This window comes from Podarcis filfolensis (assembly GCF_964270895.1).
Source record: "Podarcis filfolensis genome assembly, chromosome: 15".
NCBI lineage: Eukaryota > Metazoa > Chordata > Lepidosauria > Squamata > Lacertidae > Podarcis > Podarcis filfolensis.
Window position 1 is genome coordinate 12,526,090 of NC_139618.1, and position 113,853 is coordinate 12,639,942.

At 46.4% G+C, this 113,853-nt stretch overlaps 2 protein-coding genes across 5 annotated transcripts; one reads left to right on the forward strand and one right to left on the reverse strand.

Moving 5' to 3' along the window:
* Positions 1–435: 435 nt before the first annotated feature.
* COL26A1 (collagen type XXVI alpha 1 chain) lies at positions 436–105,734 on the reverse strand. 4 transcript variants are annotated; one of them, XM_083587855.1, is made up of 14 exons: positions 105,194–105,734; positions 86,831–86,953; positions 83,338–83,441; positions 19,934–19,995; positions 17,479–17,635; positions 15,827–15,916; positions 13,615–13,767; positions 10,043–10,135; positions 8,029–8,090; positions 7,608–7,670; positions 6,343–6,387; positions 5,122–5,206; positions 4,046–4,186; positions 436–3,118 (listed from the first exon to the last, which is right to left on the reverse strand). In XM_083587855.1, exons 1-13 carry the CDS (start codon positions 105,349–105,351, stop codon positions 4,053–4,055), a joined length of 1,329 nt encoding a protein of 442 aa, XP_083443981.1. In that variant the 5' UTR covers positions 105,352–105,734; the 3' UTR covers positions 436–3,118; positions 4,046–4,052. The 4 variants fall into 4 exon arrangements, with proteins under 4 accessions (XP_083443981.1, XP_083443982.1, XP_083443979.1 ...); XM_083587856.1 differs by having other exon boundaries at positions 83,338–83,435; positions 105,194–105,732; XM_083587853.1 differs by having other exon boundaries at positions 4,046–4,210; positions 105,194–105,732.
* PFN4 (profilin family member 4) lies at positions 78,223–78,898 on the forward strand. The gene has a single exon (XM_083588073.1). The coding sequence runs from the start codon at positions 78,244–78,246 to the stop codon at positions 78,721–78,723; it is 480 nt and encodes a 159-aa protein (XP_083444199.1). The 5' UTR covers positions 78,223–78,243; the 3' UTR covers positions 78,724–78,898.
* Positions 105,735–113,853: the final 8,119 nt, after the last annotated feature.

Here is a 113,853-nt window from a genome sequence, read left to right on the forward strand (position 1 = left end):
TGCCCCAGCCACTCTGGGTGGCTAGCAACATACCCTGTATATAAAAACATAATAAAAATTAAACATTATAAAACTTCCCTATATTCCCCTGTGTCCAACCAGTCCATGACAAGGGGGAACGATCTGGGTTCAACCTCCAGTATCCGCAAGCTGGGCTTGGAACGTTCCTTGACTGCAACCCTGGAGAGCAACTGCAGGTCAGTGTTGGCAATACTAAGCTTGATGAACAATGTCCGGGATCAGTATTTATTTACTATTTCATAAAATTCATATGCCTCTTGATCGTAACAAACCTCAAAGCAGTATAGTGCTTCCTGGTTTGATCCAGCACGACTCTGTGCTAAGAAACCCCCACATTGTGTAGTTATATTTTGTGGTGCAACTTTTGGCCAAAAAGCTGGGCCTAATAGAGAAATAAAGGACAGAAGGCTCCACTTTTCGCTTACAGTATGTTTTATTTCTCAGTGCATTAAATAAGAAAGTTTTGGTATCTATGGGTTCTTTAATAGTGTCTCCAATAGTACAAAACATTTCATACGCAGTAATGAAACCCATAGCAAATTGGGAGGGTGGGAGAAGATACAATTAACAGCTGGCAGGTCTGAACAGTAATGATGCACGATCTGTAGGCAAAAGCTTTCTTTTCCCTTTAGGGGAACTATTTCCCTTTAGGGTCAGCAAATGGAAGCCTCCAGGCTGAACCAGGTTTCAAAACTGCCCTGCCCACATCAGGTTTCCACATCTCAGACCCAAAGCGAGGTCTGCAGGTAGCTGCAACACGAACTTTTGAAAGCAGGCTGCTTTGCGATGGAGAGACCCAAGCTGGCTTCAGTGTCTGCCTGAAATCTAGCTGCCTAACCGGAGATCGCTGCTCTATAGCCTGATAAACCAATAGAGCTCATGAAACAGGGCGAAAGCTCGATGAACCTTGGTAGCTGAACATCAGCGAGACCACACAACCAGTTGCGAAGGCAAGGAGTTTATAACAAGACGAGATATTTGCGAACATTTAAAACCACACAGAGATCCGGCCTAAACCGTCTTGTATAGCTCAAAACAGCTCAGAACGAGCTTTGTGGAAATTAATAGCACCTTTCCCGTTCGTTTGATTCCACAGCAAACGGTGGGTTTTGTGGACACCCCTGTAAACACTAAAGCAGAAGGGGCAGGCGGCTGCCCCCCCTCAAAAAAGATATTGCAGAGATGGAAATGTTTACGAAAATGTTGAGCAAAACGACCAAGGGGCTGGAACAACTCCCCGATATGAGGAAAGCTCGCCATATTTATGACTTTTAGTTTAGGGGGAAAGGGGAGTATGAAGTGAGGTTACAGAGATGTTTTTTTCAAAAATATACATGGTGTGGAGAGGTATTAGTGCAGTGAAGTGTTTAGTTTGTTGAACATGGGAGAGCCGGGTTCAAATTTCCACTCACCCATGTAGTTCACTGGCTGGGAGCTAGGACCAGTCACTGCCTCTCAGCCCAAACTATCTTACAGTGGGTGGGGATTATATGAGAGGGAGAACCATGTACACCATCTTGAGCTCCTGGAGAATCCGCAAGGATCTAAATGCAACAAATATAAGTCTTAGGACAGGCATAAACATAAAGAATGGTATTGACACCCACAAGAGATGAGATGGCCGCCATCTTGGATAGCTTTGAAAGAGGATTAAACCCTTAAAATGGCTTTTCTTATCTTCTTCTTGCACGCTGGGAGCAAACCTATATACGTACTTGCAGAGGCAAAGAAGAGTGTAGGAATCCCCAGTTATTACTCCTCTCCTACAAAGTGGCATGAGATGGGGGAGGATTTCTGATTTACAGCAGAGATCAGGCTTTTTAACCCCTGCCCTGGGACTTATCTTACGGGTTGGAATGCGGCTTTGAGTTCTCAGCTCAAAGAAAGGACCTGAATGTTTAAAATAACCGCATTACTAACAGGGGTAGTCAGTCTTTTAACAGGGTGTGGGTAAACTCTGGCAGAACCAGTTCCTTACTGGCTTTGCATCCTGAGAGAATGCACTTAGGATCACATAATTGTAGCGTTGGGAGGGTCAGCCACTCCAACTGCCTGCAATCTCTTTTATTGGTTGTGGACTAGTAAATACTGTTGGTTGATAAGCCTAGCTGAAACCGATGAACCAGAATTCCCCCGGTAGGCTCTTTTCACTAGTGCATGCATTTGTAGGTGCGCTTTCTCCCAATAGATGCATTTATTTATTTTTTGTAAACACTGGTGGATGAGAGAACTGCCCTGCAGAGTATGGATACGTGTGAATTTTGTAGGACGGCTGTGTTTCGCTTCCCATGCTGTGCGACGTCGATAAATTCTGTGTGCAATTTCTCCCCCATCCTGAATGGAGAGAGAAAGAACTGTGCAAGAAGGAATAGAGCAGTCTGCTGGGTGTGCATGAATTCTCTGGAACTGTACCCTTGCTCATATGTGAAATGAGGGATCTGGGACTCCAATCACCACCACTGCTCTCCTGGAAAAGCTAAAATGTCTCCTTCCTTTGTTTCTTCATATACTTACATGGCTGTGTTTTATTTTTTCCCCTTTCGAGTTTGCAAGAAGCTTGTTGGACTGCCTTTCAAACAAACTTCCTGCTAGATCTGTGATTTGTTCTGAAGTCTGTCAGGCCTGTCTTGTACTAGTTCCCCGATCAAACATTTTGGTACCTAATGAAAAACCCACCTAAAAATTAAATTGGTACAACAGCCACATCCAGCATGAATTCACAGAATCACAGCTAAATATTTCAGAATGAAAGCGGATTCCACCGCAGACACAAAAGGGTACTTCGGCAAGCAGGGGTCGATGCAAAGGCTTCCATGAAGGTGGGAAATTTGGGCAGCTTTTGCATCAAGAGCACCCTCTAAGAAGTGTCTTTATCACACGTGGCCTTTGGGGTTTCTGGGCATGACGGTGGTCATCTGAGATGGACACTGACACAGGGGCAGAGATAGGGCAATGTAGTAACTGTGAAGTATACATTTTAAAGATCAAAGAGAGTTCAAGGAATGCCTTCCTATTCCGACGGGTTGATCCATCCTCCTGTCCTGCAGGGACCTCTGTGCCTAAATCTCTGGAAGATCTTCAGCCCTCGCTGTTGGACCTATCAATAAAAGGGCTCATTACAGTGGGACGCCTCCCAGATGCGGGGAAAAATACACATGTTGCAATTTTGTCTGACCTCGGCCCCTGCACAGTTTTATTTCCAAAGAGGAAACTTTCCTCCTTGAGATGAAGCAAGATTGTTTCGTTCAGCCTGGACACTGAAGTCCACCTCTGAGGGCCTTCTGGCAGTTCCCTCACTGCGAAAAGTAAAGTTACAAGGAACTAGGCAGAGGGCCTTCTTGGTGGTGGCACCCGCCCTGTAGAACTATTTGACTTTTTGTATATGCTGGAAGCCGCCCAGAATAGTTGGGGCAAGCCAGTCAGATGGGTGGGGTGGAAGTAAAATAATAATAATAATAATAATAATAATAATAATAATAATAATAATAATAATAATAATTTCATTTGAAGCTAAATGGTGATGAAAGCTGTACTGATCCAATCAGTGCAAAGAAAGCCTTCTGTGCAAAACAGACCCACAAAATCAAGTACCCTGGAGGAAAAGGGTTTGAATAAATGGAAACTTTAAACTAGCAGGGCCCACTCTGATCTAGCAGCAGATCTCCAGGGATCCAGGACAGAGTCCTTCCCAGCCCTCACTGGAGCTGCTGGGGTTTAAGCCTGGGACATTCTGCATATAAAACAACGGGAGTGAAGTTAAGGCATGACCAACTTGTCCCCTTGATTTCAATGGGGTCAAGGCATGGCCAGCTGAAGCTCAATGAGCACATGACGCAACTCAGCTCCCTTATAACCTGGCAGTGGATACGTTGCAGTCTTTCCCAGTGGCACCACTGAGGATTGAACCTGCAGCCTTCTGCAAGGCAAATCAGACACTCAACCCCTGAGCTACGAGCCCTTCCCCAGCACAGCCTCTGCATGCAATTTGTCATTGTGCTTAGACACAATGGATCAGGGCCCTTACTGGTGTCCTATTTCCTTCGGCTCCTTTTCCCTTTGCTCTCGCTGCCGTCCAAAAGAGAGGAAAGAATCTGGTTGGAGTGATGCCGCTTGGTTTTCACGTTTGCGCGGAGAGAGCCGCCCAGGATCACGTCTTGTCCCGAGCCTGGTTCAACGGAAGACAAAGAATCTGAAAACAAAGGAAAGCCAGGGACAGGGAGAGGCAGTCAGGCCTGGGGGCCAGATGTGGCCCTCAGGATCTCTCGATGCGGCCCTGGGGATTCTCCCCGGGGCCACCCCCCTCACTGGCCCCAATCTATCCCTTCCACAGGCGCTAATGCCTGGCTGGAATGCATCTCTGAACTGTGGCAATGCCTCGATGGAGAGAGATGTGATGTGGCAGGAACTGGGAGAAAGAAACCTCTTTTGCCCAGTTGCAGAAGCTTACTGTACTGAAGGTAAGCATCATAGCCTTTGCATATCATCCACTTTTACTTCTAGCCCTGCCCACCCTCTGCATGCAGTTTTCCCCACCCCCCAGCAAGGGAAATATTATTATTATTATTTATCATTACTATTTATCAATTACATTTCTATACTACCTTTCACCCAATGATTGGAAATGTGTTTGTATTTATTTATTTATATCCCTTCTTTTTTCCTGGCCTGGGACTCAAGACAGCTTATGCAAATTAAAACAAGGCAGAAAGCTAAAAACATATCAAATATCATGCTTAAAAACGTGATTAAGCTGTAACAGGATTAAAACAATAGAAAAACAAATCTATGAAAATACAGATAACAAAAACAGCACAGCACTATTGAAAGCCCTTTCCTTAAAAAACAGTCTACTACCAAAGCCTGTTGGAATAAAACAGTCTTCACTTGTCGGTGGAAGAATAAGGAGGGAGCCTGTCTGGCGTCTCTTGGGAGGGAGTTGCAGAGTCTGGGAACTGCCACCGAGAAGTCTTGCTTACCGTGATCTGTAAGGTACTCAGGGAGCCCTTTCTGGTGGAAGAGCTGCATAAATATTATTCAATCAAAGGCGCCTCCTCTCTCCCCATAAGGCAAAGCTGAGCAGAACATTTCCCCATCACTCACCATGGATTCCAATCATATGCTCTAAAATTAACACCCTCTCTGCTAAAATCTTCAGGGCCTCCCGAAGCTGTTGGACACCTTCGCCCTACAAAGGAGAGGAGGTCTGGGTTGCTGGAGGCAAGGCATTGGTTCATGCATTCAAGGGACACCCGTTCCTTAGGGAAATTGCAACCACCCTGCTTAGGCTTCTTCCTTCCTTACTAAAATAGCCAACTTGTATCTGGACTGTACGACGGGGTGGGGCGTGACATGGTAGAAAATATATAGATGGTTGATAATATATATATCCACGCACACTAGGGAGAAGGGAAGGCTGCCTTCAGTATAGGTCTCTACAATAGGTCCTTAGGACTCACTCGTTCCCGTCTGCAGAACTCTCAGTTAACAATGGTTAATTAACAACTAGCAGCCTGAAACCTGGCATTGCATGGAAATCGCAGTTTTGAAAGGTTCCGTGTATCATCTTGACTCAAAATGGCACTCAAATACGTCCAAGCATAGCTGAAAACCTGTTCACCCATGGTTCAAAATTTGGTCATTTAAGAAAAATCCCAATGCATAGAGAACAAACGACTTTCCAAAATATACAGCAGATTATAGTCATACCTTGGGTTACAGATACTTCAGGTTGTGTGTTTTCGGGTTGTGCACCGCACCGAACCCAGAAGTAACGGAACGGGTTACTTCTGGGTTTTGGCACTTGCGCATGTGCAGAAACACTAAATTGCGCTTTGTGCATGCGCAGAAGCGCTGAATCGCAGCCCACACATGCACAGACGCGGCACTGTGGGTTGCGAACGTGCCTCCTGCACAGATCACGTTCGCAACCCAAGCGTCCCCTTTATTGGGTGGTTGTTGTTTTTTGATGTTGCCATTTTCAGAGAGTTAGTGTTGCCTGGCCATTCTAGATTCTTATGCTTTCGGCCATTAAAACGTATCTCTTCTGGGATCTATTTTAGCTGCAAGGCATACTTTGCATACACAATACATAAAGGACCACAAGGCAAATCCTGCAATATTAAGGAGCCTTCGCCAACATGGTGCCCTCTGGAGGTCGGCTCCCGTTGGCGACAGCCAGCACAGCGCAGTTGTGCAGCCTGATGGAAGTTGTAGTCCACAACCTCTGGAGAGCATCAGGCTGTCGAAGGCAGATCTTAAATACCTCCTAGCAAGGGAAGGGGGGAGAGTGTAGCAACAATAAAGAACTGGTTGTGCTCTTACATCTGCGCCTTTGTCTCCTTCGTCACCTTTTTTACCGGGTTCCCCCTAAAAAAACAAAGAACACGGAGAAAGAATGAGGAAAAGAAGCAGAAGAAGAATCCCAGTCGCTAACTAGCAGGTGTTTCAAACAACAATGAACACTGAGCCTGATTTGTTTGCAAGGGGAACTGATGGTGTTGGCTGTTTGGGCGAGTTTTTGCTTTGATTTGTTGGTGGGGAGGCTAGCAAGAGTCCCACACTCCCAAACCAACTTTCATTGCAACTGGATCCCACTGGGAAATAGTGATAGTTTACATGCGTTGCCACAAGGAAACCCCTTGACTTTCATAGAACTTCCTTTGGAGCAAATGGTTGTGGGTGGCAGATTTTGCACAGGGATAGCTGATACTAACTTGCTCCCCCAGGAGGCAGTGATGACCACCAACTTGGATGGGCTGAACAAATTCTGAGGTGGAGGGTGGGGGATAAGGCTATCTGTGGCTACTAGCCAGGATGGCTATGCTCTGCCTCCATGGTTGGAAGATATTAGAAGTATGCCGGAGATATAATGAGGTAGAGGGTACGTTTTATCATACATGGTGGACTTGTAAAAGGGTAAAAGAGTATTAGGAAATGATACATAATGAATTGAAAAAAAATGTTTAGAAGTACCTTTCCAAAAAAACAACAAACCAGAGTCCTTTTTGTTGGGGATAATTCAGAGGGAAATTCCCAGGTGTCAAAAAAGACTATTTTTGTATGCTACTGCTATGGCCCATGTTTCGCTAGCTCAAAAATGGAATACGAACGAAGTCCCAACCAAAGAAGAATGGCAACTTCAACTAATGGAATAAGCGTAACTTACAGATTTAACATATAGAGTAAGAGAAGAAGAAGAAGAATATACGTTTAAAGAGGACTGGAAAATGTTTATATGGGTGAAAATTGCGTACATTTAAAAATGCTGGTAGCATTAAGATAAATTCAACAGTGTAAATAAGTTTTGGTGGTGTAACAATGGATTACTGAATGGCTTAATTTGTTTAAAATATGTGCGATCAAAGAAGGACTAGATGGGCCACTGGTCTGATCCAGCAGGGATCTTCTTAGGTTCTTATCATCCCTGATCATTGGTCATGCTGGCCGGGGCTGATGGGAGCGACAACTGGACAGTCCAAAGTTCCCGATCCCTGATTTCCTTGCAGTTGCCAAGCAAGGCCACCCAAATACATGAATGAAGGAGGCACCAGGTGATTTGCCATGCATGGACTTGAAGGTGAACTCACCCTTTCTCCTCGATCTCCTTTGGAGCCTTTTGATCCGGGCTGTCCAGGAGAACCAGGCATGCCCTGCAGGAAGAAAGAGAAGGGGGTAGCCGCCGAGTGTAGGAATGCTTTGCTCCCATACAATATCTTGTGCAATGGAACAAGACCTTGATCTGGGAGCGGATAGAACTTCAGAAAAAGCAGCCCTCTCTTGAAAGGTATCTTCTGTTTATTAGGCAAACCTGCCCCACATCTGATGTCGCGTGGGATATCAACGAGGGGCAGGTGGGCGTGGTTCAGCCTGGTGGGCCAAAGGAGGGGAGAGAACCATGGGCTGGAGGTTCCCAACCCCTGAGATAAGACCTTGGGCCTTTGGGAATGGGGGAAGGTGTGAGGAGGGTTGAGGCAGGAGAAATAAGGCGGTTAGAAGATTGCCACCTACCTGCAGCCCAGGTGCGCCAGTAGGTCCCAGGGCCCCCTTGGGACCAGAAGATCCAGGTGGCCCTAGTTGGGGGGGGGAGAGAAAAAAGATCATCAGCTGAGAATATTAGGAGCTAGTCTGGATTATCAGCACAAGAAAGTATAGGATATGGCCTTACTTGAACAACCGGCATTCAGATTAGGAGTCCTTAGAGACCAAAGCAAAAAAGATAAATTCTAATTTGGTATGGCATGGCTCTCCCTTGTTCTTAAAATACACTGGGTTATAGCCAATGCTAGTCGTACTCAGAGCAGACCCACTGAAATTGATGGGTACAACTATCTTAGGTCTATTAATCTCAGTGAATGAAATCTACTCTGAATGGAACATACAGTGGTACCTCAGGTTACAAACACCTCGGGTTACAAACACTTCAGGTTACAGACTCTGCTAACCCAGAAGTAATAATAATAATAATAATAATAATAATAATAATAATAATAATAATTTTTTATTTATACCCCGCCCTTCTCGGTTCAAAAAACCGGGCTCAGGGTGGCTAACAACAAATTTAAAACACTTAATTGATGCAACAAAAAACAGCATAACAGTATAAAACATGAATAACAATAAATTCAGAATTCCAAAATCAATTTAGGGGGGAAATTCATCCAATAAACATTAGATGATCACCAGAGCTAGCTGGCTAAGTTAGTCCTATTTGGGCCAAGGGAGAATTAGCTGTGGGATCCCAGAGCGGGTAATCTTCATAAAAAGGGGAGGGAAACAAGGGGAATAAAAGATCAGTAGTACCTTGGGTTAAGAATTTTACCTCAGGATGAGAACAGAAATCACGCGGTGGCAGCAGGAGGTCCCATTAGCTAAAGTGGTACCTCAGGTTAAGAACGGTTTCAGGTTAAGAACAGACCTCCGGAATGAATTAAGTTTGTAACCAGAGGTACCACTGTAGTTATAGATAGAACCCAAAGCACTCTAAGTAGAGGAGAATAGCCAATGGCCTACCTAGCCCAGTATCCTGTTCTCACAGTGACCAGCTGTGAAGTCAGAGCACAGCCATCATGACTAGTAGCCATTGAAAAAGCCGGCTTCCTGGATATTGTCCGCTAATACTTTACACAGGGACAACGACACCCAGCTAACCTGCTCGCCTTCATCCCCGGAGATCTGCACAGCCCACCAATTTTATTTTATTTTTGCTATGGCCCTTGACCTTTCCCAGCTCCAGAATCGGAAGTTTGCAACTCTGGGCAAGAGATTCTCTCCGCTGTCTTTTTTCTAACAAGGAAGCGTTTTATATTTTTTTTAAGAGCGTCTTCCTGGCATGGAGCTGGAGTGCTTGGCAGAATGAGAACACTCATTTGAACATATCTACTTGTTATGCTGCATTGTTAAGGAGACGTCTCCTAATGGCTTTATCCCACTTAGGGAGTGTGTGGGTGGGGGGATTATAATTTCTTCCAGACGCCGACTATTAATTACACTTGCAGTTCGTCAGGGAGGGGGGGGGGGGAAACGGATGAGGACTCCTTCCAAACTCAGCTTTTAATTGTTTCAGATGAAACCCCCACAAGCATCAGGCACCCACCAGGGCAATTGAATCAGCCTCCATAATTAATGCAGCCCTCATATATCAAAGTCAGGGATGAAATGAAATGAAGTCTAAATGGATGAATGTGGTAATAAGAACGGGGGGGGGACGACTGGGGGCCCTCTTGCGCTCTTGACGGGAGGTCATTTCTGAGTGCCTCTCATGCAAAACCACTTAAGACTTTTTCCTTCTTCTTTAAATCAACATTTTTTTAAAAAATGGAAGTGCACGCTCAAGTCTAATAGCTGGGATTCTTCGTAGAATTGTAGAGTTGGAAGGAATCCCGAGTAGTAATCTAGTCCATGCTCCTGCAAAGCAGGAATCTCGGCTAAAGAATCCATGGCAGTGCCTGGTTTCATTGTTCCGGCTGCTGTCCCTGTTGATTCCCATTCCCTGAGCCTGTCTCTTTCAACCAGATCTATTTACCTGGAAGTCCAACGGGCCCAGGTGCGCCACGAGGCCCAGGCAAACCAGCCAGGATGGTGTCAATCACGGTGGATGCCAGTTGTGGCTCCCCATCTGCGTTAGAGAGAATCAAGGAGAGGAAACTGCTGTAATTGAGGAGCGCAGGAATTTGGTGAATGTTTCCCATCGTTTGGTGACATCGTGGTGATTTGGGGCTCATCCCCACTTCCACTAGCCCTGTGGAGGGGTTCCAGCAGTTTTCGCCATGTCTCGTTCCTTTCCTAGGAAAAACCTGGCCTTTAGCGATAAATCGGAACAAACAGCATTCTGTGGGAAAACCCCTGAATTGCCATTTGCTCCAACTGAGCACTAAATAGAGGCTTCCCTCCTGGGGAAAGAAGCGGAACAAGAGGTAAACTCTTTGTTAGCTGCCTTGAGCAAGTCAGTGAAAAATTATTACAGTGGTACCTTGGTTCTCAAACGCCTTGGTACTCAAACAACTTGAAACCCAAACACAGCAAACCCAGAAGTAAGTGTTCCGGCTTAGGAACTTTTTTCAGAAGCCGAACGTGCTCTGTTTTGAGTGTTACACTTCCAATTTGAGTGCCATACTTCCGTTTTGAGTGTTACGCTGAGGTCTGTCTGTTTTTGCTATTTATTTTGTGTTTTTGTTTTTGCGGCTCTTTTTGTTTTGTTTTTGTGACTGTGTGGAACCCAGTTCAACTACTGATTGATTGATTGATTGATTGATTGATCGTGTGACTGCAGTACATTGTTTACTGCTTTCATTGTATGGATCAATGGTCCCGTTAGATAGTAAAATCAATGTTAAATTGCTATTTTAGGGGTTGTTTTTAAAAGTCTGGAACAGATTAATTCATTTTGCATTACTTTCTATGGGAAAGCACGCCTTGGTTTTGGAACACTTTGCTTTTGGAATGGACTTCCAGAACGGATTAAGTTTGAGAACCAAGGTACCACTGTACAGAAGACTAAGAATAATACTATCTGGAAAGTAATATACAAAATCAGGTCTGTTAAAACAGAGATAGATTAAAAACAGTACAGCACTATTTAAAAGTGGGACCTAATCTAACTGCTTCAGTAATGTATGGATGCTTCCCCACCCTTATTCTGGAAGGTCCATCATTTGGAGCCATGTGAGGCTAAGAGATCATAGTCGCAGCTTGCTCCAGAATGGAGCCTGCTTTCTTTACCACGGATGGCTGAAAAAGTGACAGGCAATTGCTGACAGCAGGAAGCTCTGGTGCATTGAAAGCATGCTGGATAGTCACAATCAGGCACACCCACACCCAAAAATACCCCAAATAGGTCTGTTCTTCCCATACTTGTTTTGGGAGTGTGTGTCGTCCGTAAGCAGGGCTCTACTTCCCTCTGCTGTTGACAGTTTGGAATCCCATGTCATCGGTTTTTGGGTGTGCTGCATTATGCAAAGGAATCTTTTATGCATTAGGTCTCCACAGCTTGAAGAACCGGCGTTTCCAGCCAGCCTCAAGGGAAGGGAACTTGCACAAAAGCCAATAAACAAAACTAGCCAAGCTCCGATGTTTGCAAGTGCAAGGCCAGCTTTGATACAAGGCAGTATAGATCCCTGCAGGATCTGAACCAAGGACCATCTAGTCCAGTGTTTCCCGAATTTGGGTCTCCTGCTGTTTTGGACTACAACTCCCATTATCTAGCAAGACCAGTGGTCAGGGATGATGGGAATTGTAGTCCAAAAACAGCTGGAGACCCACGTTTGGGAAACCCTGATCTAGTCCAACATCCTCTTCCCCAAAGTGGCCAAACAGATACCGTATTTTTCGCTCTATAGGATGCACCCGACCATAGGACGCACCTTGTTTTAGAGGGGGAGAACAAGAAAAAAAAATTCTCCCCCTCTCTGCTCAGCGCCCCTTCAGCGAAGCGGCAGGAGAAATGGAGCCCCTTCCATTTCTCCTCCCGCTTCGCTGAAGGGGCGCTGCACAGCTCTCCCTCTCTGCTGAAGCCAGGAGAGTCTTGCTCTCCCGGCTTCAGCAAAAGGAAGCCGAAGCCTTCGGAGCGCAGTGCGAGTTCCTGCTGCGCTCTAAAGGCTTCAGGTGGCTATCCCTGAAGCCTGGAGAGCGAGAGAGGTCGGTGCGCACCGACCCCTCTCGCTGTCCAGGCTTCAGGGAAAGCAAAGCATAGCCTCCGGAGCGTGGCGGGAGCGCTCCCTCTACGCTTCGGAGGCTTCGCGTTGCTATCGCTGAAGCCAAGGAGCCTGCATTCACTCCATAGGACGCACACACATTTCCCCTTAATTTTTGGAGGGGGGAAAGTGTGTCCTATAGAGTGAAAAATACGGTACTTATTGTGAAGCGCATGAGCAGGACGTGAGGACAACAGCATTTCTCCACATTGCTGGTGTTCCAGCAAGTAAAATTCAAAGATATCTCATCCATGGCTGGAGGCAGCAGCGCTTCTGAATACCACAGGAAGGGAGAGGACTCTTGTGTTCGAATCCTGCTTGAGTGTTTGCCATGGGGTCATCTGGTTGGCCACTGTGAGAACAGGACGCTGGACCGGTCATTGGCCATTGGCCTGATCCAGCAGGCTCTTAAGTTCTGATGAGAGCAAGCTATGTAGAGGATGCTTGGTGCGTCACACTTGCTTTATATATTTATTCTAAAAATGCACATTCCCGAATTCTCAAAAGAAACCCAAGGCAGCTAGCAAGCCCAAACATCACACACTGTTGAACTATATTGCTATCCCCATGCCAAGTCCCAATCATGTTGTCACCAAACACCAAGCTAAGAATTAGTGCCTGAGCGTGCTTTCCCCCTCTCCACAACTCCCAGGGTTGTGCCTCTTAGATTTGTGAGCCTGAGAACAGGAGAACTCGCAGGGTCTTCTCACCGATCGTTGTAAACCACTCTGGGAACCTTTCGGGGATGATCAGTTCCAGCCAGCATGACCAGTGGCCAAGCACGTTGTCCTAAAACATCTGGATGCAGCCAGATTGACCGCTGCCCAAGGATGGAGAAATATGTCAGACTCTTCCCTTCACATTTGGTTTAAGAAGGCCTTAAAGGTAAAGGTACCCTTGACCATTAGGTCCAGTCGCGGACGACTCTGGGGTTGCGCGGTCATCTCGCTTTATTGGCCGAGGGAGCCGATGTACAACTTCCGGGTCATGTGGCCAGCATGACTAAGCCGCTTCTGGCAAACCAGAGCAGTGCACGGAAACACCGTTTACCTTCCCGCCAGAGCGGTATCTATTTATCTACTTGCACTTTGACGTGCTTTCGAACTGCTAGGTTGGCAGGAACAGGGACCGAGCGACGGGAGCTCACCCCATCGGAGGGATTTGAACCACCGACCTTCTGATCGGCAAGTCCTAGGCTCTGTGGTTTAACCCACAGCGCCACCTGCGTCCCTAAGAAGGCCTTACATATCACAATTTCAGAAAAGTTTGCTAATGTATTTCCTAGCAATACAAAAAATTGGCATGAGCAGATTTTTATTCTGAAAGTGTGGCCCAGAGAAAAAGGTTTGAGGGCCACTGGGTGAAGCAGATGATTGGCTCCTCTTCGAAATGGAAGGAGACCTACTTTCTTTCTCAGCGTTGGGCTGCAGCGAGTACAGAACTCCTTGCTGGAAGGTTAATGGGAAGCCAGGAGATGCTGGGGGTCCTGGAGGTCCCGGAGGGCCAGGAATGCCGGTTTCACCTGGATATCCCCTGGGTCCCGGAGGTCCAAGCAGCCCTGCGAACCAGAACAAAGAGAAGTCAGGGATTACCCAGGCATTTGGAGAATGCTAGCACTGCATGCACTTGAGATAGCAAGGTCCTGTTCCGGATGCCAAGGCATCACCCTGGAACACGAGGAGCACTGATTGAGAGCCTCTCCCCCAGCACTAAAGCCTGGCTGGACATGCGCTGCTGTTCCATCGCCAAGTCACAGCCGCGCCACAGCTGGATCATCAAGCACCATGTGTTTACATGCAAGTTCCAGATGTTCCAGGAGGCAGTCATGGTGGATCAAGGAGCAAGAGATCCTCAGTGTATCAGCTTTGAGCCTCGGACGGGAGTCTGAGTTAAGCTGGGGACCAGGAACAATGACTATGAAGCCAGAAGTCAAGACCAGCCAGCAAGGAGAGGGCCACACCATAAATTTAAAGCACATCCAGCACACATTGAAAGCACATGGTTTCTACCAAAGAATCCTGGGAAGCTATCGTTCTTGGGAATGGTGGTTGTTGTTGATGATTTCTACCCCACCCATCTGACTGGCTTGCCCCAGCCACTCTTGGGCGGCTTCACAACAGAGCACTGCACATTAAAAAACTTCCTGATACAGGGCTGCCTTCAGGTGTCTTCTAAAAGTTGTGTGGTTCCTTATACGATACGATACAATACGATATCTTTATTGTCATTGTCCCTTGCGGAACAATGAAATTGAAAACTACATAAAACTACATAAAAACTACATAAAACTACCACAAAACTACATAAAACTACATAAAAACTACATAAAACTACCACAAAACTACATAAAACTACATAAAAACTACATAAAACTACCACAAAACTACCACAAAACTACATAAAACTACATAAAAACTACATAAAACTACTACAAAACTACATAAAACATTCAAAAACCCCCCAAAACTCTAAAACCCCATTTTAAAACACACTATACTCCTTGACATCTGTGGGAGCACGTTCCACAGTGTAGGCACCACTACTAAAAAGGCCCTCTTCTTAGTTCCCTGCAACTTCACTTCTTGCTGTGAGGAAACTGCCAGACGGCCATCAGAGCAGGACCTCAGTGTCTGGGCTGAACGACAGGGGTGGAGACACACCTTCAGGTATCCAGGGCCAAGGCTGGTTAGGGCTTTAAAAGTCAGCACCTGTCAGAGGCTGGGCAGAGGAGGAGGAAAGTTGGAGACCGCCTCCCGATCCTGACCCTTCCAGGGAGGAGGAAGAGGAAGACAGTATAGACTTATAACAGTGGTTTGAGGGAGGTCAAAGCTCAGGGGCAGATGAGGGAGAAAGTTGGGAAACAATGGGAGAGGAGGAGCAGGCAGAACCAGAGCAGCAGCTGGCTGACATGTTGTCATTTGAAAGCATTCCAGGCCCACCACCTCCCAAAACCTGGTAAGCCTTAAAAGTAGGAGAGCAAAGAGCTTGAAGACAGAAGGCCCTTAGCAGTCCATGAAGAGGTGATGATGATGACGAATGAGGAAGCAGGAGAGAAGGGGATGGAGATTCACCCGGGACAACGCCATTATCCAAGAGGCTGGGTTCCATAGCCTCTCTCTGTAAAGTTTGAAATAAAAAAGGACTGCAAGAAACTTTTCCTTGTCTTTATACTTTCCTGGGCAACCAGCCGGGGGCCGCTGACAGCACCCTGACAGCACCAACACTTTGAATTGTGCTCGGAAATGTACTGGGAGCCAATGTAGATCTTTCAGGACTGGTGTTATATGGTCCCGACAGCCGCTCCCAGTCACCAGTGTGACAGTTGTGTTGTGGATTAGTTGTAGTTTCCGAGTCACCTTGAAGGGTAGCCCCACATAGAGCGCATTGCAGTAGTCCAAGCGGGAGATAACCAGGGCGTGTACCACTCTGGCGAGACAGTGCACAGGCAGGTAGGGTCTCAGCTGGCATACCAGATGGAGCTGGTAGACAGCCACCTATAGGTCTGTGAGGGGGAAACTACATCCCTGCCTGGAGATGCTGGGGTTTGAACCCGGGATATTCTGCTTGCAAGGAAGACACTCTACTACCGAGCGGTGGCCCTTCCTCCCGAGACTCACCTGGTGGTCCAGACGGGCCCCTCTCACCAGTCTCTCCCTTTTCACCTTTCGGGCCTTGCGATCCTGGTTTCCCAGCCGGCCCCGGTAATCCTGAAAACATTGAGGGCACAAACAAGTTTGGCAGAAAAGACAAGAAGCCGCACCCCTTTGCAGAGAAGATGTACGTGTGAAGCTGAAAGCAAATATGTAACATGGAAGAAAGCACCTTGAGCAAGAGCAGAGTGCAATTCACTCAGGTCAACCCAAGCGGTGGGCTTGGGTGGAGAGATGAGCCAGTAGGATTCAAAATAAAAACACACACAAACATACACTGGCAGACTCTGCAAGAAAATGCCTCCTGGATGAATTATTATTATTATTATTATTATTATTATTATTATTATTATTTATACCCCGCCCTCCCCAGCCAAGGCCGAGCTCAGGGTGGCTAACAACCAATAATAAAAACAAGTTGAATGAATACAGCCTAAAAACAAGATTAAAATACAACATTAAAACATTAAAATGCAGCCTCATCACAGGAGGAGAAAGGAAAAAAGAAAGAGGGGGAGGGAATCAAACGGACTCTAAGCCAAAGGCCAGGCGGAACGACTCTGTCTTACATGCCCTGCGGAAAGAAATCAGATCCTGCAGGGCCCTGGTCTCATGAGGCAGAGCATTCCACCAGGCCGGAGCCAGTGTTGAAAAGGCCCTGGCTCTGGTTGAGGCTAATCTAACTTCCTTAGGGCCCGAGACCACTAGGGTGCTGCTATTTATGGATCTTAAGGTCCTCCGTGGGGCACAGGTCTGAAAATGTCATCAAACACCATCAAAAATGGGAAGAGGCTCTCTCCTGTCTCTGGAGAAGGAGGGTGAGCTCCAATGCTAGCCATACCAGGGACTCAGCTATACAGCTGCAAATAGAACGTTTTAAGTGTGTTTTAAGTGCACTATACAAATGTAACACCAGATGGCGCTGATGAGTTAATGGCAAATTCCATATACAGTGGTCCCTTGGTTTGCATACATTTTGGATTACAAATACATCAAACTCGGAAGTATGTGTCCCGGTTTGTAACCTTTTTTTGGATTACAACCCTTTTTTTTTTGGATTACGAACAATTTTTGGGGGGGGGGGCCCATTGGCGAAAGCGCACCTTGGGTTACAACCTGTTTTGGTTTACAAACGGACCTCTGGAACAGATTATGGTTGTAAACCAAGGGACCACTGTACTATATATTTTACAACTTTAAAAAAAAAAAATCACAGTGTTTTTTCTATCTGTTTTTGGGCTGTTTGTTGCCTTTGTAACTTCCTGGTCCGCTACTACAGTAAACAATATCCTGGACTCAATGGCCCTCTGTTGATTTATCAGAGCTTTCCTTGTGGTCTAACTTGGGCGACAACCCCATGAGAAAAATGTTAACCAATTAAATTAATTTATTGAACTAAGAGCAGCTATTGCAAAACAGCCAGGTATAAATGCTGCAAGCGAATAAATGCAATAAAGCACTGTAATACAGAAGTAGGATGGAGCGGACTTGGGCTGCAGGTAAACAAATAAAATTACAGATAATCGCATGCAAAAGCGACACAGGCCAGCTGCAGTCTGATCGGCTCCTCCTTCGCACAGCGTGATGGGCAGGGAAAGGATTCTCTGCAGTTTGCTCACCGATGGGTCCTGTGGCTTTCCTCAGAATGGTCCCTGGATTGGCCAGGGGAATGGCATCTGGCACCAAGTCGTCGTACCACGTGGGGACCGTCGTCTTTGCCATCGGCAGGTCGTTTTCTGACGGCGGAGCCTGCTCTGCAGCCTCGAGCAGAAGGATCTGGATTCAAGTCACAACAATCAACCGGAGCCCCAAACAGCTTGAGAGACCAGTTTAACCGTGACCCCTGCTGTTGTTTAAAACCACCACTGAAAAACCTGCCTTCTCTTTTTTGCTCCCGACTTCAGAAGTGCCAACTTCTGAAAAAGATTGCAGGGGCCCGACGCAACGTCCTGACATCATCATCATCATCATATACTTATACCCCACCCATCTGGCCTGGCTTCCCCAGCCACTCTGGGCGGCTCCCCACAGAATATGAAAAATACGATAAAACATCAAACATTAAAAACTTCCCTAAATAGGGCTGCCTTCAGATGTCTTCTAAAAGTCAGATAGTGGTTTATTTCCTTGACATCTGATGGGAGGGCATTCCACAGGGCGGGTGCCACCACCGAGAAGGCCCTCTGCCTGGTTCCCTGTAACCTCACAGTGGGGGAACCACCAGAAGGCCCTCGGAGCTGGACCTCAGTGTCCGGGCAGAACGATGTGGGTGGAGACGCTCCTTCACGACATCATGAGGAGCCAGGCGTGGACCCGAACACAGTGGCAGCATGGCCCCAGAGGCCAGCGGCCAAGTTACCATTGGCCAGTGGTGGCTGCAGCAGCAGAATCCACCAGCCACCGAAGCCAATCCGCACTTGGCTCTGTGTTTGCCCTCTTCCACCCTCTGAATAATGGGGATGGCGGCCCCATCATTAAAAAAAAAAATTTGGAAGGCCCCTAAGTGCCTTTGCTTTAGGAGTTGTTGCCTATGCCTGTCTTCATGCAAATCAAGGACTGTGATGAGCCAATCCTCCAATGAGGGCTGTGTGATGACAGCCTTACATTTGTATGTATATAGGAAGAAAATAATTCCTTTTTTCCCATTGGAAAAGCGGGACCGCATTATAGGAAACTGCAGCCATGCAGAAATGATGTGGGTCATTCTATCAATCCCATGCGGAATCAATCATATCTATGATTTGTGTCGTGTTATTTTGTGACGTTCCGATCATCCTGGCCTGCTTCTTCCACTGGACTGGGGGACACCAGCTCAGGTCAAATACTGGAAGGTTTGAGACAGAGTGCCTGGAAGCTGGGATTTATATCAGACATTTAATTCGCACTCCGGAGGGTTTTTGTTAAAAATGTGGGCGGGTTTCACAATAACAGGCTAGGGAATGTGGTCATGCGAGGAATCTAGTCATTAAATGGGGCTTCAAAGAGTGTGTGTGGAGCAGGGCTGTCCTCATAGCCAGATGAACGACACTCGCCATCTGCGTGCAAAGCCACGGAGAAGGATGGATCGGGTGCAGGGGAGCTCAGGACACATCTTGTCCAAAAACAGAGGAGATGCATCACAGATGCTAATTTGAAGGTACGGGTGCAAATTTAGAAAAAAAATACTAGAACTGCCTATCTCACTAAACACAGAATCTTCAAATATCTTAGCTCACCCTGCCCAACAAGGTGATTCTGGGGATCCTACAAGCAGGACCAGAGTCCAGTAGCCTTTGCCTCGTGTTCCCCAGGAACTGGGCCTCTGGGTGGACACTGTACAGCAGGGATGGGGAGAGCCTGCAGCCCTCCAGATGATGATGGACTTGCCCAGCGCCCATTAGCCTCACCTGACAGTCACCGGGGAGGGAGGATGGAAGTTGTAGTCCAATAACATCTGGAAAGCTACCAGGTTTGGGGGAAGCTGGTCTAAAAAAATAGGAAGCCCACCCCACAGTCTCCCATTGAACAAAATCTTGCTGGCTGTATGGAGCAAGCTTTGAATGTTTAGCCTGCAAAAGAGGAGACTAAGAGGAGGTATGATAGCCAGCTTCAGATATCTACAGAGCTGTCACATGGAAGAGAGAGCAAGCTTGTTTTATCCTTTTCCAGAGGGCAGGACATGAACCGATGGCTTCAAGTGAGAGGAAAGGAGATTCCGACTAAACATTAGGAAGAACTTTCTGACAACAAGAGCTGTTTGATAATGGAATGGAGTCCCTTGGAAGGTGGTGGACTCTCCTTCACTGGAGATTTCTAAACGGGGGTTGGATGGCCATTCTTGGGCTGTGACTCCATCATTGCAGGGGTTGGACTAGATGACCCCTAGGGTCCTTTCCAGTTCTAAGATTCTGTGATTCTAGAGCCCTTAGCCTATCCAACTTTTCCTTGAGAAGCTTATTGTTTTAAACTGTTTCAAATATAGTGTAATGTTGTATTTTAATATTAATGTGTTTTAATTGCAGCCCACCCTGGGACCTTGGGGTGAAGGATAGGTAGCAGATAGTAAAAGGAATAAGAATAAGAATAATACTTTACCTTGGCTTCAAGGGTGTTCAGCCTCTCAGTCATATCTGTGAGTCTCGTGCAATTCATACATTCTAAAAGGGGGAACAGGGGGAACACAGTTAAAAACAAATCAACGACATTTGGAAATATTTGCCACTATTTTCATTTTCATGTATGTATTAACATTTATTAACAAAATAAAAAAACTCCTTCCAGTAGCACCTTAGAGACCAACTAAGTTTGTTTTTAGTTTTTTTTAAAAAAAATATTTATTACTTTTTCAACAATTTAAACACTACAAAAAAAATAAACAGTACAATACAATACAAAAACACTACATAACACTAACACATTAAACTAACAAAACAAAACAAAAACAGTTTAAAACACATCAAACAATTTCAATATCTTATCTTTCATTCACTTATTTCAACGACCTCCTCACACCTCCCTTTTTGTATTCCACTTCTGTTAATTGTTTCAGCAATTCCTTTCCATCTTCCTCTGTTTTCTATCCTATAATTATCTTAACATATTCTAACCTTATTTTTTCCTTTAATACTCTAATAATCTATTTATACTTAATTCCTTATAACATTTCTACTAAAGCCATATAACTTCATTCCAACATTTTTCTAACATTCATTGATTTTACAGTATTTCTGTAAATAGTCTTTAAACTTTTTCCAGTCTTCTTCCACCGACTCTTCTCCCTGGACTCGGATTCTGCCAGTCATTTCCGCCAGTTCCATATAGTCCATCAACTTCATCTGCCATTCTTCCCAGGTGGGTAAATCTTGTGTCTTCCAATACTTCGCGATGAGTATTCTTGCTGCTGTTGTTGCATACATAAAAAAAGTTCTGTCCTTCTTTGGCACCAATTGGCTGACCATGCCCAGGAGAAAGGCCTCTGGTTTCTTCAGGAAGGTATATTTAAATACCTTTTTCATTTCGTTATAAATCATCTCCCAGAATGTCTTAATCCTTGGGCATGTCCACCAAAGGTGAAAGAATGTACCTTCAGTCTCATTACATTTCCAACATTTATTGTCGGGTAAATTGTAAATTTTTGCAAGCTTGACTGGTGTCATGTACCACCTATAAATCATTTTCATTAAATTTTCTCTTAGGGCATTACATGCCGTGAATTTCATACCTGTGGTCCATAACTGTTCCCAGTCAGCCATCATTATGTTATGTCCAACGTCTTGTGCCCATTTAATCATAGCTGATTTCACCATTTCGTCCTGAGTGTTCCATTTCAACAGCAAGTTATACACTCTTGACAAATTCTTGATTTTTGAATCTAACAATTCTGTTTCCAATTTTGATTTTTCCACCTGGAAACCAACTTTTTTGTCCAAATTGTATGCCTCCATTATTTGGTAATAATGGAGCCAATCTCGCACCTTGTTTTTCAATTTTTCAAAGCTCTGCAGTTTTATTCTGTCTCCATCTTGTTCCAGAATTTCCCAATATTTCGGCCATTTGGCCTCCATACTGAGTTTTTTCTGTGCCTTCGCTTCCACTGGTGACAACCATCTTGGGGTTTTCTTTTCTAACAAATCCTTATATCTTATCCAAACATTAAACAATGCTTTTCTAACAATATGATTTTTAAACGCTTTATGTGCTTTTACCTTATCGTACCACAAATATGCATGCCAGCCAGATGCATTATTGAAGCCTTCTAAATCCAACACATCAGTGTTTTCAAGAAGCAGCCATTCTCTCAGCCAGCAAAAAGCAGCTGATTCATAATAAAGTTTAAGGTCTGGCAAGGCAAATCCACCTCTTTCTTTGGCATCAATTAGTATCTTAAATTTTATTCGAGGCTTCTTGCCCTGCCAAACAAATCTGGAAATATCTTTCTGCCACTTCTTGAAACAATCCATCTTATCCAAAATTTGCAATGTTTGAAACAAAAACAACATCCTTGGCAACACATTCATTTTTATCACAGCAATTCGACCTAACAAAGATAACTTCAAATTTGTCCATATTTCTAAATCCTTTTTCACTTCAATCCAACATTTTTCATAATTATCCTTAAATAAGTTCACATTTTTGGCAGTCATATTAACCCCTAAATATTTCACTTTCTTAACCAATGTTAGTCCTGTCTCCTGAAACTTCTCTCTCTCATTCACAGTTAAGTTTTTCTCTAAAACCTTAGTTTTCATCTTGTTCAACTTAAAACCTGCTACCTGTCCGAATTCTTGAATCAGTTCCAATACCCTTTTAGTACTAGATTCTGGCTCCTGTAAAGTCAATACTAAATCTTCTCTGTTCCCCCTGACAGCAACAGAATGTCATTAAGGCTACATTTGCACCATAAATTTAAAGCACTATGCCACAACATTAAACAGTCATGACTTCCCCCAAAGAATTCTGGGAGCTGTAGTTTTTTGAGGGTGGCTGAGAGTTGTTAGGAGGTTGGTTGTCAAATCACAATGAGAGTTGCAAAGAACCACCAGTGTATCTGGGGACTGTCAGCCATAATTTTTCAGCAGGTATTGGTTAAGAAGAAAGTCATTTTTTGGGGGGGGGGAACATCTCCGCTCCCAATCCCCACTATTCAATGAACAATTTTATTAGATCAACTATAGATTAATGAAATCTCCTCTAGGGACAAATATTTATATAAAGAAGCAAAAATACACAAAAAGATCCTTCATGGTGCATATTGATCTCCAAACCAAGGAACATCGTTTTCTTTCATTACAGATGATTCGCAAGATTCTCAGCAGTTTTAGCGAATAACTCTTTTCAAACACATTTGCAGCAATCAGGCAAGAAAGCTAATTTTTCTGACCTTCTGTAAAGTTGGATCATTTATTAATAAGTTGGTGCACAGATCTCTCTCTCTCAGATTGATCAATCAATAAATAAATACCCAAGAGCATAGCTTGGAAACGTGGAGCAGAATTCTCTTAGTGGCCATTCTTGTAAATTGCAGGACCGACTGAGAGCAGCCTGCCACCCTCCAGGTTCTATAATGGGCACCCAAAATGATTATGGAACTCTCTTATGAGGAAAGCTTGCTGTGTTGTGGACTTTTTCAATTATAAAAAGGCCAGTAAGAGGTGACATGAGAGAAGTCTATAAAATGATGCATGGCATGGAGAAAGTAGATGGATAAAGTTTGTCTCCCTCTTTCAAAACACTAGAATTCGTGGACACATCCAATGAAACTGAATGTTGGGAGATTCAGGACATAATTAAAACTATTGAACTCACTCCTCAAGAGGCACTGGTGGTCACTAACTTGGATGGCTTTAAAAGAGGATTGGACAAACCAGAGTCCTTCCTGCTGGGGATAATTCAGACTGAAATTCCCAGGGGTCAAAAAGGTTATTTATGAAAGCCACTGCTGTGGTCTGTGTTTTGTTAGCCCAAAAATGGAAAACGAGCAAGGTCCCGACCAAAGAAGAATGGCAACTTAAGTTGACAGAATATGTGCCGCTTGCAGACTTAACATATAGAATAAGTGAACAAAAAGAACATACGTTTAGAGAAGATTGGAGAATGTTTATTGAAAATATGGGAAATAACTGTGTACAGCTGAAAACGCTCGCAGCATTAAGATAAATTTGACAGTGTAAATAAGTTTTGATGGATGTAATAACAGAATACTGAATGGTATGGCTTTTGTGAAATACGCAGGGATTTATGATATGTAAAATGAACCATGGAAAGAGAAGAAGGGAAGTCATTGATATCTTAAGGATGTAAAAATGAGTACTTTAAATTGTAAAACAAAATTTAGTAAAAAATTATATGAAGAAAAAAAGAGAGGACTGACTGGGCAAATTCATGGAGAATTCGTGATTGCACCTGTAGAAGTATAGGAATCTATTTGTAAAAAAGTTTAGCAAATTTAACCATTTTGAGGAGGGGTGGGGGCAAAATTGGGCCAATCCCGCTGGTGAAGCTGACGCCACTTGCTAGCAAACAGGCCAGGGCAGCGAGAGAGAAAACCATTTCCTCCCAGAAGTCCCCTAGGAATGTAATAGGAATGTACTTCTGTATCATCTTGGGATTCCCCCAGGGATGCTACAACTTCTCATCTTTCTGGTGACGGCCCCACTTTTGTTTCCAAGCTGACACCAATTTTGCTATTCGAGGGGATTCTAGTTGGGATCTGGATGCTTCTCAGACACCGGTAGCCATGTGAGCAGGGATGCTAGAGGGGTTTGATTTCTGTGAATCCCAATGCCAACTTCTCTGATCTGCAGCTCCTGGGCTCACGCATGGATCATAGAATCATGGAATTGTAGAGTTGGAAGGGACCCCAAAGGTCATCTAGTTCAACCCAATGAAATGCAGGAATCTTTTGCGCAACATGGGACTCAAACTCACAACCCTGAGATTAAGTGTCTCATGCTCTTTTCGACTGATAATCCTTCCGTTTTCACACTTCTCCAAATTTAACAGTGCAGTTCTCTACCTAAGAATCATACTGGATATAACAGTGTGTTTTCGGGACATATTTGACATGCAATTATTTTTATTTTTATTTTTATTTTTTATTAAGTACAAATTAGAAAACATACATATTTACAACAAAAGAAAATACAAAAGAAAAAGAAAATACATATAACCAAGGGGGGGGGGGAAATAGAGAATATTTTGTCTCTTTTCATATTTACAGTTATTTATACCTCTATAAAATGCTATTCACAATAAAGGAGTGAAAGATATCAGAAAAAAGGAAAAAATAAAGAAAAAATAAAGAAGTAAAAGAAAAAGATCATAGGTGAAAGTTTTTAAAAGTAGATTAGTTTGACATGCAATTAAATTTGCGTTCAAATATGAATTTTCATGCAAATTTTTTTAAAAAAAATCATTTGCAGACAAAGGCAGAAACAGGATGGAACGGAATTATGCATGAACACAAATAAATACTGACTGCGCAAAGTTTCATCCATCCATCTCTTCCTTCAAGTATCAGAAGACAGAGACATACAACAGTAAGGGCCACTGCTTGCGGACTCACACATTTTATGAAATCAGCCACTTGGACCAAGGCAATAGTAACGATGCTATATATCAAGCCACTAGATGGCAGCATTGGCAAAGCTATGGCCACAGTGTAGACCAGTGTTTTTCAACCACTGTTCTGCGGCACGCCGCGAGATGTTGCCTGGTGTGCCGTGGGGAAAATTGAAAAATTTGAAAGATTTAAAAATAAAGTATTTTATAATTTTTCATATTTCTGTTTACTTACTATTTCATAATAAAGTAATTATAAAATACTTTCTTTGTGTTTATTTGATTCCTATTCAAGAGAATTACTTTATATATAGTCAATATAGGCACAGAGTTAATTTTTTTAACATTTTCTAATGGTGGTGTGCCTCGTGATTTTTTTCATGAAACAAGTGTGCCTTTGCCCAAAAAAGGTTGAAAAACATTGGTGTAGACCATCCTTCTCCAGCCTATGCTGGCTTGAGGCTGATGGAAATTGTAGTGCAAAGGAGCGGGGGTGGGGGGGGGGACAACAGGTTGGAGAAGAAAAAGAGGACGGGATTAAGGTGAGCCTCCCATGGCAGGTTCTTCAGCAGCAATATTTTAAACGGCAGCAACAAATGGTTCTCTCTCCCTCATTAATGCCCAAACTCATGAACATTCAATGAAGAGGAATGAAGGAAGGTCCAGCAAACCTAGAACAAAGAATTCCTTCAGGGCAGGGCAAGGTTAGTCTACGGAACTCCCTCCCACAAGATTGTCACTGCTGCCGGAGCATGCTGGTCAGTAATCACACTTTTCAAAGTTGAACTCTTTACAGTCATACCTCGGGTTACAGCGGCTTCAGTTTGCGTTTTTTTGGGTTACACACCTGCCGAAACCCAGAAGTACTGGAACGGGTTACTTCCGGGTTTCGGCGCGCATGCGCAGAAGCGCTAAATCGCGCTTTGCACATGCACAGAAGCGCTGAATTGCAATCCGTGCGTGCGAAGACATGGGTTGTGAATGCTGCGGGTTGCGAACATGCATCCCGCACGAATCATGTTTGCAACCCAAGCGTCCACTGTATTAGCAAAAACACGAACCCCACAGATTTGGTAGTCAGGCCTAATGAGCGGAGCAGCTCATTTCCAGTGGTCATACTCCATGAAAATCAGTTGCCAAGACTGAAAGTCCCCTCGTTTCCAGGGCTTTCCCCTAGCAATCAGTCATGTAATGCACGGCCAGGAGAACCTTCCCAACCCACCCGGACCAATTGAAAATTGTTTGGTGTCTTGGCAGACCACTTGATTTCTCTGAACGCTGCAGCCATCGTAACACACTGTGGTAGGGGCTGTATGATATCAAGCTGTGTTTTTACACTAAGTTTCCTTTTATTGTAGTGTTTTATCGAGGTGTGTTCCATGCCCATCAGGACTTCAGCGGGAGGAAAGCGTGAATGAACTGTAAGCTGTGGCAAACCTCAACGCAGCACCTTCTATGACTGCAAACTGAAGAAATATGGGCCAATGGAGGGTTTCTAAGGCATTGGTTTCACTCTGGAAAGTCAGGTAATTCCATATGCCAAAAAAAAAAAAAAATCACACGTTTAAAAACAGTTCTTCCAAAATTCTCTTCATTGCAAATTTCAGAAAGGTTCTGAGAGACTCCCTGCAAGTAGAAAACCAGATCTTCAGGGGGAGTGCTTCTAATCCAGTCATTTGACTGATTTTCTACTTGCAGGGATTTAAAAAAATGAAAGGAGGCATTCCAATGTGCCTTCAATTCAGAGGCCTCATTCATATATCTGTGCTGGCCAGATTTCAGGACAGAAAACTTTCCAGAGAGTTCCCCTTTTGTGCTTTCTTAACAGCCTTTGCAAAAATCCCAGCAGCATCCCTCAAGGAGTTCATCCAGCAACTAGAGGATCTATCACTAACGGTTTCTTTCTGCCTACCCATTCCTTTGTGACGGCTATCATTGTCGCCATTTCCACATGGGACCCCAGAGGCCTGATTTTGCAGGAGGCCCGGCCGCTCAAGCTTACCATTTCAAGATAAATACAGTGGTACCTTAGTTCTCAAACTTAATCTGTTCCAGAGGTCCATTTCAAAACCAAAGTGTTCCAAAACCAAGGCATGCTTTCCAATAGAAAGTAATGCAAAACGGATTAATCTGTTCCAGACTTTTAAAAACAACCCCTAAAACAGCAATTTAACATGAACAAGACCATTGATCCATAAAACGAAAGCAACCATCAATGTACTGTACTATAAAATAAATAAGACAGTATTGTAGATGATAAAAATCAAAATTAAATTTTTTTTCCGCAGTCAATCAATCTATCAGTAGCTGAACTGGGTTCCACACAGTCACAAAAACAAATGAACCGAAAAAGCCTCGGAAACAAAAATGCAAAATAAACAGCAAAAACAAAAAGTGCCTAATCCGTTCCGGAAGTCCACTTGACTTCCGAAATGTTTGAAAATCAAGGCACAGCTTCCGATTGGTGCAGCCCGAAACAATAGCCGACAGCCGCATTGGACGTTTGGCTTCCGAAGAACATTCAAAAACCGGAACACTTACTTCTGGGTTTTCAGCGTTTGAGAACCAAGGCATTTGAGTACCAAGGCGTTTGAGATCCAAGGTACCACTGTATCTTCTTTGCGGAGGCAGATCCATCCCAAGGAGCCCAGGCCTTGAACCTCCACTTTCCTTCAGCACTGCATCCCATCTGCTGCTGTGGGACTCCTCTGGAGTAAATGGCATGTGTGCACGCCACAGCTGGACTTCAGTTCCTTCCAAGCCTGCTTTATCCCCTTTCCTCGCTTTTTTTTTCAAGGGTGGCAAAAGGCAGGCATCCAAACTTCCCTCTCCCCAGATGTGCCTTGCTGCCATCACAAAAGCCCCTCTTGTTGTGCGCTTTTAGGTAGCTCATCTGCCAAGCAGATGTGCGGCTCCCAGAGCTCCCAAGGCTTTCCCTTACAACAAATCTGCAGATGTTAATCGAGGTACAAAGCTGCTTCCTAAGCAACCTTTTACCTCCTCTGGAAATCCCCGGAGGTTCCTGATTAGCCTTCGCAGGAGACCTGAAATCTATTTTCAAATCTGAGCTCAGATTCTTCTCTTTTTTCTTTCTTTTTTTAGTGTGCGCACACCGAAGCAATTTCCAGCTGCATGCATTTACCAGCTTGGGAAAAGCAAGTGTTTCACAGTCCAGAGGGAAGAGGAACAGAATGCTATGGCTTTGGTATTATGGGTTGGCAATGTTATAAGAATTTAAGGCAGGGGTCAGCAAACTTTTTCAGTAGGGGGCCGGTCCACTGTCCCTCAGACCTTGTGGGGGGCCGGACTATATTTTGGGGAAAAAAAGTATGAATGAATTCCTATGCCCCACAAATAACCCAGAGATGCATTTTAAATAAAAGGGCATATTCTACTCATGTAAAAACACACTGATTCCAGGACCATCCGCGGGCTGGATTTAGAAGGCAATTGGGCCGGATCTGGCCCCTGGGCCTTAGTTTGCCTACCTATGATTTAAGGTCTCAAATATATAAATTTGTTGTTGTTGTTGTTTAGTCATTTAGTCGTGTCCAACTCTTCGTGACCCCATGGACCAGAGCACGCCAGGCACTCCTGTCTTCCACTGCCTCCCACAGTTTGGTCAAACTCATGCTGGTAGCTTCGAGATATATAAATTAAATGTTCATAAATGTACAAGGCAAACAAATACATATGTATGTAAACTAGTGTCTGAAATAGTACAGGGGAACAAGCCAGAAGTCATTTTGACTCTCCCAGTGACCTCAAATATTCCTCTGCAGTTTTGATGGAAATGGGAAAACCCTCCCCATGTCTCTGTGCTTACAAATCCTGCCTTAAGGGCACATTTGAGATATGAATAGGGTGAGCCTGTGACCTGGACTCAGGAATGAAGTATTTATCATCACAAAAGAATGGCCAGGATGCCCAGGTAAAAGCAGTCAATGACCATTAACAGGTTTCCGCTGTAGACCGCCCCCGTGATGTATTTCTGCTGGGGACCACCTCTTTCTGTGATGTATGTATGATGTATTGGGGGGGTGGTCTTGGGCTACAGGGTGGCAATTTCAAAAGTCTATATAAGGGCTTGCACACCATTGTTCTGGGTTCCTCCTCCCTCCTGCATGTGGTGAGTGAGGACCCTATTAGGTAAAGGTAAAGGGACCCCTGACCATTAAGTCCAGTCGTGGACATCTCTGGGGTTGCGGCGCTCATCTCACTTTACTGGCCGAGGGAGCCGGCGTACAGCTTCTGGGTCATGTGGCCAGCATGACTAAGCCACTTCTGGCAACTCAGAGCAGTGCACGGAAACGCCGTTTACCTTCCCCCCTATTTATCTACTTGCACTTTGATGTGCTTTCGAACTGCTAGGTTGGCAGGAGCATGGACCGAGCAACGGGAGCTCACCCCGTCGTGGGGATTCGAACCGCTGACCTTCTGATTGGCAAGTCCTAGGCTCTGTGGTTTAACCCACAGTGCCACCCACATCCTAATAAAGATTAGACTTACTAGCTGTGTTGTTTCTCAATATTCTCTGGTTGGCCTCTATTATTTTCTCCTACCGATAGGGAACCGACTTATATACGGGCTCTTGGATACCCCATAAGGCACGCTTCCTCAACCTTGGCCCTCCAGATGTTTTGACCACTGGTCCTGCTAGCTAGGGATCATGGGAGTCATAGGCCAAAAACATCTGGAGGGCCGAGGTTGAGGAAGCCTGCTAAGGGAAAAAGAGCAGATTTTGTAACAGAGTCCCTTTCAATTTTTGGGGTCCTGGAGTTAGATTCTAAGGGAGGAGGAAGAGGCTGCTGATCTAGCCAGACATGTTTCTTTGTGAGACAATGACCTTAGCTGGTGGGTACAGTGGTACCTTGGGTTACATATGCTTCAGGTTACAGACTCCACTAACCCAGAAATAGTGCTTCAGGTTAAGAACTTTGCTTCAGGATGAGAACAGAAATCCTGCTTTAGCGGCGCAGCAGCAGCAGGAGGCCCCATTAGCTAAAGTGGTGCTTCAGGTTAAGAACAGTTTCAGGTTAAGTACGAACCTCCAGAACAAATTAAGTACTTAACCCGAGGTACCACTGTATTTTAATTGTGATGACTTGTTCTGGAATATACTCCTCTGCCATTGGCTCCCGCCCCTCTTTTTTTTACATTGACATTTTTACTTTTCTCATGTGGCCCCTGTAAGCATGCCCAGAAGGGAACATGGCCCCCGAGCTGAAAAAGAGCAGCAAAAAGTTCTTACTCTCCCCATTGGGGACTGTGCTGTAATGTAAGCAATGTGTATTCCGCAAGGAGGACATTTCTGCAAAGATTCCTGTAAAAAAACCAAAAAACCCTCTCCATCCAGCTTCCTATGGCTCAGAGAAAACTACGCTTGGCAAGGAATCTAGAAAGCTGGTTGGAAAGAAGGACTTATGTTTTATACGTTTCATAAATATTTCCTTTTTTAAAAAAAAAAGGAAAAGAAAGAGCCCTGGATTATGAGAGAATCCTGTAGGGCGAGTGCCAAAGTAGAAATATGTTTTTACATGGAAACAGAGGTTCCACCTGCTTGGGACGAGGACTTTTTAAATCCTTGATTTATATGACTTTCTGGGCCAAATACAATATATTTAGAGGCAGACAATTAATGCAGGTTGATCTAATTTAACCTGAAGGATTCATGCAGAGCTGCTTCCAGGGAGTATATCTCGGGGGCGGGGAAGGATAGCAATATTTATCCGTTTATTTTTCTATCTGTCCATGTTGCTCAGGGGTAACATATTGGGCGTTATCCCCATTTTAACCTTGCAAATGACCCCACTATTCCCTCCAAGGAATTCAAGGTGGGGTACATGGCTCTGTTCCCATATCCGCTCACAGCTGCCCTGTTAGGCAGGCAGTTTATTTATTTATTTTGCGACTGCATTTCTAGCCATCTTCCTCCTGGCTAAGGAGCTCAAGGTGGGGCGCACAATTCTCCCTCTCCTCGTTTAATCCACACAACAACCCCCAGAACTTCCAAAGGTCCCTATTTTCTGGATTTACAGGAGCTATCCCGGTTTCTGATTTGATCCCAGAATGTTCCACTTTTCCTTAGTAAAGGTAAAGGGACCTCTGACCATTAGGTCCAGTCATGACCGACTCTGGGGTTGTGGCGCTCATCTCGCTTTATTGGCCGAGGGAGCCGGCATACAGCTTCCGGGTCATGTGGCCAGCATGACTAAGCCGCTTCTGGCGAACCAGAGCAGCGCACGGAAACGCCGTTTACCTTCCCGCCAGAGCGGTACCTTTTTATCTACTTGCACTGGCATGCTTTCGAACTGCTAGGTTGGCAGGAGCAGGGACCGGGCAACGGGAGCTCACCCCGTCATGGGGATTCGAACCGCCAACCTTCTGATCGACAAGTCCTAGGCTCTGTGGTTTAACCCACAGTGCCACCCGCATCCCCTCTTTCCCTTAGGACACCCCTATTTTCATCAGATAAATGTTGGAGGGTATCTTCCCCAAGCCACGCTTTAGAATACATCTGAAGGCAGCCCCGTATAGGAAAGGTTTTTTTAAAAAATGTTAAATGGTTTATTATGTTTTTATATATGTTGGAAGTTGCCAAGATTGGCCATGGCAATCCAGTCAGACTGGTGAGGTATTATTATTATTATTATTATTATTATTAAAAAGGACGTCCCTATTTTAAATGGATAAATGTTAGAGGGTATGCAACCCTGTGAGGTGGGTTAGGGTTGAGAGTTTGTAACTGGCTCAGTCCATAGCTGTCAACGTTTCCCTTTTTTAAAAGGAAATTCCCTTATTCCGAATAGGATTCCTTGCAGGAAAAGGGAAAAGTGGACAGCTATGGCCCACTCTCACCCAGTAAGTTTCGTGGCAGAACAAAGTCTTAGCCCATCCGCTAAAACTCTTCACCACAGTGGTTAATAGAGGTTTCCACTCATTATAAGGACTGAATTGATGACACCACAGTCTGTGCCTTCTTGCTTGTTTCTTGCATTTACACCCCACCCCAAGGAGCTCAAGGTGGCGGACATAGTTCTCCCCCTCTTCATATAACCCCCAGAACAGCCACCTTGTGAGTTTGGGCTGAAAGGCAGTGATGGGCCTCCAAGATCACCCAGTGAGCCTCATGGCTAAGTGCGAGATTTGAACCCTGGTCTCCCAGGTCCTAATCCAAAACAGTAACCACTGTACCACACTGGCAGCCAGAGCACCTTCAGAGTATAGATCCTTCCATTCTGGACAATGATTTGTCGAGAGATTACCCAAACATCCTGTTCCAATTTCACAAGAGCTTTGTTTACTAAATCTATGGGACAATCAGCTGAAAGGTTTCAGCTCTCGGGAACTCTTGACGGGGACGGCGGTGGTTGCCAGAACCTCAAAATTGCCCCAAAATGGAAAACCTTACAGAACTTGAAACTTTCACTTTTGTGTTGTTTTTTTTAATGTGGAGTTTAGCATTGGCTGGGGGGGAGGGACAACAACTTGTAAATTATGTGTTGCCAAAAGCTTAGAATACCCTGAAAAATTATATGCTTTTTTGGTAGGGTTTTGTTTTATATACAACAAATGCAGACCCACAGGACTCCCTCTGTACAGCACAAATGACATTTGGCATTCCTCGTGGTCTTAAGTTCTCTACCAACTTAATATTAAGTTTTTTTCTGGATATACTGCACTGCTTTTTTGTACCTCCCTTATTTTTATTGCATCAATTTGTTTGATTCACTGCAATGAAATATATATATATATTTAAAAAAACAAACCCCTCCCCAGCATAGATGCAGGCTGCCAAGACCAATTTCACATTTGCAACTCCTTCCTTGAGTCTGGAGGCATTTGCAAAACAACAACAACCCCAAAACAAATGCAAATAAATAAAATGAAAATTCAGTTCTATATGTGAAGCCATGTAGGTTGCATCTTCAGGTCAATGAGAGGTTGGCTCCATTGGGTTCCTGCTGGGGCCCCTGGTTTGGCCAAACCTTGCTGCCTGCTGGCCTTTCTGCAGCCTCTCCTATTCCTCCTTGTTGTGGTTGCCTGTTCAACCTGCCCTCTCTGCTAGAAGCCCCTAGCAATTGGCTCCTATGTTTGGAACAAACCTGAACTTTTTTGCACCCCATGGATTATCCCGTCTATTGCTGGAAACAGAATACTAGACTAGAGAGTCAGTTTGATCTGGCCAGGCAGTTCTTATTGGGCTCCTCTTGCTACTAAGCACACAGACGCATAGCTGTGAACTTTTCCCTTTTTTTAAGGGAAATTCCCTTATTCCGAATAGGATTCCTCGCAAGAAAAGGGAAAAGTTGACAGCTACGCACAGAGGTGAGATGCAACGCTAGCACAAGTGGGTTTTTTAATTAAAAAAACAAAACAAAACCAGAATATCGCCTTCCTCCGCTTTAGTCATTGGGAGTTGCCTTATAATCTTCACTCAGACAACTTATCTCTCTTTTTGCTTCTGTGCTGCTGCCAGTTCGGATCCTGCTGTCAGCCTGCATCACTCCTAGCAGGCTAACAAGCCTGCAAGAGGCAGCTAGATAAGCCTTAGCCAAATGCTTGAGAAAAGATGCACGGAGATAGGAATCAAATGCCAGCCGCTAAAATGCAGAGGGATGCTCCCTAATCTAATCACCCATTGCCAAACGCCTCCTCTTAAGTAACGCGGCTAAATCTAAGAATCTCTGCAAAATAAAACATTGTCCGCTCACTTCTTTGTCCGAAAGACTGATGGGCTCGTTCCACAAACTGTTGTGCCCATGGTGCTTTCCTAGCTAATACAGATCCACAGCATCAGATATCTATCTGCTTCTGATAAAATATTAGCTGCTCGCTATCGCCCTCCAATCTTACAGGAAGCCATGTTTGAGAAGACGTATTGTCTGCGTTCGGGGGTTGTTGTTGTTTTATTGAAACCATATGAGCGCAGAGTCTCAGGTCCTGGCCTGCAGCCAAAACACATCAGCAGAAAATTACAAGAGTGTAAAATGGTGAACTGGATTAAAGAAATAAAGGAGGGGGTGTTACCTTTAAATAGGAGCCCAGAAATCTGCCTTACGCCATCAGATCATTGGTGCTTCTAGCTGGGTATTGTCTACACCAGGCATAGGCAAACTCGGCCCTCCAGATGTTTTGGGACTACAACTCCCATGATCCCAAGCTAACAGGGCCAGTGGTCAGGGATGATGGGAATTGTAGTCCCAAAACATCTGGAGGGCCAAGTTTGCCTATGCCGGGTCTACACACTGACTGGCATTGGCTCTCCAAGGTTTCAGGCATCTCAGCACCACCTAGGGATGCCAGGAATTGAACTCAGGGCTTTCTACATGCAAGCCAGATGTTCTAGCATGGCCCTTCCCCAGTAGAATTTTAATGGACAGGTGGATTAAAATAAAACCTGGGATAGCTGGGATAGTAGAGCATGAGATTCTTAATCTCAGGGTTGGGGGTTCAAGTCCCACTTTGGGCAAAAGATTCCAGCATTGCAGGGGGATGACTCTCAGGGTCCCTTCCAGCTCTACAGTTTTATGATTCTATGAAAATATTTCTACCTTACCACCCAACCAAAGACTGGCCCAAAGATGGTTCATGGAAACTCATGGATTGTCTCACAATTGAGCATCCTAGAGTTGGGCTTGTCCACAGCAAACAAGCTCTTTCCTCTCCAGGTAACCCTAAGCAGACGTGGCACGAAACAGCTTTTAAGTTCTCTTGCACAATTTGAATTGGCCTCCCTTCAACATAGGGACGTGGGTGGCGCTGTGGGTTAAACCACAGAGCCTAGGACTTGCCGATCAGAAGGTCGGCGGTTTGAATCCCTGCGACGGGGTGAGCTCCGGTTGCTCGGTCCCTGCTCCTGCCAACCTAGCAGTTCGAAAGCACACCAGTGCAAGTAGATAAATAGGTACCGCTCCAGCGGGAAGGTAAACGGCATTTCCGTGCGCTGCTCTGGTTCGCCAGAAGCGGCTTAGTCATGCTGGCCACATGACCCGGAAGCTGTACGCCGGCTCCCTCGGCCAGTAGAGCGAGATGAGTGCCGCAACCCCAGAGTTGGCCATGACTGCACCGAATCGTCAGGGGTCCCTTTACCTTTACCCTTCAACAGCATGCAGCCAAAACTGCACAAGTTAAATGTACGTAAGATGTGATCGCCCCGTGCTTTTTATTATTGTTGTTGTTAAAAGCGTGTGTTTAAGATTGTAGGTTAAATTCTGTCATTATTAAGCACAAAGGAAGCTGCCTTTTCTAAATACAGTGGTACCTCGGGTTAAGTACTTAATTCATTCCGGAGGTCCGTACTTAACCTGAAACTGTTCTTAACCTGAAGCACCACTTTAGCTAATGGGGCCTCCTGCTGCCGCCACGCCACCGGAGCACAATTTTTGTTCTCATCCTGAAGCAAAGTTCTTAACCTGAAGCACTATTTCTGGGTTAGCAGAGTCTGTAACCTGAAGCGTATGTAACCCGAGGTACCACTGTAGGCCAGTAGTCCTCAGCATTGCCTACAATGAATGGCAATGGGGCTTCAGGTAAAGAATTTCACCCAGCCCTATGTGGAAATGTCAGGGATTTAATCTAGGACCGTCTACATCAGGCTTCCTCAACCTTGGCCCTCCACATGAGTTGAGACTACAATTCCCATCATCCCTGACCACTGGTCCTGCTAGCTAGGGATCATGGGAGTTGTAGGCCAAAAACATCTGGAGGGCCGAGGTTGAGGAAGCCTGGTCTACATAAAAATCAGCTTCTCTGCCCACTGAGCCACACTGTACAACAGGCAGTGAGTTGAATGCAGAATACAGTACAGTAGTACCTCGGGTTAAGTACTTAATTCGTTCCAGAGGTCCGTTCTTAACCTGAAACTGTTCTTAACCTGAAGCACCACTTTAGCTAATGGGGCCTCCTGCTGCCGCCGCGCTGCCGAAGCCCGATTTCTGTTCTTATCCTGAAGCAAAGTTCTTAACCTGAAGCACTATTTCTGGGTTAGCGGAGTGTGTAACCTGAAGTGTATGTAACCCGAGATACCACTGTACTGTATCTGCAAAAGCAGAGCCCTTAGGTTTCAAATTGTCCCCAGGGAAAAGTAGCCAAGATTGCTTTCTAAAAATAAAACGAAAGACTGTCTAGGGCTTCCACAGCACAACCCGCCGTTTGCTTTAAACTTTTACGGATGCCCGAGTCCCCCACTTCCCTTCCCAGGGCCTATAATATTTTTTACGGGCAAGCTGGAATTACCGAAGTGCTTTGCACTTAACTATGTCATCCCGGGAGGAGCTGGTGGCTCTCGGCTCAAAGTACACCCGGCCCCATTCTCTCAGGATGTGCCTGCCCTTTGCAACAAGAAAGGGAAAGGAAAGGATGGAAGTGCCCTCAGGAGGATCGCGCCGCAGACTTGGGAGTGGAGGGGCTGCCTTGACGTTGAGTGACTAAGATAAATTACAACCTTTGTGTTATTGCTCAGCCTTCAAACAGGAAACTCCAAAGTCGGTGAACCCTAGGAAAGAACAACACACGCAAGATGTGCTCTGTAATTTGCTCTGGATGCTACCCGCTCCCAAATCCCATTCCCCTCTCCAATTGTTTTTGGAAGAACAACTGCATTTCCGCCCACGTTCAACCCTTCTCTCCAACACAGAGCCCGGCACTCTAATCACAGAATCACAATGTAGGATGGGACCCTCAAGGGTCATCTAGTCCAACCCCCTGAGATGATGGACTCACAGCCAAAGAATCCCTGGCATACCTAGGTTATATGTGCTTCTCAAATCCAGCTTGGTGAAAAATGCTGGAGGTGATTCTTTGTGAGCCCTGGCATCAAAGGGAGGGGGCAGCGGTTGGGCACAGTGAGGAGGTTGAGATCACAGAAGGCAAGTTAATTCGGCCGAGATTTCAACGTTTAGAAGACATCTGAAGGCAGCCCTGTTTAGGGAAGTTTTTAATGACTGATGTTTTAACGTATTTTTAATCTTTTGTTGGAAGCTGCCCAGAGTGGCTGGGGAAACCCAGCCAGATGGGTGGGGGTATAATTATTATTATTATTATTATTATTATTATTATTATTATTATTATTATCCAAAGCCTCCTCATTAGTTATGTGGATGATCGCAGCTAACCAGGGACGACAAGTGAGTGCTAGATAGCCAATAAATGAAGGTAAATTTTGTCAACAGAGAAAGAGAAAGAGAGAGAAAGAGAAAGGAAGGAAGGAAGGAAGGAAGGAAGGAAGGAAGGAAGGGAGGAAGGAAGGGAGAGAGAGAAATGCAAATAGACTGGCAAATGCTTCTGGAAAGCAAACAATCGTTGAAAACCTTGGGGCGGATTTTAGACACGGCTGAAAATGTTCCCAGTGAGCAGCAGGTGATTTTGTCTCAGTCGTGATCAGAACAGTGTATCAAATGATAACTGAAGATTAATAGCATGAAACAAGAACCACCAGCCCAAGTGGAGTAACATATGTGAAGTTAATCTCCTTTCTTCCTCCCACTGCCCCCCTCCCACCCGCAATGGCGGCATCTGAAAGGGGGTGCCATCTCTCTCCTCTGCCAAAATTCCCCAGAATTCCCACTGGCTAACTCTGGGAGGATGGCAATCCCTTAAGCGGAGCTAAAACGGTTGCACATTTTCCTTCGACGGAACTTCCACATCTCAGCTGTGGCAGCAGAGCCATCCCTGGGAACAGTTTTCAACAGGATACTGTTTTAACTCAACTTTGCAAGTTGCCCAGAAATGGTTTTCCCTGCTGGTGTCTTTGCTTGTCAAGGGCAAAATAAACTTACTGCATTTGTTGTTTTGCTAGAACATAAAGAGGTGCATCTTCAGGATTCGCTGGCAGCTGAAGATGCAAGACACACCTTTGCAAGGAGGGAGTTCCACAACTTAGGAGCTTTTAAGGATGCTGGGACAACCAAGAGCCACCCCCGGGCATATCTTAGCACCCAAGAAGGCCTGTAGGAAAGGAGGCAGTCTTTCAGGTATTTGGGCCCAAATTGCTTAAGACTTTAAACATTAACGTGAGCAACTTGGAACAGGTCTGGCAGCCTGTGGGTGCAAGATCTCTGCTCTATATGTCTATAATCCTTGTTTCTTCATGTGTCAGTCGCTGGGAGGGCAAACAGCCTGTCATGACCCCAGAGTCTAGCAGCAACCAAGATTCAGCATGAGAGACAGCAGAATCCCCAGCTATAAATCCAGATCAAGTTCAGGGGCTGAATATACAACGAACTGAAGAAAATGTTCCATTTAACATTTGTTTAAAAACCTGAAGCATTTTTATTAGAGATTGTAGGGAAAGATCTGCCAAAAAAGCTGAAAAACATCTTCATGTATGCGACAACGGCCGCGAGAGTTTTAATAGCACAAGGATGGAAGACTGAAGAAACCCCAACTAAAGAATCGTGGCAAGAAAAATTGATGGACTATGCAGAACTGGCAAAACTGACATACAAGCTACGGGACAAGGATAACTGTGACTTTAAAGATGAATGGGAACCCTTTACAAAGTATTTGAAGACACAACAAAACAAACTGGACACCTTGGCTGGCTTTGAATAAACATTCACAAACTTTTTATTGATAATAATCAGCTAAATAGTTTGAGGATCTATACAACTGTGTAACCTGCAGAAAACAGCATTTTTAGAGAAATCAAAGACTGGAACTGAGGGAAGTTGGGGTGGGTGGGTTCTATGGGGGGAGGGAGGGGGAGGGAGGAAAAATGGGGGGGAAATAAGGATGATATGTTTCTGGGTAATATGTTTTGTTTTAATTTTGAATAAAAACGTTATTTAAAAAAGAATAACAGGAGACACACACACACACAAAGTTCAGGGGCTGAATTTGGGAGGTCCCTGAGCTCAAGGCTGACAGGAGCCCATAGAGCAATCTCCTATACCGCCAGGCCTGTAGGGGCAGAGCTGGGATCACCTTTATCTGTTTGGTTGTTGACACTCTCAAATAACTTTGATAGGTCAGTGAGACAGAGCTCACCTTCGCTGAAGCCATGCTGACTCAGTGTCAGCAAGGCTTGTTCTTCCCTAACACACACTTTCCTGTAAGCCTGGGGAACCCAATGCCTCCCAAGGCACCCGGTGGTACAGGGAGCATACCAGGCTATGGGACAGAAGAGGAGTGCCTGTCTTCAGGCCACAGGGTTGGGCTTTTAGGACTCTAAAGTTATCCACAAGAGGGCAGAGCCTGGGAAAGGCAATCTGCAAGCAGAGACTTTTCAAAGGCTCGGTTGGCTCTCTGCCTTCATTAGAGCAAGTTGCTCACTTGGAGCTATCCATGGTCCTGACCACTACTAGCACCCTGGATCCCCATGGGAGACAGAATCAGATCTGAACACAACGCAGCCAGTGGTAACCCCAGACGCTAATCCTGCTCAGAGTAGGCCCACCAAAATCAATGAAGCTAAGTTAGTCATGTCCATCACTTCCAATAGGTCTACTCTGAGCAGGACTAGAGTTGAATGTTACCCTTTGCTTTGAAACAGTCGCCCAAATGGTGCCCCAACAAACGTCTCAGGCATCTTTTTGTGTGCATACCATGTTGAGGTTTTATAACAATCAAGCACTATATGAATGTTGTGAAATAAAAAAATAAAATAAAATAAATTCTTGCTCCTACCTACCACCGACACCTGTCAGAAGGAAGTCACTTCACCCTGCCATAGCAGGCTCAATATTCTTTAAGTGTTTAAATCTACTGGGCATGGCTCATTTAAAAACTGTTTGCGTTTCTGGCCAAATATTGAGGAGTTAAAAATAGGGGGGAGCACAATCTGCTATATATTATTTGAACACCACTTCAGATATCATAGCCAAATTTTACATTATGGTTTTCATCTGTGATTCGATAGATGCCATCTTGATTCAGACTGATATTTTTCAAAACTGCACTGGCTTCAACTGAATTTCTCATGGTACTTCCTGAGATCAAGGAGCAGTCCCACCCCCACCCCAAGTTTGGAAACAATTGAATACCATTTTGGATCAAGATTGTGGATTGAACCTTTCACAACTGGTTTTAAACACTACTTTCAAAACTGATTTTGTTTTGTTTTGTTTCTTAGAATACCCAAGCAAAGCCAGGCACCAATGAAAAACTGAACAGCTGTTTAAAATCCAGGGCATCGTTATGCACCTTCAAGTCGATGTTTGGCATCCCCAATGAATGGGTCAGCCAGTTAATGCATCGTGCTCCTCATTCCCCACTTCTGACACCATGTAACGTTTCTGGGTCCAATAACAGGTACCAAGAATGAGGAATAGTTTATTCAGAGCTTTATTCCGAGGAGGCTCTAAGGCCCTCTGCTAAAACTCAAAACTAAAAGCCTAAGAAACTGCCCAGGTCATGTGACTCAAGGCATAACACTAAAGGAATATCAGTAAATGACAGACTCGGTCTTTACAGATGGTGCCCTCTGGGTTGGTTTTTATTTTAATGAAACATTTTCCATTTCAAAATCTGGGAAAACACACACACACACACACACACACACACACACTCCAATTGTTTTCCCACCCACCGGACCTCAAACACACAAAATCATACTCTAGCCAGCAACTGCAAGGAATAATATTTGCCTGGTGTATCGGATTTCCAGCTGACAAACATATAGCCATGGAAGAGGAAGTAAAGATTTAATTCCCTTTTTATGCTCCCCACCGTAGAACATTATTTTAAGCAGATGTTTATGACTTGGGCCATGAACTAGACCTTATGAACCATCTGGGTGTATCTGTTTTGTCTCAGTGAATGCCGCCCCCCCCCCCCGGACTCATGTTGTATCCCAACACATTTGAAGTATAAGGTAAGTATAACAATGGAACAATAACCATTCAGCCTCTCATCATCCACTGTAAGATGTCCCGTGTTTTAGGGATAGACAGATCAGGTCAGAGGCAGTGTGGTTTAGTGGTTAGAGTGTCAAACTATGACCTGGGAAACCAAGGTTCAAATCCCCAGTCAGCCACAAAAATCATTGGGTGACCTTAGAGGGCCTGTCACTGCCTCTCAGCCTAACCTACCTCACAGGGTTGTTGTGGAGATTAGGGAAAGAACCACTAACGTGACCTTGAGCTCCTTGTAGAAAAAGGTGGTTTATAAATAGAAGGAATGAATGAATGAATATTTCCGATCTGTGTCTTTCCAAAGTGCCATTCTGCCTCGTTTCTACATAAATCTGGGATGATGCATTTTTATCACGAAGCACCCTCCCAAAACTCTAACCACTACACCCCGCTGCCTCTCTCAAACCCCTATTTCCCCATCCCTCTCCTCCACTTCTATGAATCCTCTCTGCTGTACTTCCACTTCTTCCAATCCCGTTTCCCAATTCCATCCCCTAACTAAAAATACCCCCCAATTATACCTGTGGATTCCTGCGGAATGCATTCAGTGCATTCTAAGAGAAGATGTACAATGGCCTCAAGCGCACTTGAAAAATACATTTTCTTGTCCTTGAGTACGGATAAATTTCTTCACCTCTGGGAAGAGGAAGTGGGAGGCAGAGGTGGCCCTTTGCAGGATGCAGGCAAACAGAATTCTGCTTGCAGGCTGTAAGCAAGGCTGTGCATGCCCTCATCCTGATACTGAGCACCCCTAATAGCATGATCAAGGCGTAACCGTTCTACATACAGTGGTACCTCGGGTTAAGTACTTAATTCGTTCCGGAGGTCCATACTTAACCTGAAACTGTTCTTAACCTGAAGCACCACTTTAGCTAATGGGGCCTCCTGCTGCTGCCGCCCCGCCAGAGCACGATTTCTGTTCTCATCCTGAAGCAAAGTTCTTAACCTGAAGCACTATTTCTGGGTTAGCGGAGTCTGTAACCTGAAGCGTATGTAACCCGAGGTACCACTGTATTTCAAGGAATCCAGCTAGACATCCATCTCTCATGACAGCAGATACAGTGGTACCTCGGGTGCTTCAGGTTAAGAACTTTGCTTCAGGATGAGAACAGAAATCGTGCTCCGGCGGCATGGCAGCAGCAGGAGGCCCCATTAGCTAAAGTGGTGCTTCAGGTTAAGAACAGTTTCAGGTTAAGTAAGGACCTCTGGAACGAATTAAGTACTTAACCCGAGGTACCACTGTACATGTTTCTCAAAGTCATGAGAAATGCGGCAAAACCCAAGAATCCATGGGTGTCAGCCGAGATGTTTTTGGACTTATGTCATAGCTGGCGGGTGAGCTGGGTGATGACCAAATGTTGAGGGCAGCAAAGCCGGGAGGGGCCGTTATGGCTAAGGTTACCTGCGGTTACTGTGGAAATCTTGACCAAGTTTCCATTGTGGATGCAGACAACCTTGTGGGACTGCGGATAGAGATGGGAAAGCTTGTCCATTTCAGTCTCTCTCAGAGAAGAGCAACCAAAATGATCGAGGGAATGGCACAACTTCCCTCTGAGGAAAAGCTGCAGCGTTTGTGGAGTTTTTCAGCTTAGAGAAATGGCGCGTGAGAGACAATGTGATAGAAATTGATAAAATTATGCTTGGCATGGAGAGAGAAAGAGTTTTCTCCCTCTTTCGTGATGCTAGAACTTGTGGCCATCCGACGAAGCTGAATGTTTGAAAATTCAGGATAAAGGAGTTTCTTCACACAGGGCATAGTTAAACTGTGGAACTCACTGCCACAGGAGGCTGTGATGGGAACCAATATGGTGCTAGTAGAACTTGTGCCCATCCAATGAAGCTCAATGTTGGAAGATTCGGGATAAAGGAGCTTCTTCACACAGTGCATAGTTAAAACTATGGGCACCAACGTGGAGGGGAGAGGGATCCTTGCGCTCGAATCCTGCTTGTGGGTTTCCCTCAGGCATCTGCTTGGCCACTGTGAGATCAGGATGCTGGGCAAGATAGGGCATTGGCCTGATCCTGCAGGCTTTTCTTGTGTTATTATGCTCTTAACAGATGTAGGGTTGTACCACCAGGTTCTGAAGCATAGTCTTCTAAGGCTCCCTTCCAGGTTTAGAGATGGGAGTTCATGCTCTTGCCTAATCGGGCATCTCTTGGCCCACCCAGGACTTTAATGAACTTGTTCCTTTGCTATCTGCCCGGGGCTGAAAAAAAGCAAAGGACTTGATGGACCCCCAGCAGGCCATAAAAAATATGTAGTGAATTGGTTTTGGCATGGTGGTTCCCATGGTGCACTGGCTTGGAGCAGAACCTCCCCTACATGCAACGCACCAAATCTCGACACACACGGAATGCCAACAAACATTTCCAAGTCTGACCGCCGAACAAGGAAACATAACATGGAAATTACAGAAGAGCAAATTCTAAACAGACCTCTGGGAGCTCGCTCCAGTTTCCATCCCAAAAGCAATACATGTGAGAAGCACTTAGTAGCATATTATCCCAACGCAAAGAGCTTGATTCAGCAAATTGTTGTAATGATGGCGATGGTTTCTGGGGGTCATCGGAGAGGGAATTAGATGCTATTTTGAAACCAATGGCTTCTTTTCTTAAAAAAAATAAAATAGAGTTAAAAAATAAAAGGTTCTTTTCTCCTTTTTTTTTTGGTCAGGTGCCTCTTCTCCTCATTTGATTATTCAGTGCAATTGCATCTTAGAACCATAAAGGTTGGAAGCATAGCTGTCAACTTTTCCCTTTTTTAAGGGAAATTCCCTTATTCCGAATAGGATTCCTCGCAAGAAAAGGGGAAAGTTGACAGCTATGGTTGGAAGGGACCTCAAGGGTCATCTAGTCAAACCCCCTGCAATGCAGGGATATTTGCACTTCTTCACGTGCAATTTTCCAACGTGTGTGCACATTAGGAGGAAGCGCATAGAAAAATGCATTTGCCCACGAAAATAATGTACATTAACGCACAACATTGAGGAAGCTTGCTTGCAAAAATGTGTCTATCGGGCAACACTGCATGCAAAAAGAAGAGAAATGGAGACTAAAATGCTGGTGAATTTTCTCCGTGGACCTTAAAAAAACAAAACAAAACTACAAACTGATACAGAAATGTGGTGCACGGAGCTCGAGACTGGAAAAACGAGAAACCCAAATTGACAGATTTGTCTATCCCCAGGTGCAGATGTATCCTTGCACACAGCTGGGATGGCCATTCGAAAGTGACGTCCCTTCCCGAAGCAACTGGGATTGGAAAGTTATGGCTTCTTCCTTCTGAACCAGACAGAGGTCAAAGATTCCTCTCAAACACGCTGAGTCAACGTCAAGCGTGAACCTGGGGTTGATATACTGTCCAGACATCTGGGGTGATCTGCCGTCCGCATTCTCTTGTCTTGAAAGCATTAAGGAAAGGGGGAAACAGCAAGACCATAACCCTCCTCCCTGGTCCGACTTGCACAAAGTCTGCATTCATTTCAGACACCTGGATCCAGGGCTCTGCATTCTGGAGATATGTCAAGAGCGCTCCAGAGGGGGGGTGTGGGGTGGGAAGCAAGGGGATGGGAGGAAACCAGCAGGAAGAGGCAGCTGGATATTCTCTAAGTGCGTTCAGTCTTTCGCTCCAGGATTTTGTGAAGCAGGGCCTGCCCAAGATATTTTGCCACCTAAGGCGAAAGAGAAGACCCTTATTCCATGCTCTGAAGCTGACCGGACTAGTCACAATGCACATTTTTGTTTTGTTTGCAAAGAGCTACATATGCTCCTCTGGGTGTGATTCTACTCCCCCGAATGCAATTAGGCTGACGTTTGCTTGGACTGTTTCATAGGAGCCAACTCCCAGGGGCCGAGGAGTCTTCAGACACCCCCCCAATAAAATATTTGAGGGACCCCCGCAAAGATGATGGATATTACCATTCAAATGGTGTGCATGCACTATGCCATGTGATCAATTATGAAGGTTGGGGCTTACCTGGCTAACTTTGGGGGAGTCTGGCCCCCTCAAAGTTTTATTGGGGGGCCAGAAGGGACCTCAGGCCCTAGGAGTTGCCTCCTATGCAGGTGACACAGCCATGGCTTGCTCTTCGCAACATAACACACAGTTCTCTCTCCTTAGCATTCTGGTTCATCTTGACTTCTCTGCATATAACGCCATGCCAAACGGCAGAGAAACCACTTTTCATTTACCCAAAGCAGAGAGAATCAGATCCAGATGAGAGCATGAACACAGGCCAGCCAGGCTTCCATAAGTCCTTCCAGCATATCCCAATAAAAGAGCTTTGATTTAGGGAGGAGGTAAGGCCCTCCAAACTGCCGGATCCAGCATTCGTCTCCTTTCAGTAAAATATGGTTTGCTGAGGTCCGTCACAGCAGAGAGCTGAAAAGCCAACTCCGTTAAATCAAGACTGCTAAACAATTCAGAGGCCGTGAGATGTAAACTTCAAGGTGGACAGAAGAAACAGACGCTGGTGGAAAAGAGTTAATTTGAAGTGTAGTGAGGAATGGTCATGGTTCTAGGTCTAGTTGGTTGACATTCATTAACCCATGGGAGGGATTCCCCAGCAATGGCGCAAAAATAAGGTACCTGAAGATTTATGGGAAGGAGCTACTGCTCAGTGGCAGAGTTCATGCTTAAAATCACAGAATTGTAGAGTTGGAAGGGACCCTGAGGGTCATCTAGTCCAACCACCTCCAATGCAGGCATCTCAACCAAAGCATCCATGTCAGATGGCCATCCAAGCTCTGCTTAAAAACCTCCAAGGCAGGAGAATCCACCACCTCCCAAGGGAGGCTTTTCCACTGTCATGATTGCAATACCTGAAGGACAGCCTCTCCCCACATGAACTGACCCGGACCCTGCAATCATCATGTGAGGCCCTTCTTCATGTGACTCCTCCATGAAAACAGGCCTTTTCTGTGGTGACTCCCCGCTTGTGGAATGCTCTCCCCAGGGAGACTCACCTGGCACCTTCGTTGCACATCTTTAGGCACCAGGCAAAATGTTCCTCTTCTCCCAGGCTTTTGGCTAATTAAATCACCTATGGCCTGTGGCCAGGGGGTTGTTCTTGTTTGTTATTTGGTGTGTATTTTTGTGGTTTTACATTGTAAACCTTCCTGCGATCTTTAGATGAAGGGCGTTCTCGAAATTTTAAAAAGAATCACAATAAATAATAAAGCACGCAGGCAAGATTTGAGGACAGGAGACCTCTCCCCTCTTGTGGTTTCTGGCAACTGTGGAGGCAGAGCAAAACCCCTGGCAAATTGGGGAGCGAGTGGAACGGCCACATCAGATAGTTTGAGAAACACTGAGTACAGACAATAATGAGCCAGGTGGACTAATGGTCTAACTCAGGCCATTTTCCTATGTCCCTGGGTTGAATTGCATTGCTCTGAGGGTGCTGGAAAAAGTTATACATTTGTGTTATTAAGAGCATGCCTGTTCTTTGGCTAGTGGCCAGAATGCCTTCTTCCACCTCTTTAAACAAAACAACAACAATGAAAGCTCTGAACCATTAGCGAAAGAGTAACCTCACACGCACACACAAACTCGCCCCACACATCATTTTCTAATGTGGTTTTCAGCTTTTAGGTTTCCTTGTTATGCATAGCAGGATTTGGAATTTAGGGGTGGGGGGTGTTAAAAATATCCCATGCCAAGAACATGTGCTTGCAATATGTTTGCAACGTTTCAAGAGCAAAAATAAAAATAAAAACAGGCCGAAAAAGGACATGAGATCCATGGGTGCCCTCAGCCAGCGTGCTTGACCCACCTCAAGCATGAAGCATGGAGGAAGCATTACGTCAAATGGGACCTGGGCCAAAAGTTCCATGTGCAACCACTTTGGTGAATGATGCCCATAAAAGAACAAGAAATGTCACACGAAAATGTCGTGTCACCTTTCTCCTTTACTGCTCTCAAGAACCACCCCCACCCACACACACTCCATGACACAGCTACTGCATAAAATTCTCAGCTTTCTTTCTTTTTATAGTCAGTTGATCAACCGTACCTGTTTTATAGTTTTATAGTCAGTTGATCACTCGTCCCTGTTTAAGTTGTCCAATTACCGTATTTTTCGCCCTATAGGACGCACTTTTTCCCCTCCAAAAATGAAGGGGAAATTTGTGTGCATCCTATGGGGCGAATGCAGGCTTTCACTGAAGCCTGGAGAGTGAGAGGGGTCGGTGCGCACCGACCCCTCTCGCTCTCCAGGCTTCAGGAACCTCTGCGCAACCCTAGGGAGACCGGCGCGAACCCTAGGGAGACCGGCGCAACCCAAGGGTTGCGCAGAGCTGCCTGCATTCTGAAGCCTGGGGCACGCTGAAGAGCGTGCCCGGGCTTCGCGCAGCTCTCCGCAAGCCTTCCGACTTCCCGCCGGGCTCCCTAGGCTTGCGGAGAGCAGGCTGTTCTGGGGGCTGGGGTCAGGGGAAGCTCGGGCTTCCCCCGTGCCAGCCCCGCGCCTGGGGGGGGAAATAAATTTTTTTTTCTTTATTTCCCCCCCCAAAAAACTAGGTGCACCCTATGGGGCGATGCGCCCTATGGGGCGAAAAATACAGCACATCTGCGTATGGGTAGCGCTGTGGGTTAAAGCACAGAGCCTAGGACTTGCTGATAATGAAGGTTGGTGCTTCGAATCCCCGTGACGGGGTGAGCTCCCGTTGCTCAGTCCCAGCTCCTGCCAACCTAGCAGTTCGAAAGCACGTCAAAGTGCAAGTAGATAAATAGGTACCGTTCCGGCGGGAAGGTAAACGGCGTTTCCGTGCGCTGCTCTGGTTTGCCAGAAGCGGCATAGTCATGCTGGCCACATGACCCGGAAGCTGTAAGCCGGCTCTCTCGGCCTATAGAGCGAGATGAGCGCTGCAACCCCAGAGTTGGCCACGACTGGACCTAATGGTCAGGGGTCCCTTGACCCTTTACTTTATGTTGGCAATTCAGCAATGTTACTTAACCTGGGGGGCAGGGGAGAATACCTGAAACATGCAGATGTCGCTGCAGGCAAAACAGTGGTACCTTGGTTCTTGAACATAATCCGTTCTGGAAGTCCATTTGACATCCAAAAATGTTCGAAAACCAAGGCATGGCTTCCGATTGGCTGCAGAAGCCACGGAAGCCGCGTTGGACATCGAGTTCCAAAGAACGTTCGAAAACCAGAACACTTACTTCCAGGTTTTCGGCATTCGGGAGCCAAAATATACGAGTACCGAGGCGTTCGAGAACCAAGCTACGACTGTACTTCCAATGATGTGACCCTTTGTGGGAGTGAAGGGGGAACATCTCTTCTAAGACAGGAATATAACTTCTAAGAAGGTCAGATCATTTATGGTCTTGTAATTCTTTTTTTAAAAGTATTTTTTATCAATTTTCAGGTAAGTTAGCAAAGGATTTAAAAAGCAGAAAAGAAAAGGAAACTTCAGAAACTGAGAAAAATTATCAAAGATAATAGATAGAATGGACAACTGAAACACATCAAACATTTTCATAGCTTGTGTAAAAGCTTATTAGTAGAGAAGTTAGCATTGATATCAGGGGAGATAGCAGGGTCCCCCCCCCTCCAAAAAAAAGGTGAGAAAATGTTTCTGGATGGGTAGGTCTTTGCGAAATTTTGGTTCTGAATTTCATCTACAGTGGTACCTCCGGTTAAGTACTTAATTCGTTCTGGAGGTCCGTTCTTAACCTGAAACTGTTCTTAACCTGAAGCACCTCTTTAGCTAATGGGACCTCCTGCTGCTGCTGCGCTGCCAGAGCACAATTTCTGTTCTCATCCTGAAGCAAAGTTCTTAACCTGAAGCACTATTTCTGGGTTAGCAGAGTCTGTAACCTGAAGCGTATGTAACCTGAAGCGTATGTGTCAGGGCTACCCTAGGTCCCAGCTCACAAAGGACCAACGCTGCTTCGTTGTTAAGTATAAAAGCCTTTATTGAAGTTCAGTTTCACTTCCAGAGCCGCAGCGCGCAGCCCCACGTCTAAAGTGTCAGACCACTGATGCTCCGTCTGAGTCTCCTCCCCCTTGACACCAATTTAAGAGTCTAGCCTTGCTCCACCTTCTCCGCTGCTCCTTCCTCCTCTGGGTCCGCCTGCCCGCCGGGGTTCCGCCCTTTCTAGCCTCTTCTCCCGCTGATTCCCCTGAGCCTTCTCCCTCCCTCCGGCGGGTTTTAGGAGCTGGTTCCCCATCCGGGTCTCCTGCTGTTCCGCGCGCCTGCACATTTGAACTTGGCGCGCGCGCCCAGCCAGCAACTTTCCTCCTGACCGTTCCACTGCTGCTGTCACTGCTTCCCCCATCGGGGGGGCTAGCTGCAACTGACCTCCCCTCCGTTGGAGGCGTGGTCAGCCCTGACTCCCTCTCTGGAGGAGACACTGCTCCTGACACATGTGACTCCTCCCCCCCACTACGCTCTGGTGGGGAAACTGGTCCTGATCCTCCACTGCTGCTTTGGGGTTCCCCTCTGGCTCCTTGTTTCTGGTGCGTCCCCCCTGGGACCCCCCTTGCCCTGACCATCGGCGCCCCCTTCTGGGAATCTTCTGATTCGCTGGAGAAGCTCATGGAATCTCTCGGGCCACTGTCATACTCCCCTACGCTGCCCTCGGATTCTTCCCCTTCGCTCTCCCAATCCTCTCTCCCCAGTGCTCCTGCTCCTGATTCCCTGACATCCATCCCCCCCTCGAAGCCCCCCCTTCCCCCCTCCCCCTCTTCGGGTGTGGGTTCCGGGTGCTCCAGTCCAGTGGGTGTGAGTGCGGGATACCATTCTTCCCCCCTGGTGTGTAGCCGGTCCACTGGATCCGGCCCAACCGCAACGGGCTCGTCGACGTCGATTTCCTCTGCTTCCATCTCTCTGCTGATGTGCTCGAATCCAGGATCCTCCCCCAACACGTCCATGTCCTCCCCTCCCCCGGGTACCTCTGGTGAGACAGCTTGCAAAGGTCCCCGCAGCAGCTCCCTGCGCCACCCCACCTCCGGTTGAGTGTCCCACCAATAGGAGCGGTCTGTGGCAAACCCCGAGAGAGACCCCTCCGAGGAGCTAGTGTCTGGCGTCGTCTCTTCAGCTGATGAAAAACCCTGGAACGTACTGGCTGACAGTGTGGGCGTGAAAAGCCAGTCGTCGAAATACTCTGCCGGCATAGGTCTGTGTGGGAAGAGTGCATGGAACTCGTCTTTAAGATAGTGCTCCTCCACGGCATAGCACGGTACCCACCTGTTGGCACTGGCTGGGGTACCTTCCCTGGCGAGGAGGTATTCCACCCCCTCTTCCCCCCACCTCGAGTCCAAAATCTCCGTGACCTCGTTGAGTGGCGTCGCCCTCCGTGACCCCTCCCTCTTCGGAGATTCACTAAGTGGGTCTGGCGCGTTCCCTGTCGCCTGAAACCTGTGGGGTTCCCTGTAGGGTGTGAGCACTGACCTATGAAAGACTGGGTGCATTCTGGAGCCCTCCGGGAGTGTCAACCGGAAGGCCACTGGATTGATTCGCGCCGCGACCTGGTAAGGTCCCAGCTGCTTGTGCTTGAGCTTCCTCTTAGCTAGCGTCCTGGCCGGCACTGCCTGGGCTGCTAACCAGACCCAGTCCCCCACCTGGATGTCCTCCCCGACCCTCCTGTGCCTGTCTGCCTGCATTTTGTAGGCGTGTTTCGCCAGTTCCAATTGCCTGCGGAGTTGCTCGTGGACCTCCTGTAACTCTGCTGCTAAGTGCTCTGCTCCCCTTGGCTCCCCCTCCCCCTTCGTCTCTAACCCTGGGAAAGTTCTGGGATGCCGCCCATTATTGGCGAAGAACGGTGTCACTCCCGTAGACCCGTGCTTCGTGTTGTTGTAGGCAAACTCGGCCAGCGGTAGGTAGTCCACCCAGGTCGAGGGTTGTTGATTGGCGTAGCATCGCAGGTACTGCTGCATGATGGCGTTGACCCTCTCCGCTTGTCCGTTGGTCTGCGGGTGTCGTGCCGACGCTAAGTTGATCTTGACGTTCAGGATGCCCAGCAGCTTCTGCCAGAAGCTCGAGACGAATTGGCGACCCCGGTCGGACAGGATGGACCGCGGCAAGCCGTGAGCTTTGAACACGTGGTCTATGAACAGCTTGGCGGTCTGTTCCGCTGTGGCCACCTTCGCGCACGGAATAAAGTGTGCCATCTTGGTGAACATGTCTACGACCACGAGCACCGCTGTTTTGCCTCGCGAGCTGGGCAGATCTGTGACAAAGTCCAGGGCCACTCTCTCCCACGGTTCGAGCGGCGTCTGTAGGGGTTCTAGTAGACCCGCTGGCTTCCTGTGTACTGGCTTGGCCCTTTGGCAGGTGTCACACCTGGAGACGTAATCCGCGACTTCTCCCCTCACCTTGGGCCACCAAAAGTCTCTGGTTACTAATTCCGCCGTTTTGTCCTTGCCGAAGTGCCCAGCGCTGGGCGCGTCGTGTAGCTGCTGCAAGACTTTCGCGCGGAGGTCGTCTCCGGGCACGTAGAGAGCCCCTTTGCGGATGAGCAGTCCGTCTCGTATCTGGAACTCGTCGTCCTTCGCTGTGCCTCTTCGCACCTCCTCCATCTTGGATTGTGCGAACGAATCCGTCTGCAGCGCTCGACGCACCGCGTCCAGGTCCACGGCAGCTGAAGCGCACGCCCACGCTTTCGGTGCGAAAATGTGCTTGGCCGCCACCGGCGCCGCTTCCTCGAGATACTGCGGCTTCCTGGATAGTGCATCCGCCATGACGTTGTTGTCTCCCGGGATGTATTCTATCCGGAAATCGAAATCCGCAAAGAACTCCGCCCAGCGGATGTGTCTCTGGTTCAGGAACCGCGCCGTGCGCCAGTACTCCAGGTTCTTATGGTCCGTGCGGACTTGCACTGTGTGTCTGGCTCCAACGAGGAAGTGCCGCCACGCCCTGAAAGCTGCATGAATGGCCAGCAACTCCCTGTCCCAGATGGTGTAGTTCTGTTCCGCCTTGCTGAGTTTCCTGGAGTAGAATGCGCACGGCCTCCATTCCCCTTGCGGATCTTGCTGCAACAGGACGGCCCCCACTGCTCTGTCTGAGGCGTCCGTCTCAACCCTCATTGGTCTGCTGGGGTTTACATGTAGCAGCTGTTCTTCGGACGCGAAGAGACGCTTGAGTCTCCGAAAGGACTGCTCCGCCTGGTCCGTCCAGGTGAACTTCTTCTTCTTGGAGCTGAGGGTGTCCGTGATGGCCGCCGTCTCCTTCGCGAACCCTTTGATGAACTTGCGATAAAAGTTGGCGAAGCCGACGAACCTCTGGACCTCCTTCCGATTGCGCGGGCTCTTCCAGTCCAACACCGCGCGGACCTTGGCGCTGTCCATGGCGAGTCCCTTGTCGGACAGCTTGTAGCCCAGAAAATCCACCTCCGTCATGTCGAACTGGCACTTCTCTAATTTGGCGTAAAGTCTGTGCTCCCGTAGCCTCTGCAGGACCTCCTTGACGTCCCTCTCGTGAGCCTCCTGCGATTCCGAGAAGATCAGGATATCGTCCAGGAAGCAGACGCACTTCTTGTAGAGGAGTCCCGCTAACACGTGATGCATGAAAGCTTGGAAGGTATGGGAGCCATTTTGCAGACCAAAAGGCATTACGCGATATTCATAGGTGCCTAAAGGTGTAAACATGGCTGTCTTCCACTCATCGCCCTCCCGCATGCGTATAAGGTTGTACGCCCCTCGTAGATCCAACTTGGTGAAGATCCGTCCCTTCCTCACCGTCGCGAGCAGGTCGTCGATCTTGGGCATGGGGAACGCTGCGGGCTTTGTTTTGGAATTTATGGTCCTAAAATCAACTATGAGTCTCCGTTGGGGCGTGTCCTTCTTCTTCACGAAAAACACGGGACTGCCCCCCACTGCTTTAGATTCTTGGATGAACCCCCGCTTCAAGTTGTGATCTATGAACTCCCTGAGTTCTTGCAGTTCATCTTCAGACATGGAATACAGTTTCCCAGTCGGCAGCGTCGCTCCCGGCAGGAGGTCAATCTTGCAGTCGTAAGGCCTGTGGGGAGGCAGCTTATCCGCTTCCCTCTCGCAGAAGACCTCCAAAAACTCCTTGTACTTGTTGGGTACCGCTTGCACCATGCCTAGGTGTAGCTGCGGTTCATCCTCTTGCCCCTCCTCCTCCTGGCGGGTCTGGATGCAGTGTTCTGCGCAGTAGGAGGAACAGAAGGTCAACTGCCGCTGGTACCATGCCAATGCCGGGCTGTGCCTATCCAGCCAACTCATACCCAACACTATGGGCGTGTCCGACAGGTGGGTGACGTTGAAGCTGATGACTTCGCGGTGGTTTCCAATTTGCATCACCATCGGTGGTGTTTGCTGTACCACCTCTCCTCCCAGTAGCTTCCTGCCATCGACCGTGACGACGTTTAGGGGCATCGTGGCTGGCATGAGTGCTATGCGATGTTGCTTGATAAAGTCCACTCCAATAAAGTCTGCGTTGCTCCCAGAGTCAATGGTTATTGGTACTTGCATGGTGTGCCCATTGGGCAACTGGAGCGATGCGGTGAGTTGCACCACTGGTTTGGGTGGGAGGGGGTCTGTGGGCTGTAAAATCTCTGGGGACTGCTTCACTGACTTGCCTGGTTGGGCCCCAGTGGCTCTGTTTCCAACCAGGCTTCTTCTTCCCCCTGCAGCTGTTTCAGCTGCTCACCTGTTCCCTTTACTGTTGCTGAGGCTGCAGTGTGCTTCTGGAGCCTCTGGGGACACTCTTTGGCCATGTGCTGTGCACTGTCGCAGATGTAACACTTCCTGGTCCCTCTAGGAGCCTTCCCCTTGACTGCTCCCGGTGTTTGGGCTCTGCTGGCAGTCTGAGCCCTTGCACCACCAATCTCCATCGGCTCTTCTCCCCTTCCCAAAGGAGGCATGGACAGCGCCCGCCCCGCCTCTCTGGGAAAGAAAGGGGTTGTCCTGGCTGGGGTGCTTCCCTTACGTCCTTCCAGGCGCACACCAATTGCCAACGCTCTTTGGGCAACTTCTTGGGTATTTTGGGGTCTTTCTCCTCTTGCCAGTTCATCTTTCACCTCTCCACTTAGCCCCTCCCAGAACAGGTCTCTGACAGCAATGGAGTCCTTCTCCCAGCCCAGCACGTTCAGTAAGGCAAAAAAGCGCGAGTGATACTGCCTCACCGTCGCTTTCCCTTGCTGTAGTCCATGCATTTCCCTCCGAGCAATATCTACATCTACCGTAGATTTAAAGCAAGCGTCCATAGCTTTGATAAATGCATCGGAATCTTTGAGGGCAGGGTCTTTTTCGCGCCACAAATTCCGCAGCCACGCTTTTGCTTCCCCATGCAAATGAGTGATTATGAAGCCCACCTTCTCTTCCTCATCTCTAAAGTCTTTCCGAAGCAAATTGAGCGCGTAAACCACGTCAGCTCTGAAGTTAGGGTATTGCTGCAGGTTCCCATCAAAGTGCGCCACCAGGCTGCCCCCCCTCTTCCCGAGGCCAACTCCCTCCGGTTTGGGTCCTGGCAGCCCCTCTTTCCCCCAACGGTCCCACCTGGCTTGCAGATCCCGGCAGAGCGCTACTGCTTCTTCTTCTCTTTTCCTGGATGCTGCTACTTCCGCGTAAAGCGTCGTGACTGCTTCTTGCAGTTCTTTCACCTGGCTCTCTGTAGTCATCTTTGCCTATCTTCGTGAGCTCGCAAAACACCAAGTCTTGCCCCTCGCTGCACCAACTCACGCTGCGAGGTTTTTATGAGGGACGGAGCATACTGTCAGGGCTACCCTAGGTCCCAGCTCACAAAGGACCAACGCTGCTTCGTTGTTAAGTATAAAAGCCTTTATTGAAGTTCAGTTTCACTTCCAGAGCCGCAGCGCGCAGCCCCACGTCTAAAGTGTCAGACCACTGATGCTCCGTCTGAGTCTCCTCCCCCTTGACACCAATTTAAGAGTCTAGCCTTGCTCCACCTTCTCCGCTGCTCCTTCCTCCTCTGGGTCCGCCTGCCCGCCGGGGTTCCGCCCTTTCTAGCCTCTTCTCCCGCTGATTCCCCTGAGCCTTCTCCCTCCCTCCGGCGGGTTTTAGGAGCTGGTTCCCCATCCGGGTCTCCTGCTGTTCCGCGCGCCTGCACATTTGAACTTGGCGCGCGCGCCCAGCCAGCAACTTTCCTCCTGACCGTTCCACTGCTGCTGTCACTGCTTCCCCCATCGGGGGGGCTAGCTGCAACTGACCTCCCCTCCGTTGGAGGCGTGGTCAGCCCTGACTCCCTCTCTGGAGGAGACACTGCTCCTGACACATGTGACTCCTCCCCCCCACTACGCTCTGGTGGGGAAACTGGTCCTGATCCTCCACTGCTGCTTTGGGGTTCCCCTCTGGCTCCTTGTTTCTGGTGCGTCCCCCCTGGGACCCCCCTTGCCCTGACCATCGGCGCCCCCTTCTGGGAATCTTCTGATTCGCTGGAGAAGCTCATGGAATCTCTCGGGCCACTGTCATACTCCCCTACGCTGCCCTCGGATTCTTCCCCTTCGCTCTCCCAATCCTCTCTCCCCAGTGCTCCTGCTCCTGATTCCCTGACAGTATGTAACCCAAGGTACCACTGTATATATCTTCCTATAGACATAAAAACGCAAGTCTGTCATCACGCAGTCCGCATTTGAACGTTTGTAGTGCTACATCACAATCCTGGATTTTAATGATGTCAGAAAGCAGCTCTTAACAACAGCAAAGATTTGAATGAAGCAGGGATGAGCTGTATAGATATTGGGGGGGGTCTCGAAAGAGCTGTGAGGATATGAGGGGCCTGACAGAGCTGGGAGGGGATGGGGGTTGGGTGAGTTTTAAAGGGCTGGCAAGATAGGGGAAGGGGTGGGAGGAGGTGGGGTTGGCCAGCTGTGCAAGCAGGGGTGGCAGCCCCTAGTATATATAATCAGATTTATTGAAAATAATTCCTCATTAAAAACCTAACCAACGAATGAACTGAACACTGCAGCCCCAGTTCTGTGGGTGGATCTGAGTAGCTCAGCAACACATGTCAAAGCTCTGGACCTGTTCACCTCGAGAAGAACAGGTTCACTGTCTACCCACCCAAAGCTATGGAGTGTCAGAAGCATGGAACAAAACGCCCTTTCCTCACACCTCTCCCACATCAGCAGAGCTATGGAACAGATACAACTTTGCTGATGTTTTTATTATTCTGGTTTGGCGATAAATTCATGAGCTGCCAGAGAGGATCAGAAGGGGAAACACCCCATGAATCAGCCAGGGTGTAGCTGAAGGGGAAGTGGGCTCCCTTCCTTGGCCACCGAGTTGACACAGGATCAGCGTCTCATTTCCAATGATCTCTGGCCAAGCTGACACTTCAGATTGCACAAGAGTGCCTTTGTCCTTCCAGGTGCGGGAAGCGGGGGTGGGGGGAACAGTTCCCAAGCAAAGGACACGAAGGCCGGTCGTTTGCAGGTGAGTTAGGATGGAGCCACATAGAATTGCAGCGGTCACACCTGGAAGGTGATCTGCCCACTCTAGGTTCTGCAGTACAGGATGTGACCAATTGTGTAGCGTTTCAGAGTGGCGGCCCGTTGAAGGCCCGTTAATATTTCTGCAGCAGGGTCTCAAAGGGCTTCCTGTCCCCAGAGTCCTGGAGTTGCCCCATGAGCATGAAAATGGAAGCATCCCTGCCAACTCTATAGGGCTACGGTGTCTCCAGCCCCCACAATGTCTGTTGGGATGGGGCTGAACCACCCAATCTTGAGGGGGCAGAGGAGACCAAGCACAGAGCCAGATGGTCGGCCTCCTTCAACCAGTGCTGTTCTCACGATGGAGTGACCAGGACTGTCTGGAACAGCCTTTCTCAACCTGTGGCTCCCCAGATGTTGTTGAACTACAACTCCCATCGCCCCTAGCTAGCAAGGCCAGAGCTCAGGGATGATGGGAGTTGTAGTCCAACAACATCTGGGGACCCACAGGTTGAGAACCACTGGTCTAAAGGGTCCCGGGGGCATTTCACTGTGGGGGTCCCACAAGGTCATCTGGAGTAGCAGCAAAAGAGCCAGTGTGGTGTAGTGGTTAAGAGCGGTGCACTTGTAATCTGGTGGACCGGGTTTGTGTCTCCGCTCCTCCACATGCAGCTGCTGGGTGACCTTGGGCTAGTCTCACTTCTTTGAAGACTCTCAGCCCCACTCACCTCACAGAGTATTTGTTGTGGAGGAGGAAGGGAAAGGAGACTGTTAGCCGCTTTGAGACTCCTTCGGGTAGTGATAAAGCGGGATATCAAATCCAAACTCTTCAAAAGGACTTCACGGCCCTGCCATTGCACTGTCTCCCAATGGGTCGTCAGCTCTGCTGCCCAGCCCAGCCTCCAGGGCAGGGCGAGTAGGGACTACACGTCCCATCATGCCTCCACGCCCTTCGCCAAACTGACTTCCTCTGCAGGGCCAGCGAGCCAGGAGCTGAGTGAGCGCAACGCCATGCCATGCGGTGGGGACTGGCCTCCTCTCACTATCGACCTCCCAATGCAACAATTACACACGCATTGTGCGTCGTCAGAAGCATGAGTTGCACATCAAGCATGTAACAGCATGCAACAGCACACACACACCCCAGTGTAGTTACTGAGAAGGTCTTCTCATCCTTTGTGCTGATTGGAGCCAAGCAGAGTATAAGGATATGAATCAGCCACTGAGGACTGGCTTCCGGGGTCACTCTGAAGAAGGCACACGGGAAGAACATCTGTTTGTTCCAAAGCTAAGCAATTAAATGTGCTTGTGGGAGGGGGGTTATTGGTTTGGTTTGGTTTTTCTTTTATTACGTATTTTGTACTTTCATTTTGTATTTTTTTTTGTGAACTGCCCTGGGATCTTCAGGTGAAGGGCAGTGTACAAATTTTAATAATAATAATAATAATAATAATAATAATAATAATGGCAATAGATAATTTGGGAGCACTGAAAACACAAGAAGCTTTCGTTTCAAGAGAATGGTGTGCAACACATTCATTGTTGAAATGAATTCCTAATTATTATCGTTGTCATTATTATTGTATAATTATTTTATTTATTTATTTCGCAGCATTTATAAACTGCTCGGTTGCAAAAAAACAACAACCAAAAAACCAACCCTCAAAGCGGTTTACAAAAAGGATAAAAGAGTAAAAGTAGCACTAAGAGAAATAATCTAAGCCTTTCAAAAAAGTTGAATTGACAAAAGACTAAAAACAAATTAAAACTTGCACCAGCTTTCTAAACATCTGGGTTTTAAACAGGTGTCGGAAAGACTGCAGTGAAGGCACCTGCCTACTATCCATCGGCAGGGAGTTCCAAAGTATGTGTGCTGCCACACTGAAAAGTCACTTTTTTGCAAACACGGAAGGGATATGGCACCTGTAAGAGTGCAAATTATAAAATTGTTGTCTAATCAAGGAAGGTGGTATAATCTTAGGGGATGCAGGGTGGCTGTGACTATCATGAAGTCTTATGGACTTTAGCATAACACTACAGCATTCTTGACAAATGGCACACCCAGTCCTTCCTTAAACACCTCTGGCAAGGGCGAGGCAACAGCCAGTCCAACTCACAAGCAGATCAGAAATTTCTCCTAACTTTGGTTGGGAAAGGAAAGAGGGGGGGGGGGAGATGGCAACCCTGTCTGAGCCTGGTTGTGTTGTTGTTTAGTCATGTCCGACTCTTCGTGACCCCATGGACCAGAGCACGCCAGGCACTCCTGTCTTCCACTGCCTCCCGTAGGTTGGTCAAACTCATGCTGGTAGCTTCCAGAACACTGTCCAACCATCTCGTCCTCCGTCGTCCCCTTCTCCTTGTGCCCTCCATCTTTCCCAACATCAGGGTCTTTCCCAGGGAGTCTTCTCTTCTCATGAGGTGGCCAAAGTATTGGAGCCTCAGCTTCAGGATCTGTCCTTCCATTGAGCACTCAGGGCTGATTTCCTTAAGAATGGATAGGTTTGATCTTCTTGCAGTCCATGGGACTCTCAAGAGCCTGGTTGTAGGATGAGTAAATTCCCTATTTGTATCCAAGTGAAATATGTCCCTGCCCACCATTTTATTTGCCATTTGACGGAGGGCAAATCGCCCTGTCCTGCAAGCTGAGGATCATCCAAACATATTTCCACAGCTGCTGCTGCGTTTCTGATATCACAGGGAGCCAAGAGAGTTGCTTTGGAAGCGAAGAAGGGGGTCGCAATTGCCTGTGTCCTGAGTCACGCAGCAGTTGCTATGGCACTGCAAGTATTTTTCTGTTTTCCTATGACTATTTAATCTACCGTTAGTAACGATGATTAAACCACACATTGAATTACTCCCAGGGAGGGCTTAAATTACCAAAGAGGCTTTCTGGAGAACTTAACGAAGCTTTACACTACAAAAAGGCTAGAGAAAGAAAGAGAGAGAGCGCAGAATTTGCATTTTAAGGAACAGGCCTGTTGCCCATTCTGAATGCAATTCTAGGCTTCAAATACCTGAAGGGCTGCAAAAATGGAAGAGGGAGCAAGCTTGCTTTCTGCTGCTCCAGCGGGGAGGACTCGAACCAATGGATTCAAACTATTAAAAAAGGAGATTCTGGCTAAACATCGGGAAGAACTTTCTGACAGGAAGAGCTGTTCAACAGCAGAACGGACTCCCTCAGAAGGTGGTGGACTCTCCTTCCATGGAGGTTTCCAAGCAAAGGTTGGATGGTGTAAGGAGGTCCAGGGCTCCTCAGACCACAACCGGCCCCCTTGGCCTTGCGGATGTGGTCTAAAGGAAAACAGAGCAATACGTTTGACACCAGCTTGGTTGAAGAAGTTGCCGGAAGGAGGCGTACAAGGCGCCTTCCAACCGTCTTAGGGACTCTACTCCGGATTTGTACAGTGGTACCTCGGGTTACAGATGCTCAGGTTACAGACGCTTCAGGTTACAGACTCCGCTAACCCAAAAATAGTACCTCAGGTTAAGAACTTTGCTTCAGGATGAGAACAGAAATCACGCGGCAGCAGCAGGAGGCCCCATTAGCTAAAGTGGTACCTCAGGTTAGGAACAGTTTTAGGTTAAGAATGGACCTCTGGAATGAATTAAGTTCTTAACCCGAGGTAACACTGTATAGGGTTTACTCCTTAGCCTTTTCTTCTCTTGAAGATATCCTGCAAGGCAGCGGAGCTTTAGGATTGGAGTTTTCCTTCTCCTGTATTGTATTGTATTGTATTGTATTGTATTGTATTGTATTGTATTGTATTGTATTGTATTGTATTGTACTGGATTGCATTGTATTGTATTGTATTGTACTGGATTGGATTGGATTATTTATAAATTAATTCTATTAACTGTTAACTACTTCCTTGGCCTGTTTTTCTGCTGCTGTGTAATATGACAAAGACTATAATACTTGGAACCATCAAGACTATTAGTTTCTGCAGGTGGGGAGCAGTTGCCTATTTGCTGTTGTCTTTTAAATTTTCAAGGGCGGAATTAAGTTACTGTAAAGAAAGCGTGGAAGGTAAGAGGGTGGCGCTGTGGGTTAAACCACAGAGCCTGGAACTTGCCAATCAGAAGGTCGGCGGTTCGAATCCTCACGATGGGGTGAGCTCCCGTTGCTCGGTCCCAGCTCTTGCCAACCTAGCAGTTCGAAAGTGCAAGTAGATAAATAAGTACCGCTCTGGCGGGAAGGTAAACGGCGTTTCCGTGCGCTGCTCTGGTTCACCAGAAGCGGCTTAGTCATGCTGGCCACATGACCCAGAAGCTGTACGCCGGCTCCCTCGGCCAATAAAGCGAGATGAGCGCCGCAACCCCAGAGTCGGTCACGACTGGACCTTTACCTTTACCTAAAGAAAGCATACCTGTTGCTTTTACTGAACAAGCACGTTCCTCTATGTGAATAGGTTTCTTTTTTAGTACAGAAAATAAAAATAAATATAAATAGTTTGAAATTTAAAAAAGGCATGCAGTTCCATAGTTTGGGTGCTGCTGCACTAAAAGGTGGTTGTTGTAGCTGCACAAAAGCAGAATAGGCTTTATTGCTGTAACAGAAGCACAGAGGTCCTGTAGAAAGACATTGTTGTGCTCAATATCTAACAAGCCATCCATTTTAATCAAAAAGGAAGGATAGCAATTGCCAGCTACCTTTCACTTTCTGCCCCCGCCAACCTATTTTTACCACCGCGCAGTCAAATGGAAATAAAAGGTATTATTCGAATTTCACTCTCCACTGCGTTTTGGCACCAGCACCAGCTGCCAATAGGTTACATACCAAAAAGCTAAACATTAATGTTTAAGCCAATTAACTCAACCCCATCACAAGGTGCCTGGGCATATAGACAGTCATAGGGTCCATGAGCACAGCTAATGATGTCTGATGGAAGAGCAAAGCCAGTGGGGAAGTTATAGCTTGCCGGATAGAGAATGTGCCCCACATGCAAAAAATAATAATAAATAAATAAATAAGGTCCCAGGCTCAATCCTCAGCAACTCCAGTTGGATTGCAGCCTGAGAGACCTTGGAGAGCAGCCACTGGTCAGAGGCAAAGGCGTGAGACCATCACCTTGCTTTTCCCAATACTATGGCCAGCCCTGTGGCTGCAGACTGTCTTGCCATAGTGGTGCATGCTCTGGTTATCTCTCGCTTGGATTACTGCAATACGTTCTACCTTTGAAGGTGACTTGGAAACTACAACTAATCCAGAACGCAGCAGCTAGACTGGTGACTTGGAGTGGCTGCTGAGACCATATAACACCGGTCCTGAAAGACCTACATTGGCTCCCAGTACGTTTCCCACCACAATTCAAAGTGCTGGTGCTAACTTTTAAAGCCCTAAAACGGCCTCGGCCCAGTATACCTGAAGAAGCGTCTCCACCCCTATCGTTCTGCCTGGACACTGAGGTCCAGCTCCGAGGGCCTTCTGGTGGTTCCCTCACTGCAACAACTAATGCTACAGGGAACCAGGGCCTTCCTGTTAGTGGCACCCACCCTGTGGAATGCCCTCCAATCAGTTGCCAAGGAAATAAACCACTATCTGACTTTTAGAAGACATCTGAAGGCAGCCCTGTTTAGGGAAGTTTTTAATGTTTGATGGGCGGGGTCCAAATTATATTATTATTATTATTATTATTATTATTATTATTATTATTATTAGGAAAGCACCACATTGGGGAAGTCTGGCAGTCTGGCAGGGGACTGGAGGAACTGCCCATTGACAACTCTGGGGAGGAATACGCTGTGTTGGGGCACTGGGGGAGGAGGGTGTTACAGGAGAGGAGCCAAATCTTGAGGTGGGTACACTGCGCCAGATCCTCCTCGTGTCACCCAGAGGTGCTGCATCCACTTTCCCACATCTTTTTTTGTGCCAGCTTCACCTCAAATCTTGGTATTCCCTGCCGCAGCCCACCCCAGCCCATCCTCTCAAATTCACATCGAAAGAATCCTGGACAGGTGGCCTTCTAAAAACCTCCAACGCAAGAGTCTTCTGAGGCAGCCTGTTCCATCATCGAGCGGCTGCTAACTGCCTGAAAGTTCTCCCTAAGCTTCAGTCAAAATCTCCGTTATTGTCATTTGAATCAGCTCAGGTGGTTACAGCATGGTGCTGATAACGCCAAGGCTTGATCCCTGTATGGGTGCATAGCTCCTGCATGGTAGATGATCCATGGGGTCCCTTCTGACTCTATGATTCTATCATTCCATTGGTTCAGGTTCTGTAATCTAGAGCAGCTGAGAAGCTTCCTTGCTCCATCTTCCATGCGGCATACCTTCAGATATTTGAAGCTGGTTCTCATTCCACCTCTCATTCTTCTCTTCTCTAACTTGAACATACCCAGCTCCCTCAACTGTTCCTTAGAAAGCTTGGTTTCCAGGCCCCTGATCATTTTGGCTGTCCCTGAACATATTTTTATTTTATTGTCAGAAACGACCATCAAGCACCACCTGCCCAATAAGTCAAGGTAAATAGAAACCACAATCAATTCCTCACACAACAAGAAACAAGAAATTAAACCACCCTGTGATCTAATTACGCTACTCAGCCTCGCATTTTATACACAGGCTCCCCTCTGCAAAAGGAAACATTTCCATTTCTACAGAAGAACTGGTGCCAGAGCCTTTAACCGAGGTTGTGCGTACACTGTTTATCTTTTGACATGACACCTTCAATTCAATTAAGCTCTGAGATTAACTCACTTCTAAACTATTAAGCCAAGTAACAAACTGGTGCCAGGGCAATGCGCCACACCAGTCTCCTAGTTCTGAGTCTTTAAATCCTTTTAATTGCCGAGCAAAGTTTTGCACACTCAATGGCAGATGATGGGAAACAAATTTGGCATGCGTGGCAAAGGTCTTCTGTCTGAGGTTCAAACTATACATTACACAGAACGGTGTGATTCATTCTTCTGTTTGCTTTCTAGCTATATTACTTACACTTACACACACACACACACACACACACACACACACACAACAGACACAGGCAGGCAGCATCTGAGTAAATGAGGAGGAAGGGCCAGCAGGGCTGGGTGAAGGGGCAGCTCTGCCATTCTAACCAACAACCCCCCCCCCCACCTGCCTTGCACATAGGAAGTTTGGATTGCATCCTAAAATTATTTCTGAGGGGCCATCAAAGTGCACTGCCAGCCAGTGTAAGCAGTACTGAACTAGGTAGGCCAACTGTATGACATTTTGTAAGGCAGTTTCCTATGTCCCTATGTCTTCTTACCTTAACATGAGGTTGATAGGGTTTCCCCTCACCTTTTTAATTTTTTTAAAATGCTACATCTTAAGGGGGGGAAAGATAGCTGCTCCTGATCTGAATTGTGGGGGGGTGTTTTTACATTGCACCCCCAATCCCCATAAAACGATGGAGAAAGCATGAGCACTGTGTGTGTGTGTGTATGTGAGTTTAGGAAAGTGGTTTGTCTGTCTATCTGTTTTCTATGCATTCGGATGACTCTTGGGATATCATCGCCTAATTTGGCATGACAGTGCCTGAGATGGAAGAACAAGGCTTTCTTCTATGTTTGCAGACCATCGGACACCATTTGGAATCAAGATGGTGGACCAAAGCATTCAGAACTGTACTGATTTTAATACTGCACTTGTTTCTTAGATTTCCCAAGCAACGCCAGACACCCTTTTCTCTCTCTCATATACAGACACATATGTCTTCATAGTTAACTTAGCAACGAAAAGTCTCTGTGGCTTCTTTAGTTGGCAAATTCTCCAAAACGCTGGCCAGATGAATACGCACTGATTGAGCAGAAGCCTTTTATGTCAGGGATATAGCGCCGTTATCTGCCTCAACTAAAAAAAAAAACCCCAACAACCCAAAAACTCTGTATATCCTTCTTTCAGACAGGGCCTGTTCGCCAGAGACATCTGAACACAAGGAAAAAATAAATATAACATTATGTCAAACCTAATAATTCACTAGTCTGGGTTTATCCAGCCTAACTGAGTCAGCAGTTTATTTGATTAGGGCTATTCCCAGATGTCTAACATCATAGTAACCGTTAGCAACCAGTTCACGAACTCCATTGAGAGATCAAATGTAAAAAGTTTTTCGGGTTGTCGGCTGAAGTTGTGACTTTAAAGAGGAGGAACAGAGGGAGTGGGTGGGGTTGAGGCTTTAAACTCTTATTAACAAATAAAAAGCCGCAAAATGGGGTGGAGGGGGTTGTTTAACATCCAACCCTGTTTTCCCATCAGTTCTTTTCTTCCTGCCTGCCCCTCGGTACTCCCCAATGCCTTGAACCCACACCCAGCAGGTGGAGAAGGAAGAGTAACAGCGTGAGGTAAATTAAGTTGCATTATGCAGCTCCCTTCAAGATGAAAAGGCAGGGGAAGCAAAAGGAATAAAGGTTGTACAAATCGGGAGGAAGAGGCGAGACCACTACAAATCTGTCAGATGTTTCTAGAACAGAATCGATAACCTGTTGGGCCCCTTCACGTGATACATTTATATTTTTTCTTTAAAACGGGGAGAGGGAGGTAGACAGTGTAGTACCTTCCAGATGTTGTCAAACTATTTATTTATTAAATTCACATCCTACCTTTTTTCTCCGAGGAGTTCAAGATGGACATACATCATCAGTAGGCAAACTAAGGCCCAGGGGCCGGATCCGGCCCAATCGCCTTCTAAATCTGGCCCGCGGATGGGCTGGGAATCAGAGCGTTTTTACAGGAGCAGAATGTGTCCTTTTATTTAAAATGCATCTCTGGTTTATTTGTGGGCCCTGCCTGGTGGTTTTACATGAGTAGAATGTGTGCTTTTATTTAAAATGCACCTCTGGGTTATTTGTGGGGCATAGGAATTCGTTCATTCCCCCCCCCCTTCAAAATATAGTCCGGCCCCGCACAAGGTCTGAGGGACAGTGGACCGGCCCCCTGCTGAAAAAGTTTGCTGGCCCCGGCATACATGGTTCTCCCTCTCCTCACTGACTTCCCATCACAACCCTGTGAGGTAGGGTAAACTGTGAGGCAGCAACTGGCCCAGGGTCACACAAAGTGAGCTTCATGGCTTGGTGGGGATGCAAACCCCGGTCTCTCAAGTTCTAGTCCAACACTCTAACCACTACACCACTCTGTCTCTCTCCCTCCATGTGTGGCAGCCATCATGGGCAATGGTCAGGACCGATGACTGAATGGCAGGCAGGCAGGCAGGCAAGTGAGCAAGCAGCACAGGGGCAGGCAGCCCAGGCAAGATGTTTAACAATGGAGAGGAGGTGCTATAGAAAGCAGTTTGTCAAAGTGCTCTCCAAAGCTCCTCCCAACCTCCTTTAAAAGGGGAACAAGCTTGGAGACAAGTGTGAAAGGATAGGCAAGGGGATGGGGCAGCTGTAAAGGATGGGGCAGATGTAAAGAGAGGAGCAATTAGCTAGGTGTGAAGGTCAGGGAGCCACCAAAGAAGTTATCAGGTAGGCAGGTTTGGTGCATGGAGTGAATGTGGGATGTAATCCGCTGGGAGCAGTCAAATACAACATTCCTTGTTTTGCTAGAGTGGACATGCAAAGGAATGTTTGATCCAGCCAGTCGAAACTTCCTGTTCCTCCTAGTCTGGAACATCCTTCCTTGCATGTGACTAGTAGGTGGGTACGACCTTTCCAGACCTGGTAAAAGGACAAGGCATGCTGCCACTCTTCTCTTCTCCATCTTCTTTTCATCCTGCAAACTTCCTGGAATGAACTGCTGGTTGCCAGGCAAGCAGTCCCCCAGGTCAACTCCCTTATAGGGTAAACCTGTTAGTATAAGTTTGTAACTTTAAGCCTAAAAGCCTGCCTTCAGGGATCACACAGCGCTCAGCTTGGCTGTGAGTAAGCTTTCTTTTTATTACTTATGACTAAGACGCGGGTGGCGCTGTGGGTTAAACCACAGAGCCTAGGACTTGCCGATCAGAAGGTTGGCGGTTCGAATCCCCACGACGGGGTGAGCTCCCGTTGCTCGGTCCCTGCTCCTGCCAACCTAGCAGTTCGAAAGCACGTCAAAGTGCAAGTAGATAAATAGGTAAGGCTCCGGCGGGAAGGTAAACGGCATTTCCGTGTGCTGCTCTGGTTCACCAGAAGTGGCTTAGTCATGCTGGCCACATGACCTGGAAGCTGTAAGCCGGTTCCCTCAGCCAATAAAGCGAGATGAGCACCGCAACCCCAGAGTCGGCCACGACTGGACCTAATGATCAGGGGTCCCTTTACCTTTACCTTTAAGACTGTGGTGTCTTTATTCTTTTAGGAGCGATCCAAGGGGTTTTACCAGGAAAATATTAGAACACATTTCAATCTGGACAAGCCAGATTGAATTGCGTATTGTATTAAGAAACTCACACGAGTTTGCAACTAGTTTTCTGCTGTGCAAAAGGGAATGCACTCTGCTAAGTAAAGGAACTTGCTGGTGCAAGTTAGGAAGGATATGAATAAACAATATATCCTCTCCTGCCACCCTGAACATTCCCACAGTGAACAGGAGTGGCAGCCCCTAGTACAGTGGTACCTCGGGTTACATACGCTTCAGGTTACAGACTCCGCTAACCCAGAAATAGTACCTCAGGTACTTTGCTTCAGGATGAGAACAGAAATTGTGCTCCGGTGGCATGGCAGCAGCAGGAGGCCCCATTAGCTAAAGTGGTGCTTCAGGTTAAGAACAGTTTCAGGTTAAGAACAGACCTCCAGAATGAATTAAGTACTTAACCTGAGGTACCACTGTACTGCTGTTTGTAAGACGTGACATGAAGGTTGGCAACATTGACCCTTCCCATGTGGGAATCCCTTACAGACGACCGCAGTGCCTGGAGGCAGACAGTCAATCTGTGCATTCACAGCAGTGACTGGAGAAATGACTGCTGGGAGAAGCACAACAGGACACCTTCATCTGCTCAGCTGCAGCAAAACATGTCTCTCCCAATTCGGTCTCTACAGTCACTGCAGGCGCTGCAACCATCCAACAGTTTGACCTCAACCCCAAAGGCACACTCCTCCATTGTCTCCCAAGACAGACGGATGCCAATGGCATACCTAGATGGCATACCTGTTCCTTCAGAGGAGTCCAACACAGTCCAGATATGTTATAATTGCTCTTATTACAAGTGTTCAGGTGGATGTCCTTAATGGGCTAGACCCAGAGAAACTAGCAGGTATTTCCAGATTTATTTGACATCTCTTGAAATCGGGATACACCACTGAACTGGGTGTGGGCTGTCTAAGCTATTGGTGATATGTGCTGTTGACTCAGGGAACATTGTCTGACTCTCAGTTATGAAACGAAGTGTTAAAGCAACAGTGTTGGTTAAATGACAGGTACAAATTCATAATTCTCCTCTTATGCATCTAACTTTGGGGTGCCTTATGTCCTCTGCCGCAACTGGGGATGGGCAGAATTGGATTCAGTTTGCATTTGAAGGGAACTCTAAAAACCTGCGGTTTCCAAAAACATAGGCAAACCAAATCACAGCCATCCTTTAAAGGTTATAGTCTGAATTCTGTGGTACATTTCTCCAACCGAACAATGTTTGCAGAAATGCATATATTAGGGGAAAGCTTGCATATAAATTAATACATTAGAGAAAATAACATACACAACTGTGTTATGTTAGGAGATACTGCTTGAGGAAAGTATGTACATTCTTCAAAACTGCATACAAAAATGTGTTTATTAGGATAAATTCAATGCTGGAGAATTTCCATGAGGGTTTTTTTAATGCAAATGGTTGCAGAGATGTGGAGACCTGAACTTAAGTCTGGAAAAAGGAGAGATGGAGAGGATTAAATTGACCAGTCCTTCAATCCCCACCCTCCATCTGACTTCATTTCCCCAACTTTGCCAACCTCCCCCAACATAATGCCCAGTCCATTTGGGCATTATGGACTACAATGCCCATCAGCCACTGCTTGCATAGCCGTGGATGATGGGAGTTGTAGTCCAGAACATATGGAGGGTATAATGTCGTGGAAGGCTGTCCTAGAAGAAGAATCAATATTGGGGGGGGGGGTTGAGGAGTGAAGTTGGAGGGAGTTGAATATACAGAATTCTTGTCCATAACAGCAATGCAGTTGTTTTAGATTAACGTATAAATAGACATTAGTGTAATACATCTGTTGTTAATCCACGTCTTGGTGGAAGAGGGATGCCAACACTTCATTTATTAGACCCGTCGATCCTATAACATCCTTCCCTGTGTTCCTTTTGTCTTTTTCTCAGAGAGTATAATAGGTTCCAGGATGTCTTTTATTTCACTATATAGACCGTGTTTCCTCCTGTCGAACGAGAGCAAGACATAATGGATTCCAGGATGTAATTTATGCGGGGGTTTTGGAATCGGACACTATCCCATTAATTCTGAAACTTTCTGACATTGAGCTGATTCTCTCGCGCTACCCTTACTTGTTAGCTGTTAAGCACCAGGGAGGTTGCGAGGGGAAAATTAGGAGAGGGGGAAGCAATCAAGTCTAAGATTGTAGTCCAAGGCATTTTGCCTGCCTGTCACCCATTTCAGTCTTCCTGGGAAAGGATGGTTAGGAAAACCACTTCCCCTCTTAAGCAGCAAAATCTTAAGAAGAGCTCTAATACGGCCCCATCTGCACTATAGATTTAAAGCACACCACGTTAAGCAATCGTGGCTTCTCCTAATCCTGGGAACTATGATTTGTAAAGGGTGCTGAGAGTTGTTTGGAGACCCCTATTTCCCTCACTGAGCCATGATGGCTATGCTCTGCCTCCACTGTCAGAGACCGTACATCTCTGAATGCCAGTTTCTAGGAACCATAAGTGTCAATCAGACAAAGAAAGTTAGAAAGCAAAATGTGGAGGCAAAATTCTAAAGCTTATTAGGCAGCTATGAGGGGAAACAGGATGCTAGGGTGATGGACCTTTGCTCAGACTTAGGAACCATCTGCATTATACATTTAAAGCAGTGTCATGCCCCTTTAAACAGTCATAGTGTCCCTCAAAGAATTCTGGAACATGTAGGTGCTGAGAATTGGTAGGAAATCCATTCCCCTCACAAAGCTATAATTCTCAGAGTTTCCTGGGAAGAGAAATTGGTTGTTAAACCACTCTGGGAATTTTAGAATTTTAGTTTTTAGAAAGTAGACCTCTTAGAGGGTGTATATAGATATATAAAACTCAAACTAAATCTCAGTGTGAGTGAGTCTACACATCTTTAGTACACATAAATGCAAATGTGTGTGCATGAACACAAGGTGCACAGCTTGCCAATTTTGTGTGTGTTTACTGTATCTATTGCAGCTGGTGAGACATATTTTGTACTGAAATGAAATGTTCGAGTGGGCAAGTCATATTTAGTGTGAAAATGCAGGTACTTGAACCCTAAGGCACCACAACTGCTATCTTTCTATCTTTCTATCTATCTATCTATCTATCTATCTATCTATCTATCTGTCTGTCTGTCTGTCTGTCTATCTATATGTATCATCTATCTACCAACACTGCAGCTGGGGATTTTTCTTTTCTTTTCAGTTGATAACCTATTTCAGGGCAGCCATGCTCTTCTAAAATACTATCATTTACATGTCCAAAGAGGTTGCCACAGAGATAAATGGGTGGGCCTTTTCCCACCTTACCTGGCTGGCTGAAGGATGGAGACCAACAGGCCAAGAAGGGGTGAGTGTTGCTGGATGCTAGAAGCTGGAGACACAGAGACATGGCTTGCTCTGTGCTGAATCCAAGAGCTGTGGTTTGCGGCTTCCCTGGAAACCCAGTGGGGAAGCAAGATCTGTTGGGGTGTTAATGCTGTGAGCACCTCTATCTTATACTGAGGTTGGATTGGATATATGGGTAAACAAAACCATGTATCATAACGGCACCATAGTCTCCACTGGTTTTTATTCCAAGGAAACCAAACGCTGGGAAAGCGAAGATTGGGGTGCCCTTCTGGTGTCTAAACTGATAGGCTACAAGGCAAAACTTTCCTGCGCTGGAGAAGTGCCTCAACTCTTTTCAATTCAGTTGCCTCATTCTGTGCCTTCTCCCAACAACTTCTGGGGATGGGACATACACAGCAAATTGGCAGAATCCCCTGTACAGAGCATTCCAAGGCAAATAGTCCATCTGTACTCCCCAAGTGGGACGCGGGTGGCGCTGTGGGTAAAACCTCAGTGCCTAGGACTTGCCGATCGCATGGTCGGCGGTTCGAATCCCCGCGGCGGGGTGAGCTCCCGTCTTTCAGTCTCAGCCCCTGCCCACCTAGCAGTTCGAAAGCACCCCCAAGTGCAAGTAGATAAATAGGTACCGCTTTATAGCGGGAAGGTAAACGGCGTTTCTGTGTGCTGCGCTGGTGCTGGCTCGCCAGAGCAGCTTCGTCACACTGGCCACGTGACCCGGAAGTGTCTCCAGACAGCGCTGGCCCCCGGCCTCTTAAGTGAGATAGGCGCACAACCCTAGAGTCGGACACGACTGGCCTGTAAGGGCAGGGGTACCTTTACCTTTACTCCCCAAGTGCCCTTCAGACTCTCTGACAGAGTTAACGAATCAGGCTTTAGAACAGGGGTCAACAAACTTTTTTCGCAGGGGGCCGGTCCATTGTCCCTCAGTCCTTATGGGGGGCCGGACTATTTTTTGGGGGGGAAATCCCCCCAACTCTCCTCTCCCTTCTCCAAAGCACAGGACGAGCCCCAGGGGCTGCTTACCTGTGCCTTGAGAGCAGCAGGGGCTGGTGGCAGCGGCGGGACGATGAGCGGCATGAAAGGGCTGGCTCCAGAGAGGGGCTGCTTAAAATTGTGCTCAGCCAACTGTGGCTCAACAAAGCCCAGCCCCCTTCCTCCTCTAGGCAGGGCAGGGAGAAGCCAGGAGGAGGGAGGGAGGAGGCGCCGATGCAGTGTATGTGAGGGAGGGAGAGGAGGGAAATGGCGCAGCCAAAACCATCAGAATCCCCACGCCAATCCACGCAGCGATTTTCGGACTGTCCGCGGGCTGGATCCAGAAGGCAATTGGGCTGGATCCGGCCCCCGGGCCTTAGTTTGCGACCCATGCTTTAAAAACAACCAGCGCTTATTTTGCATCTGGAAACAGAAGCATTAGTCCCTAAAGCACAAAAGCTCTAAAAATAAAAATAAAAAACACAGAGGGAAAAGGTATTAAATTCCTTCTTGGGGGCCACTGGTCCATCCTGCAATGCAATCTCCTTCCCACTCTCCTTTCCTCAGAGTTCTCCTAGAAAGATACCAGCAGATCACTAAAAATGTGATGTAGGAAACTGCAGGATGAACTGTGGTAGTAGAACTGACTAGGTCCCTTTTGCAGCGAGCGCATTTAAGATGGTAATAATAATAATAACAATAATAATAATAATAATTGTAATAGTAATAATACCCAATTAAGAGTGCCAATAAAAGCTGGGAAGGCTGCAAGGGTGCTGTTATTGCTTGGGGATCTAAATTGTTTAGGGCAATGTTTCTCAAGGTGGAAGGTACCATCCTGGGGGCGCGGGGGGGGGGCAGCAGGGAGACACCGGATCTGAAAATGAAGATCAGGCTTTGGAAAGCTGGTATCACTGGATCGAGTTCACAGATTTTGTTGAAATAATTAAACTAAAGAGCTGTAACTGGATTTTGAATAAACGTGCAATTGTTATCATTTGGATTTTATTGTGTTGTTATCTTCCTTAGTGGATTATGCAGCAGGTGATGCTTTTTATAGGGAAGGGGGGCACTGGGGGTGAGTTTATGAAACCAAAGTGGCAGTGCCCCGCCCCAAAGGGAAGTGCTGGTAGAGGACTGTCTTCTGAAGTAAAGCAACAGGGAACCAGGCAGAGGGCCTTCTCCTTCTCGGTGGTGGCACCCGCCCTGTGGAACACCCTCCCATCAGATGTCAAAGAGATAAACAACTATCTGACATTTAGAAGACATCTGAAGGCAGCCCTGTTTAGGGAAGTTTTTAATGTGTGACATTTTAATGTATTTTTAATCTTTGTTGGAAGCAGCCCAGAGTGGCTGGGGAGACTCAGCCAGATGGGCGGGGTACAATAAATTATTATTATTATTATTATTATTATTATTATTATTATTATTATTTGGCCACTTCCTTCTGGCTTATAGAAGATTAAGCCCACCTTCATATACACAGGTGTCTCATGTCCCCACCCCCCACCCCAAAACTTTGTACTAACAGGAAATGAGACAGGGTTCTTTCGGCAGGGAGGAGGAAAAAAACAGAGGAAGAACTCTCCAATTTCACAAAGTCAACCCTCATTGTCAAACCAAGAGGCAGCTGAGAATTCTCCCAGTCCAAAGGCACGGTACGGCGTTCGAGAGACGACACACAAGAGAAACACAAAAATATCTCGTTAACTTTTTTTTTTACAATTCTAACCACTGAACAAGCTACTCCCCCCCCCCTTCTCTCTCAATAATTTATACCTGAATGGCTCGTCTAGACATGACATCATTTTAAGGTATGCCTGGTGTTCTGTGGTCCGTTTACAATAACCAGGATGTATAATTGCCTTCGTTCAGGTCAGCAAAAGGGGCGATTAGTGGGCTGGGAAGAGGAGGGGGGCAGTGGCGGTGGTGGAGGAGCAGAGGAGGAATATCACAAAGGCCTTTCTCTCCGCAGCTGTTCTGGAGAGCGGTTTTTATAGCCTGTTGTTTTCTGCCAAGGAGACGGAGCCCTAACAATGCTCTCGAATCCACACTGAACCGCTATCCCTTGCGGGGAAGCAAAAGGGAGAGTGCAGGAGAACGACACATACCGCAGATAATCTCCGATTCGCAAATGGTTTCGGTGTGAACAGTTCCTATTAAAGCCATGAAGGGAAACCAGCTGTGGATGGCAGCCAGGATCTACTCGCATGGGTGAAGGCTGAAAGGCAAGACCCTTGATTCCTTTGCAAAACAGATCGTGGAGCTGCTGTGGGACTTGAGCAAAAGGCTCCCTCTATTAAATGGACAACCCTCTTATAAAGGACAACTGCTATAAAAGTTCAATCACATCTTGTGCGTGGGGTCGGTTCCAAGGATTCCACATACAGTCGTACCTTGGTTTTTGAACAGCCTAGTTCTCGAACGTTTTGGCTCCTGAACAATTGAAACCCGGAAGTGACTGTTCCGGTTTTCGAACGTTCTTTTGGAGCTTCCTGCAGCCAATCAGAAGCTGCGCTTTGGTTTCTGAACATTTTGGAAGTCGAACGGACTTCTGGAAAAGATAATGTTTGACTTCCAAGGAACAACTGTATACGCAAAAATGCATTTGCTCAGTGCTATTTTTCTGGAAAAAGAGGTGCTGGAACTCACCTTCAACACCTCCCTTGTTCTCTTTTAATTGCAATGACGCCCATCTGAGAGGTGCTGGAACTGAGTTCCAGCGAGTTCTGGCTGGGGGGAAAAAACCTTGGATATACTGAGACCCTTGGAGTCACCCCTCCACAAACATCTCAAGGCTTTTGGAGGCGGCATGCAGAGATTTTCTTGCCCCACTTCCCCACCCTCAGCAAGGGAAATACTACTACTACTACTACTACTACTACTACTACTACTAACTTATTATTTATACCCCGCCCATCTGGCTGGGCTTCCCCAGCCACTCTGGACGGCTTCCAATCAAATATTAAAATATAGTAATACATCAAACATTAAAAGCTTCCCTAAACAGGGCTGCCTTCAGATGTCTTAAAGACTTTTTCTGCTGTGCTTTCCCAGCACAAAAAAAAATCTTTTGAACTCTTTGCCTTACTTTCATTTAACTTGCAGGATTTCAACCAGTGGCCTCCAAACTCATGGTTGAAATCGTGCAAGCGAAATGCATGTACGATGCATCCACACTGTATCTAATTTGTGCCCACTGCTACGTTTGAAGGATTTCAAACTTTAAAAAATTGAGTCGTACCAGCTGATAGCCTTCCAGGTTCAGCTCCTAACCTCAGAGGGTTTGAGGAAGTTAAATCTCAGGCGCAAACTACGTGCTACAGGAAACATGTGTACATGCGTGAGATGTGCATGCATGATTATGCAGGCCATTTTTATTTTGAAGGAAAAACAGCTGGCCAGGCTCTATATCAGCCTTCCAATCAAGAGCAGGGTCCAGCGTTGGGTTTCCTGCCAAAAAATCACCCCCCGCTGCCCCCAAAGGCGCAGTAGAAAGCATATTTAGGGGTCAAATAGCAGTTGGGAGGTGGGCAGGAAATCAGGGGCCCACACAGCTGCATTTCATTCAAAATAAGAGTAGTTAGGTGGCTTTAAAAGTGGGGGGGGGGAGTTAATATAATGTACTGCTTGCTCCTCAACATATGATGGGAGCAAGGACACATTCTCTTTAGTAGAGCACATGACTGTAAGCCAGAGGTGGGAAGATTTGTAGCCCTCCTCCAGATGTTGACGGACTCCAAATCCCATCGGCTCCAGCCAGCATGGCCAATGGTTTCCTGTCCCTGTAAGCTAATCCCGAGAAACCTGCAGTTAACCTGTAGAGTTTAATCTTCCCTTTCAGCCCTTCCTCAGCAGGCCAACCAGATGATTTTAAGATCATGTAGCTGCTGGATGATGCAGGTAAGTATATCAGCCATAGGGTAGCGTCATCTGTGGTTGCAAGAACAAATGAGCCCTATATTCTAAACAAAATGCTTGATTAACCTGGAGGTAGGCTATATGAACTGTGTATTGATTTGTAATGCTTTGCTGGGTCTCTGGACCGTAATAAAGATTGTTGTTGTTGTTGTTTGCTGCAGAAAAGGTAGGATAAGCCTTTCTGAACTGTGCAAGTGCTAAAAGTTAAGGGTAGCTTGAATGTTTTAAATCCTGTTTCTTTGAATTCACTTAAGGGACGTGGGTGGCGCTGTGGGTTAAACCACAGAGCCTAGGACTTGCCGATCGGAAGGTCGGCGGTTCGAATCCCTGTGACGGGGTGAGCTCCCGTTGCTCGGTCCCTGCTCCTGCCAACCTAGCAGTTCGAAAGCACGTCAAAGTGCAAGTAGATAAATAGGTACCGCTCTGGCGGGGAGGTAAACGGCGTTTCCGTGCGCTGCTCTGGTTCGCCAGAAGTGGCTTAGTCATGCTGGCCAAATGACCCAGAAGCTGTACGCCGGCTCCCTTGGCCAATAAAGCGAGATGAGCGCTGCAACCCCAGAGTCGGCCACGACTGGACCTAATGGTCAGGGGTCCCTTTACCTTTACCTTTTTATTCCCAACTTATTGGTTTGATGATCCTTTAGCTCCCTCCCCCTTGTTTGTTTGTTTGTTTACACATTAGTGTTTTGCACTTATATCGTAATGCCCTTCAGCCATCATCATCATCATCGTTTATTCATAGCCTGCCCATCTGGCTGGGTTTCCCCAGCCACTCTGGGCAGCTCCCAACAGAAAATTAAAAACACGCTAAAACATCAAACATTAAAAACTTCCCTAAACAGGGCTGCCTTCAGGTGTCTTCTAAAAGTCAGATAGTTGTTAGATGATAGATCTTGAACAAGGCCTGTATAATTTGTGACACTGTCTGCCTTTTTAAACATATACACCTAAGGTGTCTTACTCCCCGCCCCCAGTGCTTCCAGTTGCACCTTGTAAGCTTTCCAGTGGCACATTTTGATATTTGAATACCTGAAAGGCCACCTCCTTCCTTCCCTACAGACTCTTTCGGGTGCTGAAATTGGCAGAGGGGACCCTCTTGGTAGTTCCTCTGCCCTCAGAGGCTCTTGCAGGGGACACAGGACAGGGCCTTCACTGTGGTTGCCCCTAAATTGTGCAGCTCCCTCCCCACAAAGGTTTGCCTGGCACCATCATTGCACAGCTTCTGGAAAATGATGAAGACTCACCCCATTTACCTCGGTTTCTGGCACATGCAGTGCAAATCTATAGGAACCATCTTATTTTGATAATTTTAAGTTGTTTTAAGCTGCTTTTAACATTGTGCTTTAATGTTGTAACACACCCTGGGACCTTAGGATGGGAAACAAACAAACAAACAAACAAACAAACAAACACTTCCTACTGCCACTAACTTACAAATCCATACCATACATTTAAAACAGATGGCTCTCCCCGCCCCAATAATCCTGTTCACTGCAGTTTTCTAAGGGTGCCGGGAATTGTAGTTTTGTGTGGGATAAGCTACATTGTCCTGTATTCTTTTGTGGGGAGGGTAGTGCTCTGCTTTAAATGTATGATGTGCATATAACAAAAGTACGGTAAATTTAGCCTGAAGTAGGGACACCTTGATAAACCTACAAGATGCTGCCGTTTCTTAAGATTTCACCCCCATAAAACACTGCTTCTTTTTTTGAGGTTGAGATATACAGCATATTTCTCTTCTTCCTACAGTCCCTGCCCCACCCCCACACCAATCTCTTGGTAGTCCCAAGCAGAGAGCAATTGTGTGCTTTTGGCTAAAAACACAGCATTTGAGAAACCAGATCTTGCTCCAATATAAAGGGAAAACTCCTGGATCATTTTTGGAAGTTGTACAGACAAAGGAAGCCCATCTCTTGGGGAGCTGGATTACCAAATGCATTCAGGGCCTCTTGCAGAAATAAATCTGGTGTTGTTCAGCTCAGTCTTCCCAAGCGGACTGCTCTTTGTGGGTTTGAGGAGGGGAGGGGGAATGCCAGGGGGTAGCCTGGAGATGTAAATGGTTTTATTTAAGAGCAAAACACAGAGAATTGTCCATTTGATAGACGATGCCTTTAAGAACCAGTAAAAGGAAACATTAAAAGAAATTATGGTAAAGCTATAGTAGATTTTCGAAGTGGCTTCTTCAGATGTATTGCTTTCTTTAAGGTACAGGCATTTTCTTTGCCTCGAAATCAAACGGGTTCTTCAGGTTTTTTGAAACATTGCAAAACCTGCAAGGCCTGTTTGACCAGCAATGATCCAAGTCCATTTCAAACTAACAGAACAAACCAACACCAACAGCCTAACTCAGTATAAAGCAGCTACCTCTGTTACTATGATGTGATGGATTGAGCTTTTATTCAAATTCGTCATTCCTCTTCTAAATTTGCATTAACACATTAAAATATGAAAATCAGGTGCAAATCTGTGTCTTCGACACAAAGGGTTGATAGTTGTTTTCATTGTTTATTATCAATTTTATTTTTTGTTGTTTATAATGAGGTAAACTGCCCTGGGACTTTTGGTGAAAAGCAAGTCATATATACACTAAACAAGATAAATAAAGATAAGTGGCCACCCTAACTTTAGCACCGCTACACCTGAGAAAACTCCCTCCCCTCCCAATTGTACACAGAAGTACTGAATTTTTGAAGGCACTCTGAGAACCTTTTTGCCTAAATGGTGGGATTTAAATGCCTTAAAGAAACAAACAAATGGGGAACAAGGGGGAAAAATGAGGACACAAGATCTACCCACCTTGGAAGAATGGCAGATGCAAGTAATGGACTACATGGAAATGGCAGAAATGACCGGCAGAATACGAGATCAAGGAGAAGAGCGGGTGGAGGAGGACTGGATGAAGTTTAAAATCTATTTACAAAAACACTGTAAAATCTTTGAATGCTGATGACATTGAAATGAAATGAAGGGGTTCTAGTAAATAAGGATTGGGAAAGTATAATACGTGAGGGAAATTATTTAAGGATAAAACTAATAAGAATGAATTTGCTGATCAATTTTAAAGTGGAATACAAGAAAGGGAGGCGGGTGGAAGTCAGGAAAATAAGGTAATGAATGATAAGAATTTGAAAAGAGGTCTTTTTCTTCTTCTTTTTTTCCTTTCTTTCTTTTGTTAAATTTTTTAATATCCTTTTCCTTTTTAATTGTTGGTATTTGTTGGTGTTTTAATATGTACTGTTCTTTTTTATATGGTTTTTTTCTTTTTTCTTGTAAAATTTAATAAAATATTATTTTTTAAAAAATGAGGTAAACCTCCTGGGAATTCCTGTCAAATGCACATTCTCAAATGACGTTCAACAAATGAAAAAGAAAGGAAATGAATGAATGTGAGAATCGGCATGGTCAGCAAGGGGTTACTTGATCCCAGACCAGAACCAGCTCCCTTTCCCATATAGCTTGCACCCTTTGACTTGTATCTCTGTGTTGTTGTTTTTTAAATAAGGCTTTCTAAAAAGAAACGAGAGCTGAAAAATTCAGAGAGAAGGCCTAGTTCATTTCAGGAGCCAGGAGTAGTGTTGGTGGTGGCGGTGGGGAACCAAACAAACTACAATTCCCAGAATGCTTTGGGAGAAGCCACGGCAGTTGAAGCTGTTTTGTGTAACCAAGGAAGTAGACAAATCCTTAACAGCAGAGAGCCGGGGAGAGAGGAAAATGAACCAGACACAAAGTATGCTGATAGACGGCCTCACTCAGACCAAGCATGTTGCCAACGCCGCTCTCATCAGAATAGTGGATGGCAACATCCTGGCAACGACTCCGGGCTTCAACATCCAAAGCCAAGCCCTGGTCTTCCTCCAAGCCTTTTTTAAGGAGCTGCTCCAAGTCAGAAGGGACGGGCTTTACTTCAAAGACCGGTATTACAAGTGTGTCAGAGCAGACGACCACTCCATCTACCTCAAAGGGAAAGGCAATGGGGTGATTTTGGCCAAAACGGGGACCTTCATCGTGGTCGGCACTTACGCCGAAGGCATGTACCCCAGCGTGTGTGTGGAAGCCGTGGAGAAGCTGGCGGACTACTTCAGAGCAAAGGGAAACTGAAAAGGCTGTGGAGATGGAGCCATTTTACTCGGAGACCCAGCGCAGCCCAGCCCAGCAAGAGAACGGATCGCTATCGGCAAGAGAGGGCAGCTGATGCAAGGACCACAAATCCTTTTCACAAGCATCCTACTTGTGGGGTTGGAGGGGAGAAAAATTAAATGCACGCGAAGTAAAACCTTGGTGCTTGATTGATATACGTCTATAGTTTCAGGTTCTCCCTGGCCTGAAGCCTTGACTGGCTGCAATTCCTGGCTGGGGATGTTGTGACCCTCTCTGCCTGGCCTTCAAGACTTTCCACGCTCCAGGCCATGCCTTCACCCCAGGACACAACCACCAAAAGCCCTGCTCCCGACCCTCTCTCAAGTGTTGGGATAGTGGTTCTTGCTTTCCTGGGTGGAGGGGTGTAGACAGTGTTAGAAATTCCCCAGGTGCCAGGTACATTTTGTGACTGGCGCGAGTCTAGTTGTGACCACATGGAGCTCTCTGAATGTCAGGTTGGCGACTGACAACTGGATGGCCTCCAGGTTTCTTAAGCAGGTAAGCAAAAGAGCTTATTTACTGTATTTATATCCCATCATTTTCTCCTAGGAGTACATCGTTCACTCCTTGGTTAAATCCTACAGTGACCCTGTGAGGTAGGTTAGGAGGCTGTGAGTGATTCCAAGGTCACCCAGTGAGCTTCCTGACTGAGTGGGGATTTGAACCCTGATCTCCCAGGTCCTAGTCCAGCACTCTAACCACTACACCACACTTCCTAGAGTCCTTCTGCTATGGGGCAGCTCTATAAATTAAGCAGGTAAATAAATATGCGGAAAGCAAAATGTTACTTGGAGAAGAATCTGAACTATTTCCCTTGAAGCCTGAATGTGATTTATTCTGGGTTGTTTAATTTGATGTTTTAATGTGTTGTAAACCGCTTTGAGATTTTTTCCCCTTTAAAAGATAAAGAGGTATAGAAATGAAAATAATCACCATCAATTTCATCGGATGGGGAGGGGGGGGAATGGCACCTAGACATTCCCATTGTGGCAACCGTAACCCAGGTTTAAGGTACCATTTGATGATTAGCTTATATATCTGAGTTTCTGACACTGGTGTGGGCACAGAAATTTGGGGTAGACTGGAAGGTGTACTACAGAACAAAGGTAAGAGTCATCATATCCATTGCTCCACCAATCTTTATCTCTGGGCCCACCCACTTTTGACTCTGAGCATGCCCACCACTGGCATGTGAACCCCAAAAGATTCCCCATAAGGGATTGTGGCCCTCGGGGCTAAATATTTACCCCTCTGTTCTAGAACATTCTGTGTAAGAGATTGCTGCAGTGGCAAGGTATATATAATTTGATTCAGTTCTCCTTTAAAAGCAAGCTGATCTAATTTATACTTACTGTTATTTATTATTTCTACAATTTATATACCGCTTATATTTTTTTAAAAAAACAAAACTCTAAGCGGATTACAAAACAGATTGAAACATCAAAAAAAAAAAAAGAGATACAGTGGTACCTCGGGTTACATATGCTTCAGGTTACAGACTCCGCTAACCCAGAAATAGTGCTTCAGGTTAAGAACTTTGCTTCAGGATGAGAACAGAAATCATGCTCCGGCGGCACAGCGGCAGCAGGAGGCCCCATTAGCTAAAGTGGTGCTTCAGGTTAAGAACAGTTTCAGGTTAAGAACAGACCTCCGGAACGAATTAAGTACTTAACCCGAGGTACCACTGTAGATGAAATTCAGAACTTATCGGAAGTTAGGGAAAACACAACTCAGTCAGCTGGATTCAATCAGCTGGGAGGTGCGATGCTCTGATGGGTCCAGGAGCCCACCTGTCACCCCAGGCGCTAACAGTTCCCCTACAAAAAAAATTCATTGCATGCCACTGCCTGCAACCCTAGAAAGCTGCTGCTAGCCAGTGTTAACAATACTGAGATGGAAAGCTCAGTGGTCTGCCTTGGTCTAAGGATGATTCCTATGCGCCAAAATCAGAATGCGTTACACAACCATAAGGACACGAGACACTTTTTTTTTTAACAATGTGAGTCGTAGGAACAGAGTTTCTACACTGCGACAGAATCGCAGCATGCAAACTGCCCTTCCCGTTATCAGGCAGGCGGAGGGGGTAATTTTGTTTCCCCGATTTGCACTGTTCCATCTGAAGAAAAGAAAACTTGGGTCTAAAGATGGGAGAAGAGAGAGATGACGTCTGATATTAGCAAAAGTAAAACAAGGTTATCATTTTCTGGCTGCCCTCAAATTGGCGCCAAGTTTCCCGGGTTGGTGGGGGACACACGTTTGCCTCCCAGGAGAGGGTCCCTGGGCTTTGAACTTCGAAGCGTATGAGAGGAGGGGAAAGAGGCTAGTTGGAGGTGCCAGCATCATCTTGGATTGAAATCAATCAGACTGATGCATGATTGCAATAACTAGCCCACATCACCTCTGCGCTGCCCCTTTCCATATGGTCTTTATATCAGGATTCCGCAGGCTGGGTGGCTCATTTCCTGCTGCAGCTAAAAAAATCCCCCTCGCTCCAAAAAGAGAGAAAGAAAACAAAGCAAAGCGAGACTGATCGTCCAGCAGAACTGTTTGACTAAAGTCCCTCCAAAGCTGAAGCAACAGCTCTGATTAAGTTCTTTGTTATCTTATCAACTTAGCTAGATGCAGAGAGAAGCCCAAACAAGGCAGGAATTAACTTAAGACTCACTCCAAATGTCAGGGGATCTGACATGTTCCATCACTTGGGGTTTACCTGAGACTTCTTTGGGCCCAGGGAGACATAGGAATAAAACCAGAAAGCACTGGAGGCCTCAGAACAGAAGCATACCCTCCAACATTTCTCCAATGAAAACAGGGACAACCAATTCTATTAGTATTAGTATTAGTAAAGTGGACGCTTGGGTTGTGAACGTGGTCCATGTGGGATGCACGTTCGCAACACGCAGCGTTCGTAACCTGCAGCAGCGCATCTATGCACGCGGGGGTTGCGATTCGGTGCTTCTGCGTTCCTGTACCTCCGGGTTTTGGCAGGTCCGTAACCCAAAAAAAACACAACCTGAAGCATCTGTAATCTGAGGTATGACTGAATTAGTATTAGTATCACCCTGCCCATCTGACTGGGTTGCCCCAGTCATTCTGAGCTACTTCCAACATATATAAAAACATAACAAAACATTACACATTAAAAAAACTTCCCTGTACAGGCCTGCCTTCAGATGTCTTCTAAAGGCTGTAGAGTTACTTACATCCTTGGCTCAGGGGTCGCATAACTACATACACTCCAACATTTCTCTGATGGAAATGGGGACGTTCTAAGGACATTCCAGGATCAAATCAGAAAGCAGTACAGCTTCTGTAATTCTGGGACTGTCCCCAGAAAATAGGAACACTTGGAAGTTTGCAGTAGCCAGACCCAAATTAGTGATTTAATCACTGCTTGGGGCCTGCACAAGACATTCTGCTGCCCGGGATGAAGATGGTGTCCCCACCAGAGAGCGACTGCACTGGAAACTGAATCTTGCAGCAACTCTGGTGATGGCATAGAGCCCTCTGCTGCACCTGAGAGTTGCAGCCCAGCTTAGGGAGTTCAGGGCCAACCCTTGATGTTGGACCATATCAGGTGAGCAAGTGTTCAAAGTTCAAGGACATATTCCAGCCAAGGAAGGTGTGAAGCAGGGCCTGGTGAGGGTGGCCTGGGAAAGGGCCTTCTCTGTGGCAGCCCCTCAGTTGTGAAACTCCCATGCCACCTTCATTATACAGCTTCTGGCAAATTCTGAAGAGACGCCTCTTCGCCCTACCCTTTCAACGCTTGAGGTGTGTATTTTTAGGACTCGCCCTATTTCTCTAATTGAAAGACGTTTTAAACTGTTTTTAATATTTAGTTGCATGGTTGTGCTTTAATGTCGTAACCTGCCCTGGGACCCAATAATAAATCATAAATAATTCCACTCAGAACATATCAGAAGCATTACATCTCGTGCAGGGAAGCCTGCGGTTCGGATGCGAGGATCCCAGACGGTGCTTCCCGGGGAGCACAAACGGTCTCCAAATTCCCCACGTAAACACAGCCGTGGTGCATATCAAATGACAGGCAGCCCGTGAAGAAGGCAAGCCGTTTTCTTCCAAAAGATAAAATCTAAAAGCGAAGATTTAAAGCCCGCAATATTGCACAGCGGAGTTTAGCTAGCTGCCAGCAAGACTTCCTCGCAGGCTGGAGACCTTCCTCGTCGGCTGCCTGGTTAAGAGTTAAAATTCCTCAGATAATTCTAATTTAAACAATCTGTAGCCATCAGCACTAAGGAGGTGCCCGCCAGATGGTGATGGTTAAGTGGTTCCTTTTTTTCTCTCTTCCAGAAACCTGAACCTATTAGCAAAGGGTCAAGACGTTCTGTTATACTCCGTAGCAAGTTTCAACAATGGTTGAAACCCTCTCGTAGAATGCAAGAGTCTTCCAGGGATGGGGAGAGAGAAAAGATTTCATTTCAAGAGAAGGCTGGGAAAGGAACTCCCACAGATCTGTATTTCCATATTTGAACAGTGCAACTGGAAGATCCTGCAAACTCAGGGTATGGGGGGACGGGAAGGAAGCTCTACACACTTTCATTCACAGATGCTTACCTTCCTCGCAGTTCCTTCCCGTGAAGCCAGGACAGCATCGCCATTCCAGGGCAGTCAGTGTTCTGTAGGAGATCTTGTACATGGGTCTGATGAGAGTCCTGTAACTAACACAAGCAAGAGGTCACGCAGACTGCTCTGCCCCAAACCTGCCAACCTTGCAAATATCAAAAGCTGCATGTTTGAAAATAAGCTCAGGTATGCTTTAATACAAGGCTGACACAGCACAAAACACTCACCCACACTTCCCACTGGTCCTAGGCCCAGGAAGCATGGGTCCATGCAGTTTCCTACTTGTCCTGCTCCTTTCCCAGGGAAAATCCACTCTTTAGTGCTGAATAAGAGCAGAAGCTTCCCAGGCTTTGGGGAGGAGGGTCAGGCTTAATTTACCCTGAACATTTAGTGGACAGTCTAATCCACCGACTGCACACCACTGCTGTTTATTCTGACAGACTGTGTGCTAAAAAACAGTTTTCCCCAAGGGGAAAGTGGAAGTTTGGGACAAGAGGAAGTGTGGATGAACTCTAACAAGGGTACAGACTCCCAGGTAAGCGAGTACAGGTGCAGCCTCACTGCAGTTTCGTGGGAACATAAGACCCTCCTACTGTACAAGGCCATGCTTTCTCCCTCTTCCATGTGACAGCCCTCTAGATATTTGAAGATGGCTATCCTATCGCCTCTCAGTCTTCTCTCCTCCAAGCTAAACCTGCCTAATTCCCTCAACTGTCAACACACACAAATGGACTCAAAAGCGCCCCAGATGAGCCTGTCAACTTTCTGCTGGCACAATCGAGAAAGGAGACTTGCAAGTTGGATCCCAGTCTACAAGGCAATTGTGTACTCAAATGGCTTCTTTGCAAAACTGATATGCATTGCAGGGCAAATGCTTTAAACACACAGGAGGAAGACATTTCTTGTGTACTCCATTTGGGTCCCAGGATGCTATAAGCCATATCTCTACACCTCCCCAATCCCCCCCCCCCAAAAAAAATATTGTCCTGACCAGTTTCCGGTCTTGAAAGTGTACTTGTTTCTGAAGAATTAGCCTTTGGTGCCAAATGTGGAATCTGATGTTCTGCATTTGGAATCGTTGCATGCTTGAAATCCTCTTAAAACAAACAACTCTCCCCGCCCCCCAAAAAGTGAAGTTCAAACATTCCAGCCGTGACTATTTAACAGTGACAGTTTTGATTTCTTGGTCCCTGGTGATTCCTTGCCCTTACCTTTGCCTTGTTAAAATGCCTTGTTAAAATCAGGGTGAGTTGCTAGATGCTAACTTATAGCTATCTGGTTAGCCTCTATGAGAACTGGAAAATGGATTTTAGCTGTGATTCCTGCATTGCAAAGGGTTGTACTAGATGACCCTTTGGGTCTCTTCCAATTCTATGATTCTGCTTTTTAACATGTTGGGAGGGCAGACAGAAAAGAACACTGCCACCCCCCTCACAGAAAAAGAAGAAATCATAATCTGATCCAAGCTTGCACATACCATCCCCAACAACCACCGTGGCACACCTTGGTAAAAGCTGGAGGCTGATCCTGACACTAGCTTGCCTAATACCCTCTTAAAGCCATCTAAACCCGTCATCCCCGCATTGTGTGGCCAGTGAAATTTGCAGAGTTAATTATCTGTTGCCTGAAAAAGCACTTCCTTCTGTCAGTCCAGTAAACGGATTGCCAAACAGTTCCACTGGGTGAAACAGAGTTTATCCTTTATCCTTCCCTTTAAGTCGTCTTCTGTTTCACGACAAAAAAGCCCCAAGTGTTTCATCCTCCCTTTATCAGAAAGATGGATCAGTTCCTTAATATTTTTTTTTTAAAAATCATAGACTCATGAGAGTTTGAAGTAGCCTCAAAAGTCATCTAGCCTAAGCCGGCCCACTTCCGATACAGCCTATTCAAGATCGTGCACCGTCCTTAAAAGCTCTTCCAAATGCCCAACTGAAATGCCCTTCCTTGCAATTTGGACTCTGGAGCAAAAGAAAGAAAATTTGCTCCATCGTCTATTTGACAGCCCCTCAGGATATTTAAAGGTGGCCATTGCGTGGCCTCTTGATCATTTCCCCTGCTTGGCCCATTGTGTTTGCCCTGTCTGCACCTTCTCCTTTTTAACTCTGTGTCATTCTTTCCTTGCCTGCTGCCTCCAGATGTTTTGGATGCCTACTCCCACCATCCCTGAATCTCAATCTTTAGCTGCGATCCCTGCATTGCAAGGCATTAAGACTAGATGACCCCTGAGGTCCTTTCCAACTCTACAGTTCTGTGAGTCTATGATGCGGCATGTACACTCAACATGCCATGTCGGGCCTGCTTTCTTATCCACTTCCACAGTGCACAGGTAAACTGCGGCATTCATTCCCACAGGATGGGGCGAGGACCCACCCACCATTTTGAATGACTTTAAAAGATCAGACAAATCTGTGCCTGTCAGTGGGTACCGTCAGGGCTGGAGTCAGACACTGGTCAGAATGGAAGACGTGGGGCTCCGTTGTCAGTGCAGTTAACTCTGTATTCTGCCGGGTTTCATAAATGGAGAGAGCGCTGCTGCTTGTGGGCTTCCAGTGTGAGAATGGCCTTTGGTCTGAACTAAAGGTAAAGGTACCCCTGACAGTTAGGTCCAGTCGTGGATGACTCTGGGGTTGCGGCACTCATCTCGCTTTACTGGCCGAGGGAGCCAGCGTTTGTCCACAAACAGCTTCCGGGTCATGTGGCCAGCATGACTAAGCTGCTTCTGGCGAACCAGAGCAGCGCACGGAAACACCGTTTACCTTCCCGCCAGAGTGGTACCTATTTATCTGCTTGCACTTCGTACTTTCAAATTGCTAGGCTGGCAGGAGGAGGGACCGAGCAATGGGAGCTCACCCTGTCGCGGGGATTCGAACCGCTGACCTTCTGATTGGCAAGCCCTAGGCTGTGTGGTTTAGACCTGAACTAGCAGGCCTGAACTAGCAGGTATTTATATACACTCTTAACTTCTTCACTCCCTTCAGAACCACTTTTTTATTATTACTACTATAATTAATTTATTAATTGCCTTCCAAACCACCATCTCAAGGCAATTTGCATATAAGATGATCAAAAATAGGGGGGGCGGGGTCAACCAATACATTGAAAACAAAAACTAAAACCTTAACAAGTGGACACTTGCAGTAAAGATGCCTTTATCCAGTTGGGAAAGACCGTCAAAACAACAAAGTCTCCAACTGTTTCCAGAAAGTGCAGCTAGGGAGCGACTATCATATCTCGACAGGGATGCGATTCCACAGGACAGGGGCAGCCACCCTGAAGGCCCTGCTCTGAGCTCCTGCAGAGAGGGCTTCTGAGATCTTTGCAGGAGAAACTGTCCCACAGACTGCAGTGATCTGGTGGGCGTACAAGGCAGTCTCTCAACTACTTGGGTCCTTCTCTGTGACGGCGAGCAGCCTGCCCCTACAACCCTGAGCAGAAAATCCAGCATTCCAACCAAGCCAGGAGAAGTTATTCAGACAGCGGTTACCTCACTAAGTTGGCACAAGGTCCCGGCCACCGGCAGCTTTGATAAACCCTCTGGATCACGGTCTCCGAGCCATTCTGCACCTGGCAGGAAACAGTCCGGGTGACCGTGTGTTGACACCAGTGCCTGCAGAGAGGAACAGAAGGCAAACTCGATGTCATTAAGGCCAAATCGCTGACTGCTGCAAATCAAGAAGGTGGGACAACAAGCACAGAACAGAGGGGGACTAGATATTATTAAAAATTCCAGTACTGGCTGGTCCACTAGGGCTGCTGCTGGAACAGAGCCCTCCCAAGGAGTCCAGCGCAGAGGCCATAGCTAAGCCACAGCCATCTCCGCACTGCCAGAACACATGGCTTCTGAAATAGTCTGGGTCCCTTTAAGAGCAGAGGCTCCGCCCATTAGGGAGGAGCTAGATGCTCAAAGGAAGCTGGAGGTCCAATTTAAGGCTCTGCCTAAGTTTTCTGGTTGTTAGAACGACATTCAAGCCTGCCTTGTCTCACTGCCAGTGTAGGTTCCCCTTGGGGCTGTCCAAGGTGCTACCTTACCATGCTTTTCACTGCAAGAAGTGAAGTTATGGGGAAGCAAGCAGAGGGCATTCTCTCTCTCTCTTTCTCTCTCTGCAATGCTTTCTATTAGTTTCATAATACTACTACTAATAATAATTTATTATTTATACCACGCCCATCTGGCTGGGTCCCCCCAGCCACTCTGGGCGGCTTCCAACAAAACACTAAAATACAATAACCTATTAAACATTAAAAGCTTCCCTAAACAGGGCTGCCTTTAGATGTCTTCTAAAAGTTTGCTAGTTATTTTTCTCTTTGACATCTGGTGGGAGGGAGTTCCACAGGGCGGGTGCCACTACTGAGAAGGCCCTCTGCCTGGTTCCCTGTAACTTGGCTTCTCACAGTGAAGGAACTGCCAGAAGGCCCTCGGCGCTGGATCTCAGTGTCTGGGCAGAACGATGGAGGTGGAGATGCTCCTTCAGGTATACTGGGCCGAGGCCGTTTAGGGCTTTAAAGGTCAGCACCAACTCTTTGAATTGTGCTCGGAAATGTACTGGGAGCCAGTGTAGGTCTTTCAAGACCGGTGTTATATGGTCTTGGCGGCCGCTCCCAGTCACCAGTCTAGCTGCTGCATTAGATATTACAAGTATTCCATTCATCTTCAAAACAACACAAGGTACACAAAATACAAAAAAAAAAAAGATCGCGAAGAAACACCCACAGTTAATGAAAATGTTCAACACCATATGTCTCCAGGATCTTACATCATGATTACATAGTCTTCTGCTTTTTAAAGGTGACTTCCGTCTACCTCACTGCAGGTCTTTTTTTTCCTTTTTCCAAGCAGAGGGCCTTCTCAGTAGTGGCACCCACCCTGTGGAATGCCCTCCCATCAGAGAGATAAATTACACAACCTTCTGTAGACACCTGAAGGCAGCCCTGTATCAGGAAGTTTTTAATGTATGGTGTTTTACTGTGTTCTGTTGGAAGCCACCCAGAGTGGCTGGGGCAACCCAGTCAGATGGGTCGGGTACAAATAATAAAATTATTATTGTTGTTGCTGTTGTTGTTATTAAAGGTGTCACATGTTCTTATCCTGAAGGCCCCCTCAGCAATCTGGCTGCCACATTCTGCACCAGCTGGAGCTTCTGAATCAGGTCAAAGGGCAGCCCCACAAAGACTGCATTTGGGAAACAAGCTTGTTTCAGCTCTCCCTGGAGATAGGATGAGCATCCAAATAAATATAATGTTGGCCAGCCCGTTTCAGATGCTAGAGAATGCACAGAGCTACTGGGAGGAAACCACAGAACCGACGTCTAGCACTACCTCTACTGAGAGGGTAGCTATCATTTTTGTGCCAATGAACCTGGAGGAAAGGAAACAAGGTGGAACGTCATCTAAGCAGAATTAAACTCCATGAAAAGATTTACCACTGGAGGGGACGGCACTCAAGCACTGTTTACATTGCCCAATGCACTTCAAAGCCTGCATCCCAGGATAAAGGATTTCCTAGCAATAAAGCAAGCCACCTAATTAAAAAGCTCTTCTCAGTCTGTCAGATGCACCCTCTAATCTTTATGGGAGTAACATGGCTTTGACCAGACAGAGCTGTAATTTTAAGACTAAGAGAGAGCCTTTTTTTTTTAACAACAACAACTTTCAAGTGAATAATGGAGTCTGCTGAATTTTCACAAAGCACATGGAAGAAGAAACATCCTTTATGTTAGATTTTTGTGTGCCCCAGATGTTCCTGTGCGATTCTGAGAGTCCTATCTAGGCAAACTTGCAAACCTGGAGGCTTCCGGTCAGACCTGGAGTTCAGGCAACCCTAATCAATGTCCAGGATTCCAAGGAGCCATGGATATGGAAGTTCCCATGACTCTCAGGGTCTGTGCATGATACCATGGTTCCCTACCTACCTATGGCCTGATGGTTGCATCCTGGTAAGTAAGAGGGAAAGAGCGGGATTTCACAGTAGAGTCTCAACGTGCAGCCCATCCAATTTTGGACCTGTATTGTTTTTCAATATCTGGAGTGTGCTTGGGGTTCTTTAAACCAGACAGCCTTACAGATAGAAAACCCCTTCACAGAGAGAACTTGTCCTTTGCATAGTAGAACACAACTCACAGTCGTACTATCAGGAGCGATGTAGACTTAACGCATTATAAGCAAGTATTCTTCATGCACTCGTGATTCTGGCATACCCGACAAAACAACAACAGGGAGACTGCCACTGGGTAGAGAAAATGAGACTGTTTAATTCAGCTAAGAGCTACTCAAATCTTTGTTGTGTCACCTCACCTCAAAAAGGATATTGAAGAGTTCAAAAAGGTTGAGAAAAGAGCAGCTCAAATGATAAAGGGAATGAAGTGACAGTCCTATGAGGAAAGATTGCAGGTGTCGACGACTTCTTAGTTTAGAGAAAAGACAAGAAAGAGATGACACGATAAAAGTTTATAAAATGATGTATGGCATGGAGAAAGTGGATAGAGAAAATGTTTCTCCTTCTCTCATAACACTAGGACTGTGCTGGGCCCGGGGGTAACCCATGAAACATGGTCCAGGCAGTGGCGTAGCGTGGGTTGTCAGCACCCGGGGCAAGGCAAGTAATTTGCACCCCCTAACCCGTGGATTTGCGCCCCCTAACCCATGGATTTGTGCCCCCTAACCCTAACCCCCAGATGTTGCGCCCGGTGCGGCCGGCCCCCCCTGCATCCCCTACGCTACGCCACTGGGTCTAGGTCCAGTCCAGTATCTGAAGGTTCCGACAGGGCCAAGGCAGGACACGAGGCAGGACACCAGGAAAGGATAGGTACAGGATCTCAGGCAGGATCTAGCATACAGCAATGTTGTTCCCTGGGGTGGGGTCCCACAGCCTTTTATCTTTGTCGGGGTAGTGTCCAGTCCTGATCCCCCAGTGACTGACCTCCCTGTTTTGCCCGAAGGCAAGCACTCCTTCTGTGAGTACTCAGGTCTCTCCTTCTCTCAGACCTTAGTCTCTGCAGCTCAGGAGAAGTCGGTGGGTTACTAGACCCAGGGGCCGCTTCAGCCTCCCCTGACCCAACCTGTAGTGGAGCAGGTGTAAGAGGTGGCCCAGCTGAAGGCAACAAGGTAAGCCCCAGGGCGGGCTCAGGACCCTAACTCGGCCCAACTGGCGTTTGTTGCAGGGGAACCTGTGCAGACAGGGACTCTTCAGGATCAGGCCCCAGACTTGGTTCAGATGATGCCTGAGGCGGACCGCGTCTCCTCTGGTTCCGAATCCGAGCCCAAGTCCCAGGTCATCACAAGGACTTGTGGACATCCAAAGAAGTTAGAATGATTCAGGACAAGTTTAAAAAAAAGGGGTCTTCTTCATGCAGCACATAGTTAAACTATGGAACTCCCTCCCACAGGAGACAGGGGTGGTCACCAACTTGAATGGTTTTAAAAGCCAGATTAGACAGATTCATGGAGGATAAGGCTACTGGCGGCTCTTAGCCCTGACGGCTATGCTCCAACCTCCACAGTTGGAGGCAATAATGCTTCTGAATACCAGCAGCTGGAAACCACGGGAGGCCAGAGAGTGCTCTTTTGCTTGAATCCTGCTTGCATGTTTCCCACAGGCATCTGTGAGAACAGAATGGCGGACGATATGGACCACTGGCCTGACCTAGCAGGCTCTTCCTATGTTCTTATACAGTGGTACCTCAGGTTACATACGCTTCAGGTTACAGACTCCGCTAACCCAGAAATAGTGCTTCAGGTTAAGAACTTTGCTTCAGGATGAGAACAGAAATCGTGCTCCGGAGGTGCGGCGGCAGCAGGAGGCCCCATTAGCTAAAGTGGTGCTTCAGGTTAAGAACAGTTTCAGGTTAAGAACGGACCTCCGGAACGAATTAAGTACTTAACCTGAGGTACCACTGTAATGGACTTCGGGTCAAGATGATGCAGCTATACATCTGAATAATCCCGCTTACAGCCCATCCGAAAGATACCTAGTTGTAAGGGAAGGGAGAAGGGTTTGAGTTCTCAGTGGCAGCTAGCTTTCTATATGCAAGGAATCTTTTTTTTTCTGGAGTGGGAGGAATGGTGCAGTTCACAACCACATGAGCTACACAGTCTGAAGTGGTACAGGCAAGATACTGGTTGACGTCTGTGAGTTGGGGGAGCGGGAATTCTCCTTTCCTTTAAACCAATATCTTAAAACAGCCCCACTGATGTGCAAAAGCGTTCCAAAGCCCTAAGACGAAACGGTAATGAAAAGACCTCCATCTTAGGTTTTAGAGATTATAGATGCCCCCCACCCCCGTCAACTCTATTACATACAGATGTACTGGTGCAAGAAAGTTAGGAACGCAGCTGGCCCCAGCCCAGGATAGCAACAGATACGCTGAGCAAAATGTAACAGCTCAGATTTCAACTCCCCAAGTGCACAAGCCTGCTGTGTCTTTCAAAACTATGTCCATCAGCAACTGATTTAACAAAAGCTTTACAAAAAAATGCCTTACAGGGTTCACTCTCTGCTCAGTGTTTATATTTATGGACTGGGCTACTTCAGTATAAGTGGGAGGGCTGCCAGGGTTTTTTTGGGGGGGGTTCTCAGTACCGTGCCCCCCTGGGGGTTCTCTGCTTCACCTGGGCCACTGCAGGAGCAGGGGAAGGAATTCAGTCCAGTTCACATTTAAAGGCAAATCTGCCTCATTTACTTTTCCAGAAACAATTCACGAACCAAAGCATGGCCAAAATTCACCCCTTTTCCAAATTTTACAGTGCAGTTCTCCGATCAAGCATTGTGCACTGAAATACTTACACTAGGGTAAAGCGTTATTACAATTAAATGCATTGTTATTGCTGTTTTTATTGTTAAATCATGTGGTAAATCACTGGTAGAGAGCATTTGTGGGATAAGCAGACATATGAGCCACTTCCTGCAAAAGGAAAAGTCCCAAAGCAATTCAGAACAAGAGTGATATACTGTTATAGGGATGGTGGGAGGTCGTCTGGATGATATCTTGTGTCCCTTCCAAACCTGTGACCCTGTAACAGAGGATAGGATCTACAAGAGGAAGCTGGTGAACCGGTCAGACCAATTCCTTGTTAAGTAATGGCCTTAGCTGGCCAGTTAAAAGTATGGAGTGATGGGGATGGGAGACACCATACCACAAGCAGGGGGCCACCACCGAAAAGGCGTGTTTTCATATTGCCACCCTCCAGACCTCCCGTGGAAGGGGCACACAGAGATTCTGGGCCTCAGTTGAGGAGTGCGTTGGGTCCAGAATTGGGTCTGTAAATGGGACAATGAGAATAGGTCTGTTCCATCAAGCAGATGGAGAGATGGGGATGTAGGACCACTCCATCCAAGCAAGGTAAAGATCCTTGAAATAAATGGAAAGATAAATAATATCAGGATCTGTGGCTCAAAGAAGCACATTTCTGTGCCTCTGCATGGCTGGAATGGATCTCAGAGCTGTGGGCTGCCTTTAAAGCTTTTGTTATCAACCCAAACAACTGCACCGAATTATCTCCTTGTTTTCCTAAGGAGGAAAGGTCTCTGTGCGATATTTAATGGAGATCAGCTCTGAGGGCACAGAAAATAGTGGGAGTGTTTTGATAAGGAGAGAGGGATTCCCCCCCCCACAACCACACCCAAGCTTATCCATAGTGTTTCATTCCAGAGAGATCTCATTTCTCTTCAAGAGGGGAGAGGAATTTCAATAAAAACTCAAAGGTCATTGCTTCTGAGGGGGGAAAGGGGGCTGGCTGAATTCAACAAAGACGTTTTGAACTTTTGCTTTAAAAATGCGGGGGGGGGAGCGGGAATATGGTGCTAGTGGTGGGAACACAGATTGTGAAGCTCAACAGGCTTGCACTACACCCAGCTTAATATCCTTGGTCCTTTAAATACAGGAAAGTTAAGTACAGAGGTCTTTTTGCCCTTTCTTAAATTGTGGCAGTACAGTTGTGCCTCGGTTTAAGTACTTAATTCGTTCCGGAGGTCTGTTCTTAACCTGAAACTGTTCTTAACCTGAAGCACCACTTTAGCTAATGGGGCTTCCTGCTGCTGCCGTGCCGCCGGAGCACAATTTCTGTTCTCAACCTGAAGCAAAGTTCTTAACCCAAGGTACTACTTCCGGGTTAGCAGAGTCTGTAACCTGAAGCGTATGTAACCCGAGATACCACTGTAGTTGGGTATGCAGATAGATATGAGGGCACGAATTGGTGTAAAAGATGACAGCTCTTGCTGCCAACTTGCAGAGAGGCCCTCGAGCAGTGATATTGCACTTGAACTATCTTGCTGCACGAAAAATCTATGCAACCCCCCCCCCAGCAATGGTTCTCAAAGTGAGTGGTACCGCCTCCTGGGAACGGTGGGATTACCTAGGGGGCGCTGGAGGTATAAATTACTATCAGACTTTGAAAAACTGGCAGTGCTATTTTTTCCTTTAAAAAATGTCTAGTGGTACTCCCATTTTCCTACTCATATTGAAATACTGCCAGAAGAAGAAGAAGAAGAGTTTGGATTTGATATCCCGCTTTATCACTACCCTAAGGAGTCTCAAAGCGGCTAACAATCTCCTTTCCCTTCCTCCCCCACAACAAACACTCTGTGAGGTGAGTGGGGCTGAGAGACTTCAGAGAAGTGTAACTAGCCCAAGGTCACCCAGCAGCTGCATGTGGAGGAGCGGGGAAACGAACCTGGTTCACCAGATTACGAGTCCACCGCTCTTAACCACTACACCACGCGGGCCAAACTGAGATTCACAACATGTTTAGGGGTATGCGTGCCCCTGCGTCTCCCCAGAAAAAAAAAGCACTGAAAACTGGTATCACCGGATCACATTCATCGATTTTGTTGAATTAATTCAACCAAATTGAATGGGACTTTATATAAATGTACAATTAATTGTTCCTGTTCTGAATTTTATTACTATCTTCCTTAAAACGGGTGGTGCAAATTGTTTCCTGGATAATGCTTTCCATAGGGTTGGGTAGAGGACATTGGAGATGAGTTTATGGAACCAAGGGAGCAGTGGCCCAGAAAAGTTTGGGGACCACTACTGTAATTAAACAAACAAACCATCTAAGCATGTGGCTATTGCTATCCTGCTGAAACAACCAAGAGAGCCCTTGATTTTTTAAAAATCCCTGGTCACAAGGCATGGCTATGCTCCCCTTCACACTCACTGCAAGGTAACAAAGAGGAATAAGGCCGAACGGAAAAGCGTGCCACACACCAGCACAACACACTGAAATGCACCCACAAACACACATACAGACAGGCATTGTAGGAAGAAGAACCCTTGCCAAAAAGCAGTGGTTCTTGCCAAAGTGAGGAGGGAGGGATGGCAGGCCCCACAATTGTTTCTCGCAATATCCGAGACACACCAGGGAATGCAGCACTTGTGCTAAAAGCAAGTGTTTTATTTCAGGCATCGAGTGCTAGTGAAGGTGTGCGTGAGTGTATGGGAGAAGTTACAGCCTCTCAAAAAGACCCTAGAGCTCTGGAGAAAGGTAATAATAATAAAGAAAAGATCCTAGAGCTGGGAAAAGGGGCAGAAAGGGCCAATCAAAAATATCAGGTGGGCAGGGTGAGTGGATACCTGTTTTAGTTTAGGAAGAAAAATCAGCCAAATTTGTTTAGTCCAAAAAAATAATAATCAGGCATTGTGGGGAAGGGGGATATTTTCGCCCTCCCTTTCAAAATGGCCCCAGGGTGGATGGCCCAAGATGTTGCTGAATTGGAGGCAGCAAAGCTTCTGAATACCAGTTGCTGGAACCTTAGGGGCTTAAGTGATGCTTATGGGTTTCCTCCAGGCATTTGGTTGGCTAATATGAGAACAGGATGCTGGACTAGGTGGGCCATTGGCCTGATCCAGCAGACTCATCTTAGGGACTTATGGATTCCAACTCCCATCATGCTTGAATGCTGGTCGTGTTGGCAGAGGCTGGCTGGAGCTGGGAGACCGACAACATCTGGGAGGGGGGTACAATATTGCCTATCTGTCTCCAAGAACTTGGGATCACGCACTTAAATCCATTAGAAGTAGATTTAAGAGAGGCAAGGGGAAAGCTCTGGGAGTTCTTTTTACTACCCAGACTAGATGAGGTGTAGTGGTTAGAGTGTCCGACTCAGAGTGGGGAGACCCAGTTTGAAATCCTTGCTCAGCCATGAAACACACCCTGTGACGTTGCAGCCAATCACAATTTATCAGATGGAAATACCTCACAGGGTTGTTGCAAGCCCCGTATTCCCAGGCGGTCTCCCATCCAAGTACTAACCAAGCGTGACTCTGCTTAGCTTCCGAGATCTGACAAGAGCAGGGGCATTCAGAACAGTATGGCCGTAGACACCTGTGACGAGCATGAAATAGGGCCGGAGAGGAAAGCCATTCAGAAACAATTCTGCCTCCGGTCCAACACCAGAGAAAGACTGTCACCATTGTGGCTAATAGTAGCCATTGGGAAACCTTGCCCTCCATAAATTTGCCCAATCCTCTTTCAAAGCCATCCAAACTGATGGCCATTGCCGCTTCCTGTGGGAGGGAGTTCCGTAGTTTAGTTATACGCTGCGTGAAGAAGTACTTTCCTTTCTCTGTCCTGAATCTTCCAACATTCAGCTTCATGAGACGTCCACATGTTCTTAGTATTATGAGGAAGAAAGAGAAACTTTTATCTGCCCACTTCCTCCGTGCCACGCAAAATTGTATAAGCTTCTCTCATATCACTTCTTACCATACTCACTAAGCTAAACAGCCCCCAAATCTGCAACTTTTCCTCCAGGGGGAGTGGCTCCATCCCCTTGACAATTTTGGTTGCCCTTTTTTGAAACTTTTTCCAATTCTTCAATACCCTTTTTGAGGTGAGTTCATTGTTGGGAAGGTGGGACAGAAATCAAACAAGCAGATAATACTGGCTTTCAAAGAGGATTCATGGGAGAGGACAGATCTATCAAGCAGCACCAGTAGTGAAATGAAACCTCCACAGTCTGAGGCACTGTACCTCTGAATACCGTTTGCTGCATAGCAACAGCAGGGGAGCACCAAAATCATTCCCCAGGTTTCTTGTGGAGGGAAACCTCTTTCTCATTCCCTGCAGTCCTGACAAAAATCAGGGTCTCCTAGAAGCTGTTTATAGTTGTAAAGGAAAAAACAGCACTTTCTGAAGGAGACTGTGATTTTACCAGGAATGGACTGCAAAAGAGATGTTTGGATCAAATACGTGAGACTTTTTGTTAAAGTGCTATTTTATATTCCTGGTTCTATATTTGGTGAAGACCCTGCCATCTGGCTCTGATGCCTGCTTAGCTGGGAGTAAGCACCACCAAACTCTAAGCAAGGACTTCTAAGCAGGAATGTATAGGATTCCACAGGGATTTCTGTTTTTCAGGACATTTTATACAGAACCAGGAAACAGCATTCCTTCACAGTGCCCAGGAGTTCCCAACTGCTGAAGCTGGATGGATTCAGAAGCCAAGTTCGTTTGTATGCTGCCCTTCCGATAATTTGCTTTTTGGCTCAGCCTGAGCAACTGATCCATTTAACTTGGCTCACGGTCCGGTTGAAAGTGTGTTTCCATGCAGCTCTTTTTTGTAAAAAAAATAATAAATGAATCCCAGGGTGTCGCGGGGAAGGTGCTGTATTTCTTCAAACAGTTGCTCCCCTCGCTTTTTCTTCTTGGCCTGGCTTACTCAAATGCTGTCCAGCCCACATTTCTGCACTATGTAATAAATGCATTTTTTAAAGAAAAAGAAAGAAAGGTTTGCTCGGAGCTTACGGGCAATCAAGAGCAGCTTATCTCTGTAAATGTGAAGTGAGAGGCACTGGCTTGTGTAAAAGCAAGTTCCCATCCTGTATTTCTTCATGCTGCTGAGTTATGAGGTGATTTGGTTCACAAGTTCATGGCATCTCTGAGGTTAAGCGCTTGGGTTAAAACCGCATCTGCCTATTCTGCTCTCCTTCTCCCATCTACTGAGTCCCGCTCAGGACAAACTTCTTAAAACAAAAACTCCCAGTTAACAGAATAAAAGGCCTACACCAGGGGTGCCATTGGGGGGGAGGAGCTAAAGGCCCCCCAACAAAATTCAAGGAGAGGGCCAGGCCTCCTCCATATTCTGTGGCCTGCGGCAGGCCGCCCCGCAAGTGTGCCAGGCCTTGCCGGGCCTACCCGTAGCTGTGGCAGGCCCTGCCAGACCTCCTCCTAATGCATGACATCAAATGTGTGTGCCGTGTGCATGACATCACACGCGCACGCTGCCCCCCCCCAAAAAAAGTTGGGCAGAGTGTGGTCCACACCTTATAGCCCACATCTTATGCTCTCCTTATGCCTCAGCTACACATATGTCTCTGAAATATGGAGATGGCAATACTAGTCTATCTTGAACAGCGTTTGTAAAAGTGAAAACAAAGCTGTACTTGAAAAGAGTTCTGGACGCTCAAAAGCATTATCTAAAGGCTATGTTTTCACCCTCTTTAGGACACAGCTGTATTACTAATGGGGTGTTTAATATTGAATGCATTGTTTGTTTGTTTGTTTGCTTGGTGCATTTATATCTCAGATTTCCTCCAAGAAGCTTAAAGCAATCTACATGGTTCGCCCCTTCCCATTTTGTCATCACAACAACCTTGTGAGGTGTTGTATGCTGGGATGAGAGACAGCAGGGGGTCCAAGGTCACTGAGTGAGCTGCATAATTTAAGGGGAACTAGAACCCTGGTTTCTCAGGTCTTAGTCCAACACCTCGACCATTACACCACACTGGATCTCTTTATTTTTTTAAAAAATATACTTTACTTTTAATTTAACGTAATTTACTTTTAATACAGAATGTTGTGGGCCAGGAGGCAGTCTGGGTTGCCAAACCAGCAGGGCTGAGCTGAAATATCCAGAATCGCCTGGCTCCCTCCAGGTGGCAGGGGGAGGGCTTGACTCTCCAGGTGAGCAAGAATGCCTTTAATTAATTCACTTTTTAATGAAGAACACTATACGTGCAGCTTACAAGCTTCAGCCCAGCAGGAGCTGGCTGCATATTTTTGCATAGGCTCCTTAGAAGGTCTGCTTTCCTCTGCTCCCTCCTCCCAATTAACCCCCATCTCCAAGGCTCAGTGGTGGGAAGGGGAAGAATCACAGGGGCCACCTCTGTGGCATCAACAGGGCTCATCCCTAAATCTCAGGTTTGGGCCCTGAAATCTGAGGGTCTGGTATGTTCCTGACCTGGCAACCCCAGAGGCAGAAACACTTCTTGCTGGAAAGTAGAGAGCTTTCCCACTTGTGGGCTGGCCACTTTGAGAACAGGACACTGGGCTAAATGGGCCTGATCCAGGAGGGCTCATTTTACATACCTTCCAACATTTCTCTGATGAAAATAGGGGCATCCTAAGGGAAAGCGGGACATTCTGGGATCAATTCAGAAACTGGGGCGGCCTCCGTAAATCCGGGACTGTCCCCTGAAAATAGGGATATTTGGAGAGTTTGCATTTTATAGTGTTTTCCTATTACGTTAATGACTTGAGAGGGATGCAGGAAAATCAGCAGAGATTGGCAGAACCCCGACACGACAAATTCCCAGGATAAAGCCGCCCAGGAGGCCGAGCCACTGCTTCCCATCAGGTCCGCGCAGCCACCGCGCCCGTTCAGACAGAGGCGCCCCCCAAAGCGGCAGCTCCTAATGTTTCCCTCGCTGCCCCCGCCCCGACCTCCTTCTCCATCTCCTGACATGCTCAGCTTGACCCACTAACTCAAGCCAACTGTGGAAAGGTCAAATGCAAAGACTGACTCCCAGAAGGGAGAAACCACATCAAGGAACTGGAAAGGAAAGGAGGGAAAGCGGGGGGGGGGGGGGAGAAAAGAAAAGAAACAGCAGGTCTCTCCCCCAGGCCCACCACCCCGCAAGCCTTCAAGTCTGGCAGGCGCAGATGGGGGGAGAAGGAAACGAGGCGAGCTTTACGTTTATTTATTCTGGAGCCAGACCTGAACAGGAGCCAAGCCGTCCCGTGCCAGCATATAATAAGAGCTCTGAATTGGGTAGGTGGGTCTCTCACACACAGACACATGCTAACTTTTTGTCAAAAAGTATCATGTTTCTAGACCTTTTGGTTATGAGATTTCTGGCAGGGACCATTTCCCCCCCGGGATAGTCAAGTGGTTTTCTTCCTTTTTTATTTTTAGGGGAGTTCTTAGGAAAAACCCCTATTCTCCTCATAGGGTTACAATTCCCAGAATTCCCTGTGAAGAGGGATTGACTGCTTAAACCGCTCTGGGAATGATAGCTTTGGGAGGGGAATAGGGGGTCTCCGTGCAACTCTCGGCACCCTCAACAAATGACAGCTCCCAGAATTCTTTGGGGGAAGCCATGACGGTTTAAAGTGGGTGGAAGAGTGATGTAAATGTGTGGTTCAGATGTGGACAACAGCACAAAATCCTTGGCTTGTGCTCGCTGGCTTCTCCCTTCCCTCCGGTGATACAGGCCACATTTGCATTTAAAGATGGAAGATTCGTACATTTGTACAATCAGTTTGTACTTTCGATTCTCGTCTTTTCCTCCCAAAGCGGGTCAGCCTTAGGAATGATTTCTACAAGGCTTCCTCAGCTCCAGGTCATTGACAACTTTAGGCTGGTTCATTTAGGCTGGGGAACTTAGATCTTTTCAGAAGCAAGGTATGGGGTCCAGATTCACAGCTGTTCTCCGAAATGTTGGTAATGCTTGTTCTGGAAATTAGAGGTGCTCCCTCTACTGGAAGAAATGATATTCCAGGCTCATGACTTCCACTACAGCGATATCCACATTTTCCACCTTGGAGAAACTCTTTGCAGATCACATCCAGGCCGATGACAATACCCAGCACCCTCGAATGCACCTCACAAAGGCCCATCAGTATTGAAAACTGCCCACCCTCCAGCAGATGGCTACAAGCCACCGTTTTAAAATTCCCATAATGCCTTGGGACAATGGCACACTAGGAAACATAGGAAGAAATACTTGAGTGAGTGACTGAATAATCAATCATATATAATGTGGAGTTGGAATGGACCCAAATGTGTGAGTAGTATATAAATCTGTATAAATATATTACTTACAAATATATAAATTACAGTCTTCGTCAATGTGTTGCCCTTCAGCTGTTTTGGACTACAACTCCCATTAGTCCCAAAATACCTGGAGGGCACCAGGTTGGCAAAGGTTGCCCTAACAGATTGAAAGTTACTGATCTAAAGCAAAGAACCTGTGTGCAGAACTGTTATTGGTGGGTCTGGCTGATTGATTCCCTGTGTTTTAAATCAGAAGCTGCCCCCATACTTGGCACTAATAGGCCAGGAACAATGACATTACTAACCTCCTCCGTCCCTCCTATCTGAGAATTTTAAAGTTTTTTTTTTTTTACATTTTTATTCTCTTTTAAAGGGGGGGTGACACAAATGTATTTAATATCAATTTATATATTTTATTTTATTTTTTGTTAATGACACTGTGCATTAGGGCATGTTATCTTAGTGGGTGAAATTTCATTTTTGCAAATTTCTTTGGTGAGGGGTCTTAATAATTTGTTTTTTGAGTGTGAGGATTTCAAATTTGCTATTATTTTTTGTGAATGGACAACAGTTAGCTTGGGAGAACATTTAGCTTGGTCAGTCTACATTTAATGAAGATGCACATAAACTGCTTTTGGAAAACCAAAGAATTTTACCTTCTGAAAATAATAATAATAAACAATAAAAATAATATTAATATATAACTGCAAGTACTTGGCAATCATTTTTAATGATTTCTATGTAATTTTACAGACGTTTTACTTACCAAGGAAAACTATAACCAAAATATCTTTTGAATTCCCAAGTCATGTTACAACTTCTTAGCACCCCTCGTTTTTGGAAGCTGCAAGCTCAAAAACTCAACATACCTTACTGTGTGTATCAACTTTTATTGGTCTGTTGCCTTAATCATAAAATCATAGAATCATAGATTTGGAATGGACCCCAATGGTCATCTAGTCCAACCCCCTGCAATGCAGGAATCACAGCTAAAGAATTCCTGACAGATGATCATCCAACAACCTCTGCTTAAAAACCTACAATGAAGGAGAACCCACTACCTTCCGAGGGAGTCTGTTCTGCCATTGGGAGCCATTGAGAGCCAGTGTGGTGTAGTGGTTAAGAGCGGCAGTCTCGTAATCTGGGGAACTGGGTTCGCGTCTCCGCTCCTCCACATGCAGTTGCTGGGTGACCTTGGGCCAGTCACACTTCTCTGAAGTCTCTCAGCCCCACTCACCTCACAGAGTGTTTGTTGTGGGGAAGGAAGGGAAAGGAGAATGTTAGCTGCTTTGAGACTCCTTCAGGTAGTGATAAAGCGTGATATCAAATCCAAACTCTTCTTCTTCTCTTCTTCTTAGCATCAGAAAATTCTTCATAATGTTTAGACAGAATATCCTTGTAACCTGAATTCAGTGGTTCAGGCATATTTGTTAAAAAACAACAACAACTCAACAACTTTTGGGTTTCCCTTTAAAAAGCTGAACAATTTTGTGGTCTTCCTTTAAAAAGCTCAACAACTTTTGGGGTGTCCTGGTTTTTACTTTTTGAAATTTCGCAACCCTATCTCATATAACCTATCAGTCTTCTTTTCCCCAGGCTAAACATACCTGGCTCCCTCAACCATCCTTCATAAGGTGTCATGGAGTGGCTGGATGCAGGGGGGGGAACCAGCTGGGGAACCCCCAAGGGAACTAGGCTCAGAGCCAGGGGACTGGTGGTTGGACGACAGTGAGTGGTCAGAGGGAGAAGAGGGAGCAGAGTAAGGGGGAGGAGGTGTCAGAAGGCCAAGAATAGCCTGTGGCCAAGAGTTTCTTCACCCATTTTAGGGACTTGGAAGGAGAAACTTGCCTGCAGAACACAGTGACCTACTGGGTATATATAAGGCACTTGGCTGGCAGTTCTTGATGTAGCTTGGAAGTCAAAAGATACTGATACAGTATTTGTAAACGGATAATGTAATTATTAGTTTTTCTGCCTGCTGCCACTACCCCGAACAACCAGTTACAGTATATCCAAATAAAAAACATATCCCTCATCTTCAACCTCAGAAACCACCATGCCAAATTTGGGGGTGGTCTATTCAGAGGTGTCCAAGCCAGCACAATTTGGTGCCCCATCTTGATTCAAAATGGCCTCCAACGGTTTCAAAATGTAGGGCAAGAATCACATGATCTTGGGGACCATTGTGTCAAATTGGGCAACCATACCTTCAGAGGTGTCCAAATCAGTGCAGTCTGAAATGGTTCAGTAAGCCATTTTGATTCAGAATGGCCCCCATTGGTAACCAAACATAGATGAAAACCAGTTCCTCCAACTCGAGAAACGCCACACCAAAATAGGCACCACAAAGTGTTCAAATGCATAGCAAACAAACACGTGGATAACTATCTATCTATCTATCTATCTATCTATCTATCTATCTATTTATTTATTTATTTATTTATTTATTTATAGCCCGCCCATCTGGCTGGGTTTCCCCAGCCACTCTGGGCGGCTCCCAACAGAATATTAAAAACACGATAAAATATCAAACATTATTAGACCTCCTTAAACAGGACTGCCTTCAGATGTCTTCTAAAAGTCAGATAGTTGTTTATTTCCTTGACATCTGATGGGAGGGCATTCCACAGGGCGGGTGCCACTACCGAGAAGGCCCTCTGCCTGGTTCCCTGTAACCTCACTTCTTGCAGTGAGGGAACCACCAGAAGGCTCTCAGAGCTGGACCTCAGTGTCCGGGCAGAACGATGGGGGTGGAGACGCGCCTTCAGGTATACTGGGCCGAGATAATGCACAGACAAAGCATATGCCTGCAACCAGCAAGATTCCGTCATGCTCAGTTTGTGTGCACATGTGTGCACATTCCCCTGCTGGGAAAAGGCATGCACAGCCAAAGTACAGTGCAGGGTTGTTTGAAAGTCCTCTTGGCACCTGACTCTTGGCATCCGGGTCAGAGCCCGGATCCACTTGGCCCATTTTGTTTTGGGAATCAGGCTTTGGCTGAATCCAGTGCACAACCCTATTCATTTGAAATCAAAATGGCATTTGACGGTAGCCTAGCCTAGCCCACAACCTGCTGCTCTGTCTCAGGAACTGCCACCCTAAACTGAGTGGCAATATCTTCAGAGATGTCCCAATCAGCACAGGTTGGAACAGTTTTGTCCAACATATTGATCCAACATGGCACCCGATGATTTCCAAACACAGGACAAAACCCACTCCTCCATCTGTAGAACACCAAACTGGGCGGCACTATCTTCAGAGACCTCCTGAGCAGCACAATTTGGAATGGTACGGTCTGCCATCTTGATTCAAAATGATGCCCAATGAAATCCAAAGTTAAGACGAAAACGGGCTCCCCCATCTCGAGCAGTGTTGGGCCAAGTTTGGGGGTGATATTTCAAGAGGCCTTGGAATGCACAGAGAGCAGATGAGCAGACAGACCACTTTCCAAATTGGGGATAGGGATGGGGGAGAAACTTGACCCATCTCACATTTCAAGGAGAATCTATCTAATTGGCCATTTCCAAAAGGTTATGCGAACCAAAACCCAGCCATCCTCCAAAATTCATGCTTCTCCAGTCAAACATGCATATGCCATGAAACAGTATTAACAAAAATACTGTACGTGCATTTGTGTAAATAACATTTTAAAATCCATTGGATTCCTGCATTGCAGGGGGTTGGACTAGATGTCCCTTGAGGTCCCTTCCAACTCTACAATGCTATGATTCTGTGGTTATAGAAGGGGAAATTGTTCTGTGAAAAAACTCACATTTTAGGCAAAATTGTATCTAAAAAATATGTGTATTGGGAGAAATTAACACTAACACACTGACGAATTCTTTATGAGGACTTCAAAAAAATAATAATCACAGACTGATGCAGAAATGGAAAGGACTTGAATTTAGGACTGGAAAACAGAGAAAGGCACCCATCCCTAATAAATAATGACCAGACCCTTAAAACATGGCTTCATTCACACTTTTTACAGCACAAAAATAACTCCACCTCTACTGCTCTCAGCCAATCAAAGGTCACCTGCTCCTATAAAAACCCCGCCCATTCTCCTTTGTCACTCCCTGTGCCTGGAACTCCCCGCTATTTCCTCCAGGAATTGAAATGAATGAGTGGAGGGGGTCAAATGAACATGGAGGTAAGACCTGGGCGCCTTTGCTCTTGACAAAGATGGACACTGGTGGTGGTTCAATACAGAGACTCACAAAGCAACAGCAGCATCCCCATCCCGGATTGAGCAGTTTAGGAGCAAAGCCTTCTTTATGATCTATTTGAATTGAGGATAAGATTCACAACACAAGCCCCTTCAGGTTTATTGAGAGACAGTGTGGTATAGTGGTTAGAGTGCCAGCCAGACTAAGAACCCTGGGAGAGGAGAATTCATATCCTGCTTTTTCTCAAAGTAAGAAAGCTCACTGGGTGAACTTAGGCCAATCAGTGCCTCTCAGTCCAGTCTACCTCAAAGGGTTGTTGCAAGAATTAAAATGGAGAGAACCGCTGGATAATTAACAACAACAATACTGTCCAACTGACTATATACATGGGGTTTTTTCTGCAAAAGTTGTTATTCTCATGGTTTTGCTAGTTTTCAAAACACCACCACCCCCAGGCTGTCTCCTCATCACCAAAAGAAAAGCCACCATGAAAGTTAATGCAATCTTATATATATAGTATATGTCTGCTCAGAGGTAAGTCGCACTTCAATGGAGTTCTGGAGCTTACTCCTCGGTAAACTAGAATAGCAGCCTCCCATCCCCAGCAGTGCTCCTGAACTTCGCCTTTCCTCGCTCCTACAGACCACCCTGGGATTTGCTGGGAAGGGAAGCTTGAGTCACTCACCGGCGATTGGCAAAGCCATTGCCCGACGGCCCTCCGGAACTCGGCTCCGGGTAGTTGTGCTGCAAGGCCGACGCTGGGAACTGGTAGAGGAATCCCGTCCCGAGGGTACATCCCCAAAAGGAGAAGCAGAAGCAGCACCAAAAGAGCGCCAGCGGCATTTTGGGAAGGGCCGCTCGGCTTGGAGAAGCGCTTTGGACGGCTGCAACCTGGGCGCGCAAAAGTGGCGAGGAGGTCTCCCAAAACCGAGCCACTCAGAGGCGCATCGTCCCCAGGCTGCGGAGGGCCCCGCGCGGGAACGGGGCTGAGAGAGAAAGAGACCAGAGACAGGAGAGGGATTTGCCGTCGGGGGCTCTTGGTTGTTTGGGGGAAGAGACGGAGGCTTCCCGGTGGCCAAAGCGCGAACTCCGTGCGCCCTGGGCGCACAAGCAGCCTGCGGGTGCGTTTTCAAACCAGAGCGAGGTTGCTTCGCAGCGGCTCTCTCCGAAAGGGGCGGGAGGTAGGGACGTGAGTGGGGGGGCTTCGGATTAACCCTTCAAGGGCGTCGTCGTCGCGGCTGCTCCAGCAGCAGCTGTCTTGGAACAAGCCAGGAGTGGCGAGGCGGCACAGCAGCTCCGGGAAACTTTGGAATGAACCTTGCCTGAAGGCGCAAGTCAAGTCTCTTGCTCCTTTAGGGGGAGGGTGGCCTTTCCCCCTCTCGCCTGCATGTAAATACTGTTCTTCTGCCACTCAGTAACCTCAAAGTAGCTGACAGTCAATCATTAATAATATGTCGCACAAGGAGCAGAACCTATAAGTGCTTTTTATATGATTTGGCATTTGTTGATTACATATACAGTGGAAGCATCATTTTCATCACATGCATGCCTGGCAAATCTGGAAGTACACCTGATTATCAAATAACACACACATTCCTTGTTGATGTGTAGAAAACTTTTTTTCTCACTTTTCCCCTTTCACAACTTGGACTTTGTTACTTAACCCATATGGAACTGGACTTTGCTTGTGTCTTTTGGGGTTTTGTTTTTCATATTTTCATTTTCATCTGTTGCTACAATTGTTTTCTCTGTTTTATGTGCCTTATAAAATGGAATACAAAATCTTTACAAAAAGCAATAAAGTTACGTTGCAGGGGGTTGGACTAGATGGCCTTCAGGGTCCCTTCCAACTCTACGATTCTATGATTAACTTCCATCATAAAACAGCAACCAAAATTTAGAAGAAAAGAATTGAAGCAGGGGATCATTAAGCAATACATCTAAAAACAAGGAGCCTTGTGGCACCTTAAAGCAGAGCTTTCCAAACTTTTCCTGTTGGTAACACACTTTTTAGACCCGCATCGTTTCGCAACACAGTAATTCAGTTTTACTAGCAAACTATAAGTTAAACTAACCCCTTTCCAGCCCTGGGTTGAGTGCAGGGAGCATTCACATGACACACCTACACACAGCAGCCGACACGCTGACATGTCGCGACACACAGTTTGGAAAGCTCTGCCTTCAAGACTAACCAATTCCTGATGGCCTTCCTTCAAGGGCCGGCCCACCCATGAAGCAGGGTGAAGCAGACACCTCAGGTGGCAGAAGCCCCCAAGATGGCCCTCCCACCCACACCACTAGCAGAGAAGCGACATTGGCACCCACTTTCTGCAAGATCTCGCGAGATTTCATGGAGTGCATGAGAACTTGTGAGATTTCAGTGATATCTCGTTGAGATCTCACCAGAAGTTGGCATCGATGCCAGTGCTGCTTCTCCACCAATGGTGGAGGTGGCACAGCAGGCAGTGCCTGTGGAGGCAGGCGGCACATCAGGGATGCTGGTGGAGGGTGGCAGTGCTGGTGATGGAGATGGTAGGGAGGGTGGCATGGCAGAGCATGGCAGCACTTCCCATATCAACTCACATGGCAGAACAGGAATTGCCACCACTGGTGATGGCAAAAGCTTTCATGGACTCCAGCCCACTTTTTCACAGGCATGTTGTGAAATTTTTGTTTGGCAGGTACAGAAAGGAGTAAAACATAAGGTCAATGGTCCCAGTGACCATGTGGGGCTGAATCCACAAAAGCTTATAAATGCGATTGTCTTTAAGGTGCTTGCCACTTTTGGTGACAGAATTCTGGACAGAACAGAACAGACTGGAGCAAGTAACTGGTGAACTCCTGGATTCTCATGCTTTTGAGATAACCTCACTAAAGCTTTCTCCTAGTAACGTACCAGAACTTATAGATGTAACAAACACATAGACCTCTGTTTCTAATTAATAGGGAGATTCATTATACCTCTGATATAAGCTCTGACATGAATTTGGTGATAATTGTTTTCTCATTTCACTAAATCTCGGTGCTGACAGAAATCAAAGCTCTGCTTCATGTATTCCACTGACATCCTCTGAAGGAGAATGTAAATTGCAACCCACCCATTTATCAGGGGTGTTAATGGAATATAAAAGAGATAAAGGGGCAGGAAGAGTGGTATAGGTGAAAGGAAAATGTAAGCATAGCCATCTAGACATCAGTTGAACTCAAATGATACAGTTCTTCCTGGAACTGTATTGTTTCAGAATACTGGGGAGGTCATCAAGTCAAATGTTCATCTTGCCAGATCTTAAGAAAATTATTGTAGGTTCCATTCCCAAGTGAAGTCATTTCCAGGCCAACAGAAAGTAGCCGTTTTTATGACCGACCAGTAGAAAGAAGCCAGCATTGCTCTGGAATTCTAAGAAACCAAAAAGTTGGAATATTTAGGTCTGCCATCTTGATTCAAAATGCCTTCATAAGATATCTAAACATACATTCAAACCCACTCTTTGATCTTGGAAACCATCACACCAAATTGGGTGACAAGGTCTTCAGAGGTATCCAAATCAGTTTGGAATTGTTTGGTCTGCCATCTTGATTCAAAACGGTGTCCAATGGCATCCAGACAAAAAATGGATCCTCTGTCTTGGGAACCTTCATATCTCTAGAGCAGGGATGTCCAACATGTCAATTACTGGTCGATCGTGGGGCGTCACTCAACAACTTTGGGTCTTCTTCCCCCCAAAAAGCTCAACAACTTTGGTCGATACAATGAGTATATCACTGCCAGTTTTTGTTTTTTGTTTTTGTGGGAGTAGATTGCAGTCTCTTGGAAGTTGGACATCCCTGCTCTAGAGGCATCTGAATGCATAGAGAACAGGTGAGTGAAAAACTTTCCATGATATACAGTAGATTGACATAGATATGTATTACTCATGTCATAACGAATCTTCTAGAATAAAGGGACATTTCACTAAAGAGCAATCACCAGAGGCAAGCAATTTAAAAAAGAACAAACGGAATATGCTATTCAGTGTCCCCAAAGCGTTATATTTTGGAAGTTTGTGGGGAATGTAGATTTCGACCACGCTTTTCAGCTCACAAAAATGCATTGCAGTTCTGATCTGATTTATTTGTAGAGAATGTTTGCGATATATGTCAAACTCCAAGCCAGAGGACTTGTCTGCATTATGAATATGTACCTTGATGGGGAGTCTGTGGCCCACCAGATGTTTGTTGGGAGTCCAAGAACCATCAGCCAGCATGACCAAAAGATGAAGGGAGACGGAGTCCAACAACATCCGAAAGGTCACTGGTTCTCCAGCTGTGAATTTATTCTTCAAACATGGATCTGTTTATCACTGAGACACCACCTTCCATTCATAATAGGAACATATTGGTAGACTTGCCAGGGGAAATTTAAACCTTACAGAAATACATTTAAAAAAAAAAATCAGAAAGAAATTCCTAAGTGAGGGACAAAATGAATCTACTACATGGCTACAACAACCCTGTGAAGTAGCTAAGGCTGCCCCCTCCCCCAGTTCACCCAGTGAGCTTCAGGGCCAAGTCCTAGTCCAATACCTTGGTTTACAACCATAATCTGTTCTGCAGGTCCGGTTGTAAACCAAAACAGGTTGTAACCCAAGGTGTGCTTTCACCATTGGGGACTTCCCCTCCCCCCCAAAAAAAATTGGTTGTAATCCAAAAAAATTGGGTTGCAATCCAAAAAAAAGGGACAAGCACTTCCGGGTTTGATGTGGTTGTAATCCAAAACTGTTTAATCCAAAGCAGTTGCAAACCAAGGTACAGTGGTGCCTCTAGATGCGAATGGGATCCGTTCCGGAGCCCCGTTCGCATCTAGAAGCAAACGTAACCCGTGTCCGCGCGTCTGCGTGTGCGTGGGTCACATTTCGGAGCTTCTGTGCATGCGCGTGACGTCATTTGGAGCATCTGCACATGTGCAAGCGGCGAAACCCGGAAGTAACACGCTCCATTACTTCCAGGTTGCCACGGAGCGCAACTCGAGCCCGCTCATCTCGAAGCACATTCAACCCGAGGTATGACTGTACCACCGTACTTTAACCATTAGGCCACACTTCACCACACAGGTTGCTATTCATCCCCTGGGAGGAGTGTACTGATCCCTGTGGCACGTCTAACTCCTCCACCTCCAAAGAAAGAAGTGAAAAGATAAAGGTTTGGGGAAAGTGATTTGGACCAGGAAAATGGCAAGGCACAGCCTCCCCAACCTGCTTCCCTCCAGATGATTTGGAGCATGGTCTTCACGAGGCCCGGCCATGGGAGTTGTAGTGTGAAACATCTGGAAGGCAATAGGCCAGTGGTTCCCAAAGTGGGTGGTACTGTCCCTTGGGGGGGCGGAATTACCTAAGGAGACGCTAAGAGGCAGGGGGGCAGCAGGGAGGCGTTGGAGGTATAAATGACTATCAGACTTTGGAAAGCTGTTATCACCGGATCAACAGCCTCAGCTGGCAGAGCACTAGACTCTTAATCTCAAGGCTGTAGGTTCAAGCCCCATGTCGGGCAAAGATTCCTGCATTGCAGGGTTTGGACTAGATGACCCTCGTGGTCCCTTCTAATTCTACGATTCCAAGTTCATCGGTTGTGTTGAATTAAACCAAATGTGCAATTAATTGCTACTATTTTGAGTTTCATTGTGTTTTTCTCTTCCTTAGTGGGCCAAGCAAATCACTATTCCAAATAATGCTTTTTATAGGCCAGGGCAGGCGGCACTGGCGGTAAGTTTATGGAACCAAGGGAGTGGTGGCCTTCCAAAAAAATTGGGAACCGCTGCACTAGGGAACTAGTTTTTGAAAAGCTGTTGCTGCTCTGTTTTGAGATCCAGGCAGAGCTCTCCAGCACTGCACCTCTTTTGGCCTGAAGACATACACAGGTCAATGGAGCATCTTCCAGGGTGTTTGGGGAAAGAAGTGAAAAGTACAAGGTTTTATGTTGGAAGGAGCAAAAGAAAGAAGGCATTCCCTTCTGGAGATGTGTCATGTAATGGCCTACATTAGCAGTAATAAATAGGCTGCCTCGTTTCCCCCCCAGGGTGCCTATCAGAACTGCCTATTCTGAACACTTTCTCAAAACTATGCTGATAAATTGGAACCAGCTCAGTTTGGAAAGAGAGGCAGCCAAGACAAATATCTATTCATTCAATTTATCAGGGAGATTTTTTCTTTCTTACTCCCCCCCTTTTTTTCTGAAGAGCAACCCAGAAAGAAAAACGGACCAGTTCTTATAAACCAGACATGCTATTAGTGAGCAATATTTTAAAAACTATATATTTTTATAGCACTCAACGTATTGATAAAATGTTTGCTGGGAAATGAGGGCTACAGATATAAATTTGTGATCCGGTGCAGCATGGTGGTTAGAGTGTAGGACTAGCACTTGGGAGATCAGAGTTCAAATCCTCACCTGACCATGAGGCTCACAGGGTGTGACTTAGGGGCCAGTCACTGCCTCGCAGCCTAACCTACCTCACAAGGTTGTTGTGGGGATTAAATGAGGGGGTAAACCATGCACACCACCTTGAGCTCCTTGGAGGAAAAAAAATGTGGTATAAATGCAGTAAATAATAATATTAGGAAGACGGAGAGCTGGTTCATAGCATCTTTTGACACTGGGCCCCAGGAGGTGTGCTCAGGGAGATCTTGAGGTGATGAATGAAGTCAAGGAAGCATCCAGAAGAGGAGAAGCTGTAGTAATGAATGACTTCAGCTACCCTCAGACTGGCTACATATGTGTTCCAGTCATGACACAGAGGTAGAAATTCTGGATACCCTAAAGGACCGTGCCCTATGCTGTGGCAATTTCCTGGTTGGATTACTGCCATGTGCTCTACTTGGGGCTGCCCTTGAAGACAACTCGGAAACTTCAGCTGGTCAAAAATGCAGCAGCCAGTTACTGGCTCGTGGTTTTTTTCCGATCTCGTATGAACCCCGTTTTAAAACAGCTGTGCCAGTTGCCAGTTTGTTTCTGGGCCTTAAACACATTAGTGTTTAAAGCACTAAGCTACAGTATGTGCACCGCCAAGGCCAGAAAGATCAGCAGATAGTGTTCCACTTGGTAGAATCATGGAATTGTAGAGTTGGAAGGGACCGCAAGAGACGTTTGGTGCAACCCCCTGCAATGCGGGAACCTTTTGCCCGAACCCACCATGCTGAGTTTAAGAGTCTTATGAGCCACCTCGGTTCTAGTTCCAACCTCACTCAGAAGCTTGGGGTGGTGGCGGACTGGGAGAGGGCGTTCTCTGCGGCAGCCCCTAGGTTGTGGAACTCCCGTCCTAGAGAGGTGTGTATGGCACCTTCACTATACAGCTTCCAGGTGATGATGATAATGATGATGATGATGATGATGCACCTCTTTACCCTGGCATTTGGCACCTGCTCTGTGTTTCAAGGAGTCAACTTATTCCTGTGATTGTGATCTGTTTGTAACTATTTTAATTCTTAAACTGTTGTAACTCACCTTGGGACCTGCTGGGGAAGGGTGGGTAAATAATCACAATCACAATAGTAACAACAACAATAGCTCTCTGCTGGATGATTTGCAGCTAGGAGGTGATGGGCCCAGTGGCTATGATCTTGAAACATCAAAAAAACCAAGATCATGGCCACTGGGCCCATCACCTCCTGGCAAATAGAAGGAGAAGAAATGGAGGCAGTGAGAGATTTTACTTTCTTGGGCTCCGTGATCACTGCAGATGGTGACAGCAGTCACAAAACTAAAAGACGCCTGCTTCTTGGGAGAAAAGCAATGACAAACCTAGACAGCATCTTAAAAAGCAGAGACATCACCTTGCCAACAAAGGTCCGTATAGTTAAAGCTATGGTTTTCCCAGTAGTGATGTATGGAAATGAGAGCTGGACCATAAAGAAGGCTGATCGTCTAAGAATTGATGCTTTTGAATTATGGAGCTGGAGGAGACTCTTGAGAGTCCCATGGGCTGCAAGAAGATCAAACCTCTCCATTCTTAAGGAAATCAGCCCTGAGTGCTCACTGGAAGGACAGATCGTGAAACTGAGGCTCCAATACTTTGGCCACCTCATGAGAAGAGAAGACTCCCTGGAAAAGACCCTGATGTTGGGAAAGATTGAGGGCACAAGGAGAAGGGGAAGACAGAGGACAAGATGGCTGGACAGTGTTCTCGAAGCTACCAGCACGAGTTTGACTAAGCTTCGTGAGGCAGTGGAAGACAGGAGGGCCTGGCGTGCTCTGGTCCATGGGGTCACAAAGAGTCGGACACGACTAAATGACTAAACAACAACAACAACAACAGCTCTCTGCTGGATGATTTGCAGTTATTCCTCAAGGACGTCTGGCAGCAAAAGGGAAGAGCACATACATCACAACACAGAAGGTCACACATTTGTTCCTCAGCATCTCCAGGTAAGAGTTTGATTCCTGTCTGAAACTGGAGAACTGCTGTCAATCGACAACACTAAGGATGAGACACCTGTGGCTTTCAGGACCCATCCTATTCTTGTGAATGTTATCCATTTCCACTGTTTTTAACACTGAGTTTATTTCACAACCAAGATGGGCACTGAATCCTATAGCTGGTCTCTTAAACCAATTGACTTTCACAGCTTCTCTTCTGCTCAAGCCTTACAGCCCGAGCATCTCCCAAAAGCTGCCAACTCCCTCCCCCCTTGCCCATCTGCCATCACTTCATTCCCAGGCATCCAGCTTGGCTGGATTCTCAGGACCCCCCTCCAGTAACTTATTCCACATGGAGGCCAAGAGTTTTGCCAGATCAGCCTCTGCCTCCCCCCGCCACCTCACACACAGCCTCCCCTCTTTGCATTTCTCTCTCATGCTCTTGTTTTTCACAGACTTTTGTCCGAATCAATTTGATTAATCCTCTTCACCATTTTAAAAGGCATCTCGGCTGAGCCACAGGGAGATCTTTCTGCAAACCTAAACGAGAGGCCGGATCCCCTTTGCTTCATAACTTAACAGTTGAAATACAGCCTGGTATTATCTCCTGGCCTGAGCTTTATCTCCCCGCCCAGATCCCATCTCCTCGCAGACAATTCTTTGCTCTATAGATACCACTCTTGAGTTGTCTGGATGTGATCATATGCGAACAAAACCGCCACCTCCTTGATTTATCGCCTGTTTCTTCAGGAATACTGTCTGGCATCATGTTCTACATTTTCCTTGCTACGTACATCATTCAAACCTTTTGCTATATTTAAGGGATTTTTTAAAAAGTGAATTGGGTTTAGCAATCATGGCTGCAATTGCAGTACAGAGCGATGGAATCAGGCTTCTTTCAACACAAAACCCAGTGGGATCCTGGTGCTTATTTTGAGAGCCGAGTTTCCCTAGCCA

Coding starts and splice junctions, on each gene's coding strand:
- PFN4 (XM_083588073.1), top strand. CDS start 78,244: ATGCTTTGGGAGAAGCCACGGCAGTTGAAGCTGTTTTGTGTAACCAAG.
- COL26A1 (XM_083587853.1), bottom strand. CDS start 105,351: ATGCCGCTGGCGCTCTTTTGGTGCTGCTTCTGCTTCTCCTTTTGGGGA. Junction 86,954..105,193: donor AATGGCTTTGCCAATCGCCG/GTGAGTGACTCA, acceptor TCCTCTCTGCAG/GCACTGGTGTCAACACACGG. Junction 19,996..83,337: donor GGGAAGGAACTGCGAGGAAG/GTAAGCATCTGT, acceptor TCCCCCTTTTAG/AATGTATGAATTGCACGAGA.